Source organism: Elephas maximus, chromosome 3 (genome assembly GCF_024166365.1).
Source record: "Elephas maximus indicus isolate mEleMax1 chromosome 3, mEleMax1 primary haplotype, whole genome shotgun sequence".
Classification (NCBI taxonomy): Eukaryota; Metazoa; Chordata; class Mammalia; order Proboscidea; family Elephantidae; genus Elephas; species Elephas maximus.
In genome coordinates, this window is record NC_064821.1 from 113,063,378 (window position 1) to 113,186,324 (window position 122,947).

At 39.8% G+C, this 122,947-nt stretch overlaps 1 protein-coding gene and 1 non-coding gene across 2 annotated transcripts; both read left to right on the plus strand.

Moving 5' to 3' along the window:
- The first annotated feature begins 31,928 nt into the window (after positions 1–31,928).
- Positions 31,929–106,876, plus strand: IL23R (interleukin 23 receptor). The gene is made up of 11 exons (XM_049879541.1): positions 31,929–32,053; positions 33,363–33,434; positions 36,213–36,509; positions 45,231–45,354; positions 53,432–53,592; positions 58,898–59,043; positions 72,432–72,588; positions 87,323–87,391; positions 98,845–98,950; positions 102,129–102,219; positions 106,220–106,876. Exons 2-11 carry the CDS (start codon positions 33,365–33,367, stop codon positions 106,874–106,876), a joined length of 1,878 nt encoding a protein of 625 aa, XP_049735498.1. The 5' UTR covers positions 31,929–32,053; positions 33,363–33,364.
- On the plus strand, positions 52,580–52,681 carry LOC126074134 (U6 spliceosomal RNA). Its single transcript, XR_007516941.1, has one exon. It is a non-coding gene; the product is annotated as a U6 spliceosomal RNA (small nuclear RNA).
- Positions 106,877–122,947: the final 16,071 nt, after the last annotated feature.

Here is a 122,947-nt window from a genome sequence, read left to right on the forward strand (position 1 = left end):
AAATTTATGATTAAAGTGACTTGGAGAAAGTTTAGGATTACCACATGAGAACCCGGTATGAGTCAAGCTTGAGGGTAGGGTGTGTAGCTTGACTTGTATCTGTTTTCTTTTGATCTTGATAAAATTTTAATGAACGTTAACTTGAAGAGCTCACATTTATATAATTAATTATATTAAAAATAAATTGCTCAGCGATCCAAGACTGTTAATACAGCACTTAGCAGGCAGTCAGTCACATAGAAGGAGCAGTAGCCAAGGTGGTTAAGTCCTACTGCCGTAATACATAGTTCGTATTTTCTAGTTAATTAATGTCGCTGGAGAGCTCATCTGGGGACAGGCAGTTTCTAATAGGTTCTGGGAGCTGTATGTTGGACATCAGGACCTGTTGGTCCAATTTATTTTTGCTGTCAGGTGAGAAAACTGAAGGCCACAAAGTACCTTAGTACTGTAATACAATATAGCTAGGGAAAGAGGGGGGACAAAAATCTAGCAATACTAATCCAAAGCTTCTCTTTTATTTATTTAAATTGGAGGAGATGACTATGCAGTCAATATATTTTTGCTGAATAAATTGATTGGGCTCCAGTGGCATTTAAGTATGAATGTCACATGGTTCATGGAAAGCATTTAGTTCATCAATATTTTTAATGAATATCAATGTAATCACTGAGGTCTTCAAAAAATTCTATATTTCTGCCGCATCAGTATCACACAGAGACAATAATGCACGAAAAGGCAAGGATTCAGGACCCTAAAAAAAAAAATTCAAAAGCTCACATTATTTCGTACTCGGTTGCTTCAGCTCTCTTGCCTTCACCACATAGTGCCCTGAGTGTGAGTTCCTGGTGCTGTAACAGTGCCCACCCATCCCAGCATGCCCTCTGCCATGCTGCAACATCCAGTTACTCCACCTCCATCCCATGATGCAGTCCAAAGTGACAAAGGGCTTGATGCAGAGGAAATTCTGGGCCCTGGGGCTGCAAGCAGATAATGTGTCTTGTTAAAAACCATGTAACCTTAGGTCGCAAGTTGGGAAGGGGAGATTCAGGGCATGGGGGCCCAGTGACTGTGTTCACACAACATTCTATGTGTATTGCTATTCTAGCACTTCCAGTGCTATATTAAAGCATTAGATATACTTGTCTTATTCTCCCTCTATACTATATGACCGTTTAAGGCAGGAACCATGTCTAATTCATCTTTACACATCAGTACTTAACAATCTGAATGAATGAATTATCAACCACAGAAGAAATGGACAATTGGAAATGAGTTCTTTTACATTCATGAGTATGCACAAATTTTCCGCAGAGTCCTGTTGAGATTTTTCTAGACTGACCCATAGCATTAAAAAAAAAAAAAAAGGAGGAGGAGGAGAAAATTGGCTGAAAGGAAGTAGAAGCTAAAGCAACAGAATGTCATAATAAATTCAATGTAGCAAACATTGCTTTCTCTCCCACCTTCAAACTTAGAAAGGCAGCATAATGTACTGGTTAAGAACATGGACTCTGGAACCAGTCTGCCTGGGTTTAAATCCTTGGCTCTACCATTTACCAGCTGTGTGACTGTGGGCAAGTTGCTTAACATCTCTTGTTGCCCCATCTATAAGATGGGGATGATAAAAGTACCCACTTCATGCAGTTGTCATGAGACTTAACTGAGTGAATGTAAATGACCTCTAAGTGTTTGGTAGATAAACGAATCTAAGTAATGATACACTTTTCATTTAGGGATAAGATGTGTGAGTTACCTATAAATGCTGCAAAATACGTGTTCCCCATATCCGTACCATTTCGTTCCTTTCTGCCATACCTGCCTCCATGCAGCCACCAATGGTCTTCATGTGTCTAACTGCCTATTGCTTCCCTCACAATATGTATCTTCAGTTATGCCTAGATGCAACCACTTTGGAAACTGGAAAACAATGAAAATGTATCCAGCAATTCAGTATCTTCCGCACCATGTCATCGGATTATCTTGTTTCCTTTTCTCATTTACTCATATTTTGACTTCTGAATTTTCTATTAAATTTGTATTGTGAGTTCAGTGAATAGAAACTGAAACTCACTGTCTTATAAAGCACTAATATAGGTCTTATAGACATTGTAAATATTACAGAGGCTACTCTGATAGACATTACTATCTCTTTATACCAGAGTCTCATAAAAAAATTGGTGTTGTACCCAAATAAATATGTATGATCATCCCCTTTCAATTAATGTGTTGGCTGGGGTTGGGAGAGATAATCTTAGCTCTTAAATATGTGTAAATACATCTAGATCATTGTTATATGTACTTACAGTTGGGTGGAAATGCTCTCATCTGGAATGTAGGTTCCTTATGTTGTCAAAGAACCTCTGACTCATAGAATCTTAAGGCTATAATGGATTAACAGTCTCTCATATAATTCCACAAAGAATGGGGGCTATGGTGACCCAAACAGGACAAGATCTTTCTGATCCTTGCTTTTACTGTCATTGCCCTACTTCAGAACTTCAGGTTTTCATTCCTCTCTCGTGGGTTACTACACAGTCCCTGAGTACACCAATGATTAAGCCCTTGGCTACTAACCAAAAGGTTGGCAGTTAGAATCCATCCAGAAGGCCCTTGGAAGAAAGGCGTGGTGATCTACTTCTGAAAGATCACAGTCATTGAAAATCCCATGGAGTGCAGTTCTACTCTGAAACACATGGGGTTGATATGAGCAGGAATTGACTCCATGGGAACTGCTTTTGGTTTTTCTTTCTGGTGGGGGGCGGGTTACTACATTTTTATTGTTGTTGTTAGCTGTTGTTGAGTCAGCCCCTGACTTATGGTGACCCCTTCACAAAAGAATGAAATGCTGTGCCATGCCCGTGATCAGTTGCTGATTACACTGCTGTGATCCATAGGGTTTTCACTGGCTGATTTTCAGAAGTAGATTGCCAGGCCTTTCTTCCTAGTTCATCTTAGTCCGAAAGCTCCACTGAAACCTGTTCAGCATCATAGCAACACACAAGCCGCCACTGACAGACAGGTGGTAGCTGCTCATGAGGTGCACTGACTTGGTCTCCTGCATGGAATGCAAGAATTCTACCACTGAACCATCGGTGCCTCCTTTTACTGCATTATTAAATAAACAAACAAAAAAACAAACTCATTGCTTTGAGTTGATTACGATTCATGGCTATCCAAGTGTTAAAGAGTAGAATTGCTCTATGGGGTTTTCTTGGCTATAATCTTACAGAAGCAGATGGCCAGGCTTTTCTTCCATGGCACCACCGTGTGAGTTCAAACCATCAATCTTTACATTAGTAGTCGAGCGCAAACTCTTTGTGCCACACCTGCACCTTCACCACATTACACTCCCTTCTAATTTGCCTGCCTCTAACCTTCTTTATCCTTCATATATTGACCCTTCAAAATGCCATCAGAACTATCTTACTTAACCAGCACTCTGATCAGGTGCAGCTCCTACCCACAAACCTGGGGTACAGAATAACACTCGAGGTCTCCAGGAATGTAGGTTCACATACAAGACCATTCAAGAAAAGACCACCCAGGATCTGGCTCGTTCCATCTTTCCAGTTCATCTCCCACCATACCCCACTCCCTGCCACACTCTACCACTTCTGTCCCCTGGGCACATCCTGCCCCTTTCCCAAGCATGTCTCTCACTCATGTTTTTCCTTCCATTTGAAATGTCCTCTCCTGTCTAACCCAAGGCCCCTAGGTGGTGCAAACAGTTGCACTCAACTGCTAACCTAAAGGTTGCCGGTTCAAACCCACCCAGTGGAACTATGGAAGAAAAGGACTGGTGATCTGCTTCTGTTAAGATTGCAGCCAAGAAGACCCTATGGGGCGGCTCTACTCTGCACACATGGGGCTGCCATGAGTCAGAATCAACTCAATGGCAACTAAAACAACATGTCTAACAGCCAAAAGCCTACCCTTTATCAAATCCTGGTTTAAGGGTACCTCTTTTATGAAAATTTCCTCTGCATTCTACCATCGCTTGTCCCAGTGACAGTCTCTTTTTCTTGTGTGCACTTTGTCCTTCATTATAGCACCTAGCACGTACTACATTGTGCTACGGAGATTCGCTTTTCTTCACATGTTGAAAGCTCATTTAAAGCAAGAATCGATTTAACCCACCTCTGAATCTCAGCACCAGGCAAAGCGTTTTACACCTAACAGGAATTGGAAAATTACTATTTAAGTGGGGGATATCTCTGAACGTAGCATTTTAGGGAGAGTAATCCCAATTTATCTCTAATGGATGATGTTAGTTACTGATGATTTACTCAAGGGATGAAATATAAAGTGGAGTGAATTATTATAAAATGTGACTCTTGCCAAATCTAAACTCAGCAAAATTATTTTCAAAAGGCACATGGATTTATGTTCTTAATTACCAGCTCATAAGTTCTGAAGTGACAGTTTTTTGAAAAAGAGCACAATGAAATCAAGAACTTGGCAATTAAGCAGACTAAAATTCGCCGTCACTCTCACCATAAATCATCCACAGGCCTCATTGCAAAGCCTTGGTCACATCCAAGAACAATATCGGGGTTGTAGAGCCAACATTATAAACACATCTGAGGCTGAGTCATTACTAAAATAACAATATCTAACTAAAAAGTTACTTTTAAGAGCACTATTTCATTTTAACAGCACCTTTGGGACTAAAAAAAAAAAAATGCTGCCAACATAATAGGGTCTGCTGAGAAGGCTTCTTCAGCAAGTTCTAAGTGTCTGTTAAAGGAAGAGCTCAGGAAAAGGAAAACACTTCAAAACTCACAAACTGAAGAGCAATACTGATCAATTATCTAAAAAATGGAGGGGTAAATTTAAATTTATTTCTATTATTTGTTCAGATGTTCGTTATCATTTCCAATGTTTACATTATAAACTCCTTAAAGTCAAGGCCTATGTGTTACTCTTGTATCTACTCAGTCTAGTAAGCGCTGTATTGAACACATAGCAAGCACTCATTTTATCTGTTACATAATTAATTTTTATCTGAACATGAGATAACTGGATGATTTTCTCCATCTCACATTCCATGTATAGACACAAAGGAATGCTTGTTTTTTTTTTTTTAATTCTAAAATGTTAATAAATGGCCTTCAAATCCGTGAGAAATGATTTAAAAACCCATTATTAAAAGATAAAACTATTAAACATGCCCCCATACCATGTATTTACTGGTCCCTTTTTTTTTCTATGAGAGAGGGAAAAAAAGATGAAGGTACTCTTCATTTTGAAACTCCACTACAATTTTTCTGTCATCACTTGTGGTTGGATGAGAAGCTTCTAAGGAAAAATATCAAGGATGTTAAAGAACTCAAGGAATCTATTGGGAAATTCAGAATCACCCCAAAGTCAGAGCAGAAGTGAGCAAGCCCTCCCCACCCCCGCCCATTCCAGGATCTTTCTGTCTCCAAAAAAAAACCAAACCCATTGTTGTCAAGTCAATTCTGACTCACAGTGACCCTACAGGACAGAGTAGAACTGCCCCATAGAGTTTCCAAGGAGTGTCTGCCTGATTCGAACTGGCAACCTTTTGGTTAGCAGCCGTAGCACTTAACTACTATGATACCAGAGTTTCCTTCTGTTGCCAGAAGTTTAAAATGTACGAATTATGCACCCTTGAACTCATCTCGCGACTCCTGCCCATCCCCACTTTACCTGTTCCGTGGCGGCCCCACCCAAGGGAGTGGGTATGTGCCGCAGTGGGGAACCTTGAAAAATAGGGAGCCCAACACACTCGATGCCTCCCATTCCTATAATATGAAACCAGAATTGGGAGCACAATTAAGGAAACTAATTGCTACCTGATTAGGGGGTCCATGCCCTGGAGCAGTCGAGCCAATGAAACATACTCCAAGTCGGAAAGAGTAAGAAAGTTTGTTAAGGAGATGTATATATCACCAGGGACCCAGCAGCAACACAGGCTGTCTCTATGGAGTTCCGGAGAGCAATTTCACATTAGAGCTTACGTAGAATCTTACAAGGGTTAGAAGGGCCTTTGTAGTCGGAAGATGGCCTGGCCAGAGGAGTTATTCATTGCAAGATAGTGACAAAAGGCTCTTCATCAGACTAGAAATATACATATCAGACACACCTGGGCTCTGATTTTCCTGTGGGGGGGGTTGTAAGTCACAGGTGGTTGGACAGAACGAAATAAAGTTATCTGCATCAGATTAAAACAAAGAACAAAGTCATTAAACATTTGGTCAAAACAAAGGCATTAACAAAGGTATGTGAAGGAGGAGGCAGGCAGAAGAAGGAGAAAAACTTACAGGTTCATCATGGCGTTAGTTATGTGAAGCTCTCAGTCGCCCATTTTGAAAAAGTGAAAACATACTGGGGAGTATTAGGGTCACACTAATTAATATCAAGTATGTTGTTGTTGGTTTTTTTTTACGTTGTTGTTAGTTATCACAGAGTGGATTTTCATTTATAGGGACCCCATGTGACAGAGTAGAACTTCTCCATAGCGTCTGGCCAGGTGTTTCTCCCGTGGAGCCGCTGTGTGGATTCCAACCACCAGCCTTCCGCTTAGCAGCTGAGTGCTTGAAGGGTGCCCCCCAGGGCTCCAAAGAACCCTTTTCCCTCCTTCTCTTTTTTTCAGGAACCTGGAAAAACCCCACCTTCCACCTGCTTCTCACAATCACCTGAGGAAATGGCAAACCAACCAAGCAGCCCAGCTTAACATTATACCTCTTGAATCCTCACCCATACTCTCTCCCCACCCCAGATCACCTTGGATCAATTTCCACCAACTGGTTGGGGAAGACAAAAAGCTGTTTTAATAAAACTATGTTTTTTCTATTTCCATCCCTCATGCAAATCTTTTAATTTCCAGCTTTTCTAATGCCTCTGCCTCCCAAAACAAACCGCTTCTAGATCTTTCCTTTCTCTTCTGGCTCTGGTAGTTTTTTTTTTTTTTTTCCTTCCTCCTTTAGCCTCCTAACTACACACCCTGAATCCATAGAAACAGTTTCCCCAGCTCTTCCTGCCTTGAAAAGGTCTTGAGAACAGTGATAGTTGGGGTTTGTTCCAGGCAGGTGTTCTCTCTCTTCAGAGGGGCTTCGCCCACATACTTTTGTCACAAAAAGCCAAAGTGACTCATCACATAGTTACAGCTGTAAAACCAGTTATGCTGAAGGAGTGGTAGGGGAGAAAGGTTAGGGAAAGGAGATGATCAAGTAAAAAGAACCAGGGAGCAGTGACTCTTGCTTCCCTTTATTGTAATTCTTTCCTCCATGCGGCTAACAGATCAGAATGGAAGTTGAGTATTTGATGGAAGATTGTTTTCATAACTTAAAAAATACCTATTTCCATTCCCAAGGCAAAGAAACCACCATATGGCTAGTGAGATCACCCTTGTATTATACAAATTGTATAGCAGGTTTGGACACACAGATGCACCACGTACAACCCACTTACACTCACCATAATCCAAAGATAACTGACTTGCAAACAGACTTGTATTTGATCAAGAATGGTAGGGAATTTCTAAGCATTGATTAAATTCTGGCCAAAAATTATGTTGGTAAGCATTTCAAAAATGTACTTTATCTAATGCAAATCAAAATAGAAAAAAGCTTTTAAAAACAGTATTAATCATAGGCAACACAAGTATGTTAGTGGCAATGATAGCAACTTTGCAAAAAAAATGTGTAGCTATGTAGTAATCAAAAATTTAGCAAGAAATTGCTATTCATAGTCAATGCATGAACACATCTGAACCGGTTTAAAATATAAGAAATATAGTAATAGAAAGCATAAGGTAGTTTGAGTCTATCATATTCTTAAGCCATATACATTCAGATACAAGTAATTTCTATGGAATTGATAACCAGAATCTAGCTGATAGTGGCGACTTGCTTAAGATTATTATAATTCCTTTGGCTCCTGAGGTTGCACAAAGGCGAAATTAGCTTCTTAAGTAAAAATTGAGTTTATCAATCTTTAGTCAATAAAATTCATAAAAGCATAAATCTTTTTTTTTTAATTAATTTTTATTGTGCTTTTTTTTTTTTTTTAGGTGAAAGTTTACAAATCAGGTCAGTCTCTCATACAAAAATTTACATACACCTTGCTATACACTCCTAATTGCTCTCCCTCTAATGAGATAGCACAGTTCTTCCCTCTACTCTGTCTCCTCGTGTCCATTTGGGTAGCTTCTGGCCCTCTCTGTCCTCTTATCTCCCCTCCAGGCAGGAGATGTCAGCATAGTCTCATGTGTCTCTTGATCCAAGAAGCTCATTCTTTACCAGTATCATTTTCCATCCCATATTCCAGTCCAATCTCTGTCTGAGGAGTTGACTTTGGGAATGGTTCCCATCTTGGGCTAACAGAAGGTCTGGGGACCATGGACTCCAGGGTCCTTCTAGTCCCAGTCTGACCATTAAGTCTGGTCTTTTTACGAGAATTTGGGGTCTGCATCCCACTGCTCTCCTGATCCCTCAGGGGTTCTCTGTTGTGTTTGCTGTCAGGGTAGTCATCGGTTGTGGCCGGGCACCATCTAGTTCTTCTGGTCTCAGGCTGATGTAGTCTCTGGTTTATGTAGTTCTTTCTGTCTCTTAGGCTCATAATTACTTTGTATCTTTGGTGTTCTTCATTCTTCCTTGCTCCAGGTGGGTTGAGACCTGTTGAAGCATCTTGGATGGCCACTTGCTAGCATTTAAGACCCTAGGTGCCATTCTCCAAAGTGGGATGCAGAATGTTTTCCTAATAGATTTTATTATGCCAAATGACTTAGATGTCCCCTGAAACCAAAGCATACATCTTAAATAAAATTCTTAGAATATTATGATTATTGTCCCAGTTAATATTTGTAGAACACGTACTACATGCCAGATACTAGTCTAGCTATTTTAAATAACATCTCATTTCATCCTTCATTAATTCTTAATTAGTATTTATGAGAAAGGTATTATCTTCAATTTTAGAGATGTTAAAATTCAATTTTAGACTCAAATTCAAAGAAAGTATGTAATTTTACCAATATCACAAAGTATTTTTTCTTTAATAAAATTTTGGTAAGATGTGCACCAGAAACAAATTACGTGAATTATCTTCTAACTACTTTAATTGTTCTTAGTTAAATGCAACTGATACTTACTGAATAAGTTCATGAATCTGTTATAAATAAACACTGGGTTAAGGACCTAATGAATGTTTTATTTTTAAAAATAAAAATTTTTTGAAATGTCAACTCTATTTTGTAGGAAAGCAAAGAGTGTAGTATCTGCAGACTTTTCTCTACTAAGAAGAATTTAAGCTAACTACAAAGTTAGAGGTCACATTTCCCAAGACCACCCTGACTTCTGAGACCAAATACAAGTTCAGGGACACCTTAGGGTTTTCTAGAGAAACAGAACTGTGTATGTCTGTCTGTCTATCTATTTGTCTACCTATTACCTATCTATGTATACAAAGAAAGACAGATTTATTTTAAAGACTTGGCTCACATGATTGTTGTGGCTGGACAAATCTAGAATCTGTAAGTCAGGCAACAGGCTGGAGATTCCTGTAGTTTTGTGTTCCCAAGTCTGTAGGTCATGTGACAGAAAGAGTGGAGAGCAGAGGAGTTCTGGCAAGAAGTCTATTTATAGTCTGGAGGCAGAATACAACCTAGGGAAAACTCCCTTTTTGCTTTTAAGGCCTTCAACTGATTGAATAAGAGCCACCCACAAAATGGAGGATTATCTACTTTAGACCAACTGATTTAATGACATGTAATTACTGCACATTGTTAGGTGTTGTTAGGTGTTGTGGAGTTGGTTCCAACTCATAACAACTCCAAATACAGCAGAACAAAACACTGCCCTGTCCTGCGCCATCCTCACAATAGTTGTTACATTTGAGCCCATTGTTGCAGCCACTGTGTCAATCTATCTCACTGAGGATCTTCCTCTTTTTCATTGACCCTCTACTTTACCAAGCATGATGTCCTTCTCCATGGACTGGTCCTTTCTGATGACATGTCCAAAGTGTGTAAGATGAAGTGTCGCCATAACAGCATCTAAACTAGTGTTTGACCAAACAGCTGGTTACCATAACCCGGCCAAGTTGACCCATAAAATTAACCATCAGAGGGGGATTTCCAAAACTAATCTCAAATTCGATAATTTACTAGAAAGACAGACAGAACTCACTGAAAGCTGTTATATTCACATTTAAACTTATTATAGCCAAAAGATATAGATTAAAATCAGCCAAGGAAAGAAGCCCATGTGGCAGAGTCCAGGGAAAGTACCAAACACAGAGCTTCTGTTGTACACTCTGCATGGAGTCAGGACCCATTGCTGTTTTGGCATCAATGTGTGACAATACACACGAGTATTACTAACCAGGGACATGCACCTGAGCTTCAGTGTCCCGAGCTTTTATTGGAGTGTGATCACGTAGGCATGATTGATTGATGGTCCACATAGTTAATCTCAGTTTCTAGGTCCATTGATACCGTATGACCCAGGCTAAATCACATTGTTGGTGTTTCTGAATGAACAGCCCCTACTCTAAGACTATGTAGGTGTGACCAGCCACTGCCCTAAATCACCATTGTTAGATTGGATCCCAGGCAAACGAAGACACTCTTATCAGGCATAACATCATGTAAAGGCTCAGAGATTACCTTCCAGAAGCCTAGGGCAAAGGCCAGAACTTCTTTTTAGGCAAGGACACATTCTTCACTACACACCTACTGTATTTGGTTTAGAAAGTACTCAAAATATTTAGTCATCAGAAATGATGAAAAGCCTCTGAGGGAGAGGTACAAATGGTACAAATAAGAATATGCCTATCCCCCAAAAGGATAAAATACCTAGGAATAAACCTAGCCAGGGATGTAAAGACTTATACAGTGAAAGCTATAAATCACTACTGCAAGAAACTAAAAGAGACCTACATAAATAGAAGAATTTTCCATGCTTGGGTTGGAAGACTTAACAATGTGAAAATGTCAATACTACCTAAAGCAATCTATCGATATAATGCAATCCTGTTCCAAATTCTACCATCATTCTTTATTGAAATGGAAAAGCTAACCATCAACTTTATATGGAAAGGAAAGAGGCCCCAAATACCCAAAGTAATATTGAAGAAAAAGAACAAAGCAGGAGGCCTTGCATTTCCTGATTTCAAAACATATTATATAGCCACAGTAACCAAAAGAGCCTGGTACTGGTTTAATGAAAGACAAGTAACTCAATGGAATAGAGCTGAGAACCCAGAAGTAAAGCAATCCATCTATGGGCAGCTGATTTTCTACAAAGGGTCAAAGTCAATGGGGAAGAAACAGTCTCTTTAATGAATGGTGCTGGCAAAATTGGATATCCTTTTGCAGAGGAATGAAACAGAACCCATCCCTCACACCATATACAAAAACTCACTCAAAATAGATCAAAGACCTATATGTTAAAGCTAAAACTATAAAGTTCCTGGAAGATAATACAGGGACAAAACTATGGGACCTAATTACTTTAGACATAGATTGTCAATCACAATTACAAACCCATGAACAATAGAAGACAAATTAGGTAACTGGGCCCTCATAAAAATTAAATACTTATGCTCATCAAAAAACTTTATCAGAAGAGTGAAAAGAGATCCTATAGGCTGCGAAAGATCTTTGGGAACAAAGTATCTGATGAGGGGTTAATCTCTAAAATATATAGAAAATTTAAACAACTCAACAACAAAAAGCAAACAATTTAATTAAAAAATGGGCAAAGAACATGAACAGACACTTCACCAAAGAAGGCATTCAAGCAACCAACAAGCACATGAAAAGATACTCTCTACCATTAGCCATTAGAGAGATGCAAATCAAAACCACAATGAGATACATCTCACTCTTGCAAAAATGGCACTGATAAAAAACAAACAAACAAAAACAGAAAACAACAAATCCTGGCGTGGTTGTGGGGAGACTGGAATCCTGATCCACTGCTGGTGGGATTGTAAAATGGTACAACCACCATGCAAAACTGTATAGCACTTCCTGAAAAAGTTAGAAATAGAAATATCTTATGATCCAATGATTACACTTCCAGGTATATACCCTAGAGATCTAATAGAAGTGACATGTATAAACATATGCACACTTATGTTCATTGCAGCTTTATTCACAATAGCAAAAAGATGGAAACAACCTAAATGCCCTTTAACAGATGATGGATAAATACAATGGAATGATACACAGCTATAAAGAATAATATGAGTTCCCAAAACATATTATAACATAGATGAATCCGGGATAACTCAGTCAATTGGCATAACATAGTTCATAAAGTTTATGTTCTACATTCTAGTCTGGTGAGTAGTGTCTAGGGTCTTAAAAGCTTGCAAATGGCCATCTAAGATATAACTATTGGTCTCTACTCGTCCGGAGCAAAAGAGAAAGAAGGAAACTGATGACTCAAAGGAGAAACTACTCTATAGGACTAATAGCCCACATGAATCACGGCCTCATCTATCATGAGAACAGAGGAACTAGATGGTGCCCAGCTACCACTATTGACAGTTCTCACCAGGGACACAATAGATGAACCTGGATAAAATGGGAGAAAAATGTTGAACAAAACTCAAATTCTTAAAAAAGGGCAGACTTACTGAGCCAGTAGAGATCAGAGGAACCTCCAAGACTGCCCTGAGACACCCTTTAAACCTGGAACAGAAACCACTCCTGGAGGTCACTTTTCAGTTAAATAGCAGATTAGCTCATAAAATGAACAACATCACCCATGAATACTGTGCTGTCAAAAAAAAAAAAAATCAACTACATGTATATAAGACCAAGTGGTCAACATTTACTCTAGTGCAAAGACAAGAATGTGGGGCGGGAGAGGGGGGGCAGGGGGGGAGGTTGGGACAGGGATGCTAAATTAATGGAACAACCAAAAGGAAAATGAGAATGTCGACACATTGTGAAAAATATAACCAATCTCACTGAACAATATTCATAGAAATTATTAAATGGGAACCTAATTTGCTGTGTGAACTTGCACCAAAAAGAAAATAAAATATTATGTAAAAAAAAAAAGATATGCCCTAGATAGTACACTTGTTATTTGCTTCTTTTTGGTCCTTTTCTTAGTTTCCTAGTGTTGTTTTAATAAAATACTACAAAGTGGGTGGCTTTAAAGAACAGAAATTTATTGTTTCTTAGTCCTGGCATCTAAGAGTCTGAATTCAGGGCATTGGCAGCACCATGTTCTCTCTGTCAGCTCTAGAAGATCCTTCCTTGTCTCATCCAGCTTCTGGTAATCCTGGGTGTTTCTTGGCTTTCTTTGACTTTTAGATGCATTTTCACATGGCATCTTTCAACCTCCTATATGACTCTGTCTCTGAATGTCTTAGGCTGAGTTTTTAGAGAAGCAAAACCAGTAAAGTGTATAAATATATATATACCCATTGCCATTGAGTCACTTCCAACTCATAGCAACACTATAGGACAGAGTAGAACTGCCCCATAGTTTCCAAGGAGTGCCTGGTGGGTTCGAACTGTTGACCTTTCAATTAGCAGCTGTAGCACCACCAGGGTGTCCGTATATATACATAGAGATTTATATCAAGGAAATAGCTCATGCGGTTGTAGAGGGTCCTCTTGGTCATCTCCAGCTGCTATAACAGAAATACCACAAGTGTATGGCTTCAACAAAGAGAAATTTATTCTCTCACATTCTAGTAGGCTACAAGTCCAAATTCAGGACTTTGGCTCCAGTGAAAGGCTTTCTCTTCCAGGCTCTGAAGGAAGGTCCTTGTCATCAATCTTCCCCTGGTTGAGGAGCTTCTCGTGCAGGAACTCCAGATCTAAAGGACGTGCGGTCCTGCTTTTCATTCTTGGTGGTATGAGGTCCTCCTGTCTCTCTGCTGGCTTCTGTCTTTTATATCTCAAAAGAGATTGGCTTAAGACACTATCTAATTTTGTAGATCTCATCAATATATCTGCCACTAATCCATCTTATTACATCATAGGGATAGGATTTACAACACCTAAGGCAATCATAACAGATGACAAAATGGTAGACAATCATACAATACTGGGGATCATGACCTAGTCAAGATGACAGATATTTTGCAGGGGCACTATTCAACCCATGACAAGGCTGTAACGTCCCAAGTCCGTGGGTCATGAAAGAGGCTTCTCCTGATTCACATAGCCACAGGGGCTGGTGAACCCAAGATCAGCAGGCCAGCGAGCAGGGCTGTTGCTCACAGGCTGTGAAGATCAATGAATTCCAAGATCAGCAGGCAAGACCACAGGTAAGCCACTAGCTCAAGTCCCAAGAAATGGAGGTCGGACTAACAAGAGCCAACTGCAGGATCCAGAACAAGAAAAAGCTCTGGCAAGGAGAGAGGGAAGAAATGAGGAGAGAGAGGGCAGAGAGATGAAGGCTGAAGGGGGCGATGAGCCACCACAGGCCCCGCCCCCACCAGTACCAACTCACAGCAGATACATCATGGGGGCATGGGGGTGATCACGTATCAAATCTCAACAGGAAAATGATCACGATGTTACACGACTGCCAAAACACTTGGTCCAGCCAAGATGACACACAATCTTTACCATCACACCAAGTTTGTTTTTTCCTTTTGTAGGACACCACTTAGAAGGGACTAGGACCCACTCTACTCTCGTATTACCGTGTTAACTGATCACATCTTCAAAAAAAGACCATATATCCAAACAAGTTCACATTCAAAAGTACAGAGGTTAGGACTTCAATACATCTATTGGGAGACATACTTCAATTCGTAACAGTGCTATTCAGAGAAAGCCAGCAAAAATTTTAGGAGAAAGTGGGTTGGAGAATTCATGAGTGATGTGTTACGCTAGGTGCTTTATCTATGTTACTTAATTTAAGAATAAACCGTGTTTAATTGGATCCTGTATGGTAGCCCTAACCTCATTTAACCCTCCTCACAAACTTATGAGGTAGGTGCAATTATCCCTCTGAAGCTCAAAGAGGTTAAATAACTTGACAAAATTACTTAGATAGTGTCTTAGTCGTCTAGGACTGCTATAACAGAAATACCACAAGTGGATGGCTTTAACAAAGAGAAATTAATTTTCTCACAGTCTAGTGGGATACAAATCTAAATTCAGGGCATCAGCTCCAGGGGAAGGCTTTTTCTCTCTGTCAGCTCTGGAGGAAGGTACTTGTCATCAATCTCCCCCTGATCGAGGAGCTTCTCAGTGCAGTGAGCCTCTGGGTCCAAAGGATGCTCTGGGCTTCCAGTGCTGCTTTCTTGATGGTATGAGATCCTCTACTCTGTGCTTGCTTCCCTTTCCTTTTATCTCTTGTAAGATAAAAGGTAGTATAGGCCACGCTCCAGGGAAACTCGCTTCATATTAGATCAGTAAGAGTATTGCAATCCCACTCTAATACTCTTTAACATAATCTAGGCAGAGATTAGGATTAAAAAAAAAAAAAGCTTGCTACCATCGAGTCAATTCCGACTCATAGTGACCCTATAGGACAGGATAGATCTGCCCCATAAGGTTTCCAAGGAGCAGCTGAGGGATTTGAACTGCCAAACTTTTGGTTAGCAGCTGTAGCCCTTAACCACTACGCCAGCAGGATTTACAACACATAGGAAAATTATGATCACAAAATGGAGGACAACCACATACTACTGGGAATTACAGCCTAACCAAATTTTGGGGGGGCACAATTCAATCCATGACAGATAGTGAGAGGCTAAGTATATTTCATTTCAAAGCCTCGGCTCCTTCCACCCTCCTTCAGTGTAACAAAATCAAAGGCTATGCATGTGTTTCACAGGGAAAACCTAGACAGGGTGAATATCTTGTCTGTGACTCAGGACAGATTTTACAGGCTGCTAAAAGATAAACGAACACCCTGGTGGCATAGTGGTTACAGGCTAGGTTAGGCTAGGGCTAGGGTAGGGCCAGGGCCAGGGCCAGGGCCAGGGCCAGGGCCAGGACCAGAGCTAGGGCTAGGGCTAGGGCTAGGGCTAGGCTAGGCTGGGCTAGGCTAGGCTCCTCTATGGTGAAGTGCCTAAGAGTTTGGCAGCTAACCTAAAAGTCACCAGTTCAAATCCTGCAGCCACTCCTTGGAAGCCCTAAAAGGCAGTTATACTCTGTCCTATAGTGTTGCTATGAGTCGGAATTGACTCAATGGCAACGGTTATAAATAAATACAGAGCAATTTATCTCAAGGCAATGGCTCACATGTTTATGGAGGCTGGCAAGTCCTACATCTGTAGGTCAGGCATCAGGCTAGTGGCTTCTCCTGACTCACATGGTAGCAGGAGCTGATGAACCCACCATCAACAGGTCATACAGTAGGCTTTTGGCTCATGGGTCTGTGGAAGCTGGAGAATCCCCAAATCGGCAAGTCAGACGGCAGGCAGCTAGCTCGCAGAGCTGCAGAAGCTGGCAAATCCCAGAATTGGCAGGTCACATGAAAGGTTCAAGTCTCAAGAACTGGAGGTCAGATGGTGATGAGCCAAATGCAGGATCCAGAGCAAAGGTGAGGTTTTCCAGAGTGCCCATATATAGTTGGATGTAGGTCACACCCTCAAGGAAACTCCCCTTACATGAGATACTTGAGTAAGGTGGTGACGTGGGTAAGGGTGTGATTCAAGAGACACCTCACAGTAATCCTGGCTCATTAACATATAGAAGTTTAGGATTTACAACACACAAAAGGGAGGATAATTACACAAAAGCACAAAATGGAGGAGAGTTACAAAATATTGGGAATCATGGTCTAGCCAAGTTGACACACAACATTAACCATCACACTGACTATTGCAAATACAAGCACATCAAAATAACCTTTTTTTCTATTTTTAAGTTATCTCTAAGTTGCTTATATTCATCATGGGAAATGGCTTAAAATAAAAATAGTTGAAGGTACAGTGTATTAAGAGCTATCTAATAAGAAATCAATGTGCTATTTATACCTTGTGGTTACTATGACCAAATGAGGTTAATGACTTGCTCGAGAAGAGGAAATTAGACTTTCAAAGTTTTTTTATAATGGGGGAAATTTATTAAAAATACAGGTGTTGTTGGGGTAAAGATAATTTTTAAAAGTTGACTCAGACTTACTGGTTTTGCTTCCAACTCTAGTTTGAAATCTGGGGCTTTTTAAAAGAAGCTTCTGTAATTTTTTCATTTACCAATAAAAACATACACAATACAATCTAAAGTTATAAAACTCTTTGGGGTTTCTTTACTATTGAATAGTAATAGGAAGCATGGATAAAAATTTAACATATTGAACCGATCTTCTATTTAAAAACTGACTAGTAAGAAGAAACTTTAGCAAAATATGAGGGTTCTTATAAATAAGGCCACATCAAGGATCATGGATCATGTAGGAAAATTGTAAACTACTACCACCCTTTGCTGTAGAGTCGATTTTGACTCATGGCAACCCCATGCATTGCAGAGTAGAACTAGGCTCCATAGGGTTCTTAAGGTTGTGGCCTTTCAGAAGGTCTCCAGACCTTTCTTCTGAGGTATCTCTACATGGGTTCATACTTCCAAAACCTTTCAGTTAATCGTTGAGCGCTTAACCATTTGGGCCACCCAGAGACTCCATGCAAACTATAAAACCGAAAAACCCATTGCCATACAGTCGATTTCGACTCATAGTGACCCTATAGGACAAAATAGAATTGCCCTGTAGGGTTTCTAAAGAGTGGTTGATGGATTCAAACTGCTAACCTTCTGGTTAGCAGCAAAGCTCTTAATCACGGCACCATAGGGGTGTCAAAGAAGACAATTAAATTCATCACCTGAGATTTGCTCTGTTAAATGAGAAAGTGGAAATTTGACAACCTGATTTATACTATAATTTGTCTTTTTACAACTTGTTTGTGAATGCTTTACCAATACTGTGAAGAAAATGAGGTATATAAAAGAAACATTCTGAAAAAGAAAGGTACTGGCTACTGACTATGATTATTGACTATAAAGTTAAAATCTCTTCTTAGTTAAAACAACTGAATCATGCCTGCAAATTGTGAATGGTGAAAGATGTGTTAAGTTCTTCAGATTTAATTTATTGTACAGAATTTAACAATAAACTACATGAGCTTCGCTACTGACTGAAGCATGAAATGAAAATTCTCACAGATTCCCTGAAGGTTTCATTAGTAGAACCAAGTGCTTTTTTTTTTTAACTTGTTTTTTAGTAAAATTTTCATCTCAAATATAATGTCGATGACTTAGATGTTTTCCTTTTTTTTAATGTAAACTTGTGCTCCATTTCATTTGATATTTTTTTTTCCATTCTATAATGGTATTGGAAACCCTAGTGGCATAGTGGTTAAGTGCTATGGCTGCTAACCAAAGGGTTGGCAGTTCAAATCCGCCAGGTGCTACTTGGAAACTGTATGGGGCAGTTCTACTCTGTCCTATAGGGTCACTATGAGTCAGAATCGACTGGACGGCACTGGGGCTGGGTATAATGGTATTAGATTTTTAGTGCAGAAACAGCAAAGCACTGAAGTCAGTATAGGGATTTTGCCTTATTTCATTTGTTAGCCTCATAACCAAGACACTAACATTTATATAAAGTATATAACATTTATATACTCATGTGCCAGACACTGTGATGTGCATTTTATAGACACACTCTCATTTAAACACCCACCGCCGCGACCTACCATAGAGTGAGTATATTATTATCTACATTTTACAGAAAAGAAAATTGATGCTAAAATAGGTTGGCAACTTGTCCAAGGTTTTTCAACTAGTAAATAGCCAAGCTAGGATTTAAACTCAGGTCTCCCTAGCTCCAGAATTTTTCTCTTTCCCATTTACTGCTGCCCTTGTTTCACAAACATAAAGAAACTAGATTAGAAATTTAAGGCAGGGCCTACTCTTAAGCAAGCAGCTATAAAAAGAAAGAGAGATTAACTTGGAATCGTCAAGGACACTTTCTTATTCTTAGGGTCCAGCTGCATCTTTACCCTTTCTTAGGTTCTGTGAGCCAATTCAATTCTTCTTTTTTGCCTAAGCAAGTTTGGTTGGGTTTGGTCCCTTACAAATGAATTAGTATTGGCACACATACTTTCTTGATCTATTCAAATCAGTAATTATTTGTGTATTCTCTCCTTCTCCAATTTGAGAGAAAACAATGGAATGAGTATGGGTGACAATATCGATGGTCTTTGGGCATGAACAGTCGCCAGTGAAACACACACCTGAACTTGCCAACCCCAGGACTTTTGCCCATACATACTATATCCTCAACTTGTCAAAATCCCTTCCCATCCCTATTTTAGGGGCTATCTTAAATGCCTCATCCTCTCTGGAGCCTTCTCAGATGTTTCCAGCAAAAAAAAAAAAATCGCTTTCTTGAATTTGAATCTCCATAACGTGTTTTTCTCTCTTTATGGCTTGTATCACATTTTGCCTCATGTTTTACTTATTTTATTCCCCCCGCCCCTTTTTTTGCTGTCACCGTTCTGAAGAAAAGGGCAGTGTCTTACCTTTTTTCTTTTCCAAAGTACCCCATCAAGTGTCTTACATAAAATAGGCACTCCATAAATATTTGTGGAACTGAGATAGTCCCCTACCCAAACCGTTGAGCTGATCTCTTGAACTAGATTCCCCTCTGTTGCCTGAACAAGTCTGCATTTACTGTAAATGCCTACTTTATACTGGAGGTTCATTTTTCAGTCATTGCTGCAGCATTTGACTGACGTTAAATCTCTAATTTGAAATTAGATGAATGACTCAGCCAGCTAGTTTTTGAAAGGTCAAAGTTTTGTGGCCAAAGAGCCAAGTACTTGAATTTGATCACCCTTTAAGTTAAAGTCTCTTTTAGGCTCAAAATTCTATGGTTTTGTGATATGTACAGTTAACTATTTTTCCAATCAGAAGTAAGTGAATTTCCTGGTAAGTTTCTTATGGAGAGTTTGTAGAAAATATGCCTTGGTTTATTTTTCCGGATGTCTTTACACAGGAATGTTCTGTAGTCAGCCCTAGGACTTCTTCCTTTTTCTTTCTGTTGTCTGTATCTATTCTCTTGGTAATTTCATCCAGGCTTATGGCTTTAAATGCCATTTATAGTGATACTCCAGCTTATATACTCAGCCTGTATCTTTCCCCTGAATTGCAGCCTCATATATTTAACCTCCTACTTAACATCCTATCTATATATGTAATAGGCATCTCACACTTAACATGCTCAAAATCACATTCCCTTCCCCATTTTTCTGCAAAATACATTCTTTTTAAAGTTTTCCCCATCTCAATTGATGGTCGCTTATCTAATATTTCTGGTTGTGTAAGCCAGAGTCCTTAGAGTCAAATCTTTATTCTTCTGCTTAAAATCCTCCAATAGCTCCCCATCTCAATCATCAGGAGACCCAAAAAACCTTACACTATCACACTATGAGAGCCCTAACGGCACAGTGGTTAAGTGTGTGGCTGCTAACCAGTTTAAATCCACCAGTTCCACCAGCTGCTCCTTGGAAACCCTATGGGGCAATTCTACTCTGTCCTTTAGGGTTGCTATGAGTCAGAAGTGACTTGACAGCAACTTTTTTAATTTTATTACACTATTGCTGTTCTCCCCTTGCTTAACTTGCTTCTCCCACACTGGTCCTCAATTGCACCCCAGGGCCCCTTTCCCTTTCCTCCGCCCTCATTGTTTTGTCTGCCTGAAATGCTGTTCCCCAAATTAACTCCATGGCTTATTCCCTCACTTCTACCCGATCACTATTCAAATGTCCTATTCCAGTGGGGCCTTCTCTGAGCACACTGAACTCTCTCTGCCATTCGCATTTTATTTTTCCCCAAACGCTTATCACCACCTAATGCTATATTTTACTTATTTATTTATTGTGTCTCCTCATGCTAGAATGCAAGCTCCATGAGGGCAGGATTTTCCTCTGTTTACCTCCTTATCCCCAGCACTAGAATAATTACTGGAACATAGTCAGTACTCAATAAATAAACATTTCTTGAATAAATGAATGTTCTAAAAGTTGGTAAGAGTACATAAGGTCAGAACAAACATGGACAGAAAAAATTGACAAAGAATAATTCTCCTTTCGCCTGAGTTATACCACTCAATGCATGTTTATAGAAAGGCAAATATTGATTGGTATATTTTACATTGTTAATAAAAAATCCTCTCATTTTCCTATTCAAAAAAATGGGGAGGATGGCGAGAAAATATGCCAAAGTAAAGCAAAAAAAGTTCATTTTATCCTACAAAAATTTAGTTTGCTACAGAGGCTATTCTAAGCCAGTTTCCTGCAGTGTATTTTGTGTGCCTCTGGTCAGGGCATGGTATATTTTTGGATAGTGCACAGATAAACATTTTCATTTTAATAACCACATGCCAAAAAAAAAAAAAAATTTTTTTTTTATCTTATAGAGTCCCCGGGGTGGTGCAAATGGTTAAGCTCTTGGGTACTAACTAAAAGGTTGGCAATTTGAATCCACCCAGAGATGCCTTGGAAAAAAGGCCTGGCAATCTGCTTCCAAAAGGTTACAACTGTTGGAAAATTGTGGAGCACAGTTCTGCCCTGAAACACATGGGGTCGCCATGAGTTGGAATGGACTCAATGGCAGCTGTTTTGTTGTTGTTGTTTTGGTGCTTATTTTAATGTGTATTAGAAAAGACATAACTAGCATATCACAACTGTGATTTTCCAGGTGTGACTTCTCTGGATGGGCGTGAATCAGGTAGAGCTGTGGCAGTCTGCAGACCACAGAAATCCCGGGAGCAGTACTCAGTCTTGCTCGTGAGTGTCGTAAACCTTCAGGAAACTGAATCTTCTCTCGTAACTGTTCATGAGAACGTATAACGTGGATGATGTGGTTCACTAGCACGTTTCCTTACATTCTGAATTTTCAAGCTTAACCCTACATTCAGTTCAGCACTAAATTGAAATGTAAGCTTGAGGAGCTGGCAGTTGTTAAAATCAGTCAAAAAACCAATTGCTGTGGAGTTGATTTTGACTCATGGTGACCCTCTGTGTGCAGAGTAGAACTGCGCTCCACTGGGTTTTCAAGGGTGTGAACTTTCAAAAGATCACCAGGCCTGTCTTCTGAGGTGCCTCTGGGTGGGTTCTAACTGTCAACCTTTTGGCTAATAGTTGAGAGTTTACCCATAGCACCATCCACGGACTCCTTAAATAATAATAATAATTAAGTATAACCATAGTTATAAAATAGTTATAAAAAAATAGCTATTAATAATTATTATTAATCACATTTCTGATATAGCCTTCTTTTCCTTGAGTCAGTGAAGGCTCAAGGTGTGTTTTGAAAAGAATAGAAGAGGGAAGAGGAGTCTAATGGGATAAAAATTCTCTCCCCCTCAATTTACAGTTGAATTTGCGTAAGTAAAATGTGTTCATGAGTAGATTCATCAAGATTTCCTCCAGCTGTCTCAAATTCTGGAAACTACTTGGAAGAAGACTCCCATTTATGCCCTTTTCCTTAAAGTTTTCCCTGTTATTTAATGTGCTTAGTATTTTTGACATGTTTTTAAACAATCACATATAACACACTCATCCTAAAAAATAGGAAGTTACAGAAAAGCAAAACAAAGAAGAATAATCATAATCCTATAATGCAAGGAAAAGCGCTATTATTATTCTGGTGTATTTTTTCAATGTGTGGTTTTGTTTGTTGTGTGGTTGTGATTTACTGCCGTGGTCTTCTGAATGTTCTCCTCGTATGAGGAAAGAAGTTTTTAAAAGAAGCATTAAAAACTACATGTCCCTTTGCAGGTTTTAAAATTAACATCTAACATATTCAACATAAGTCTGATACATTTATTTCCTCTTAAACAGGTGATAGTATTGAACATTTTATAAGATGAAATAAGTGAGGATACACTATAATAGAAACACACGTGCCATGATATTTGATAAAATAGACTTTAACTTCCTTATTGAATTAAGTAGATCAAATTCAAAAGAAATCAAGTAAAATTTTATGAGTTTTGTCAAATGTTTCTAGACATAAATATGATAGTCCTTCAAAAATTCCATTTACATTCAATAGGATAGCATTAAGTCCCTCAAATTGCTTCTGATGCCCTGAATACGGGCTATTCAAGGCTGGACCCAAATACCCCCACATTGACAGAAATTCAGAATATCCCAATATATGCTAAATCAGAAGTATTTTAGAAAGCTCCAGTTTTCTAAAAAAATATATAAGGTTAAGAAAAACTAAAAACCTTACGGGTTTAAAGTGCCTGGATTAATTATTTAAGGAGGCCTTCCTGAAACCAAGATTTCTATTTATTCCTTTGCTTGGTGCCTTGGAGCTATTACACTCAGGGTAATACCCAATATTAAGATTTGGGATGAGTGGCGAAGAGGGGTGCCATTCTTTATGAAGCGAGAGAATGACTGCTGTGAACCCAGGCTCGTTCTCAGAGAAATCAATTTTAGGAAGTAGGAATCAACTTTAGGAAGTTGAGAACCTGGAAATTGTCTCTCTTAAAAGCGTGCATGCAAGTCTCCAAGATCTAGTGTTGTACATTGAAGGCTATGAATTCACCTCCACGTCTTCGTGTTCTTTAGTCTCTAACAAGCTCTTAGGAGGTAAGGCAACACACGCACCGCAAAGTTGACCTTTAATATACACTTCACTTGGAGCAACAGGAAGTGGCGATGATTAAGCCTGCAGCACCTTTTCCTCCAACAGAGCTGAAAGAGCCAAAGGTGCTCAACACTGGGAAGAATCAAGGTGCTGCTTGAGGGTACCATCCTCGAGATGAACCAAAAGATGTGTGGTATTTGTTTCCCTTCAAAGAGTCTACATAGCTCTTTACGATTAATGGGGCTATTAATTCTGAGGCTGAGAAAATTAATAAAATAAAATGATACGTCATTTACATGGCATATTTGAAGAATGAATGCTTCCAGGTAAACGTATCAAGATAATGAGAGCTTAACTTCAAGGTCATGAAGTTAGAAAAATAATTCAATGTTTTTGATAAAAAGTTTTCTGAAATGAATAATATTTTCTGTATTATCAATAACCTCTTAAGTAGAAGCTATGGAGCTTAAATTATACTTTTCTTAATTACTCAGAGTTGTAAGTGGTGAAAGGTAGGGCAGGTCTGGTCAGTGAGCTGGGTAAAGCAAAGTGGATATGTGCCACCCAGTCGGTTCCGACTCATAGCAACCCTATGCACAACAGAACTAAACACTGCCCAGTCCTGTGTCATCCTCACAATTGTTGCTATGCTTGAGCCCATTGTTGCAGCCACTGTGTCAGTCCAACTACTTGAGGGTCTTCCTCTTTTTTGCTGACCTTCTATTTTATCAAGCATGATGTCCTCCTCCAGGGTCCGATCCTTCCTGACAACATGTCCAAAGTATATGAGACGTAGTCTCACCATCCTTGCTTCTAAGGAACATTCTGGTTGTACTTTTTCCGAGACAGATTTATTTGTCCTTTTGGCAGTCTGTGGTATATTCAATATTCTTCTCTAATGCCAGAATTAAAAGTTGTCAATTCTTTGGTCTTCCTTACTCATTGTCCAGCTTTCGCATGCATATGAGGTGATTGAAAATATCCTGGATTGGGTTAGGTGTACCTTAGTCCTCAAGGTGACATCTTTGCTTTGGAAGAGGGTTCTGTAACTGCAAAGCATGGATTGAAGCCACCTGCTGCAGAAGGCAATACTGAGATGGGTGAGTTCAGCAGCAAGAGGGTCTTTATTGTATACCCATTTACAAGAGACAGAAGGGAATGGGCTCCTCCAAAATCTGCCCCCTGCTAGATGCTGACCGGAGGGTTTTATAGGGATGGGTTTGGGGTCTGAAGAATTTGTTAGTTCCCCCTTGAGGTGGGCATGATGACTGTGTTCCGGGCATGTTGACCTTCTGCGAGTATTCTCAAAGATCCTCTGACGCCATCCTGGTTCCAGTCATAAGACTGGCCTTTTGTTTAGTCTCTCTCTCTTCCAGATTTATCGCTTGTTGTTCTACCTCCCAAAGAGGAACACAGGTTAATTTTCAACTTTATAGGATCTTGGAAAAGACAAGGGGTGGGGGACGGGAGGAGAAGGAAACCACAAAATCACAAAATCACTGGGGTGTGCAAAAGTTAACTATGCAAGCTAGGTAAAAACAATACCATAATGCCCAGGATGTTAGGCCTATATGCCCTCTTTCCCACGCTGCCCCTTTCAGTTCCAGGTACCATGAAGTCTAATTCAGAGCTACAATCTAGTCCTGATTGGAGGAAACAGATAGGAAACTGAGCCTGAGTCATTGATCCAGATCAGATGGGCTTTGCCCCGTAGGAGTTGGCATTTGGGGCTGAAGCTTGAAAAAAAGGAATGAGTGTGGCTCTGAAGCTGTTCTTCTTTCTCCCTGTTCCCTTAACCATTTTCATACCCTTCCATTAGCATTTTATATTCTTGTGTACACCTAGGGGAGAAGCAGAAATTGTCTTGGGCCTAGGATCCTACAATTATACAAGCAGAAGTCTCCTACTGCTAGGAGTGACCAAGACCAAATGACAAGTTAGGCTGACATTGGGAGGGGAGTCAGGAATGCTAAGAATATCTCACTTCTGAAGCACAGGCACACAAGGCCTCCCTAAGAGTGATGCTAGACCAGGACAGAGATCCCACCCTCCCCCAGCACAAGCCTAGCACAGGGTAACAAGCAATAGCAGTCTACCACTCAGGGAGAGGCAAGAGCATGAAGAGATTCCCAGTCTATAGTTAAGATGTGCAGAGATTGCAGAAAGATAGGAGTGGAGCACTAACACTGAGTAAAGCTCTCCATCACCCATGCATAGCACAAGGCAAAGGTAACCCTCTCCTAGAAAAAATCTGAAACCATTTTGCCCATTGGAGGCAACTGTAGCAACAACAAAATGCAAACCCAGATAAATTTCTGACTAAATTGATTCAACTCCCCTCCCCACCTTTAATGTCCTAACAGAAGAAGAGATTTGCAAACCTTTCATTTTTTTGTATAATTTCAAAAGAATCATAACCAATAAGTCAATGGTGGAACTGTGGAACAGTATCAAATGGTGCAACATACATATAACTGGACTCCTAGAAGAAGAGAAGAAACAGAATATAGGACAAATAATATTTGATGAGATAAAGGCCAAGAATTATGCAAAAATGATGAAAGGCAAACATTCATAGATGCAAGAATCTCAGAAACCCCAACCAGAACAAAAAAGAAATAAACTTGTCATAAACAAACTGGAAAAAAAATTATATATAAAGAAAAATTTTAATGCAACCAGAGATAAAAGAGATTAAAAAGAGAATAACAGAGACAACAATTACAGCAGACTTTTCATCAGCAACTATATAGCAAGCAAGCGGACAGTGAAGAAGCATCTTTAAAGTTTTGAAAAAATAAAATCATTAACACAGAATTCTACACTCAGTGAAATATCTTTTAAAAATAAAGGTGAAACTGACAAACAAAAAACTGAGGGAAATCACTGGTAACTTAAAAAAATTACTGGTGCTTTAATAAACGTGCCTGTGGAAGGTGTATGATACCAGACAGAAACTAAGAGCTACCTGAAGATATAAAGAGTCTTAGGCATGGTAAAAATTGAAAGTAAATACAAAAGGTATTTGTTCTTATTCTTAATCACTGTAAAATATAATTGACTATATAAAACAAAAATAGTAACAATGTATTTTGGAGATATAACACATGTAAAAATAAAATGTATAATCACAATAGCACAAAGTATTGTTGTTCAATGCCATCAACTCAGTTTCGACTCATAGCAACCCTATGTACTAAAGAATGAAACTAATGCCCAGTCCTGCACTATCCTCACAATCATTGTTATGCTTGAGCCCATTGTTGCAGCCACTGTGTCAGTCCGTCTCATTGAAGGTCTTCCTCTTTTTCACTGACGCTCTATTTTACTAAGCATGATGGCCTTCTCCAGGCACTGGTCCTTCCTGATAACATGTCCAAAGTATGGGAGTTGAAGTATCACCATCCTTGCTTCTGAGGAGTATTCTGGCCGTACTTCTTTCAAGACAGCTTTGTTTGTTCTTCTGGCAGTCCATGGAGTATTCAATATTCTTTGTGGACACCATAATTCAAAGGCATCAATTCTTGTTTAGTCTTCATTATTCATTGTCCAGCTTTCATATGCATATGAGGCGATTGGAAATACCATGGCTTGGTCAGGTACACCTTAGTCCTCAAAGTGACATCTTTGCTTATTAACACTTTAAAGAGGTCTTTTGCAGCATATCTAACACTACCTGTCAAATACACTACCAGTATCACCCCCTTTCAGTTGTGACATCCCAATATACCAAATGTAAAAAAAAAAAAAAATCAAGCCCATTGTCATCAAGTGGATTCCGACTCATAGCAACCCTATGGGACCGAGTAGAACTGCCCCATAGGATTTCCAAGAAGCAGCTCGTGGATTTGAACTGCTGACCTTTTGGTTAGCAGCTGAGCTCTTAACCACTGCACTGCCAGGGCTCCATACTAAATGTACACAGCTTTAAAAATATACTTAAGATGTTGTGACAGGACGAATAAGGTGCATTTACCAAATATTAGCAGAGAAATTTGAATCAGAAAAGGTAGACCTTACGTAGGAATTTTGAAGACATCACTTCATGACTCTCCTCAGGTCACACTATGAATTCAGATTTTATATGAATACCTCAAATTTTAAAATGGGGAAGATAATAATGTGACTAGTTGACTACCCCGTTTAAGGTTCAGACTTTACTGAATTCACTATAGAGAACTAACGTGTTTCTGAAATGTTTGCTATAAGCAAGATTTAAATTGTGTTTTTTCCCATTGACTTCTGCAGCAGCTGTGGAAGTGGGAGTGACTGATAAATGGGTACAGAATTTCCTTTAGGGGTGATGGAAAAGTTCTGAAATTAAAGGATGATGGCTGCGCAATACAGTCATGAATTGCTGAATATCCACAGTAAGTTCTGTGAAACAGGACGTTATCTGATTTGAACCTTGTGCAAACACCCTGTTTCTTAGCAAAGTATATATGCTTCCATTCCTGATTCAATGGTTTCTTCAGGGCACCTCTTCGATCCCTCTTCTCTGGTCCAAAATCCCACACTCCATGCCCTTTCCTAAACCCTCCCGCATCCCCTGCCTCTTGGAACTTTCTCCTGCACACCATCTTCCCAAGCCCTGTGTCTCAGGGGAGCCAGGCTACACTAACCCAACTGGGAACAGCAGGCGCTCACTCACTGCGCAGTAGGAGCAGGCCCTGTAGCTGCTCAACCACTTGGCCTGAGTTGTCAAGGTTCACTAACCCCCAGTGATTTGTCCCTGCATTTCCAGGGGACTCCCTGCCCTCCCCTCCCTCTTCCCTTCATCCCCCCTCTGCTCCTTTTTTCCTGGATCCAGACAAATGTACATACTTAGACGTATTTACTTAGCCGCATAAACCGTATATACACACCAGAGCTATAAAGGACCATGGACATGTATGCAGGGCGACATTACCCTAATGGACATAGTGTGGTACATGACTGTAATGTGACTCTACTTAATGCTATCGAATAGTATGCTTTAAAATGGTTAAAGCAGTAATCTTTATGTTATGCATGTTTTACCACAATTTAAAAAAAAAAAAGACACAAGAAAATGAAGACAAGCCACCATCTGAGAGAAAATATTTACGAAACAGTATCTGATAAAGGACTGGTTTTCAGAATATGTACAGAACTCTCAGAACTCAACAATAAGAAAATAAATAACCCAATAAAAATGGGCAAAAGATCTGGACACGTCACCAAAGCAGCGGTATGCATGGCAAGTAAACACATGAAAAGATGCTTAGAAACTACCACCACCAACCTCCACTAAAAATATTTCCTCATTGGCACTGAGCTTTCCATCCATTTCATCTCCACTGCCTGAATTCCTAAAATATTAACCAATGTCCTCTCCTTGTTTTCTCATCTAACTGACTTAAATTTCCTGTCTACCTCCACTTCTTTATGGTGATTGTTCTCAGGGAAGACCAACTAGTGCCAAAACCAAAATCTTCTTTTTATTTCTTACCATATTTAATCTCTAACCTAATTTGACACTGGCCACACACTCCTTCTTCAATCTCTCCTTCGTGGCCTTTATGTCAACTTTTTCTGGTTCCCTTGTCTCTCTGGATGCTCCAAGTTCTCTTACCCCAATCTTAGTTTTAATACTATCGACATCCTGAAACGTCCCAATTTAGATCTTCAGCCCAAACTTCTCTTTCAAGTTATTTACCGGTGTCCACAACGGCCTATGTGGGCAAGTGGTAGAGTTCTTGCCTTCCATGTGGAAGACCTGGGTTTGATTTCCCCAGTGCACCTCAAGCCCAGGCACCACTTGTCTGTCAGTGGAGGCTTGTGTATTCTATGATGTTGAGCAGGTTTCAGCAGAGCTTCCAGATTAAGACAGACTAGGAAGAAAGGCCTGGGCAACCTACATTAGAAAATAAGCCAGCGAAAACCCTATGGATCACAGCAGTCTGATTCTGTTGCATATGCGGTCCACACAGAGTCAGGATGAGGTTGCTCCGAGCCGAGCCAGGGGCTGACCTGAGGACAGCTAACAACAACAACAACAATTATCCTACAAGACTATTCTCTCTGGACATACTGTGAGCCGCTCCAACACAATATACCCAAACCATAATTTATTACCTCCCCTATCCTCACATTCCTCCTATTTTTGTGTGCTCAGCTGATGCCATTATTTACCCAGTCAGCAAAAAGAGTCACGGGAGTCGTTTTTTGTGTTCTTAAATCCTTAACCTCCCACACAGGTTGTTCACTACACAATCCTGTTGACACTATTGCTTTATTGGTCACAATAAACTGTCAGGTCTGCCACCACAATAGCTCTAAATTCTGTTTTCGCCTCTCAGTTCTTACTGCCTTACTTTGCCTCAGGCCCTCATCAGCTCTTGATTTTCAATAGCTTCAAGTGAGCTCTGCAGGTTCAGTCAATTCTCCACATGATAATTAGAATTATCTTTCTAAAACCTAGTTTGATTATGTTATTTTTCTGCTGAACAATCTTTAATATCTCTTCATTACCTTCAAGATAAAGATTGAACTACTCAGCCCATTTCATTCTGGCACTGACCTAATTTTCCTGCTCAAACCCTGCTTCTGTTACCAGAATCAAATAAGGTTCTTGCCTCTCACTGGTCAAGAATGGGCAGGTAAGTCTTGTAGAGTTTTCCACACGAACAAAGCTTTATTGAAGAGGCTTGCAAGTAGAGACCAGGGAGGCCTAAAGCAATGCTTACCCCAGTCTCATAGAAAAAGGATTTGCCTGGGTTTTTTAAAGTTCTTGAGAGGGAAAAGATTCATGATTATTCATAGGCATAGGTGGGGATATGTTAACTACGGTGCACTTGCAGCAGCTTTTTAAGGTGGCTCCTGTCCTGGAGGCCTCTGAGATTCATAGCAGGACTTATTATGTCACACCTGCGCAGTCTCTCACTCCCCCGAGTTCGATTCCCTGGGTGCTGCTGAAGCCCCTCACTGCCCCTGGTGGAAGGTCACACAGCGGTCACAGGTGGATGTTCTGCACAAGTCCCTGGAGCTGGTTTTATCCAGCTGCTTCTGTAAGACAACTTTAAAGAAGTTTGCGGGTTATTTTCTGATACCCTGCCCCATTGTTCTGGGGAATGGCTTTGTTTCTGCGCCCTGGCCCATTTCCTGTACTTTGTTTGCAGATTTGGGGGCCCCTCTGTTCCCTGTCTTACTTCCTTCAATCTTGGGAAACCACTTTCCATTTCCAAAATACCCACCTAACTTTCATATTCTGTTCTCTGTATTTGAGATGTTTTCCCACACCCTCTTCTTCACAGCTTAGAAAATTATGGCAATTTTTTTTTTTTTTTTGGTTGTTAGCTGCCATAGAGTTGGCTCTGATTCTTGGCAACTTTAATGTATTAACAGGAGACGTTTCCTGGTCCTGTGCCATCTTAGTAATGATTAAAATCCAACTGACAGCCATTTCTTCTGTGAGGTCTTTAAAGACACTCTTATTCAGATAATCCAGTGTTTCTCAACCCTGGATGCTCCCTATAATTAAAATAATTAGGAGCTTTAAAAAATATCGATGCCCAGCTCCCACAGAGATTCTGATTTAATTGTCTAGAATAAGTCCAGGTATAGAAATGTTTGAAATGGTCCTCCAAATTATTCTAATGCGCTAGGTACGCATATATAAAAATTGAAAAGACAAATCAAAATTCCTGGCTTCAGGAAGCTGACTGTAGAGGAGACAAGTGATCTTTCATTTACAGCAGAAGCGAGCACATGGAATGAAAAGGCTCACATATTGAACAAGTAAAAGCGGGGGGAAAGGGGAAGAAGAGTACACTAGGAAAGGTCCCAGTGACGCCTGTTGTTGTTGAGTCAGTTTCAACTATAAATAAATATTGGTAGTTTTTTTACTTGCTTGTGGAATCTTGCTAAACATGAACAACAGTTCAAAAGAGTTGATCTGTATTTAATCACTGTAAACAACAGAACAATGAAGCTGACCTGCAATTAATCACCATTTTTTCATGCCCAAAACACTGCCTGGCACGCACATAATAGATGCTCAAAAACATGCTGTTTGATTAAACGAATGAATGAATAGTAGCATTTAAACTTTCTGTTCTTAAAAACAGATTTATAATCAATATCAATGTTGGTTCCAAGTTAAAACTAAATATCAGGTTTTTAATGAAGTCTTAAAAATTTTGACAAATAAAGCACACCTGTGTGTTCTATTTCTTGCAGGAGTGAAATAATTTTAAATTAAGCTGAGAAAAAAGTACTGACAAAGCAGTTCATTTTAAGTAATCTGGGTTTTCCCAAAGAGTGATATGAGAGCCAGTCATTTCAAATTGGACAGTTTGAGTTTCTCTTCAAGAATCTGAAATGTAGGTCAGGGCTCTGCTGACATTTCCATTTGCTCATAGCTGAAAATCTCAAGTGATCACTGACAGGCAGACAGCAGGGAAAGACCACGACACAGCCAACAAGAGCAGCAGCCTGGCTCTGAAGAGGAATTATGTGCTTCAAACGGGTGGAAAGGTAAAGAGACAATGGCCACTCAAGTCGTTAAAGATAGTTATGCTTCCTTTTGCAAATGCTGGTGGTGTAGTGGTTAAGAGCTACAGCTGCTAACCAAAAGGTTGGCAGTTCGAACCCCCCAGGCACTCCTTGGAAACCGTATAGGGCAGTTCTAGCCTGCATTATAGGGTCACTATGAGTTGGAATTGACTTGACGGCAACGGGTTTGGGTTTTTTTGGTTTTATGATTCCTTTTGGAAGTATGTGGGCCAAGTTGCTTTCTTTTATACTGATGAAAGTTGGATCTCTAATATTGTTTGATATCACTTTAACAATTATTGCATATGTCCTATTAAGTAGTTAACTTCTAACTGGGAAGATTTTAGAGCTTGCTTTGCCTATGAATTTTAAAGACAAGACTACTGTTGTTAACAAATTATGAAAGTGAACCCTATGTGCATAAGCTATGGGGTTCCCAGTTTTTAATATTTTATCAGATGTTTTATGCTATTTGATAAGCCATGAGTTTTGTGTTCTTGTTATTGTTTTATATGAACGATTCAGGTTCAGGTTTTATTAAATAGATAAATATAACTAGTGTTGATTATTAAGTATTGGATTGCTATGAGTCAGAATTGACTCAATGGCAATGGGTTATTAAATAAGCAAATTATTCAATAGAATAACTAACTGAATAATGTAACTTCAGTTGTAAACTAAGGGCAAAATCATTTTGAATTTCTATAATGTGTTTCTTTTGAGATCTCTGCAGGTAAAAGTGTTTTCTGTAAGGTTAAATGGTGATAGCACATGTATACTTGCTCTCACTTCATCTTTCCTCTTTTTAAATCCTTTCATTCTGGAAGTTCTCAAATTTTTGTTTTTTCTCATCAAAGACTGATATTTCTAGAGGTGTGTAATTATAGGTGTATAATTCTGGTCAGGAGAAAAATTTATCATCAGAAGTTAAAGAAGAAGGAAAGGACATCTGATGAGAAAGACTAGTTTTTAGAAGTATTTTAGCAAGGGTCAGTATGTCTTACCAAGAGAGTTCATAGTGATTTTTGAACGTATGAAATTCCATTTTCTTGCTTTACTTATCCACTTCTTATCATACCTGCTCATACACTAGTGACATTACTTTGCCTCCTTTCCTTCCTTACTCCCTTTCCTCCTTGCTAAACAAATGTTCTCATTAAAGAGAATAATAACTTATGGGGAAAAAATGTAAATATTTTCATTATTTTATCATTATTCTATTAAATGAATACAATTTCAACATTTTTCTTTTTTTTTTCAGAGAGAAATAAATGTTTTTTTCTGCTTTCAGGCATGAATCAGGTCACAATTCAATGGGATGTGGCAATAGCTCTTTACATTCTCTTCAACTGGTGTCATGGAGGTATAGTATTTTGTGTAACTATCTTTACCTTTTTTTCAACAAGTAAAATATTAAGTGTTTATTATTGTCAAGTCATTATGCTAGGATCTCTGATGAATACAAAAAGTATTAGATTGGGAAAAATTGTATGCACATAAAACTTATAAGAAACGTGATAAAAGTGGTCCAACCTTGTTCAATATGCATGGTTTCTTTATAAAACAGCCCTGATGGACGGCCCTCTAACCCTTATGTGAGCGTTTCCATGAAGGAAATTATTACTTCAAGTTCTCATCTTCTCTCTTTGAACTATTTTAACTGTTATAAGATAATCCATCAAAAATTTGAATTTAATTCAACAAGCCTTTTATTAATGATTACTACATACTGTCACTCTTCTCAGCCTTTTATTTCTCACAACGGCCTGGTGCAGTACTGCTATGTGCTGTGAATATTCCTATTTTATAATGCTTACAAACATCTGGCACCATGAAGTAGCACACAGTCCTGAGAGACAGGGGTAAGCAGTTTTGAGGAATCCAGGAAGGGGATCATCAGAAGTTATGGCAGGGCAGCAGCTGGCATTTGAGAGTTTCTTTTGGGACTAATAGGAGTTCCTGGGTGGTGCAAATGGTTAACATGCTCGGCTGCTAACTGAAAGTTTGGAGGTTCAAGTCCACCCAGAGGTGCCTTGGAAGAAAGGCCTGGCAAACTTCTTCTGAAAACTCAGTCATTGAAAACCCTGTGGAACACACTTCTATGCTGGTGCACATGGTGTCACCATGAGCTGGAGTCGACTAGACATCAGCTGATTTTTTAAAAAAATAATGTCCTGCATAGGAAGAAGGGACTCAATCACTGGGAGACAAGCCACACAGAGATAGGGTTGCAGACCTTCAAGAGAGTTTTGCAGATCACTCAAGTTACTCAGAATAGTGACAAAAGCAAAACCCTCTTCTCTAGGTTGGGACACAAGTATTCTGGAGGTGGAGATGTAGCCCCATCACCAGAACTGGGACTCTTCCAGCAGGGTGGTCTGGAATACTTCCCAAGTCAGACTAACAACTGTCCAAGAAGGTTTAAGGGAAATAAGGTACCAGCTGCCTTTCCCAGATTCTTGAAATCTACAAATTATAAACAGGAATTCTGTTTATACGTTCAAACGATTGATAGAGAGCCGTAGAGAAACAAGACAAGCCCCTGTGACATGACATTAAAGACCTTACAGGTGTCCATTAGGAATTGTTTTAGATATTGTTATTCAATCTGCTATGAATATTTTTAATGTCATCCAGACTACATTTTTTCCAAATTTTCTATTAGAATATATCACCCCTTTTTAAAGAAAATGCTATGTTTAGCATTCCTGTGAACAATTAATAACCCCACTAAAAAGGCAAATTTGTATTTTTGGTATGGTTTATGTAATCTGTGTTGACTCCTATTGAGCTATGATTATTCTTTTTTTATACTGAAAAATCATTAACTTATTAATCCATTCCTGAATGTTGTGAAGCTTAATGATCTAGGGTTTCTGAGGTTCCTCTTTCTTTCGTTCTTGAAAACCAGGACAATATTTGCCCAAATCTAGTCTTTTGACATCTTTACCATTTTCCATGTATTCTCAAAGACTACTCGCAGTGGTTCCACGACAGAGTCCACGTATTTCTTTAAGGCATTGGAGCTGCAGTTTATCTAAACTTGAATTATGGGACTTATTTGAAGTAGCCAGGTGCTTTCTTAAAATTTCTATTTCTGTCTATGGCTGCAATTCCCTATCGATGATGACAGAATTATTTTGATTGCTATTTCAGCATTTTTTGTTGTTGTGTGCTGTCAAGTCCATTACAACTCTTAGGGACCCTGTATGAACTATTCCATATGGTTTCCTAAGCTGTAATCTTTATGGAGACAGATCACCAGGTCTTCTCTCCCACAGAATTTCTGGTGGGTTCACACCACTGACCTTTCACTGTTGTTGTTGTGGTTAGGTGCCGCCGAGTCAGTTCCAACTCACAGTGACCCTATGCACCACAGAACGAAGCACCGCCCGGCCCTGTGCCATCCTTGCAATCGTTGTTATGCTTGACTTGATTGTTTCAGCCACTGTGTCAATCCACCATGCTGAAGGTCTTCCTCTTTTCCGCTGACCCTGTACTCTGCCAGGCATGATGTCCTTTCATTAGCAGTGCTTAACCATTGTGCCGCCAGCGCTCCTTACTTCAACATTTAAATGTTTATAATTCGTACATAAATGTTTATTACATAAATGGAAATATTCAATTACATTTATATTATACACAACAAGTTAATTCTTTAAACTTTGTATTCTAAAGACAAGGACCTTTTTTTTATTTTTTCTAAATCAAATGCTGACCTTTAATTATCACTGTTTTGTTAAGGTTTTAAAGCATTTAATGTAGAATGGGGTTTGGATTCTGCAGTGCTCACAGTTATTTCTAATCTTACCTTTGAAAAATGGTTTAGCCCAATAACACCCCATTTCTCTGCTTCAAATTAGAAGAGCTAATCATATTTGCTCTTTAGGCAATTAGGGAAGCTTAAAGGCTGAATCTAGTCTTGAGTTACACTGCTGAAAGTCAACAGAATCATGATAAAAATACACTGTGATTAACTCATCAGTTGAAAAAAATACACTTCATTCTACAACTGTTTCTTTCAATGGAAATCATTTAATTAATAGAAAAGAATATATTTAAAATGCAGCAGCATGTTCTTTTTGAATATTCTGTTTTAATGTTTTACACAGAATTTGTTATTTTATCCTTTTATTTCCAGGAATTACAAATATAAACTGCTCTGGCCACATCTGGGTAGAACCAGCCACAATTTTTAAGATGGGTATGAATATTTCTGTATATTGCCAAGCAGCAATTAAGAACTGCCAACCAAGGAAAATTAATTTTTATAAGAATAGCATCAAAGAAAGATTTCAAGTGACAAGGATAAATAAAACAACAGCTCAGCTTTGGTATAACAACTTCCTGGAGCCGCGCGCCTCTATGTACTGCACGGCTGACTGTCCTGGATATCGTCGAGAGACACTGATATGTGGGAAAGACATTTCTTCTGGATGTAAGTGTTCGGGTGCATTCAAAATCCAAATGGAAGTGAGTCTAATGATTGACTGGTATTTACCAGTCTTGTCTACAATAGAGTCACCGAGATATTGTTCACTTCTTACATTGGGTTAGTATTAAAAAAAACAAAAACAAAAAACACTGCTGTCCATTCTGACTCGACGCAGACTGCTACATCTTTCACCCGTGGAGTGGCTGATGGGCTTTAGGTTATCAGCCAAGTGCTTAACCACTGCACCACCAGGGTTTCTCTCAGTTTAATATAAGGGCTGCTAACTCAAATGTCTTCAGGGATCAGATTGGTGAGTTAAGGATATGGGTGGGAATTGTGCAGAAAGGAAAGTGTGTATTTTGTCTACTACCCAGCTCTAGCATTTATGATGGCCCAGTACTCCTACATCTTTTGATTCTTCAAAAGAAGTAAAAAATTGGAGTTTCTCATATAAAATCTCTAAGCTATAAAATATCGTCAATGCATTCAAAAGATCATTTTTAAACACTGTTTTTGTGTGCCGTCAAAATTGATTCCAACTCATAGCAACCCTAGATAACAGTAGAATTGTCCCATGGGATTTTCTAGACTGTAATCTTTACAGGAGGAGACCTGGTGGTGCAGTGGTTAAAGCACTTGGCTGCTAACCAAAAGGTCAGTGGTTCAAACCCACCAGTAGCTCCACAGAAGAAAGATGTGGCAGTCTGTGTCAGTGAAGATTACAGCCTTGGAAACCTTATGGAGCAATTCTACTCTTTCCTATAGGGTCACTATGAGGCAGAATTTGGAGCCAGGGTTTGGAAACTTCTTTGTTGTTAGGTGCCATTGAGTCAGTTCCGACTCATAGCGACCCGACGTACGGCACAATGAAACACTGCCCAATCCTGTGCCATCTTTGTTATCGTTGCTGTGTTTGATCCATTGTTGCAGCCACTGTGTCAATCCATCTTGTTGAGGGATGGATCGCTGCCCCTCTACTTTACCAAGCATGATGTCCTTCTCCAGGGACTGATGCGTTCTGACGGCATGTCCAAATTATGTGTGCTCATGTGGAACCTGTACATAGACCAAGAGGCAGTTGTTTGAGCACAAGGGGATACTCTGTGGTTTAAAATCAGGAAAGGTGTGCATCAGGGTTGTATCATTTCACCATACTTTTTCAATACGGGAATCTTTACAGGAGCAGATCTTTAGGTCTGCTAGATGGATCAAATCACAGACCTTTCTATTAGCAGCTGAGCGCATTTTTAAACACCAGTCTGGCCAACTAGGGCATATCTGAGCCCCACCTCAGTACCCTCAGATTTAAAACGTTTCTGTTTCCATCTGTTGTTTCACTTATGTTTTTTTGTTTGTTTTGTTTTCTGAATTAATATTATCAACCTTGAAGTAGATCCCATTGAGAAATTTCGACGTTAAGATTTATTAAGTAAAGCAGTTGTAGACCTAGCTTTGTGTCCCTGCTATGCTCCTCACCAGCTGTGTGACTTCGGGCGTTATTTTAAACAATCTGAGTCTCAATTCCCCGTCTGTAAAAGAAAGCTAATAATACTGGTGCAGAAAGTGTCAAATTTCAATAATTTTTTGAAAGCAAAAGATGCAACCTTTTTATAAAACATGAGGAGATTCTGACACGGTCTCCTGGCTCCTAATCCCACTGCCCCCATTGTGAATCACTGTGTCTCTTACTGTGATTACTAACTAAGAAAAAATTTAGTAATCTTAAAAACATATGCTAAAATCGATTTGCCTTCATAGTATTCAAAGGTATTTATGTTATGTAACTGCAATAACATGGGCTGACTTGTATAATTATACTTAGTTCTAGATTCTTAAAGGCCAGGTAAATAATTTCAGCTCCATTTTAACCCAGAGATTCATTCTCTATGAAAATGGGCACATTTGGAGGAAGATGGAGGACTCTGGGTCTTGGCCATGCTCCCTTCCTCCATACATTTGAGAATTAAACCTGAGTTTTTAAATCACCTTACTTCATCCTCTCCTCCAGACCACAAGAGCCAGACCACGTGTCACCACCACCGCCTGTGCCCTAGGGTGGTGTGCCTAGACATCAAGAGGCTTTCTTCTTCTAGAGTGAGATGGCTTGTCCTACTTGTCTCTGGTGGACTGATCTTGCAAACTTTTGAAAAGAGAGGACTATAGGAGGGGATAGAGGCAAGTTGAGGAAGGAAAGTAGTAAGTTTTGAAGTCAAAGAAGAAAGTTGGTCAACGTGTGCCTTAAACTAATAATAACATTGTAAACTTGTCCTAGATTGTGGGAGTCGAAACCACAAGCAGACGTCTTATCTGGTATATAAAAGCTCTTTAGCTTGTCCACATCCTCAGGAAACATAATGAACCCTTAATACTTAAATGCTATTTTCCTTTGGTGGGGGGTAATATATCAGTTCTTTGGAGGGTAAATAAGCAACTTCCATAGTTACGGGGAAAGGTTAATTTTTTAACTTAATCCAAAGGAAGAAGGGAGGCTAAAGAAGCACAGCCTCCTTCCCTGGTTGCAGTTGTATAACTGACTACACCCAACAACGCTCCCAGCGTTGGCATAGGGGCCTTGCCCCCAAAGCTAATGCCACACAAAGTTTAAGGTCAGGAAATGGACTTTCCTCCCTTCTAGGACAACATAATAGAAATATTCTGTGCTGATGGCTACTTAAAAAGAACATCACTCTTTCCATTTGTTTACTATGTGAGATTTAACTCATTGCGTAGACCTCTGGCTATGAATGTGAAAACATAACTGCTAGGTGAGAATTTACTCACACCCCTGGATTCAAGCTCAGTATGTCCTCGGGTTCTGCGTTCTTAGCAAACGAAACTTCCTATTTAAGTAGGTCAAGAAATGGTTTTTGAGGGTTTTTGTGGCACCCTAGAAATCACAATGGTTACACTGGATCTCTTTGATCACAGGATATTTGTCCAGTGAACTTCACTATGTCAATTTATCATCACTGTTTTGAACAAAATGTGGTGTATTTTTATACTGGAGACAAGTCATAAAAGACAGAGAGGAGATAAATGAGTCATTGCTTTCCCTGAAAAGATATCCAAAAGTATTTAAAAGGTGTCATCCTCGAATGTGTAATCTGTGAAACGAAAACTCTTTTTTAAAATTTCCGTTTCTAGCCATCATCTTAAATACTTATTAGATTCTTACCTATGATTACACACATACTATGGGAAGCTTGTTCTCTTAAGGCCCAAACAATCACAGGATAAAACAGTACAAGATATCTTTACTCATGTAAAAATATCAAATGTAAAATAAACTATACACAAAGTTAAGTTTCCACTTAATAATTTATTTAAAAACTTAATTATCTTTGAACTAAATTTGAACCATCTTTGACCTCTATTTACTGTGATGAAACTAGACTTGTTATCTTTAGTATTGCTATTAATTATCATTACTGGCACAGCTAGGCTGGCTTATGCTCTCCTTGAGCAAGGAATCCCAGAGTGATCCTTCTCATTATCATCTTGTTAATTAAGCCAATAAATTAATTGAATAAACCTCACTGAGTGATTCCTAAGTACCAATAAAGTGCAACTGCTCTTGTTGTTAGGCGAGGTCAAGTGGGTTCTGACTCATAGTGACCCGAGATACAACAGAACAAAACACTGCCCAGCCCCGGATCGTTCTCACAATCATTATGCTTGAGTCCATTGTTGCAGCCACTGTGTCAATCTATCTCATTGAGGGTCTTCCTCTTTTTCACTCATGCTCTACTTTACCAAGCATGATGTCTCTCTCCATAGACCGTACCCTCCTGATAACATGTCCAACGTACATGAGATGAACTCTCACCATCCTTGCTTCTAAAGAGCATTCTTGCTGTACTTCTTCCAAGGCAAGTTTCTTCATTCTTCTGGCAGTTCATATATTCAATATACTTCACCAACACCGTAATTCAAAGGCATCAATTCTTCTGTCTTTCTTATTCACTGTACAGCTTTCACATGCATATGAGGTGACTAAAAATACTGTGATCATCAGTAAAATTTTGATTACGTGTGATATTAATGATATTGTTTTATAATTTCCACATTCGGTTGGATCACCTTTCTCGGGAATAGACATAAATATGGATCTCTTTCAGTCATTTGGCCAGGAAGCTGTCTTCCATATTTCTTGGCATAGATGAGTGGGCATCTCCAGCACTGCCTCTGTTTGTTGAAACATCTCAGTTGATATTCCATCAATTCCTGGAGCCTTGTTTTTCGCCAATGCCTTCAGAGCAGCTTGGACTTCTTCCTTCAGTACCATCGGTTCCTGATCATATGCCACCTCTTGAAATGGTTGAATATCAACTAATTCTTTTTGGTGTAATGAATCTGCCTATTCCTTCCATCTTCTTTTGATGCTTCTTGCGTCGTTTAATATTTTCCCCATAGAATCCTTCACTATTGCAACTCGAGGCTTGAATTTTTTCTTCAGTTCTTTCACTTGAGAAACCCGGAGCGTGTTCTTTCCTTTTGGTTTTCCATCTCCAGCTCTTTGCACATGTCATTATAATACTTTACTTTGTCTTCTCGAGACGCCCTTTGAAATATTCTGTTCAGTTCTTTTACTTCATCAATTCTTCCTTTTGCTTTAGCTGCTCGACACGCAAGAGCAAGTTTCAGAGTTTCCTCTGACATCCATCTTGGTCTTTTCTTTCTTTCCCCCATGTGTCTGTCAGTTTGTTGTACTGTAGGGGCTTGCGTGTTGCTGTGATGCTGGAAGCTATGCCACTGGTATTCAGATGCAAGCAGGGTCACCCATGGAGGACAGGTTTCAGCTGAGCTTCCTGATTAAGACAGACTAGGAAGAAGGACCCAGCAGTCTACTTCTGAAAAGCATTAGCCAGTGAAAACTTTATGAATAGCAGCAGAACATCGTCTGATATAGTGCTGGAAGATGAACCCCTCAGGGTGGAAGGCACTCAAAAAATGACTGGGGAAGAGCTGCCTCCTCAAAGTAGAGTCGACCTTAATAACGTGGATGGAGTAAAGCTTTTGGGACCTTCATTTGCTGATATGGCGTGACTCAAAATGGGAAGAAACAACTGCAAACATCCATTATTTGCCCATCTAAGCCAAACCCAGTGCCATCGAGTGGATTCCAACTCCTAGCGACCTTATAGGACAGAGTAGAACTGCCCTCATAGAGTTTCCAAGAAGCGCCTGGCAGATTCGAACTGCTGACCCTTAGGTTAGCAATTGTAGCACTTAACCACTATGCCACCAGGGTTTCCTATTTGCCCATACAACCATAACAACCCACTGCCATCGAGTCGATTCTGACTCGTAGCGACCCTATAGGACGGAGTAGAACTGTCCCGTAGAGTTTTTAATGAGCGCCTGGCCGATTCGAATTGCTAACCTTTTGGTTAGCAGCCATAGCACTTAACCACTACACCACCAGGGTTTCCTATTTGCCTATAAAAAATAGAACGTTCAAAATTACAACTTGAGGCTTGAATTTTTTTGCTTCAGTTCTTTCAGCTTGAGTAATGCCAAGTGTGTTCTTCCCTTTTGGTTTTCTAACTCTAGGGCTTTGCACACTTCATTATAATACTTGTCATGGATTGAATTTTGTCCCCCCAAAATGCTTGTCAACTTGGTTAGGCCATGATTCCCAGTATTGTGTGGTTGTCCACCATTTTGTGATCTGATGTGATTTTTCTATGTGTTATAAAACCTACCTTTAGCCCTGGTGGTGCAGTGGTTAACAGCTCGGCTGTTAACCAAAAGGTTGGCAGTTTGAATCCACCAACCACTTCTTGGAAACCCTATGGGGCAGTTCTACTCTGTCCTATAGGATCACTAAGAGTCGTAATCAACTCCATGGCACAAAACAAAAACAACATGGTATTAATGAGGCAGGATTAGAGGTGGTTATGTTAACAAGGCAGGACTCAGTCTACGAGATTAGGTTTTGTCTTAAGGCAATCTCTTTTGAAACATAAGAGATGCAAGCAGAGAGACAGGGGGACCTCATACCATCAAGAACCAAAAGTGGGGGCGGGGGCGGGGGTCCCTGAACTGAGAAGTTGAGAAGCTCCTCTACTGGAGAAGGTTGATGAGAAGGATCTTTCTCCCAGAGCTGACAGAGAAAGCCTTCCCCTAGAGCTGGCACCCTGAATTGGGAATTCTAGCCTCTTAGACTGTGAGAGAATAAATTTCTCTTTGTTAAAGCCATTCATTTGTGGTATTTCTGTCATAACAGCAGTAGATGACTAAGACAATACTTTGTCTTCTCGAGCTGCCCTTTGAAATCTTCTGTTTGGCTCTTTTAATTCATCGTTTCTTTTGTTTTAGCTACTCTACATTCAGGGGCAAGTTTTAGTCTCCTCTGACATCCATTTTGGAATTTTCTTTCTTTCCTTTTTAATGACCTTTTGCTTTCTTCACATATGATAACCTTGACGCCATTCCACAACTCCTTTGATGTTCGGTCATTAGTGTTCAGTGGGTCAAATCTGTTCTTGAGATGGTCTCTAAATTTAGACGGGATATACTCAAGGTCATATTTTGGCTCTGGTGAACTTGTTTTAATTTTCTTCAGCTTCAACTTGAACTTGCATATGAATAATTGATGGTCTATTCCACAGTCTGCCCCTGGCAGATGATACTGTTCTGACTGATGATATTGAGCTTTTCCATCATTTATTCCCACAGAGACCACAGGCAACACTGGTGGCGTAGTGGCTAAGTACTATGGCTGCTAACCAAAGGGTTGGCAGTTTGAATCTACCAGGTGCTCCTTGGAAACTCTATGGGGGCAGTTCTACTCTGTCCTATAGGGTCGCTATGAGTCAGAATCGACTCGATGGCACTGGGTGGGTGGTGGTGGGTATTCCCACAGATGTAGTTGATTTGATTCCTGTGTGTTCCACCCAGCGAGGTCTAGTCGTATAGTTGCCGTTTATGTTGTTGAAAAAAGGTATTTACAATGAATAAGTTATCGGACTTCCAAAATTCTATCATGCGATCTCTGGCGTTGTTTCTCTTCACCAAGGCCATATTTTCCAGCTACCCGTTCTTCTTCTTTGTTTCCAACTTTTGCTTTCCAGTCACCAGTAACTATCTAGAAATGCAAAGAAGAGGAAGCCAGAGACTGCCTTCAAGAAGTTTGTGGTAGAAAACGATCCTTGGCTGGATTCTGAGTTAATGAGAAACCTGGTCTGTGATTACTGGGTGCTCCAATAAAAGGGAAGGGATGAAATTGGTAGGAAAGAGCAGAAAATTAAGCCTCATCCTTTTTCTTTTCAGTGTATTCTTTAATATCTGACTGTATAAACCAAAAACTCAAACCCATTGTTGTCAAGTCAATTCCAACTCATGGTGACCCCTCCTGTCACATAAGGTTTTCTTGGCTATACTTTTTATGGAAAATCTCCTGGCCTTTCTTTTGCAGCACTGCTGGGTGGGTTTCAACCACCACCCTTTAGGTTAGTAGTCAAGCACAAACTGTTTGCACCACCCAGGGATGCAGGTTTTTATTCTTGGACATTCAATAGCCTAGCAATGAAGTCTTATGATTACTCTCATAACCATACTCACAGTTCTGTCCTTACATAACTTCACATGAAGAAATACCATGTTTATATGCATGTGTACATAGAGTAGTCTATTTGATCTTTTACAAAGTTAGTGCTGGAGAAGGAGACTACCAGAGTAGTGTAGAAACTTTGAGGAGCCAATTCACAGGAGCCAAAAGGCAGAGAGGTTTTAAGGAGGAAGTGACTAAAATATCAAATACTGCAGAGGTCAAGCTCAGTGAAGACTGAAAAGAGATTGTGGGTATGTTGAAGAGAAGGCCATTCATGATCTAAGTAACAGTGGTTTTGTGGGATTGTAGGGGCAGAATACTGACTGTTTGGGGTTCAAGAGTAAATGGGACATGAAGAAATAGATGAGGGTAATGGACTCTTAAAAAATTTGACTGCTAAGGAAAGGAGGTAATCTGACGGGAGACAGAATTTGAGATTTGAGAAGGTGGGTTTTTTTTTTTCTTTTGGTTGTGAGGAACTTGATTATATTAATATTCCCAAAGGAGTGAAAACATAGCAAAGTGTATGAAGGACAGGAGCAATATTTCATAGCAAAATGTTTTGCAAGGTGTGGTAGTAGAGATGGAATACAGAGCTGTGAGGTACCAGTTAGGCTGGTTTCCCAAATATATCATTGTTACCCAAAGTTAGTTGCCATCAATTTGGCTTGGATTCATAGCAGCCTTATGAATAATGTCGTATAACATATACCTTGTGTATAATGTATAATGTTGCCTGGCTCTAAACCATCTTTTTGATCATTGCTTTTTTTTTTTTTTTTTTATATTTCAGTCCATGGTAGTTTTGTATATATTGAGTGCCTTCCAAATTAGGGGACTCATCTTCCAGCATTTTATCAGACAATATTATATGGTGATTCATTGGGTTTTCATTGGCTAATTTCCAGAAGTAGATTATCAGGCCTTTCTTACCCCTCTTTCTTAGCCTGGAAGCTCTGCTGAAACTTGTCCAACATGGGTGTCCCTGCTGGTATTTGAAATACTGGTAACATAGCTTCCAGCATCATAGCAACACACAAGCCACTGCAGTCCAACAAACCGACAGACGGGTAGTGGCTCCCAGATATACTGACAGTTTATCAACTAAATACTTTGTGAAGAATTTTAAGGTTTTGTTTGTGACACATAAGTGATACATTTTGTTGCAGATCCACCAGATGTCCCTGCCAATGTAACTTGTGTCATTTATGAATATTCAGGCAACATGACTTGCACCTGGGATATCGGGAAGCTCACCTACGTAGACACAAAATACACGGTGCATGTGAAGAGGTAGGTTGCTTTCAGCAGTTTAACATAAGCAATTGCACCTTAGTTCGGCCAGTGTTCCATATCCAGTATAGATCCAAGAAATCAGCTTCAAACCATGAAACATATACCCTGATTATCCCCCACCCTCTTCGTTATAATCAGTAAAGCTACAATGCCCTTTTGAACCGTAAATGTCTTCACTCTGTGGGACAATGCCTTCTATATTATTTCTGTCCTTATCATTGGTTGAGTCCCCTAGAGGCACAGTTAAGCGCTAGGGTACCACATTTTTTACACAAATAATGTTCACCTTCTGCATTTGTTTGTTAACTATGGTCTCCCTCTGTGAGGTATTTCGGTAAGTGCTGCTATGCCAATTTTTTTTTACATGTCTCTGTAATAGAAAATTAGCATAGCACACTTAAGACAATACTTTGCAGGGGAGTGCACGGTTGGCAAACAAACATAGAAGGAACATGTTATTTGTGTAAAAATATAGTCCTAACCGAAAGGCTGGGGGTTCAGACCCCCCCAGGGTCATCTCAGAAGAAAGACCTGGCAATATGCTTCTGAAACGTCAGTCTCGAAAACCCTATGTAATGCGGTTCTTCTCTGACACACATGGGGTTGCCATGAGTCAGAATAGACTAGAGGGTGACTGACCTGCTTGTTGGATTCACCACTGATAGGTTAACTGGTAGGCAGGGGCCTGAAGGGCTATGCAGCACAGCACAGTCTTAAAAGGACTTTAGCCTCAGTCCGGCTCTATCCTCCTTCTAGTGTTTAGGCAACTTACATTCCTTTATATTTAAAGAGGGCCTACAAATAGACTAACACACAGGTTTGTTCTAATTATTTACATGGAATTTGTCTTTTAAAGTGTATATCACAGCACCAGTTTCGTAGCACTAAATTAATGGAAGCTATTTTTTTTTTTTTTTATTAATTGTTAATAATGAATAACCCCAAGTCTTAAATTTGGTGTCTATGTAGGCCAAACAATTGTCCTGGGATGCAGGACTTTTAGTTTTAAAACCAGAAAAGTCTTGGGCAAAATAGGCAAACCCTATTTATATCCATGTTTCTTGTTTCATTAAATTAAATTTAAAGTAAAGCTCATTAAAAAAAAAAAAAGCCTTCGCAGTCTATTTGAGACACACTTATTTCCTGTTGGTAATTCCCAAATTTTTTCACAAACTACTTTAAAAATTCATTAATTGGGCTCTTACTGTTTGCCAAGCATTGGGCCAAGAGTTTTCCATGTCTTAACTTCATTTAATTCCCCAGTACAACAATGTGAGATATATAAACTCGTTTAGTACATAAACTGGTTAGACTAGTTAGATTTGTTCTTGCATCAAAATTTGATGGATTTGGGAGAGAAAGGAGATTAATATAAAACCATGAAAATGATCATTTATTGGGCAATGTAAAAAATAAGTTTATTGGCATTATTTTCAAGTAAGAGAATAATTTTGGGCTAATGACTACCTAGAAAGAGACGTTGAATGTGCTTTATTAAATAAGTTTCATTTGTCTGCTATTCTATATATGCCAGTAGTTAATTCACTCATTCATTCAGCACTAGAATGTAAGCTCAATGAAGGCAAGGATTTTTGTTTGTACTGTCCGTTGCTGTATCTTTTGAGCCTAGAATGGGGACTGGTGCATAGTAAGTCTTCTGTAAATATTTGCTGAATAATTATTCTAACTGATTACTAGAAATAGACACTTTCTGCATTGTCTCTTCACAATTAATACTAGTACCAGCTGCTGTCAAGTCGATTCCGCCTCATGGCAACACCCATGTGTGTCAGTAGATTTGTGCTCCGCAGGTTTTAATGACTGATATTTTGGAAGATCACCAGACCTTTCTTGTGGGGGACCTCCAGGTAACCTTCCGGTTAGCAACTGAGCATGTTAAATATTTGCACAACCCAGGGGCTTACAAGATTGTATATAATTTAAAATTTGTTTTTCTCCACTGTCTTTCCTGAAATTTAACAATAAATTATAGGCAAACTCAGACCAATTTAACCCAAATTCTGAATTGATGGAGTCCAAGTTAATGGAATTTTACTGTATTTTAAAGGAGACATAAAAGATGTCAAGGTAGCATAAAAATGGATATTCTCCTGTGGCAAATTCAAAGCATGAGCTCCTATAAGCACAGGCAAATTGGAAAGGGAAACGAACACTGACTCATCCTACAATGAACAGTACACTCACGAATCGAAAAAAATTAGAGATGAGAAAGCCAAGTACTGTACCAAAAAGGTCTTTCCCCCCATGAAACGGATGACTTACAATAATGAATTTCGTGGTTGAGGTATCAAGTATCAGGCTTAAAGCAACTCTTCTAGATCCTGAGTTATTAGGGTATTTTCCACGTTGGCTAATAGGTAGAAATCAGCATTTGCAAAGTTTCATTTCTGGCTCTCGTGGTTCTGTTTTCCAGTAAAATCACATACACAGAGAGGAGATTTACTTCAGTTCCGCTCACTTGCTAACCGGTGGCAGTAAAGTGCCATTCCCTCACATCAGCAAAGGAGCCATCAGGGACATTTTGGTTCAGAGTTGAAGTGGTAAAGTAGAGGAGTTGTGTTTTTATTAATTCAAGAGCTCCTCCTTTTTCTATCCAGCACTTTGTGGTGACCCACCAGACAGAGCCACAAAGCCATTCACATACCCTTCTTCATTCCTCTGTATTTTGCTGTGTACCTGGCTTGTGACAGAAAATAAAATGAACCTATGCTAATAAGCATCTACCAACAGGGGTCCACCTCCCCCAACAGCTTCATGTACATACGCTGGTTCTTTATCTTGGAAATATTGATAGCACAGTACGTTCTATTCAGTAAATACTGTTGATTGAAAATGAATGATGACCCTTCACTCTGTTCCATTTAAGTCAATTTAAAAATGATTTATTTAACGTTTAGTATCTTCTAGGTGGAGTTCCTGGGTGATGCAAATGGTTAACACATTAGTTGCAAACCAAAAAGCTGGAGTTTCAAGTCCACTCAGAAGTGCCTTGGAAAAAAGACCTGGCAATTGACTTCCAAAAAATCACCCATTGAAAACCCTGTGGAGAGCAATTCTACTCTGACACTCATGCGGTTGCCATAAGTAAGAATCAACGTGATGGCAACTGGTTTACCTTCTAGGCACCATGTTAAACTCTAGGGATGAAAAAAATAGATACCATCCCTGTCTATGATGAACTCATTAATTTTTAGAGTAATACCAACGGTAGAATTTTTAGGCACTGTGGAAAACCAGTAGAGTTTTAGTTTCCCTAAAATCAGTTGCCTATTCTGCCAATTTATAAGTCTGGCTTTTTTTTTACCCCATTATCTACTCCACATGCATATTCCTAATAACCAGGAACAATTCTTAGATACTATGATTCCAAATATTTTTAACACTGTGATGCTATGTTTCAGTAATTCTTTTAGGACTCAATATAATTTCAGTACATATTTGAAAATCCCTTTCTCCACTGATTCTGCACTTAGAGATTAATTGTGATGGGAACCAACACAACCTTTGCTGACTGACCCCAGTTTACATTCATGACCACTAACCTCATGACATGATGAGCCCTGGTGGCACAGGGGTTAAAGGGCTCAGCTGCTAACCGAAAGGTCAACAGTTTGAACCCACCAGCTCCTCCATGGGTTAAAGATGTAGCAGTCTGCTTCTGTAAAGATTTCGGCCTTGGAAGCCCTATAGGGCAGTTCTACTCTATCTTATAGGGTTGCGATGAGTTGAAATCTAGTCGAGAGCAACGGGTTTGGTTTGGTTTTTTAACCTCACTATGAGTCGGAATCGACTCGACAGCAGTGGGTTTTTAGTGGGTTTAACCTCACTGGTTAAGAGCTATGGCTGCTAACCAAAAGGTCGGCAGTTTGGCTCCTTGGAAACTCTATGGGACAGTTCTACTCTGCCTTATAGGGTTGTTATGAGTCAGAATCAACTGAATGGGCAACCTCATTAGAGCTGCCCAGCAGTCTTACTATATTTCATTATCCAGGTCACTCTCCCACTATAGCAAATGATTATTTCATTCTCTCTCCTCTAATCTCCAACATCTTCTCCTCCTCCTCCTCACCCTCTGTTGATGACCTGCTTCCTATTTCGCTGAGAACACAGTAGCAATGAGAAGAGAACGTCCACAAATACCACAGCCTCCCTCATCTAGTAACACATTGACCTCTGCACCCATATCCTTGGTTTTCCCTTCTTGTCTGTAGATGAACTACCATTGGCCTCAGATCAACTTACACTTGTGTAGTAGATCTTATCCCTCCTGCCTACTCAACATTGCTAGAAAAAATTTTCTTTCTTTTGTATCATAACCTTTTCTATCTTTATTGAATCTTTCCCATTAGCAGTGAAACATGCTGTAGCATCTGCCCTCTTGAAAATACAGCCCTCCCTTGATGCCTACCCTACGTCACCCTATTTCTCTGCTCTCCTTTGTAGTAAAAACTCAAAAAATTCGTCTGTACTTTTCTGTTTTTACATCTTCTCTTTTCATTCTGTCTTCATTTTAGGCTAGTCAAACTTTTGCCCTCACTACTCCACTGAAACACCTCTTTTCAAGGTCACTAGTGACTTCTTCCTTGGTGGTACAAACAGTTAACATGCTCAGCTGCTAACCAAAAGGTTGAAATCCCAAGTTCACCCAGAGGCACTTCAAAGGAAAGACCTGGCCATCTACTTCTGAAAAATTAGCCATTGAAAACCCCGTGGAAGACAGTTCTACTCTGACACAATGGAGTTGGAACTGACATGATGGAGACTAGTTTTTGGTGATTTCCCTATTGCCAAATCCATTAGTTTATTCTCCATCCTGATCTTACTTGTTAGGAGCATTTAACCCAGATCTTCCCTTCCTTTTTCAGCCTCCACGGCACCACTTTCTCCTGGTTCTCCTCCTACCTTCTTGGGTGGTTTTTCTTAGCTTTCTTTGCTGATCTGCTTCTTCTCTAGCAAACTAATAGTGACCCTGAGCTCTATATTAGGACCTGTTATTATCTTTATCTGGAGCCTGCGCAGTGGTTAAGAGCTCGGCTGCTAACCAATAGGTCAGCAGTTTGAATCCACCAGCCACTCCCTGGAAATGCTGCTAGGTGCAGGGGAAACTTTAGAGAAATATAAGCCATGTGGATTCCCTTCAACAAATACTCTGTTATATATTAGAACACACTCATACACAAAAAAGTCAAATCTGTGTAACATATTCAAACCAAACCCATTGCCATCGAGTTGGTTCTGACTTATAGTGACCCTATAGGACAGAGTAGAACTGCCCCATAGGGTTTCCAAGGAGTGGCTGGTGGATTCGAACTGTCGACCTTTCGGTTAGCAGCCTGAGCTTTTAGACATTGCGCCACCAAGGCTTGGTATAATATACAGTTGTACGTAAAAATTGTCCTATAGTCAGTCGTTATTATTAATTTCTTCATCTAAAATAGTGCTTTGTGGTCTAGGTGCTAATATGAAGGCAGACTTCAAAAAAAGCAGAATTAAATCACCTGGTAACTATGGTTAATGTAGGCTTGAGAATACATTTCCATTTTGACTTGTGGTCTCAACATGTATGGTGTAAGAATTAGCCACAAACCAATTAAGAACATGTACTTATGTGGTTTTCTCTAACTGGAAAATATTCAGAGATGCCCTACTTACTACTCACACATAGTCACCATTTTCTTATTTTCACATTTGAATTCTTATTCAGCAGGAGGTTAGTATACCTTATAATAAGTTCTCAATTTATTTATGCTCCACCTTATTTCAGAAAATATGTAAGACAACCAGGTAAATGCCTGAATGTAATGGCCTGATTTGACTTTAGAGATGAGCAATATAGAGGAAATTCCATTTGTTGAAATATAACAATTTTAAAGGTTTCATCTATATTCTTTAGAGTGTATTAAAGACAGATGTCATACTTTTAATTCCTAATAACGATTGCTTAGGTTAATGAATCCTTTATTATCTGTAAAGTCAACTGCCACATGCTTTCTTATTTCCTTTACTTATGATAACAACAATGTTGTTATTTTCCCTGTTTCACAGAGTAGTAAACTGAAGCATATAGAGGTTATGCATTTTGCTCCAAATCCAACAAGTGGCAGTCAAGACTTGAACATAACTCTGTCTCTGAAACCCAATCCTGGGGTTCCCGGGTAGTGCAAATATTTAAAAGCACTCTACTACTAGCCAAAAGGTTGTCAGTTCAAACCCACCCAGAGGCACCCAGAAGACAGCCTGGTGATCTCCTTCCGAAAGGCCACTTTTAGCCTCGACAGCAACTAAGAACAACATGCTTTTAGTCACCATGATGTGCTGCCTCTCCGACTTGCCTTCTCATGGTGTTCACAGGGATCTCACTGCTGGTGTGAGGACAGAGATCTGTTGTTGGTAGTTGCTGTCTTGTCGGCTCCAACTCTTGGCAACCTTATGTATACTAGAATGAAAGAGTGCACTGGGAAATGTACAAATAAACCAGATACTGTTGAGTCGATTCCAACTCACGGTGACCCCATGTATGTCAGAGTAGAACTGTGCTCCACTGAATTTTCAATGGCTGATTTTTTGGAAGTAGATTGCCAGGCCTTTCTTTCGTGACACCTCTGGACTCAAATTTCCAACCTATTTGTTAGCCAAGTAAGCACATTAACCACTTGTACCACCACTGGAACTTAAAACCTGAGGTGAACTAAAGTAGCTGCTGCTACCTGCATGGTATGTAATTCCCCTTACCACTGCCTTGTTAGCCTTAGAGAGATTCCTTGATCAGTGGCTGAGGTTGTCCTGTGCTGGTAGTGGCAATAAATTAAAAAAAGAAATGACACAGAAGGGCATCATTCTACAGTATTTTGATTCATAAATACATTTATTGTTTGATAGCTGTAAGGTTGATTCCTCTTTTCCTTTCTCGAGTTCTGTGTCTTAGCAGGAATGTCTCTGGATGTGTGGAAGATCTAAGTGGCTGGTAATTTATAATCCTAGTTGGGGCAGTTTTGCTCTGTCCTCTAGGGTCGATATAGTCAGAATCGACTCAATGTCAACGGGAAGAAATTCAGGAGTTGCTGAACGGACACATACTAGTATCAGGACCTGGAGTGGAGCCCTACTGATGGGAATGCTGGTGATTTTTAAACTCCTTCCTATCAAGGCAGTCCTTTGGGACAGAGTGATGTTGATGGTATTAGATAAAGAAATAGGTCAGTGCTTGCCTCAGCAGCATAGTATAATTGGAACAGTACAAAGAAGATGGACATGGCCCCTGATCAAGGATGACATGCAAATCTCTGAATCATTTCCATTTGTTAAAAATAATGGAAGGTGTCTGGCTTTCCACCATTGTTCAAATTTCAAGGTTATTTTCTTTCTTAATTAGTATATCTTTATCAACATAGGTTTCACGGTGCAATACAATTAACTTAGGAGTATGTAAATAATATACTAAACAGATAATATAGGGTCTAGACCATTATGGTCTTAGCGAAGAATACTGAATATACTGTGGACTGCCAGAAGAAGGAAGAAATCAGTCTTAGAATAAATACAACCAAAATGTTCCTTAGAAGCAAAACCACATCAAACCCACTGCCGTCGAGTTGACTCCGACTCATAGCAACCCTATAGGACAGGGTAGAACTGCACCATAGAGTTTCCAAGGAGCACTTGGTGGATTCAAACTGCCAACCTCTTGGTTAGCAGCCATAGCACTTAACCATTATGCCACCAGGGTTTCCTCCTTAGAAGCAAGGATGGTGAAGCTTTGTCTTTCTTACTTCGGACACGTCATCAGTAAACACCAATCACTAGAAAGGGACATCACGTTTGGTAAAGTGGAGGCTTATGAAATCAAAAGTGTTTAAGGGCTATGAAAGTCAGGCGGTGGCCCTGGCTAGTCTTGAATTTGCTTTAAAAAATGCTCAAAATGGTATTAATTTCAATTCCTTTTTGGAAAAATTTTACATGTCTGAAAGCAGGCTAAAAAAAGGTAGCATCAAAAAAGTCATGTAGTTCATTCAAACCGGACAAAATTTGTGTTCTTTTTTTTTTTTTTTTTAAGTTTAGAGACCAAAGAAGAGCAACAATATCTCACCTTAAGCTCTGTTAACATCTCCACTGACTCATTACAAGGTGGCAAGAACTATGTGGTTTGGGTTCAAGCTGCAAACGTTCTGGGCATGGAGGAATCGGAACAGCTGCCAATTAACCTGGATGATATAGGTAAAAAATAAAAAAAAACTCTATGGGTCTCTAACAGCAAACAACTAATTTGTGCTGGTGAAGCCCCCTGCGGTTTTTGAGATCATAAGAAAAAAAATAAAAAATTACCCATAATTCTACCTCCCAGAGGCAATTTAGAGAGAAATACTGCCGCAATTGTTGTATATCTTTCCAATCTTATTTCTATGTGTGTGTGTATTTTTACAAATTTTATTAAGAGCTTTTCATGTGCCAAGCATTGTTCTAAGTGCTGGGAAGAATAAGATAAACAAGGTACCTGCCCTAAAATAACCTGCAATCTACCAGGGAAGACAGAAAGAAACAGGGATTATAAACAGGTATAATAGGTGTTATGGAGCCCTGGTGATGCAGTGGTTAAGAGCTACAGCTAGCTAACCAAAAGGTCCGAAGTTCAAATCCAGCAGCCGCAACTTGGAAACCCTATAGGGCAGTTCTGCCCTGTCCCATAGGGTCGCTATGACTTGGAATCAACTGAATGGCAATGGGCTTTTTTGTTTTGTTTTAATGGGTCTTAGATTGTGAGATGCACAGGGTGCTAAAGAATTATACTATATATACTATTTTGGAACCTATGCTTTTGTTTGTTTTTATTTTGAAAAGTTTTGCAAAATACATAGAAAACAGCAGAGAATTATGTAGCCATCTCTATGTTCACTAGCTAGATTTAACAAATGTTAACATTTTTTGCTTCAGATATTTTTAGACTCTGACTTTTTTAACTTAAAATATAATAAGCATTTCTATTAATTTAATCCACAATACTACTTTTGATGTTGTCTGAACATATATTAGTTTAACCAATCCCTTCTACTTGGAGGTTTAGGCCCTTTTCCGTTTTTCACCGTTATAAGCTATACTGCCATGAATATACAGGTGGCTAAATTTTTGCATATTTCTTTGTTGTTTCCTTAAGATAAATTCCAAAAAGTACAATTGCCCTTGAGCCTTTTACAATTACATCCTTGTCCTAAAGCCAGAGTGCAGCCAAAGAGCACCAATTATGAATTAATTTTTCTTTAGCGATCTTAGCACTAATTATTCCCATTGTTATCATGATAATTATTAAGGATGATTTCAGTAAGTTAACATTTATTGAGCAATTTCTTAAGTGCTAAATGCTTTTACATACATTATCTTATTTAACCTTCATAACAACCCTATTTTGTGGAAAAGATTATAATATATGCCTGGGGCTTAACGATATTTAAAAATTTCACATGGTAGAGATAAGGAGCTTCTAATCCTAATATCCTTGGCTCCTATCCTCAGTCTTTATGGGGAGAAAAAAAACAGACTCCAATGCGCCTGACAACTTTCCTGCTGATTAATGACCCAGGGGTTGTGAAGCTGATGTGAAGCCTTCTCTCGGGTGTGCCACACAGGTACACACTGAGAATTTCTAGGGTCTTCTATGTCAACTAACCTAGAATAGGATTTGAACCCTGGTGGCACTGTGGTTAAGAGCTTGGCTGCTAACCAAAAGGTTGGCAGTTCAAATCCACCAGCTGCTTCTTGGAAACCCTTTGGGGGCAGTTCTACTCTGTCCTATAAGTTCGCTATGAGTCGGAATCGGCTGCACAGCAATGGATTTTTTTTTTAGAATAGGATTTAAGCGATGGGTCTAAAACTCTGACCTTATGCTCTGAATATTGGATTCGAAAACAAACACTGCTGACTATGGTGATGAACAATAAGATGAAGAAACATGCCCTTTTCTTAAAAAGGGTTCCTGGTGATGGATTAACGATGTTTAAAGATTATCAGGAGCTCTGGTGGCACAGTAGTTATGTGATACGGCTGCTAACCATAAAAAAGGTTGGCAGTTCAAATCTACCAGCTGCTCCTTGGAAACCCTGTGGGACAGTTCTACTCTGTTCTCTAGGTTATTATGTTGGGCATCATTTTGGCAGTGTCCTTTTCAGCACTAAAATTCTGTTAGTGTAATATTACTGTTGTAATTATCATTATGATCTTAAAATCATTGCCTCCATGCCTACTGTGTGCCAGATATTTAACATACAACATCACATCTAATTCTGGAAACAACAATACATGGTACCACTGTCCCCATTTTACAGATGAGAAAACTAAAAATATGAGAACCTAAAACTCAAAGAGATAAAATATTTTGCTTTGAGGTCACATAGTAAAGAAGACAGCCAGATTTGAGCCCATACTTGCTGACTCCAAGATCCAGTGTTGGTAACCACTACACACCCCACTTTCCATGGAGGGAAAGTTTCACCTGGCTACAACCTCCAAATCTGACCTTTCATACTGTAAACCAGGGGGCCCGTTTTTGAGAATTACTCCTTTCCTTTCCCTTCCCTCCCCTCCTCTCCCCTCCCCTTCCCTTCCCTTCTGTCTTCTTTCCTTCTCTTTTCTCTATTTTCTTCTCTCTCATTATCCCAAAAATGGACTCTCAGAAGCTCCCATTGAAAAACACAGATTGACTTTTCAGGAGGCTCTGGTCAGCAAAACCACCAGATTATTAACGAACAGATGAGTTGTTTCCATTTGAGACACTTTTGGAATTGGATATAGAAAGTTAAATAAATGAACGGTTCTATGAAGCTGAGGACAGAGGGGTCTTCTTGGAGCAATTCCCACATATCAGCTACAGGCCTGGGCTTTAATCACCTTAGGAAGTCAGCGCTGGAAGAGGGGGTAGAGGTTCTAGTAACACTGTGTCAGGATGACCTGTGAGAGGAATGCTAGAAACTTCTTTTGAAGAGAAATAAGTTTCAATACAGAAAGGGCAATGCCTTCTGCTGTCACTTTGAACGTTAATTCTCCCCATTGTGTAAATGTGGATAAATACATGTTGCTGAAAAGGTACCAAAACAACTACAATCTGGTTCTTTTTTTCAGTACAAGTGTGAACTAAAAATATCACATCTATGATCGATCTGACAGTTTTTTTTTTAATGTAAGATATAGTGGAAATGTTTGAAACCTAAGCAACGAGTACAAAAATTCAACATCTGAGTCTTGTGTAACAAAGTGCAGATTCAACTGCATATTATATGACGTATTTTTATTTACAAAACTATGAGCTCATTCAAAACTAAAGGCCCAGCTCTCTACTGAGGTGATCTGCTCTGTGCTAAGGCCCTATCTTAAACCTGACTTACTGTGCAGCCTGCATTTCTCATAGGACTAAACAGGTTTTTGCTTCCTCTCCAGAATCTGTCTTTCTGCAAAAGAATTTGTGTTCGTGTGTTCTGTTCTCCCGATGGCTAGGCCAAACTCAGGAGGGGGAGAGATAGTTGTTGTTTTCAGGTACTGTCAAGTTGATTTTGACTCCTAGTGACCCCATGTAACAGAGTAGAACCACCCCATAGATTTTCTAGGCTGTAACAGGAGCAGACTGTCAGGTCTTTCTCCTGTAGAGCTACTAGGTGGGTTTGAACTGCCGACCTTTGGGTTAGCAGGCAAATGCTTAACTGTTGTGCCACTAGAGCTCCTTGGTGGTAATTTATCACTTTGAGGGTGCCTAACTGGTCCTTGAAGCTCTGGAGATCCATTTCCCTGACTCCAGAACTTTCTAAGTACTGCTTTTATTATAAGATGCTTACATTAGCAAAAGGAAATCAGCTATGAGATTCAAGTGATAAAAGTTAAGTACAGTGAACTCTTAGACAAGTTCTGCTACTACTGTCCTATGCAAAGTTTAGTCCTAAGATTGTATTGTAGGACTGCTCTACTACAGAAGCCCTGGTGGTGCAGTGGTTAAGAACTCAGCTGCTAACCAAAAGATTGGCAGTTCAAATTCACCAGCTGCTCCTTGGAAACCCTATGGGGCCATTCTACTCTGTCCTATAGGGTCGCTATGAGTTGGAACTGACTCAACAGTAACGGGTTTTTTGGTGCTACTAGAGATCAAACCTTTCATTTTTTGTATTTTTCCATAAGTCACCTACCTGTGCACGTGATTTTAAATAATAGCAGTCATTGCTAATAAAACAACAATCTTCCCAACCAAAAAAAATCCAAACCCAGTGCCGTCAAGTCGATTCCGACTCATAGTGACCCTATAGGATAGAGTAGAACGGCGCCATAGAGTTTCCAAGGAGCGCCTGGCGGATTTGAACTGCTGACCCTTTGGTTGGCAGCAGTAGCACTTAACCACTACACAACCAGGGTTGCCAATCTTCCCAAAGCATACTTTATAAGCTAGAATGAATGAAAAGAAAACTAATAGAGAATATTAAGCTGTAACAATGGTTCCTAAAAACATACATACAGCCTCTTAGTTCTTTGTAAAATAATGCATCCAAAACGTCATAGGTTTTCACTGTTCCATCACGTATCTGGGAAAAATGGAGAGTGCCAGTGATTCCATTCTGATCAGAGAGAAGAACCTTACAAGAGTTTGTATACAGTTTAGAAATATACCCCTATTCCTATTACAACGAAATAACAAATAAGTAACAAATCAGAATTTCAGTTACCTTTTGAAGGTTATTATCATACAACAAACACAACAATTGTAGAGTCTTATGAGACTGGCTTTGTTCAAATTATCCTTTCAAGGACAGATTCATTTTAATGGAGAAAAAAACAAGTTAGCTAATGGTGTAAGTATTCGTACCAGTTTCCCTACTACACAAGAAAACAAGAATGATATTATTGTGAAAGGTCTCAAATTAACATCTTATCAAATCAGAGTCTCTGAACTAAATTCAGAATGGAAACGAACATCTCTCCCTCCGCAGACGCAGGGAAGGGGAGCTATCTCCTTTAACTTTTTTAGATTCCTTTGTTAGTAAAGCATAAGCTCTGGAATTTCATTAGTGAGGATTATTGGGGTTAGGTGATGGTGAGCAAGTTTACTGGAGTTCGGTTTAAAAAATGTGGAGAGTGGGCTGAACAGAATTTTACTTAATAGCAGTAGTTTTCTCCTACATCAACAAAACAAACCATGTCATTGCCCTCAAGTCAATTTTGACTCATAACGACCCAACAGGACTGAGTAGAACTGCCCCACAGGGTTTCCAAGGGTGTAGATCTTTACGGAAGCTGCCTGCCACATTTCTCCCACTGAGTGTCTGGTGGGTTTCAATCGCCAACTCTTTGGTTTGCAGCCGCCGACTGTTTTAACCACTATGCCACCAGGGCTCTTTTCTCCTACATAATATATATGAAAACAAGAAAAAATTCATTAGCTGTTAATTAGATAATGAGATTTTTAAAAATATACTTGGAGTATTTTACCTGTTTTTAATCTGACTTCTTCCTGGACAAATTTTAAACCTCTGGTTTGTTTGTTTTTGCCCCCTAGTGATACCTTCTGCATCCATCATTTCCAGGGCTGAAAATGTAAATGCTACCGTGCCCAAGACCATAATTCATTGGAATAGTCAAACAACCATTGAAAAGGTTTCCTGTGAAATGAGATACAGGGTTGCAACAAACGAGACTTGGAATGTAAGCTAAACATTTATTATTCTATAGCATATGAGCAAGCATTTTAAAAGGAAAGGCAACCAACTGACTGTAGTCATAGTGGACTTACAATGATCCATTTTACATGTCTTTAATCTGATCGTTTACATGATATTCAAGCAATTCTAGTTTTAATAATGATTGCTACATGCTTCCAAACAAAGAGCTGTTTCCTGAAACTGTCCTCTTGCCTTTTGTAAATTGCTAAATAGACAATGTTCAACTAAGAGGGAGCCACCTATTTGTTGTTGTTAGTTGCTGTTGAGTCAATTCCAACTGATGGTGATCCCACATGTGTGCGGAGTAGAACTGCACCATAAGGGTTTTCAAGACTGTGACCTTTGGGAAGCAGATGGCCAAGCCTGTCATCCGAGGTGCCTCGGAGTGGGTTCAAACAGCTAGACTTTCAGCTAGTAGTCGAGGGCTTAACTTGTTTGCACTACCCAGGGACTCCATAGATTTAGCTCCTTGTAATTCAGTGTCTCTTAGGGTGAAACTTACATGAGTGATCATGGAAATAAAATCTAAGCATTCTATGCTGAAATTTAACAGGATTCTAGGGAGATAAAAATTGCTCAAAAAAGAGAATTTAGGTATATGGATGTCTCATTTTAAATGAAAGTTTGCAATTCAAAATGGAAGATTCACTACTAGTGTAGATCCTAGGCTTGGATGAATATAAGGTAAAAAGCGAATATCTGTAGACGAACACACTCACCGTCCTAGAGCACTGAGTGTTTGTGTTATCAAGCATCTTAGGAGCGAGATAAGTACAAGGTTCATTACTAACATCAAATCACATAACAGGGCTGTGAATAATGTGATGAGAACTCACTACTGTGAACTATGGGGGGGACACTAGTCTGACTCAGGAGAAAGTTCTGCTTTTGGTGTATTTTAAAAGAAATGTCATTTTATTATCTTCAAGTACAATAAACTGCCATTTGGGCAAAATAATTAAGGAATGGCATTTCTGGCTTTGCTTATTTAAGAGTAACATATCATTTGTAGATTACCAGTTTTCAGGGAGTTAAAATAAAATGACACGTATTTCACACTGAAAAATATACTGAACGTTATTTAATTTTCCTTGGTGATTTGTGTGGCTCCAAAACTTCTACTGCTTCGGCCTCAACACTCTGAAAACCAGGTGTTGCTGCAGAGTAATGTATTTGAGTCAACTTGAGGGGTTCCTGTGTGGTGCAAACGATTAAGAGCCTGGCTGCTAACTGAAAGGCTGGATGTTAGAGTTTACTAAGGGGTGCCTCAAAAGAAAGGCCTCGTGATCTGCTTCTGAGAAATCAGCTGTTGAAAGCCTATGGACCATAGTTCTACTCTGGCACACGTGGGGTCGCCAGGAGTCAGAATCCACTCAACAGCAGCTTTTTTAAATGTTGTCTGGAGAGCATCGAGAAGCTGGGGGATAAAACTATATGAATTTCATGACATACCATAAAGATTGCTCTTTAAAAATAAATTCTTGATGTGAACTTTTTTATTCACCTTTGCTTCGATCACAAAAGTGAACTTTATAGTTGTCTGGATTACCTTTAGGTGGGAGTCCATGTTCGGCATCATTTGGCCAACGGCCCAGTGCAGGTCCTGCTGGAGCTCCTTGACTAAGTAATTACGGTATCAGTGTGTATAGCGAACCCACACTTAAAGCCTGGGACACACAGGAAAATGCACAACAAAACTCCACAGTCACTCTTTTTGCATATATGGAATTTAGGTATTGAATTTTGAGTTAATGGGGTTTTACTGTAATAGGATAGTTGAGGCTCTGTATGTAGTATCACGGCCATTGAGCAATACTGAGATTAGTAAACTTCTCACTTGGCATAAGTACTACCAGAGACAAGGAGAGTGGGAGGATATGAGGGACTACAGATTCCTCTTTCCGCCTCAGCTCTGTGGTGGCATCGACTCCATGAGATATTGCTAGAGGGCAGTCCTTTACTTCAAAGAGGCAGGAGGCTACTAGCAAGAACATCTGATGGCTAAGAGCACAGGTTCTGGAGTTCACAGCCTGCCTCTGCCATTTTCTAGTTGTGCAGCCTTGGGCAAGTTCCTTGACTTTTCTGTGCCTCATTGTATGTAAATGACAATAAGAAAAGCGCCTACCTCATATGGTGGCAGGGGGGTGGTGGAAATCAAATAATGTAAAACTGTTAGCCCAGTGCCTGGAATAGAAGAATTAACCTACCAATTGCCATTGAGCTGATTCGAACTCATGGCGACCTCGCGTATGTCTAAGTAGAGCTGTGTTCCATCAGGTTTTCCAGAAGTAGATCACCAGGTCTTTCTTCGGAGTGGATTTGAACCTCCAACCTTTTTGTTAGCAGCTGAGCATGTTAACTACCAAGGAGTTCAGAACGGTGATAATGCTCAGTAAATGATAGCTGTTAGTGTTATTCTTTATCTTAACCTCTGGAGTCCCTGGGTGATGCAAATAGTTAATGCACTCAGCTGCTATTAAACTTGTTGTTGTTGTTGTTGTTAGGTGCCTTCGAGTCAGTCCTGACTCTTACAGATCCTATGTACAACAGAATGACAGAATGAAACACTGCCCAGTCTTGTGCCATCCTCACGATCATTGCTATGTTTGAGCCCTTTGTTGCGGCCACTGTGTCTTCTTTTTCGCTGACCCTCTACTTCACCAAGCGTGATGTCGTTCTCCAGGGACTGGTCCCTCCTGATAACAGAGTACATGAGATGAAGTCTCACCATCCTCACTTCCAAGGAGTACTCTGGCTGTATTTCCCAAGACAGACTTGTTTGCTCTTCTGGCAGTCCACAGTATATTCAATATTCTTCACCGACACCATAATTCAAAGGCATCAATCCTTCTTCAGCCTTCTTTATTCATTCTCCAGCTTTCGCGTGCATATGAGGTGATTGAAAACACCATGGCTTGGGTTAGGCATGCCTTAGTCCTCAAAGTGACATCTTTGCTTTTTAACACTTTAAAGAAGTCTTTTGTAGCAGATCTGCCCAATGCAATATGTTGTTTAATTTCCTGACTGCTGCTTCCATGGGCATTACTTGTGGATCCAAGTAAAATGAAATCCTTGACAACTTCAATATTTTCTACATTTATCATGATATTACTTACTGGTCAAGTTTTGAGGATTTTCTTTTTCTTTATGTTGAGGTGTAATCCATACTAAAGACTGTAGTCTTTGATCTTCATCAGTAAGGGCTTCAAGCCAGGCTGTGTCATCTGTATGTCAAAAGTTGTGAATGAGTCTTCCTCCAATCCTGATGCCATGTTCTTCTTCATATAGTCCAGCTTCTTGGATTATTTGTTCAGCATAAATAATAAGTATGGTGAAAGGATACAACCCTGACATACAGCTTTAGATTTAATTTACTCCTTTGGAAACATTTACCAGCATCTCATTTACCTCAACCCATTCTTCGGCTCTCCAACTGTGTAGCTGGGACCAGGATGGAACACGTAAGGAATTAATAAGGCTCAGGTATAGCAAGGGAAAAACAAACATCTCAGAGAAAAGCCAGCTACTACTTAATCTGGGCTACACAATACGACTGGCTCCCTAAAGTTGGTGGGCTCTGTCTAGCTCGTGGTTTTCTTCTATGCAGTGGATATCATCTCAATAATCTCAACAAAGAGTTTCTACCTATATATCTCCTTTTCTAGACTGTAGGCTCAAGAAAGCAATTCCCATAGAAAGGCAGGATCCTTTTCTGTTTAAACCATGACTTCTAAATTCTAATTACGTCTAAGAACACTCTTCCTACACAGATGATTGACACCAGGAATGCCCACCTCTTCAAGGGAAGTTACATGGTTGTGCATATACACAGACGCACAAGTGTGTTTTATCTTGGGGTCTCAACCAAAACCAAAACCAAACCAAACCCACTGTTGTCGAGTCGATTCCGGCTCATGGTGACCCTCTGAGTGTTACAGAATAGAACTGCTCCATAGGGTTTTCTTGGCTGTAATCTTAACAGAAGCAGATCGGCAGGGCTTTCTTCCACCATGCCACTGAGTGGGTTTGAACTGCCAACCTTTAGGTTAGTAGTCCAGTACAAATTGTTTGTACCACTTAAGAACCTGGGGCCTCAACAGGACCACAATATCAGAAAACAATACAGTGAGCACCCCTTATAAGAAATACATGTACTGTAGCAGTGAGGTCAAATGCTACATCACCAAAAAGCATTTTATAAATTACATAGCTAAACAATGCCATCCCCAAATCCATTATTTAGCGGGCAATCATACTGGATTCCACTCTAAGTAGCAAAATTTTAGTAGCCCTTCTTTCTACCCATAAAATACAGAAGTTTCAATACTTAAAATCCTTTGCTGAGTTTTTTATTACATTGTTAAAGTGTATATCAGCTATCTACTGCTACAATCACATATAACAAAGCACAAAACTCAATGACATACAACAATAAACATTTATTTCTCACTGTCAGTGGGGATCAGCTGATACAGGTTGGGCTTACCTGGGATCAGACATGTTTTTCCAGTTCAGCTGGCTCACTCATACGTCTGAAAATAGGCTATCCTCTGCATGTTTTCTTTTCTTCTTCCAGGAACCAATGGGCTAGCCTGCGCATGTCCTTCTTATGGTGACGGCAGCAAGCAACAGCACTCATGCCCAATCCCTCCAGTGCTTTTCAAGGCTCTATTTGCTTTATGTTGACCAACATTCCATTGACCCAAAGCAAGCCATGCAGCCAAACCCAGAACTAGTGGTAAGGCACTCAAAGCTACAAGGACAGAGCAGGAAAAAGAAAAAAATGCACCTACTCCTTACTTATCAACTATCTTGTTATCCAACATTTCGAATTTACGACAACGGTAAAAAATCTACTATCTGACTATTTTGTGCATTAACGACCTATGTCTGGCAGTAACATATGCCAAGTTGCAAGACAAGAATAATGGTGGCTATGATGGTTGTTTCATGTCAGCTTGGCTGGGCCATGATTCTCAGTGGTTTGTCAATTATGTAATGATGTAATTTGGCATCCTCCATTTTGTGATATGATATGATCACCCACCATTTTTGCATAATGCCAATTTTTGCATAATGACCTGGTCTTTGGAACCTAATCATGCTGATAAGTGAGGAGTGGGTGTAGTCAGTTGCCATGAAGTCACTTCCACCTCATGGCGACTCCTATGTGTGTCAGAGTAGAACTTTCCTCTATAGGGTTTTCGATGGCTGATTTTTTAGAAGTAGATTGCCAGGCCTTTTTTCTGAGATGCTTTTAGATGGACTCAAATCACAAACTTTTGGTTATCAGCTAAGTGTGGTAAACATTTGCCACTCAGGGTCTCCTGTAGGAAAAAAGAACTGAGCAGTTATTGCAATCTATTTCAAAATGTAACCTAGATTCTTCCCACTGGGCTGAAACCAATTCTTTCAAAGACACCGTTATCTTCATGAACAACAATAGCCAAGGACCTTGGCAGCTCTCATCCTATTCTAGCATTCAACACTGTTGAAAAATTAGAAATCTCTTAGTTCTCTACCCATATCTCTGGCTGCCCTTTCCTTGGTAAATCCTTTTCTTTGCCAGCTCTTTGAACATGAACGTTCTCTTCACTTCTGCTGTCTCTCTCTCTTCACTACATTGATTCTCTCACCCACTGCCGAGATATCAGCTACAGTGGTAGGCTCCTGCTTGGAGCCCTCACAGCACTCCCTGAATCACACCTCCATTTCTAGCTACTTGTTGGTTATCTTCCTGGGCTGTCTCTCTGGCACTCAAACTTGTTTCAAAAACAGAACTCACAATCCCCAGGAGCAATCCATACCCAATTCTGGGTGCTCTATCTCAAGAACAGCAGCATCCCACCATATAAATATCTCCATGTGAGGGCAGTAGTGGTTCAGTGGTAGAACTCTCATCTTCCACGTGGAAGACCTGGGTTTAATTCCAGGCCAATCTGCCTCAAGTGCAGCTACCACCTGTCTGTCAGTGGAGGCTAACATGTTGCTGCAATGCTGAACAGGTTTCAGCAGAGCTTCCAAACTAAGACTAGGAAGAAAGGGCTGGTGATCTACTTTAAAAATCAGCCAATGAAAACCCTATGGATCACAACCATTTGATTCCATTGTGCATAGATTCACCATGAGTCAGGGCTGACTCAGCTGCTGCTGACAGTAACAACATTATAGAATTTGGCACATTTGGCACCTTGTGGATACTTACTTATGTACATGTCTATTTCCTCATCCTTTAACATGAGCTCCTGGAGGGCAGGGCTGTGTCATAATCATATATATATTACCACCATTGATTTTTATAGTGCCTCATTAATGTAGAAGGGAGCCTTGATAGCACAGTGTTTAAGCACTCAGCTGCTAACTGAAAGGTCCATGGTTTCAACCCACCAGTTGCTCCATGAGAGAAAGATGTGCAGTCTGCTTCTGGAAAGATTTACAGCCTTGGAAACCCTATGAGGCAGTTCTGCTCTGCCCTGTAGGGTTGCTATGAGTTGAAATCGACTTGACGGCAGTGGGTGGGTTAATGTATGTAACATTTTGAAACATTATCTATTATTATTTGCTTTTAATGGTGCCCTTTTTTATTTTATAGGTGGTGATAGTATAAGCAGGAAATCTTGGCTGAAAGTTCAAGTAAATAGACTAAAAATTACTTATTTCTCCAATTAAGCTAGACCAAGGGATCAGCAAACATTTTCTTCAATGGCCAAGTAGTAAACATTATAGACTTTGCAGGCCATAGGTCTCTCTCAACCACTCAGCTCTGTGTTTGTACTGTGAAAGAAGCCATAGACAGTATGTAAATGAATAAGTGTGACTGGGTTCCAATAAAACTTTATTTTTGGACACTGAAATTTGAATTTCATATAAATTCTGAGTCATGATATATTATTATTTTCTTTCAACCATCTAAAAATGTGAAAACTACACAGGCCATAGTTTGTAGACCTCTGAGCTAGACTGTGAAGCATCCATTCTTCACAGGGAAGAACTGATAGAACATCTGACAGATAGCAAATGGTCAAATCCTTGCATTTTGCATTTCAAAAGTCTCAATACTGGTTTAACACCAAAGATTTAGAAGAACATATGCTTAGCTACAACTAAGTCTCCTTCTCTTCCCTGCCAAACACTAAATAGATTGCTGCTGTTGTTGTTAGTTGCTGTCGAGTTGACTCTGGCTCAGGGTGGCCTTATGTATAACAGAAAAAATTGTTGCTCTGTACTGTGCCATGTTCGTGATCGTTGGTATGTTTAAGTCTATTGTGTGGTTGCTGTGTCAATCCATTTCTTTGAGGGTTTCCCTCGTTTTCATTGACCCTCTACTTACTTTACCAACCATGATGTCCTTTTCCAGCAATTGGTCTTTCCTGATGACATGTACAAAGTAAGTGAGCCAAAGTCTACCTGGGCAAAAAAAGAGGAGATTGGGGAGGGGGACCAAAAAAGTTTAGACACTGGTGGGTTATTAAAAAGGGCCCCTTTACCTGGGGTCAGGCCCCAGGTTTGGAGCAGGGGGAAGCGGGGATTATAGAACTCTCTTGATAGGTTGGAGATTTTCCTTGCCTCCACCTAAGGATGCTCCCCAGAGCTTAGCTGCAACCCTAAGAAAAGTGTCTCAAACTAGTAGAGGTTAAGTTTCCACACACTCTCCTCCTCAGAACTGAAGCTTTAAATAGAAATTATCTGCTATAAAAAATAGTTCTATTTCTCGAACTCTTGAAATTGTACTCTCCGTATAGGCATTCAGTAAGGGCTTATCGATGGAGCACCCAAGGTTGAAGCCTTTGAAAGGTTCCACTCCTTCACCCAAATACTTAATATGAAGAGGAGTCTAGAGAGCTACCTTAAGGCAAACAACTTGTCTCCTCGTGAATGTTCATCTTTTTTTTTAATCTGATTCAAAGTTCTGCCCTTGTCATGATTTTCTTCTGCTTAGGGACTTTTTCCCCTAATGGCTATAACTTCATTTGTTGTTTGTTGTTGTTAGGTGCCATTGAGTTTGTTCTGACTCATAGCAACCCTATGTACAACAAAACGAAATTCTCCCATCTGCACAGTTGTTGCTATGTTTAAGGCCATTGTTGCAGCCACTGTGTCAATCTATTTCGTTGAGATTCTTCCTCTTTTTTGCTGACCCTCTACTTCACCAAGCATGGTATCCTTTTGCCAGGAACAGGTACCCCCTGATAACATGTCCAAAGTCTATGAAATGAAGTCTCACCATCCTTGCTTCCAAGGAGCATTCTGGCTGTACTTCCTCCAAGACAGATTTGTTCATTCTTCTGCCAGTCTATTGTATATTCAATATTCTTCACCAACACCATAATTCAAAGGTATCGAGCCTTCTTTGGTCTTCCTTATTCGTCGTCCAGCTTTCACATGTGTATGATGCAATTGAAAATACCATGGCTTGGGTCAGGCACACCTTAGTACTCAAAATGATGTCTTTGCTTTTTAACACTTTAAAGTGGTCTTTTGCAACAGATTTGCCCAATGCAATATGTCATTTGATTTCTTGGCTGCTGCTTCCATGGGCATTGATTGTGGATTCAAGTCAAATGAAATCATTGACAACTTCAATATTTTCTCTGATTACCATGATGTTGCTTATTGGTCCAGTTGTGAAGATTTTTGTTTTCTTTAAAACTCATTACTAACCATTTATCATTAACCATAGGCAATATACTTTTTCAATTGCTTCCTTCAATGACTCCTGCATTTTCTGTTCTGCACGCTTGACAGCCATCAGGAGAGAACTCTGGTGGGTGGCTGGTAGGATCAGGGTGTCACTGAATAGCTTAGTTTGATTGAATTCATTTTTCACCTGACTGTCCCAGTGTTGACCGGTGGTGCTGGTTGTGCTGGTAACCACTACAGGGGTAGTAATGGACATGAACTATATTTTACAAAAGAAATACCTATTTTAAAAATTTGCTCCAATAAATAACATTGTTCAATTAGTGGATTTTGCTGATGAAATGCCTCCAAGTATATTTTAACAATGAAACAATGAAAATACGTGTAGGTTTTGCTTGTCTCGCTGTAGAAACTGCACTCGTGAGAATGAGGTGTATGCAGTGGTCTAGCTCTCTCAGTGCTCGTCTTTTTCTCCGAAGGGATCATCTTGAGGCTTTTTGTGTGTGCAAGGCCCTAAAAGATCACCTGCTTTGCCTCAGTGTAGAAACAACTGTGTTAGCAGTTTTGTAAAATTCTTTTATTTTGAAATTCTGGCTGTACTTGAGGGTATTGAGGACTTCTCTGTAAACATAATGGCAAGAGCCACATTGGAGAAAAGCAACTCCCTTACAAGAAAAGCTAATATGAAGTCGAGTGCATTTGAAAGTCAAATATTTGGCGCAATAAGTAAAAACTCTCCTGGATCCCAGGAGACCCCAAATGCAGACTAGTCATATCTAGACAGCAGAAAATTCTGAGCACTGCGGGCAGAGATGTGACTTATGGAGAGTCTGAATGATATCTTTCGGGGAACATGGCGTTTTCAAAACTTACACAAATATTTACATGAATTTTGTATTTTCAATGCATTGCATCTTTTAAAGATTTATGTTAAGATTGGCTTTTAAGGGAAGAATCCCCGAATGAGGTTGATACCTTGTGTTTTTTTTTAATCTTGGTGGTTTGCCACATAAATGCATTTCTAGACATATTTTATGTTTGCCTTTCAGTCATGCTTCCCTCTTCTCGGTAAATCACTTACTACAACTTACTGACAGGGCTGTGCAAATGTCTTAGGTTCTCTTTCTCAACTAAACCAGCTTGTTTGGGGTTGTTTTTCATTACGTTTTATAGCAGATTGTATAGCACATCGCCCCAGAAAAATGATTCATGCGTTTTTTCTTCATCTATTTTCTTGCTTCTTTTCTGTTGGATTTTCACAGTTCAACATCCTTAAATGTTTTGTTTTTCTCTTTCTCACACATGCATCTATATTAGGCCTTGTAGTAACTCCATAAATCTAGAATACTGGTGGCACAGTGGTTAAGAGCTCAGCTGCTAACCTACATGTTGGCAGTTCAAATTCACCAGCTGCTCCTTGGAAATCTTATGGGGCTGTTCTGTAGGGTCGCTGTAAGTCAGGATTGACCTGACAGTTATGGGTCTGTTTTTTTGTTTTTTGGTTAACAGCTTAGCTTATGAGCAACTTTTTCCAAAAATCATCATTAACAAGTGAAATTATTTCATTATATAGGAATAATTATTGATCTAAATATCTAATGCAGACAGAATGACTCAAACACTTGATATTAGGTCCCTTGCCCCAACTCCATTAAAATCAACTTTTCCAAAATTAAGGGTATATTACATTTTAGGATCTCTTGAGACTTAAAAACTAGACAGAGTGTTCAAACACCAACAATAAATATTTCACTTTTCATGTTTATTAATGTGAATTTGATTTTTTTATGGCCGTGCTGTGTATAAAGCGTCTATTTCCCTTTGTTTTCCCAGGGTCTAGAAGAGTGCTTGGAAAGTAGTGGGTGCTCCGTAGATTTCTGCTGAGTGGAATATTGTTAATTCGCTTTATCTGGAAATGTCCTAATTTCACCATCACATTTGAATGAAAATTTTGCAGGATATATTATTCTACGTTGGCAATTTTTTTTTCAAGGTTTTATATATGTCATCCCATTGCCTTCTTGCCTGCATGTGTTTCTACCAAATAATCAGAGCTTAGTCTTATTGTTTCTCCTTTGTTCTGACTTTTTGTTTTTCTTGAGCTGCTCGCAGGGTTTTTTCTTTATCTCCGGTTTTAGCTAGTGTGATTATGATATGCCTTGGTGATTTTCTTTTGGGGCCTGTCCTATATGGGGTTCGTTGAGCTTCTGGGATGGTCACCTTTTCATCATTCATGATATTAGGGAAGTTTTCTGTCAGCAATTCTTCAATGATCTCTGTGCTTTTCATTTTCTCTCATTGTTCTAGAACTCCAATCACTCATAAATTTTTGCTTTTGATTGTATCCCACATAATTCTCAGGGTTTCTTCATTTTTCTTTGTTCTTTTTTCTGATTTTTCCTCTAACAGAGTTGTAGCCAAGAGTTTGTCTTCAATTTTGCTGAATTTGTCTTCCATGGTTTCAAACCTGCTCCTCAGCCCTTCTATGACACTGTCCATTTCTGAAATCTTGTTGTTTATCTTTTGGATTTCTAATTTTTTTTTTGGTATGATTTCTAGTTGTGAGTTTATTTTGGCATTTTTTTTTTCCTGTATTACTTTCCCGAATTCTTCCATATTTTTGTCTGTATTTTCCATGAATTTGTCTGCCTTTTCCATAAATTTGTCTATTTTTCCTCATTCTTGTCTGTTTTGTGCTTCAACTCTTGGATTGCTCTGAATATGAGAGGTTTGAATTCCCTATCAGGCAGTTCTAGTGCCTTTTCTTCTACTGGAAAGTCAACCGGTGTTTTATTTTGGTTGCCTACTGGAACCATCCTGTCTTTTTTTTTTTTTTTTTTATGTTTTGATTTTGTCTGCTGTCTTCAGGACATTCAGTAGTTATTTTCTTCATTTCTTGATTGTAGATTTGTTTGTTTCATCCTACTTTTTCATTTTATTTGGTTATGTCTGAGTGGATGGGCTGTGTGTTCTTTGTGGTTTGCTCATCTGTAGTCACAGTACTTTTCACCTCCTTGTCCAAGGGCAGGGTCAGTCAATCAGCTATGGTGCAGTAGGGCAGGTCCAGCTGAAGGGGAGTTGCTGGGATGAGTTGTTTGTGGCATGTACTAGGGCCGACAGGGCTGGCCAGGAATCAGTGCTGGGCAGGTTCCAGTAGGCCATGCCTGTGCTTCTCAGGGGTGTGATGTTCAGTGCACTGTGCAGGTAGGCAGGAAAGAGGGAGGAGATTGTGATGTGTGGAGCTAATGGGGGTATGGGAAAGAGGAGGGAGAAACAGGAGCTAAAAAAGAAACAGGCAAAGAAAGGAAAAAAAAAAGTGCTAAGGGAGCTTGCCATTGGAGTGAAGAGGAAAGAAACTGAGAAGTGGAGAAAAGCAAAAAGAAGAAAAAGGGAAAAAGAAAGAAAATAACTGGATAAAAATTTGGGAAAAAAAAAGAAAAGAAAAGCCACCAGGAGTCCCAGAGTCCAACTGGTGGGACTTCTAAGACTGGGGAAGTGGCTCCCAGGCTGTGTGGTATAGCCTGGCTAGAGGGGGTATAGATGTCACACAGCACCAGGAATTCAGGAGTCAGGAAAAGAAGATAAGTATAGAGAGACGAGAACTGAGAAATGAGGAAAGACAGAAAGGGAAAAAGAGAAAGAAAAGACAAAGAGAAATGCCCCCAGGGATCCCTACTACGCGGCTGCGCAGATTGGGGGAGTGGCTCCTAAGCCGTGCAGGGCAGCCTGGCTAGAAGCGGATCCCAAGCTTCGAAAAGAAAAAGAAAACAAACAAACGAAACACAACAAGGCAAAAAAAAAAAAAAAAAAAAGCCACAGGGATCCCACCAGCCTGGTGTCATGGGCTGGGGGAGTGGTTCCCCAGTGGAGCATGGCTTCACGGCCTGTCAAGAAGAAGCAAAGATGGCACACCAGAGCCAGGTGTTCCAGAGGAAGGAGGGGGAGGTGGTAGGAGGCGCAGAAGAAATCAAAAGAGACAAAAAGAACCAACACCAGCTCAGGGGCCCAGCCAGTGTGGGCATGGTGAATCCAAGCAGCCTGAGGCCAAAGCAGTTGCCTCCTGGCCAAGAGACTGTGGCTGGTGGGAAGCAGAGGAAGCTGAAGGGGGGAGGAAGGGAGGAGCTAGGAAAGTGTATATCGCTCATTACTGGGTGCTCTGTCTCCTGCTGCAAACCTCATGAAGCTGCTTTCCTGTATTCTGTGCCCACCGATCTCTGATGTGGGTAGGGTGAATCCAAGCAGCAGGGACACTGCACTTCCTGGCTGGCGGAGCCACCCAGCGAGCCAGGACGCTCAGAGGTAGAGCCACGGGGAGAGGATGGGGGGTGGGAAAGCATGTGTCCCTGGCTACCCGGTGCTCTTTCTCTTGCTGGGAGCTCTGCAAAGCTGCTTTCCCGTGCTCCCTGTCTGCTGATCCCCAACAGGAGTCCAAGATGGCAGATCAGTGCTCTGTTAGCCGTGCGCCCCCCACCCACCCACGCCACACATATCTCTCCTTGCTCTCTGTCCTCTGTCAATTTCTTATCTCTTTCTTTGACACTTCAGTTTCCAGGAAACACATTTTTCTCTGTTTTACTTAGTTTTTTGGGTCTGCTGTGCACTGGGGTTTTTTTGGGTTGGGTAGAGGGTCTGCGTGGTGCTTCTGTGGTGCCATGTCGGCTGGAAGTCCAGAATATTATTAATTCTAGAAGCATACTGCATCGTTTTGTTATTGTTATTCATTCACTTTAGGTTAAAGCATTTGACACCAATTTCACACATGAGCAACGATCGGAATTCCACCTGGAGCCAAACACTGAGTACGTATTTCAAGTGAGATGTCAAGAAACAGGTAAAAGGTACTGGCAGTCGTGGAGTTCACCCTTTTTTCATACAACACCCCAGACAGGTGAGTGTATTTATATATTTTATTTACTTTGACTTTTCCTTTGCTATCTGTCTTTCTTCTAAGTATTTTTTCTCCAAAATTTCTAACAAAACTAACAAAGCAGATGGTAACATTTAAATGGTCATTTTGCTTTGATTTTGTTAAGACTGACTGCAATTTAAGTAATGGCCCTCACTTTCCTGGGCATTAAAACCACCTGGGGTTACTGTTTAAGACGCATATTCCCAGGCCCTGTTCCCAGATTGTCTGATTCCACAGGTTAGAAGGGGCTGGGGTGCTCAAGAGTCAGCATTTTTCACAAATATCCTAGGTGATTCTGAGGCATATATAAATCTAAGACCTCACTTTGAAAAATGTTATTCTAAAGAAGAAAAATACATGCAAGAGTTACATTCAATCCTTTAGGCCATGCTGGTAAATATATTCTCCTAAATGAGAAACAAATCAAATCACATCAGTGAACATTGATTACATACTGTATGCAAATCTGTCAGAAAGAGTTAAAACATTTAAACATGGGATTAACTCTCCTCAACATCAGAGTCTAGCTGCTCTATTGTCTATCTTCAGATATTTTAATATTGTTAGTTTAAATTTATATTTATTCACACATGTAATTTAATAAAGTCATAGCCAAATAGACTTCAATACTCCATAATGAATTGTCATCATATTCCATAATAGCCTCATTTCTACCCCCTCTAGGTAGTTTGTTTATACACTCGATTAAAAATATTTATCTTCAGGACTAAAGGATTTAATTTCAATCACAGTATTCTTAATACCATTACTATTATAGCATAACACCTTGGAATTGTGTCCTAAGTTTTTCAAAATGCTTAGACATCCGTTTTAGGTATTGATGCCTTCCAAGCAAGTAGAGGAAGTGAAGAGCCAGACTAGGTGCAAAGCTCTTTTGGCGCCCCCTAATGCCCAAATCTTAGAAATACGTTATTAAGATACTCATTCACAGTACTATGTTTCAGTTCTCTTTTTTAGCAGGATTTTTAAGAAATCCTCCTTTACGTTGGTACTGCAACAAAATCTGAGGACTTATACGCCATTTTATAATCGTCAGAATTTATTTGGCAGCCAATTATTTTGTAATAAAATCTAGACTTGTAAAGTAAGATTATTCTAATTGATAACTAACATTTACTATTCACAAAGTACTGCTAAGTATAAACTTGATCTTTACACCAGCTGTATTTTGTGGTATAATTAGCACCATTTACAAATGAAGAAGGTGAAGCATGACTTCCTAAATACCACATTGCTAGTGGATTGTTGTTGTTTAAAGTGCCATGGAGTCGGTTCTGACTCACAGCAACCATGCCTACGACAGAACCAAACACTGCCCAGTCCTGCGCCATCCTCGCAATCCTTGTTATGCTTGAGCCCATTGTTGTAGTGACTGTGTCAATCCATCTCATTGAGGGTCTTCCTCTTTTTCGCTAACCCTCTCCTTACCAAACATAATATCTTTCTCCAGGGACTGGTCCCTCCTGGTAAGTTCACAGTACATGAGATGTAGTCTTGCCATCTTTGCTTCTAAGAAGCATTCTGGTTGTACTTCTTCCAAGACAGATTTGTTCGTTCTTTTGGCAGTCTATGGTATATTTAGTATTCTTCTCCAACACCACAATTCAAAGATGTCAGCTCTTCTTCATTGTCCAGCTTTCACATGCATATGAGGCAATTGAAAACACCATGAGTTGGATCAGGTGTACCTTAGTCCTCAAAGTGACATCTTTGCTTTTTTAACACTTTGAAGAGGTCTTTTGCAGCAGATTTGCCCAATATAATGTGTCATTTGATTTCTTGACTTCCATGGTGTTGATTGTGGGTCCAAGTAAAATGAAATCCTTGACAAGTTCAATCTTTTCTCCATTTATCGTGATGTTGCTTATTGGTCCAGTTGTGAGGATTTTTGTTTTCTCTATGTTGAGGTGCAATCCATACTGAAGGCTGTCTTTGATCTTCATCAGGAAGTGCTTCAAGTCTTCTTCACTTTCAGCAAGCAAGGTTGTGTCATCTGCATAATGCAGGTCGTTAATGAGTCTTCCGCCAATTCTGATGCCCCATTCTTCTTCATATAGTCCAGCTTCCTGGATCATTATTACTAGTGGGCAGTAGTACCCAAATTAGGACACAAGTTTTCTTACTCGAGATGCTGTGCATTTTCCCCACAAACTCCACAGCAGTCTCCCCACTTTTTAAAAAAAAATTACATCAAAGTCAAGGAATAGCTTAATAAATATGTTCAACAGATTAACTATAGGACCACAAATCTCATCTTTAAAGATAGAAGTCTTAAACCTCAGCTATAAGGGATAGGAACATCACAACTATTCTACAACAAATCTAAATTTAAAGTCTTTGTTGGTTTCCCAAGGGGAGGGGAAGGAATTAATTTAAGGGAAAAAATCCTAGTTAAAATAAAATGCCCCTGAAAAGTTGCATCTATTCAAATCAGCATGTTGCCTAAGAAGAACTATAAACTATTCTCTTGGTGCAAATTCTTCTGTAAGACACTTTATATGAGAAACACTGTAAGTGTGTTAGAGAAAGTTGTCGTTAGGTGCCCTCAAGTCGATTCTGACTCATAGTGACCCTATATGACAGAGTAGAACTGCCCAATAGGGTTTCCTAGGATATAATCTTTATGGAAGAAGATCCCCAGGTCTTTTCTTCCGTGGAGCCGCTGGCGGGTTCAAACCATTGGCCTTTCCCTTAACCATTGTGTCCCCAGGGCTTCTGTAGAGAAAGTACTAGTATTAAATCTTCCTAAAAATTACCTGTTTTTAAAAGCAATGGAATTGTGTAATTCTAAAACCTATAAATAACTGCTATTTACATTGTAATAAATGCACTAGTTTTTTATGCACTTTTTTTCAGTTCATGAATGCGCTAAAATTTAACAGTTTCCCTATTTAAGCAAGTTCTAGGCTGTTTCCATTTCTTTCACTATAAATAAACTTCTTTAAACAGTTTTGTATATAAACTCTCCTTATTTCTTTAGGCCCAAAGAAGAATTTTTGGATCAAGGGTTAAGCACGTTTTAAGATGCTTAATTCATGTAGCCAAATTGCTTTATAATAAATCTATAATTTCAATTGTTTTTTTTTAATATCCATGAAAAGACAGTTATTCATTTAGTCATTCATCAAATATTTATCTAACCTCTACCATGTGCCAGGCTTTGCTAGGTGTTTGCAGAATCTCAGTGAGCAAAGGAGACAAAGTTCCTTGCCTTCTAGACTCTTAATTCCAGACAAGACGTACAATAAAAAAACAAACATCATAAATAAATGTATTACGCAACATGATAACTAAAGATATAAATAAGAACAGTAAAAGCCAAGCCTCATAAATGAAGTTTGAATTGCTTCATAATTGAAAAAATAAAAAGATACAAGATCTGTAATATTTTAGTTAACTTGTTTGATAATGAGCCTTTTTGGCCAGCCAAACTTGCCTGGTAACAAAAGATTTTTTATAAAGAAGCACAGCCCGGAAAACAATGCTCCTTCCATGCAAGAAATTACCTTTTATTTTTTTTAATGTTTATGTGTGTACCACTGAATTGATTCATCTCAAAATTATGTGGTTTCGAAATGATGCCCCTCAAGCTGCAGGGCAAACCATGAAGTAGATATGGCTTGTCCTTCCGGCCCCCAGCACTCTTCTGTATTGCTTTCCCTTTGCATAGTATCTTCCTTGACCTTTAAAAACCTGGTCTCGAAAGGAAATCAAACAAATTCATAAAGAAAAAAACCCATTGCCATTGAGTTAATTCCGACTTCATAGCGACCCCATAGGACAGAGCAGAACTGCTGCGTAGTTTCCAAGGAGCTCCTGGTGATATTCAAACTGCCAGCCTTTTGGATAGCAACCATAGAATCTTAACCACTATGCCACCAGGGTTTCCAATTCATTCATACCAAAACCAAAAACCAAACCCAGTGCCGTCTAGTCGATTCCGACTCATAGCAACCCTACAGGACAGAGTAGAACTGCCCCATAGAGTTTCCAAGGAGTGCCTGGCAGATTTGAACTTCCAGCCCTTTGGTTAGCAGCTGTAGCACTTAACCACTACGTCACCAGGGTTTCCAATTCATTCATGGTAAGGGTTAAATGACTTACAAGACTTACTCCCTTTTCCTTCCTTAATGTATTTACATTTAAATGGAAAACACAATCTTATATTAAAAAAGAAAGAAAAAAATCAGTCTCTCAGAAGATAATGTCAGCCTTTAGGAAATGCACAGGGGAAGTTTCTCTGGGGTAGGAAACTCATATATCCTGGTATAATAGCAAGTGGCCAATTATATAACTAACCCCAGGGTCATTTCAGGATAATACATAATATTGTGGTGATTGTTGTTGTTGTTGGGTGCCATCGAGCCAATTTTAACTCAGTGACTCCATGTTACAGAGAACTGCTCCGTAGGGATGTTTTAGGCTGTACTCTTTACAGGAGCAGATTGCCAGGCCTTTCTCCTGTGGAGACACTGGTTGGGTTCAAACCACCAACTTTTCAGTTAGCAGCTGAACACTTAACTGTTGTGCCAATAGAGCTCTTTATAAATAATATTAAACCAAAACCAAGCCCATTGCCATCAAGTCAATTCCGACTCATAGTGACCCTATAGGACAGAGTAGAATTGCCCCATGGGTTTTCCAAGGAGCAGCTAGTGTATTCAAATGGCCAACCTTTTGGTTACCAGCCATAGTTCTTAACTACTGTGCCATCAGGGCCCCATAAATAATATTAAAAAAAAAAAATTTTTTTTTTTTTTTTTTTTTAGCTAACATATATTAGCTTACTACATATTGGGCATAGTGATAAGCAATTTACACATGAATTGTCCTTTACTTATCACTACAATCCTATAAACCCATTTCCTTTGAGTCAATTCTGATTGATAGCAGTCATATAAAAGGAGTCTAATTATTATTCCTACCATGCAGATGAAGAATTTAAGGCCCAGGGAGATTAAGCAGTTTTGCCAAATGTTACAAAGCTGGCATAACCCAGGCCGTGAGATTCTAGCACCCACACTCTATAGCTCTACCGGTCTCTTCCCTAAGAGACCTAGAAGAGTCGTGTGACAGCCCCCCACTCCCTTGGCCACCTAACCAAATTCTCCTCTACACGTTAGCTAATAATAAAACGAGGTGAAAAAAAAGAAACATTTTTTTAAATTCAGTGTTTGTTATTAAAATTCAAATGCATGAGAAAAAGAGAACTATAAGATGTTATCAACTGTTTCTCCTTTGGCATGTGTTAGGGTAATGGGAATGAAATCATAGGGCCCCAGAAATCTTGGGATGGGATAGGAAAGGGGCTGCCTGAGATGACGATAAAGTATAGACGGAGAAGATGGCCTTGCCCAAGACAGGACCACCCCAGGGCCACTCATATTGTGTTTTTCTAGCTGACACTGTCCAGTAAAATGTCTAGAAACCAGGGTTTCTCAGAGTAAGGCCTGTGGACCTCTGTGTTAGTTAATAGTTGAGTACTAGTTGAAAATGCAGTGATGTTTCTGCAAGTGAAATGCTCTAGAGGTCCGACACACCCTTTAAGAGGGCAAAGTGTCATGGAAGGACAGCAGAGAGCGTGGACAGTAACTGGGGCCAGAGAGGAGGAGGCCTGATCACCTAAACACCCATGGTATCCTCTTAGTAATGGTGATTTGGGGGTGGGGGGGGAGGGGAAGAAAAGGGCAGAAACCTGAGAATCTCAGCCCTTTATTTCTTGCACTATTGGGTCACCTCTCTGCTTCCTCTTCCTCCTGCCCACTGCTTCGTGAGTCACTGACCACCCCAGTCTACCTCAGAACACAGGATCCCTGAAAGCTCAGGATGCGAGACTGTAGCCCCAGTAGACCATCGCATCACACATTTCCCCTGCCTGCTGAGACCCTCCCTGCTTCTGGACGTGAGGTTTCAGGCGAAGGTCTGAGAACCACTGAGTGCTGCTGACGTTTCAGTCTAGCCCACCAAACTTGATAGAAAACAAAATAGTGGCCTGCTAGCAGATTCTGGCTCATGGTGACCCCACGTGTGCAGAATAGAACTATTCCACAGGGTTTTCAAGGCTGTGGCCTTTTGGAAGCAGATCATCAGGCCTTTCTTCCTAGGTGCCTCTGGGTGGGTTTGAACTGCCAACCTTTGTTTAGCAGTTGGGCACTTAACCGTTTCTGCCATGCAGGGACTCCCCAACCTTGACAGTCACTGTCAACATTTCTGGGGTCTTCAGACAATAACAAAAGAGCCCCAAAGGGGAAAAGAGAATTTATCAATGTAGAAAACCAACACTGAAAATGGGGAAGTCAGTTCCCTAGATTCTCTACTGCCATATAAAAAGTAAAACAATGGCTTCTAGGCAGGGGTGTTTCTCAGTTCTGCACAGCAATACAGATTCCGTTGTCATGAGGAAAATGCACAGGCTCTCTAATCCCTTTAATGAGAAGTCAGAGACCTGAGGGAAGGGCAGTCACATTTCATAATGACTAATTAACTTGCCCAAATTGCTGCTTGCAGTAGAAAAGTTTCCCAGAAAAGTCACATTATTCTTTTTTGACAATTCTTCAGAGGCAGGCAAGTATGAACAAGATATTAAACATTTTATTGTGTTCTCACAAAATACTATTGCATTACCAATGCAGATTCTTGTTAGATTTTCAGGATTTCTAAGCTGAGAAATTTCTTTAGCAACTAAAAAAAAAGACAAGTCAAACGATGATTCATTTAGTGGATTATAGCATCATCCTTGAATATTGGGGATAGCAGGGTGTGCATACACATATTCAAGGAATTGTCTTCATGCTTATATTCCTGGGCTGTAAGTATGTGGCAAGTGTAGTGAGAAGAAAGTAAGAAATATACTCACAGCCAATGTATTGTCAAAGAGAAAGAAGTACGAGGAGGAAAAGGTAAGAAGCAGCAGCCCACCCATCCAGGAGATTTTCCTAAGTGACATGGCCCACACAGAACTGAGGATCTGATGTCCAGGTGCACCAAAGTCTCACGTGCAAGAATGAGCAAGAATGAGAATGAGCAGCTTCCAAGTTTTACCTAGTGATCTAGGATTCTTCAAAAGTACAGGTTTGTTTCCAACCATAGGATGTCCCTGTTCCTGAGTCACAACTGTCCAGTGGACACTTCCTATTTTTAGTTTCCCGGTACCAAGACATACTTCTTTGTGGGTTTCCTAAAATAGGTAAGAGGCATGTAGGGCTTCCCCTTGTGCAAGCCTTAGTGGGGCAGATGTTCCCTCTATCCACAGCCAACAATTAGCTATAAGCAGATGACTTAAGCCTAGCCAGAAAAAAAAAAGTTATGTCATTGGAACTAAAAAAAAAAATATAGGTGGTATAAAATATTATACAAATTAGATGGTGGCATCCAGAACACACTTTTGAAAAATTCCGTCATTTGTAATTAGAGATTTGTGATTCACCCATACCAAGGTGTATTATAAATCTGTAGATTCTGAGTTTCTAAACAATGGTAAACAGTCACACAGTGTTCTTTGAAAGTCTAATCATTTTAGACTCTTCATCCTGGCCAATTAATCTTCTTCAGGTTTTGTCCCCCATAGTCTGCCAGTGTTCTATAGAATGAAAAACAATTCAGAAGAGTACCACAATCTTTCTGAGGTTTGAAGTCCACTAACAGAGAACAAAGATGATGTTTTTTCATAAGGAAGAAATAATGTCTTGTATTAGCTTTCCATTGCTGCTGTAACAAATTGCCACAATCGCTTTCTACCCTGACACACAGGAGGTCTCCGTAAGTTGGAATCGACCTGAGGACAACTGGTTTTAGTGGCTTAAAACAGCACAAGTTTATTCTTTTACACTTTTGGAAGTGAGAAATCCAAAACCTGTCTTACTGGGCTGAAAGCAAGGTGACAGCAGGGCTGCATTCCTTCTGGAGGCTCTAGGGGAAAATCTATTCTCTCGCCTTTTCCAGCTTCTAGAGGTGCCTGTATTTCTCTGCTTGTGGTTCCATCCTTTATGTTCAAAGCCAACGGTGTATTTTCTTCCATTCTCTGTCTCTCTGACTCTGATCTCCTGTTCCCCTTCTTTGAAGACCCTTGTGATTTCATTTGGTCCTCCAGACAATCCAGGATAGTCTCTTCATCTAAAGACACTTAATTACACCTACAAAGTCTCTTTTGCCATATAAGCTAACATAGTCACAGGTTCCAGAGATTAGGACATGGATATTTCGGGGGGCCGTTATTCTGCCTACCACTTCTCCCCAGCCCATACCTACCACCTACAACTACAAGTTTTGCTAGACAGGGTGATTAAGTGCAAGCAATAGAAATCAAATCTGGCTATTTTAAGCAGAAAGGGAATTATTGGAAAGATAGCTGAAAATCAGTAGGAAGGCTGGAGACCCTGGGAGGATACAAGAGAGAGCAGGAGCCAGAGCCACCTTTGCACTAAGGTGCCAAAATCACACCTGAAGAAGAACCTGTTGAGGACTTTGCAGCTGGCACTGTGGTCACTGCCACTGCCAGCTCTGTGTACTGGACACAACCACTGGAGCTGCCGTTACCAGACCCTGGATCCAGCTGCTGCAACCATATTGGATTCTAAGTGGTTTCCTGAAGCTGTGTGTCATGTCCTCCACATTCAGAGTCTGGGAGTGGCGTACAGGAAACTAAAAATAGCAAGTGTCCGCTGGACAGTTGTGACTCAGGAACAGAGACATCCTATGCTTGAAAACAAACCTGCACTTTTGAAGAATCCTAGATCTCTAGGTAAAACTTGGAAGCTGTTCATTCTCATTCTTGCTCATTCTTGCATGTGAGACTTTGGTGCACTTGGACATCAGATCCTCAGTTCTGTGTGGGCCATGTCACTTAGGAAAATCTCCTGGATGGGTGGGCTGCTGCTTCTACCTTTTCCTCCTCGTACTTCTTTCTCTTTGACAATATGTTGGCTGAGTATATTCTTACTTTCTTCTCCCTACACTTACCACGTACTTACAGCCCAGGAATATAAGCATGAAGACAATTCCTTGAATATGTGTATGCACACCCTGCTATCCCCAGTATACAAGGATGATGCTATAATCCAATAAATGAATCATTATTTGACTTGTCTTTCGAGGAGTGGTAATGATTTTGTTCTGACCTATCCTTTTCTCTGCCCTAGGCTTCTGGTGCAATTTGAGATGTGTGGCAATTGTCTTTGCCCGTGCCAACTGACATGAACTAGGGTTAAACCTTTGCCCTTGGCCCGAAATGTTGAATTCCAACCACAGAGCTAAACTGGCCTTAAATGCTGTGAAACAACTGAATCATTAAAGGATGGAGATCAGAGAGAAACCAAAAGGAGATGTCTGTGTTTTAAGAAAAATATGACAGAAAAAAAAATCCAATAATTTGAAAAACAAGTCTTTTGACTATTTTAATATGACTCCTCTTGAATATCTAGAAGCTTCTAAAGGAAGGGTCTAGAAAGGTCCATGTGTCAGCTCTGATCAAAGCCTTTATGATGCGGGCTTTGATTAGTGTGGCTTTGACAGCAGTGTTGGCAAGGGTGAAAGTCAATAAAGAAGCCTTATAAAAGCCTATACCCTATGGCCCAGTAGTTACACTTAGAGAAATATAGCCTTAGGAAATAATCAGAGATATGGAAAGGAAATTTATATACAATGATATTCATCCAAAAGTTAATTTTGAAAGCAAGAATTTGGAAACAACCTGGAAGTCCAACAATAGTAATAGCTAATACTAGCCAGAATGCTCCTTAGAAGTGAGGATGGTGAGACTTGTCTCACATACTTTGGACCTGTTATCAGGAGGGACCAATCGCTGGAGAAGGACATCATGCTTGGTAAAGTAGAAGGTCAGGGAAAAAGAGGAAGGCCCTCAATGAGTGGATTGACACAGTGGCTGCAACAATGGGCTCAAGCGTAACAATGATTGTGGGGATGGTGCACATCCAGGTAGTGTTTGGTTCTCTTGTACATATAGAGTTGCTGTGAGTCAGAAATGACCCGATGGCACCTAACAACCACAAAACAATGATGATTTTGAGCAACTTTTAATAAAGTGAGAGATTGCTTGTGATATAATATTGAATGAAAAACACCATCTCAACTGGGGTACAAGCATACACAGAAGACTTAACAAGTATAAAAAATGACTTTTTTCTAGTTTGCAAATAGAAAATGTATTTTCTTCTCCATACTCTTCTGTACTTTTCAAATATCCTACAGTTAGCATGCATTGCTTACACAATCCAGGAAAACAGTTGGTTCTGAGAGGAAAATAATACAGGCTAGAAGATTCTGAGAATCAGTTCTAAATGGGTTAGCTCCGTCACAGCCCATAGTAGTGGGGAATGGAGCCTTGCAAGGCCATGTAGCTCTGACATACAGTGGCCAGCCCTTGGAGTAGCAATGGTTTCAGTCTCTGTCTGAAGGAGGCTGTTTGCAGGGCTGACTATGCCACCCCACCCTGAGCCTTTCAGCTGTGGAAGTGAAGTTATTAATTAACGGGGCCAGTGACCTGAACAAAGTAAGTGCCAGAACCAGTTGGAAATGTTCACTCTTCAACCTCCTAGTTGGATGACCTTGGGCAAGGTATTTATTCTTTCTACGCCTTTGCTCCCTCATTCATGAAATGAGGGCAATGTTATCTACCTGACTGAGCTGTTGTGAGGATTTAGTGAGAGAAGGCGTGTAAGTCTACTACATTACCTGGAGCGTACTTAAAGCCAGTTGCCATCAAGTCGACAGCAACTCATGGCAACCCCATCTGTGTCAGAGGAGAACTGTGCTCTGTAGAGTTTTCAGTGGCTAATTTTTTGGTAGTAGATTGCCAGGGCTTTCTTCTAGAGTGCCTCTGGATGGACCTCAACCTCCAGCCTTTGGGTTAGTAGCTGAAGAGTGTTACCCATTTGCTCCACCCAGGGACTCTGGAACATATTTCCAAACGAAACAAAAACTGTTGCTCTTGAGTCGTTTCCGACTCATAGGGACCCTGTAGGACAGAGTAGAATTGCCCCCAGCAGTTTCCAAGACTATAAATCTTTACAGAAGCTGACTGCCACATCTTTCTCCAGTGGAGCGGCTGGTGGGTTCAAACTGCAACCTTTCGGTTAGCATCCGAGTGCTTAACCACTGCGCCACCAGGGCTCCGGAACATAGTGCTCAATAAATGGTCAATTAAAAAGAAAAATGCAGCACCCTTTGCTCCATGGTTGACGCAGAATGAAGAGGTGGAGGAGACTGACTTGGCACCATCCGTAAGATACAGATGGAACATACTACTGTTAAAGTCAGGACCTATTGAACCATTTTGGTTAAATTAGACTGGTATTTGGAGTGGGCCAAAGAATGTAGTTAACATTTTGGTTCTAAGTTTTGTTCAAGAATAAAAAACTACGTTTCTTGTTTGAAACCACTCTAAATTCCCTACAAACATTGTCTAATGCTAACTCTAAAAGCCAGTGTCAATGTGTGTAATTATATAAAAGTTCTTACCAAATGAGAGATGGTATGGATTTTCTGAGTATACTCAAGTTTGTGCTGTGAGGGTACTAGGCATAAGTTTAACATTCGGTTGCAGGGATGGAATTGTCTCATTGTGGGCATAACACTACAGACATTAAACAAATAATGCAAGTATCATGAAGGTTTTCTAGCCCGTTAGGCTATTTTTTTTTTTTAGGCTATATGCTATTGATTAGAGCTGATGTAAACAATGTTTTTCAGTGGTAAAGGTTCTGTGTGTGTGCGTGTGGTTCTGTTTGTGAATGTTTTTATATGTTAAAATACTCTAAGAAAAATACTAATAGAGGGTAGGTGGTCGTGCTTATTGTTAGCTGCTGTCAAGTCAACCTCTGACTGAAGGCGACCCCATGCACGACAGAGTGAAAAGCTGCCCGGTCTTGCACTGTCCCCATGGTCAGTTGCAGTCTGGACCATTGTGATCCATAGGGTTTCAGTGGCTGGCTTTGGAAGTAGATTGCCAGGCCTTTCTCCCTAGGTGTGTAAGTTAAGGGGATGAGATGAGATATGGTTCTTTTTCTCTCCTTGTTTTTCCCCCAGGTAATTTTCTTTTCTGTATTATAATTACTGCTTTTATAATGAAGAATGCCAAGTGTGATTTAAAAAGAAATAACCTAGCCACTTGGTGGCAGTATGCTATGAAGAATATAGTCTATATGGCTTCTTTTCAGTCCTGTGCTTAAAAAATTTGTCACTGACTCAATTTCTCCTCTGGCAATTTTGTTTATAAGTTATCTCAATTCAATTATCTGGTTCTTTGTGAAATTACCCTCTGATAATTAAGCATCTCTTTCAAATGACTTTAATTTAATTTAAATTAACACGCCTGGTCAATTTGAAATTATGGTAACAGACTAAAAAGGAAGATTGTGTTTATTCCCTAAGCAGACTAATAAAACCCTAGTCAGATGTGAAAATTATTTTTATGTGATGCAAATTAATAACTGAAGTTTCACTGACAAAGAACCACCTGTAGTTTATACAACAGAATTAACCGGTAGGGTCATTATGAGTCAGAATCGACTCAAAGGCGGTAGGTTTTTTTATGGTGGTGCAGTGGTTAAGTATTCAGTTGCTAATCAGAAGGTCGGCAGCTTAAGCCCACCAGCCGCTCTGTTGGAGAAAGATGTGGCAGCCTGCTTCTGTAGAGATTTACAGCCTTGGAAACCCTGTAGGGCAGTTCTACTCTGTCCTATAGGGTCACTGCGCGTCAGAATCGACTTGATGGCAGTGAGTTTTTTTTTTTTTTTAAGCCAACAGAACCATATAAATCAAACCCAAACCCACTGCCAACGAGTCGATACTGACACAATAGGACACAGCAGAGCTGCCCCAAGGGTTTCCAAGGCTGTAAATCTTTACAGAAGCAGACTGCCACATCTTTCTCCCATTGGGCAGCTGGTGGGTTCGAAGGGCCAACCTTCCAGTTAGCAGCCAAGTGCTTAACCACTGCACCACCAGAGTTCCCTACAGAATCATATATTACCTTTTAATGAAAATTTGAAAAATTCATTTTAAAATAATAAAAGCGAAAACAAAAATAATCCAGCAGCACATGCTGTAAACCCAAAATGTTGTCAAATTGAAAATCATGTTACATTAGGATGTAATATATTTATTCTTAAAATTTCAAAATAATGTAGATGCAGACTCCTGCCTGAGCCCCCTGAGAACGAACAGGAGCCTATAAAATACCAATTTAGATGAATGAACCCGGCTGTTGGCCAGGAGGGCATAACTTTGATCCCTCAGAACATGGACCTGGGGAGCAAAAACCAAAAAAATCAAACCCGTTGCCATTGGGTCAATTCCGACTCAGGGACAGAGAAGAATTGCCCCATAGGGTTTCCAAGGAGTGCCTGGTGGATTTAAACTGCCGACCTATCAGCCGCAGCTTTTAACCACTATGCCACCAGGAAGCAAAAGAGGCTTAGAAGAGCATTGAGAAGCCAAAAAGGATTTCTGATTTGTCACAAGTTCACGGTGAAACATTTTTCCCTTGCTGTAGAAAAGGCAGAATAAAAACATAGGAAAGAACTTTTGCCTTTTTTCTCATGGTTTCATCTTCTACAATCCCCTACCCATTGTTCTTAGGAAACTAGCTTTCAATTGAGCAGTGCCTGAACCCAGATCAGCCTTTTAAAAAAATTTCCAAAGACCTAGAGGAACTTTTTTATGGAGAAGGTCTGATCTTTTTCTCAAAGAGAGTTGCCTGGGCCACAGGGCTTATTATACAAGCCTGTGATATCTCGGTGGCAATTAAGGACACCTCAAGTTGTTGATTTTTCCCTGTCCCCAAAAGTAATTTAAAAAACAAAACAAAAAGTAGCATTTGAACACTGAAATCAGACTGACTAAATAAATACATAGGCTCGAGGCACTGTCAGGGATCCAGAGCATAGAACTATCTTCAGGAATGTCTTCTGTCACCTGGAAACATTATGTCCTTGAGGTCGCTTCTGGCAGTTTTTAATTATCAGGAGGGAGGAGATGAGCAAGGCAGCCCCAGGGTCCTTTTGAGTTCAGACTGAAAGTGAGGTAGCTGCCAAGGCTGCTCACCCCGCCCCGGTCAGAAGTTTTCTTTCGCCGTATCCTGACAGCCTTTCTGTGGATAACTAGACAAGGCTGGCCAGGATCCTTGCCAGCAGGAAAGGAGCCGAGCGAAGTCATTAATGACATTCTACCGTACGTTACAACCCAAAGTGTCTGCTAATCAAAATTGGGCTTCTTATGTGGAGCCAAGAGAGGGTGAGCAGCATTTCAAAGATTGTGCAAAGGCAAAAGTGACAAATCTTGGAGGCTCTTAAGGAAACCTATTCTTTATTGCATCATTTATTGGAAGGAATCAAGTAAAGACCTGCTCTTGTGGCAGTTTTCCGGCTCAACAAAAAAAAGCTCCTAAGTGTTTGTTGCCTAGAAGTTTCGTGAAATTAGTAGACACGCCTTGAAGTTTTACAAACCTTAGGTAGTTTTTACAGTCTCTGTGCTGTTTCCTCCTTTGGGATTTACCCAATTAAAGAAGAAGAAAAGACACACACTCGAAGGCCATTGCCTTTATTCCATTGTTCATGTCTATTAAAATTACTGGTTTACTTTAATCATTTCTAAACAAGTGGAGAAACTCTCTTAGGAAATTGCACAAGCTGTGTATAAAATGCAAGAAGCTGACACTGTTTTCTTTTTGTTTAAGTTCGCCAGGTCACACTGAAATCATTCCAACATGAGACTCAGAATTCTGGGCTTCTAATTGCTTCCACTGGTAAGAAGATGCCACTCTTGCTTTTTGGGTAGTCTCTACTACTTCTCCACTTTAACCCTCTGTCTTAATTACCAAGGAGCCCTGGTGGTCCACTAGTTAAGCACTAGGCTGCTAACTGAAAGATCGGCGGTTCAAATCCACTAGCCGCTCCACAGGAGAAAGATATAGCAGTCTACTTCCATAAAAGTTACAGCCTGGGAAACCCTATGGGGCAGTTCTACTCTGTCCTATAGGGTCACTTTGAGAATCAACTCCACGGCAATAGGAATGGGAACAGGACTTAGTTACCTAGTGCTGCCGTACCAAAAAATATCACAAGCTGGTGGCTTTAAGGAACAGGAATTTATTTTCCTGTAATTTTGTTTTTATTTTATTTTTAGAAGTCCAAATCAGGGCATGAGCTCTAGGGAAGTGTCCCCCCTTGTCAATAGTCCCAGATGTTCCTTGGATTGTAGACAGATCTTCACATATTCTCCTCCCCCAGTGTAGGTATTTCACTCTGTGTCTGCTTTCCCTTTTTATAATACATCATTCAGGAGGGTTTAGGACCCCGCCCGTATGATCTCATTAACATAACAAAAGAACCTCCCCCCATTCCCAAATAGGGTCACATTCACCAGTACAGGAGTTAAGACTTCAAAATATCTGTTTGGGTGACAAAATTCAATCACAATACCCTCCATACTGAAAAATCACATGTCAGGCATAAGTGTCTGGGTAATAAGATGTTTCACAAGCTTTCTGTACGAAAAAAAAAAAATCAATGAAGTACAAAGACCTGCTTAAAAGTGAATTTAAAGAGTGGTTTAGGTGGATTTTGCCAGGTTTTGCAAGGGGTTAGATACATTTTCATTTCAATAGGTGCTGGGGTTCAAGGTCCCAAAACTTCTTCATCTTTTTTTTTTTCTTTAATACGTTATTTGTGTCTACCAGTCAGTGCGGGGGGGTTTTATATACATCATCTTCTTCAATCCTCAGAACAATACTGTGAGATTACTGTTATGTGCCCATGACATAGATCAGGAAGCGAGTGCAGAGAAGGTGAGAAACTTGTCCAGGACCACACAGCTGCTAAGTGATAGAATTAAAATTCAGATCCTGTTTTTTTTCTAATCCTGGGGTGGGGAAGTCTGTACTCTTTCCATTATACAAACTACCTTGCATTTCACTTGTTATTATGACTCAGTATTTTTCCACCAATGAGCATAGCTATATATTTTAACCATAAAAAAATATTAGCTCAGGTTCTGCTATGGGTTAAATAGAAATTTCTAATTGAAAAACTTACTCATGACTGTTTCACCACTGGCCACTAGTAACCATCTACCTTCTGGCAGGAATACTGTAAGAATGTTTGTAGGTCGTATTAATACTCTTTGGACTTTTATTTATTCAACAAGAATTCATTAAGTGAGGTGGGGCCAAGATGGTGGAATAGACAGACGCTTCTGGCAAGCCCTCTTACAACAAAGCCTCAAAAAAACAAGTGAAACAATTATATTTATGACAAGCTAGGAGCCCTGAACATCAAAGGCAAAGTTAGAAAATGGACTGAGTGGCAGGGGGAGGAAGAGACAGTTCAGAAGTGGAGAGGAGTTACTGGAACTGAATCGGTGGGAGCTCTCAGGCACCTTTCCTGGGAGTGGCTGTGGCAGACTGGTACTAGCATTCAGCCACAGTTTCCACAGGGAGAAACAGCCAGCCACACAACAGCCTACTCACACCTCCAGAACCAGAGAAGAACGGCACTGTCAGCAAAAGCTAAGTACACGCATATATTTTACCACATCCCACCCACCCTCAAGCCAGCATCAGCAGCTGCTAATTTTCCTGGGCCTGAGATAGGCCCTGTTGAGCACCTAGAGCCATCCTCCTGGCCTTGGAGAAGGAATAAATTCACAATTGGGGGAAAAGATAATTTGCCAGCTCCACTAACCTGGGGAGCTCAGGACAGAAGCAGCTCCTGTCCAGGTATAAATGGTCCATGGACTTTGAATACATTTTCCCCCTGCATGGACCTGTGTGGGCCTATTAAAGGAGAATAGGCCCTGGTTGGCAGACTACAAATATTTCAGATGTGCAGTGGAGAGGTGGCTGTTTGATGTTTGACACCGCTTTGACTATTAAACAGGGTTCTCATCTACCCACATCAGGGGCCTAAGGACTGGTGGCTCCACTCAGGTCACCCAGCCACCCACGATAGGGGTGCAAGGATAACTGGTACTTCCAAGTCTTTTAAACCAAAAACTTTGGGTGTCCATGGTCTGTCTGCAGAACCCAACCACCTGCACACTCTAGGGAAGAGGGATGTGCTTTCCTCAGAGACACTTGGGGGATGATTCTCAGCCCACCGCCTTGTTCAGAGCATGACCCCTGCTGCAACCAGGTACCAATACCTACACCAATCACCCCTGCCCCTCTAAGACTGTAGGACAGAGCCTGTACCAAACACTTGGTGAGTAGCTACCTGGACACCTGAGCTGAATCCATACAATAAAAGTGAACGGACTCCTAGACTGATATACCTAATAACAGCTCTAGCCATCTGGTGACAGGACATCAGAACTTCAAAGGTGAAAATAAGCTGTCTCACTCAAGCAACCCATTTGACCATATCAAAACAAAACAAAGCAAGAAGCTAGGATACGGGAAGCAAACATAAAATAAGCTAATACGATAACTTATAGATGGCTCGGAGACAACAGTCAATATCAAATCACATAAAGAAACAGATCATGATCACTTCAACAAGATCTCAAAACAAAGAATCAAGGGATCTTCCAGACGAAAGTACCTTCCTGGAATTACTGGATGCAGAATACAGAAATTAGGCAATATACAGAACAAGCCAAGGAACACACAGATAAAGCAGTTGAAGAAATTAAAAAGGCTATTCAGGAACATAATGAAAAACTTGATAAGTTGGAAGAATCCATAGACAGACAGCAATCAGAAATTCAGAAGAATAACAGTAAAATTACAGAATTAGGCAACTCAATAGAAAGTCAGAGGAGCAGAATTGAGCAAGTGGAAGGCAGAATTGGTGAACTTGAAGATAAAGCACTTGGCACCAATAAATTTGAAGAAAAATCAGATAAAAGCATTAAAAAACATGAAGAAAACTCAAGAACCATGTGGGACTCTATCAAGAGAAATAACCTATGAGTGATTGGAATACCAGAACAGGGAGGGATTACAGAAAATACAGAGAGAATTTTTGGAGATTTATTGGCAGAAAACTTCCCTGATATCATGAAAGATAAGAAGATATCGATCCAAGATACACGTTGAACTCCAAAAAGGTAGATTTTAAAAGAAAGTCACCAAGACATATTATAATCAAACTTGCCAAAACCAAAGATAAACACAATTTTAAGAGCAGCTAGGGATAAACGAAAAATCACCTACACAGGAGAGTCAATAAGAATAAACTCGGACTACTCCAAAGAAACCGTGTAGGCCAGAAGGCAATGAGATGACTTATATAAAGCATTGGAGGAAAAAAAATTGCCAACCAAGAATCATATATCCAGCAAAACTGTGTCTCAAATATGAAGGTGAAATTAGGGACATGTACAGATAAACAGAAGTTTAGGGAATTTGTAAAAACCAAATCAAAACTACAAGAAATGCTAAAGGGAGTTCTCTGGTTAGAAAACACTGGAAAGAGCAATCAGATGTCAACCCAGAAAGGGAAACCACAAAAATAAATCAAGATAAAGAAAAATGCTCAAAACAGGGAAAGAGCAATGTTATTATGTAAAAGAAGTCAACATTAAAATAATAAAGAGGGACTAAGAAATGTAGTCACAGATCTTTTATATGGAGAGGAAGACAAGGCGATATAAAGAAATAAAAGATAGATTTGAATTTAGAAAAATAGGGATAAATATTAAGATAACCACAAAGGAGACAAACTATCCTACAATCAAAATGAAATACAAGAAAAAAATAGAGACTCAGCAGAAACAAAATCAACAACAACGAATAAGAGAAAAAGACAATATAAAAAGATAAACTACTCAGCACAAAAAATTGAGTGGGAAAAAGAAATTGTCAACAGCATACAAAAAAAGTCATCAAAATGACAGCAGTAAATTCATACTTATCCATAATTATTCTGAATGTAAATGGACTAAATGTACTAATAAAGAGGCAGAGAGTGGCAGAATGGATTAAAAAAAATCCAGCTATATGCTGCCTACAAGAGACACACCTTAGACTTAGAGACACAAACAAACTAAAACTCAAAGGATAGAAAAAAATATATCAAGCAAACAACAATCAAAAAAGAGCAGGAGTGGCAATATTAATTTCTGACAAAATAGACTTTAAGGTTAAATCTATCAGAAAGGATAAGGAAGGACACTATATAATGATAAAAGGGACAATACCCCAGGAGGTTATAACCATATTACATATTTATGCACCCAATGACAGGGCTGCAAGATACATAAAACAAACTCTAACAGCATTGAAAAGTGAGATAGACAGCTCCACAATTATAGTAGGAGACTTCAATACACCACTTTCAGAGAAGGACAGGACATTGAGAAAGAAGCTCAGTAAAGACACGGAAGGTCTAAATGCCACAATCAACCAACTTGACCTCATAGACATATACAGAACACTCCACCCAACAGCAGTCAAGTATACTTTTTTTTCTAATGCACGTGGAACAGTCTCTAAAATAGACCACATATTAGGTCATAAAATGAGCCTTAGCAGAATCCAAAACATTGAAATATTACAAACCACCTTCTCTGACCATAAGGCCATAAAAGTAGAAATCAATAACAGAAAAACCAGGGAAAAGAAATCAAACACTTGGAAACTGAACAATACCCTGCTCAAAAAAGACTGGGTTACAGAAGACATTAAGGATGGAATAAAGAAATTCAGAGAATCCAACGAGAATGTAAATATTTCCTATCAGAACTTTGGGACACAGCAAAAGCAGTGCTCAGAGGTTACTTTATATCAATAAATATACACATACAAAAAGAAGAAAGGGCCACAATCAAAGAATTATCCCTACAACTTGAACAAATAGAAACAGAGTACAAAAGAAACCCTCAGACACCAGAAGAAAGCAAATAATAAAAATTAGAGCAGAATTAAATGAAATAGAAGACAGAAAAACAATTGAAAGAATTAACAAGACCAAAAGCTGGTTCTTTGAAAAAATTAACAAAGTTGATAAACCAGGAGCCAGACTGACAAAAGAAAAACAGGTGAGGAAGCAAATAACCTGAATAAGAAATGAGATGGGTGATATTAAAACAGACCAAACTGAAATTAAAAGAATCATATCAGATTACTATGAAAAATTGTACTCTAACAAATTTGAAAACCTAGAAAAAAATGGATGAATTAGAAACACACTACCTACCTAAACTAACACAAGCAGAGGTAGAACAACTAAATAGACCTATCACAAAAGAAGAGATTGAAAAGGTAATCAAAAAAACTCCCACCAAAAAAAAAAAAAAAAGGCCTGATCTGAGGCTTCACTGCAGAATTCTACCAAACTTTCAGAGAAGAGTTAACACCACTACTACTAAAGGTATTTTAGAGCACAGAAAAGGACGGAATATTCCCAAACTCATTCTATGAAGCCAGCATATTCCTGATACCAAAACCAGCTAAAGACACCACAAAAAAAGAACATTACAGACCTATATCCCTCATGAACTTAGATGCGAAAATCCTCAACAAAATTCTAGCCAATAGAATTCAACAACATATCAAAAAAATAATTCACCATGACCAAGTGGGGTTCATACCAGCTATGCAGGGATGGTTCAACATCAGAAAAACAATTAATGGAATCCATCATATAAATAAAATAAATAAATAAATAAAAAACAAGAATCACATGATTTTATCAATTGATCAGAAAAGGCATTTGACAAAATTCAACACCCATTCATGATAAAAACTCTCAGCACAATAGAAATAGAAGGGTAATTCCTCACCATAATAAAGGGCATTTATACAAAGCCAATAGCCAACATCATCCTAAATGGAGAGAGCCTGAAAGCATTCCCCCTGAGAATGGGAACCAGACAAGGATGTCGTTTATCACCACTCTTATTCAACATTGTGCTGGAGGTCCTAGCCAGAGCAATTAGGCTAGATAAAGAAATAAAGGACATCCAGATTGGCAAGGAAGAAGTAAAAGTATGTCTATTTGCAGATGACGCAATCTTTTACACAGAAAACCCCAAAGAATCCTCAAGAAAACTACTGAAACTAATAGAAGAGTTCAGCAGAGTATCGGGGTACAAGATAAACATAAAAAAATCAGTTGGATTCCTCTACACCAACAAAAAGAACATCAAAGAGGAAATCACCAAATCAATACCATTTACAGTTGCCCCAAGAAGATAAAATACTTAGGAATAAATCTTACCAGAGATGTAAAAGACCTATACAAAGAAAACTACAAGACCCTACTGCAGGAAACCAAAACACACCTACATAAGTGAAAAAAACATACCTTGCTCATGGATAGGAAGACTTAACATTATAAAAATATCTATTCTACCAAGAGCAATCTATAGATACAATGCAAGTCTGATCCAAATTCCAACAATATTTTTTAATGAGATGGAGAAACAAATCACCAATTTCATATGGAAGGGAAAGAGAACCCGGATAAGTAAAGCATTACTGAAAAAGAAGAACAAAGTGGGGGGCCTCACTCTACCTGATTTTAGAACCTATTATACCGCCACAGTAGTCAAAACAGCCTCGTACTGGTACAACAACAGATACATAGACCAATGGAACAGAATTGAGAATCCAGACATAAATCCATCCACATAGAGCAGCTAATATTTGACAAAGGCCCAAAGTCAGTTAAATGGGGAAAAGACAGTCTTTTTAGCAAATGGTGCTGGCATAACAGGATATCCATCTGCAAGAAAATGAAACAAGACTGATACTTCACACCATGCACAAAAAGTAACTCAAAATGAATCAAAGGCCTAAATAAAAAATCTGAAATGATAAAGATCATGGAAGAAAAAATAGGGACAACACTAGGAGCCCTAATACATGGCATAAACAGTGTACAAAACATTACTGACAATGCAGAAGAGAAACTAGATAACTGGGAGCTCCTAAAAATCAAACATCTATGCTCATCCAAAGACTTCACCAAAAGAGTAAAAAGATCACCTACAGACTGGGAAAAAGTTTTCAGTTATGACATTTCCGATCTGTGCCTGATCTCTAAAATCTACATGATACTGCAAAAACTCAACTGCAAAAAGACAAATAACCCAATTAAAAAATGGGCAAAAGGTATGAACAGGCACCTCATTAAAGAAGACATTCATGTAGATAACAGATACGTGAGAAAATGCTCAGGATCATTAGCCATTAGTGAAATGCAAATCAAAACTACAATGAGATATCTTCTCACCCCAACAAGGCTGTCATTAATCCAAAAAACACAAAATAATAAATGTTGGAGAGGTTGTGGAGAGACTGAACACTTATACACTGCTGGTGGAAATGTAAAATGGTACAACCACTTTGGAAATCAATTAGGCGCTTCCTTTAAAAGCTAGAAATAGAACTACCATATGATCCAGCAATCCCACTCCTTTTAATACGTTCTAGAGAAATAAGAGCCTTTACACGAACAGATAGATATATGCACACCCGTGTTCATTGCAGCACTGTTTACAATGGCAAAAAGATGGAAGCAACCAAGGTGCCCATCAATGGATGAATGGATAAATAAATTATGGTATATTCACACAGTGGAATACTATGCATCGATAAAGAACAGTGATGCATGTGTGAAACATTCCATAACATGAAGGAATCTGGAAGGCATTATGCTGAGTGAAATTAGTCAGTCGCAAAAGGACAAATGTTGTATAAGACCACTATTATAAGAACTTGAGAAATAGTTTAAACTGAGAAGAAAACATTCTTTGATGGTTATGAAATGGGGAGGGAGGTAAGGAGGGAGGGCGGCACTTGCTAATTAGATAGTAGATAAGAACTATTTTAGGTGAAGGGAATGACAACACAGTACAAGAGAGGTCAGCACAATTGGACTAAACCAAAAGCAAAGCAGTTTCCTGAATAAACTGAATGCTTCAAAGGCCAGCATAGCAGGGACAGGGGTTTGGGGACCATGGTTTCAGGGGACATCTAAGTCAATTGGCATAATAAAATCTATTAAGAAAACATTCTGCATCCCACTTTGGAGAGTGGCGTCTGGGGTCTTAAATGCTAGCAAGTGGCCATCTAAGATGCATCAATTGGTCTCAACCCACCTGGATCAAAGGAGAATGAAGAACACCAAAGATACAAGGTAGTTACGAGCATAAGAGACAGAAAGGACCACATAAACCAGAGACTACATCATCCTGAGACCAGAAGAACTAGATGGTGCCTGGCTACGACTGATGACTGCCCTGACAGGGAACACAACAGAGAACCCCTGAGGCAGTAGGAGAGCAGTGGGATGCAGAACCCAAATTCTCATAAAAAGACCAGACTCAATGGTCAGACTGGGACTAGAAGTACCCTGGTGGTTCTGGTCCTTAGACCTTTTGTTAGCCCAAGACAGGAACCATTCCCAAAGCCAACTCTTCAGACAGGGATTGGACCAGACAATGGGATAGAAAATGATATTGGTGAAGAATGAACTTCTTGGATCAAGTAGATACATGAAACTATGTTGGCATCTCCTATCTGGAGGGGAGATGAGAGGACAGAGGGGGTCAGAAGGTGGCGGAATGGACACAAAAAGAGAGAGTTGGAGGGAAGGAGTGTGCTGTCTCGTTAGGAGGAGAGCAATTAGGAGTATATAGCAAGGTGTATATGAATTTTTGTATGAGACTGACTTGATTTGTAAACTTTCACTTAAAGCACAATTAAAAAAAAAAGTGATTCCAATAAAGACAAAGTGGGGAAAAAAAAAATTAAGCAACCACTATGTGCCAGGCACTGTTCTGGGTGCCGGAGAATCAGCAGTGAACAACATGAACAAAGCCCCTGTCTTCAGGTAGCCTAATTCTAGATAGACAAAGGAGAAAAATAACAAACAACAGTAAGAAAAAAGTCAAGTAGTGGCAAGTGTTATAAAGAAACAGTAAGCAAGGGAAGAGGACTTTGAATTTGGAGATGTGAATCAATTATGAGCCAGGTACTTAGGTTCAGTAAAAAAAAGTTGCCATGGAGTTGATTCCGACTCGTAAGGAGCCTATGGGACAAAGTAGAATTGCCCCACAGGATTTCCAAGGAGCAGCTGGTGGATTCGAAGTGGCACCCTTTTGGTTAGCGCTCTTAAGCACTATGGGTCTATAATTACCTATGTCTACACAGAATTTGCACCTTAATATTTCTGTGAAGATTGTGGAGGCTAGGAATTTATGACAGTTCTATGAGAGAATTATTATTATCTCTATTTTATAGGAGAGGAAGCTTGAGTCTCACCAATTTTATAATTACGTCCCAAGGTCACAACAAATAAGTGGCAGAGTCAATTTGAACTCAGGTATCTCAGACTTGTGCAGTTGGTCACTCTGCCCTACTCCTTAGACCCTTTTGCCAGCCCCATGTTAACATGGGGGTTCCCTATCCTCTTCCAGGTGCTAATGCCAAAGGGTGTGAGGCAGCTGGTATGCTCATTAGTTTCTTGAAATCTTCAGCAATAGCTCATTAAACCCAAAAACCAAACCCATTGCCATCGAGTGAATTCTGACTCATGGTTACTCCATGTGATGCAGAGTAGAACTGCTCCATAGAATTTTCTTGGCTGCAATTGTTATGGAAGAAGATTGCCAGGCCTTTATTCAATAGCACTGCTGGGTGGGTTCAAACTGTCAACATTTAGGTTAGTAGTCAAATACAGACTGTTTGTGCCACCCAGGGACTGTAATAACTGATCACCCTTAAGAAAAACTAATTCCATACTCCACTGAGACTTTGGAGGAAGCTAAAGCTGTACTGCCCCACCCCAGTTGGCTTTAGGAGAGGGACCAGACAACCTGGAGACACCCAAGTGTGTGGTAGGTGCAACTGGGAAATAACCAGGGCAGGATCAATACAATACCTGCTATATGGCAACTATCCAATAACTATTCCATTTGCTGAAGGGAGGAGGGAAGGGAGAAAGGAAAATGGAAGAGAGGCTGTCTTAGTTACCTAGTGCTCTCATAACAGAAATACTATAAGTTGGTGTCTTTAAAGAGCAGAAATTTATTTTCTCACTGTTCTGGAGACTAAAAGTCCAAATCAAGGTCTTGGCTATGTCAGTTCCTTCTGTGTGCCACTCTCCTAGTTCTGGTATCTGCTGGTGATCCTTGACATTACTTTGCTTGTAACGTTCCTCACAGTTCCTCTGTCTTTCCCAGTGTGTTTGTGTTTGTGTCTATTCTGATCTTTTTATAATTCAGAAATGATTAGGTTTAGGAGCCACCCTATACTGATATGAACTCAGCTGATTGATTAGATTATGGAAGATGATTACATTACATTATATGAGGAAATCTGCTCTACCCAAGGCTGACTGATTTAATCACATGTAACTATTCCATGGCAGGAACTAGACTAGTTTTTGGCCAAACTGCTGGGAACCAGAGCCTAACCGAATTGGCACAAAATATTTACCATCACAGAAGCCAATCCTCGGCATGGCTCTGGAGCAAACTCCAGTGTGATAAATCAGGTCTCAATTATATTCTGTTTTTGAAAACAAGGCTTATCATGTACCAGGGAGAAAACATGATGAGCCTGGTAGGTAACGCACATAGGCTATATTATAGTAATTATTTAAAGATTTCAGGTGATTAATTAAATTTCAAAAATGCAAAAAAACAGTGTAAAATAAAATGTGAGTGCAAGACAAATAGCAATTTTATTTCTTTTTTTATGATTATATATATTGTTCTAAGTAGAGCGAAAGTCCTTTCTCAGCAGGAAAAATTTCATAAGCAAGAAATTTTGAAGAATGGTGACAAGCCGTACATAAATTCTGTTTTCGTAGCACAAAAGATTTAAAAAAAAACAAACCACAGTTTTGATTTTGGCCAGCTTTAGACACTGTGACAAGCAATTAGGATTCTCACCTGTGTTGGGCAAACCGAGCGAGGTTTATAACTGTTTAAATAAAATGTGCATATGCATGCTCAGAAACGTGTCTAATGCTGACCACAGCTGCCAGAGAGGCATTTCTAGAAACCCACTGGTATCAGATATGTACCGCCCATGTTCTCACACAAAAGGTTGTTTCCTGGGGTACAGTCTTGCAGTTTAGAAGGGCAGTCCCTTCGCAGCCCAAGGTAAAGGTTAATTTTGTTCTCTCTTCCTCTTTTTCTATGAGCTCTGTGGTCTTCGCTTTGAGCGGAGTAGATAGAACAATGATTCTGGCATCAAGCGGGTGCTATTGCTTTTTAGCTAAAATTATTTTTCTTTCCTTTCAGACCATAAGCAACAAGACACTGGACTTTTATCAGGAATGGTCTTCTTTGCTGTTATATTGTCCATTCTTTCTTTGATTGGGATATTTAACAGATCGGTCCGAACTGGGTAGGTTTTTGTAGAATTTTTGTTTTCTGATTTAGACCGTATACGTGCACCACCAAAACATAAAGTCAATTCAGTTACTAGCTTAAAAAAAAAAAAAATCCATTAGCCTTTTTATTCAGAGAAAGGGAAATTAAAAGGTACAATATTTGACAAGTACCTACCCCTGCCAAACTCTTTAGAAATGTCATTCATTTAATCCTCACATTGACCCTGCCTGAAAAGCTTTATGGTCTGTTTTACAGATGATTTCAACAAGGCTTAGAGAGGCTGAGTAGTCAGCCCAAGGTCACTAAGCACTAAGCCAGAAATCCAGCCACTATTTGAATCAAAGCCCGTGTTCTCTCTTTTACTACACAGCCTTTTCATTTGCTTCAGGTTTTTCTTTAGTGCCTGGATTTTTGAGAGTCTTTAAGTCATAACCTGCCTCAAATTCTATCTGAACAAATCAGCTGAATCAAATTCTGTCCCACCAGATCAAATCTATAAAGAGAAGTGGGGCCAAGGCAATACTTGACTTTGTCACTTTACTGTCAATTGTGTGACCAAATGCTTTAGCATCTAGCCCTAATCCCTCTTTCTTGGCCTCCTGCAGTCATTTTTTACAACTTGATATTAGCAAAGACAGTCTAGTTGTTGAAAAGTGAGCCTTTGAGGAAAGGAAGGTCTTTGCTTTTCTAAATTTTACTAAATTTATGGAGTGTTTCCAACCTTTTAAGAGATCAGAGTTGTTTGGTAGGCCAGTCTCCCAGTATATTTAATTACAGATTTTGACAAACGTTAACGTTTTGGCCAAACTGGTACTGAGTTGTATCTTACTGCCATCATTTTTTTCCTGAGATTATCTTTCTTTCTTTTACATTTATAATCAAAATACAGTAGAAAGGCTAAGTAAGCTGTTCTAAATAAAGTATACTAATGATTTTTTTTTATTTATGTAGCTTTTTTCCTCAGAACCTAAGCAATACTTGGAAGTTTAAATTATACATTAATAAACATATCCCTGATGCCTTGCAAGATGTGTGAACAAATATGAACTTTATTTTAGATTGCTTTAAAATAAGCCTCTTGAGATCTTAATGTTTAAGCTGGTACTACATAAAAATATTAATATTTGTGTTATTATCCAAAGATGTCCTACATAGATTAAAAAAAAAAAAAAGCTAACTTGGTTATCTAAAATAGCCTAAAAATGAACTTTTAGTTGGTAATGACATATATGGAAATAGAACAATTATATTCTAATTTGATTACTTAAGTAAGCATTTTTTTTAAAAAAGATAAAAGAAACAAATAATTTCCATGTAACTGTTTTATATATGAGCAGATACTGTTATTTAATGTAACTATATATACATTAAGTCTTACTTCAGAAACAGAACTAGAAAATGGAGGGCAAAATATTTCAAATATAATGAAACCCAGAGTGGGTGGCGGCGGTGTTGTTGTTAGGTGCTGTTGAGCAGGTTCTGACTCATAGTGACCCTATGCACAACAGAACGAAAACACTGCCTGGTCCTGAGCCATCCTTACAATCGTTGTTATGCTTGAGCTCATCGTTGCAGAGTGGGTAAAGGCACATAAATATGTTCTCTCCATATCAGCATGCTGTCTAAAAACTTTTCTAACAATATTGTGAACTTCACTAATTTGGCCTGGTTTTAGGCATACAAAAAGAGTGTGAATTAGTGAAAAAGCTGAATCATAAAATATTGTATAAATATGTATAAAGAAATCAGTTTTACTCTAAAGTAGGCCAAATTAGGCTAGCAAAATTAACTAGGCCATTTTAGTTGTTACCTAGTAGAACAAGTTCTCAGAAAGCCCGTGTTATGGGTTGAATTTTGTCCCCCCAAAATGTGTGTCAAATGGGCTAGGCATTGATTCCCAGGTGTGATTGCCCACCATTTTGTCATCTGACGGGATTTTCCTATGTGTTGTAAATCCTACCTCTATGATGTTAATGATGCGGGAATACAGGCAGTTATGTTAAGGAGAAGGGACTCAGTCTACAAGATTAAGTTGTGTCTAAAGTCAATCTCTTTTGAGACATAAAAGAGAAAAGGGAACAGAGAGACAAGGGAACATCATACCACCAAGAAAGTAGTGAGTGCCAGGAGCAGAGCGTGTCCTTTGGACCCCAGGGTCCCTGCACTGAGACGCTCCTAGTCCAGGGGAAGATTGATGACAAGGACCTTCCTCCAGAGCCAACAGAGAGAAAAAGCTTTCCCCTGGAGCTGGTGCCCTGATGTTGGACCTCTAGCCTACTAGACTGTGAGAGAATAAACTTCTGTTTGCTGAAGCCATCCACTTGTGCTATTTCTATTATAGCAGCACTAGATAACTAAGCCTGCTTAAACACAAAAACAAGCCTGATCTGTCATTAATGGTCCATTATGTAAAAATGTGCCTTAAATCAAATTGGTCTTTTAAGTTCCTGATACAACATGTTTGTTCAAACCAATTTGTACAGTAAACACAGAAAGTGCTTTGATTAACACCCCAGCAGTGCCAGGAGGTAGCTAGGGGTGAGAAGCGGTCGTTCAGAACTTCTTTTCATCACCTCCTCTCCAGTGATCCTTAATAAGCAAGCACACAGGCTAAGTAAAGACCTCATTTTCACTGTGCTATCATTTTTTTTATCCAAATGGAAGACAAGTTTCAGCCTTTACTCCATCCACATAAAGAAATTCTGGAGCTGTCACAGTCACTGTACCCCTCTTTGGAATTATTACAGGAGCTCAGATTATAGGGTTTTACTATATAACCTTTTCTTCTTTAGTATTTTTAATATTTAATATTTGGTAATGGTCACCTTGGAAAGTTCTATAAAATATCCCTTAAGTTTTTCAGGTTTCCACACTGACGTCTCCTGCTTATAATGGTTTGTCACATTTAACATGTGTACAATTTCACCACCAGGAATGTTACCTTGAATCTCATATGAGTTTGTTGAAATTTTCCTGCTCTTTAGAAAGAAGAATGATAAAGACTGAAGTACAATCTGAAATCAACTTGCTACTTAATTTTCTTAAGTATGAGGTGGAAATCTTAGCTCCTGCATCAGGAAGTTTGATTTTCATTATGTCTTCCATTCTAGTTGATTTCCTAATCTCCTTTACTGATTACCTGCATCAATCATAAAGTAAAATATTTCTAATGTGTCATTTTTGGTTTTTAGAATTAAAAGAAGAATCTTATTGCTTATACCAAAATGGCTTCTTGGAGATATTCCCAATATAGAAAACAGCAATGTGGTGAAAATGCTACAGGTAACCAAACACCGCCAAACAAAAACTGAGGTGCAGCTAAGACCAATAACTAGAGTAGAATTTCCATTCAAATGCATAAATGTGTGTATATATTAGTATATAAAAACTAATTGCCATCAAGTTGATTCTGACTCATAGAGACCCCATGTGTGTCAGAGTAGAACTGCGCTGCATAGGGCTTTCAATGGCTGATTTTTTGGAAGTAAATGGCCAGGCTTTTCTTCCGAGGTATCTCTGGGTGGACTCGAACCACCAGTCTTTCTGTTTGCAGCCGAGTGAGTACATTAACCATTTGCACCACCCAGAGACATCTGGGTTATATATACATATGTAGAAATAAAATTATCCATATTTCAAATAATACTTAAAAGATAGAAGAGAATAGAGTTGGAGAGGGAGAGGGGAAGAGAGAAGCAAGAAACAATGCTATTTAAAACGGAGAAGTGAAGAGGAAGATTATAGACCAGGTGCCAGAGTTACCTGGTGACCAGGCTATTAGTAGATGACTTCAGGGACAAAGGGGGAGGGCAGAAAAGATCAGTGGAATAAGCCTTAAATACTCAAAGGTTTTCCTCATATATGAGATTGTAGGAGCAGGTAGAGCCAAGGAGCTCACCTCGTCGCTCCTGAGATCTAGTGGAGTGTGAGAAAATAAACATGAGAGGACTATGGAGAAGGTGTCACCAGGGATGGGCCAAGTTTCCATTTTGGCAAAGAAGACAAGAGGGCACACAGGGAAGACCCTGAGGCTATTAGGGACCTTGCTGGTTATGGAGGAGATGCTCCAGAGCATACAGGGGAAGCGTCTGCTAGGTGTGTTCCTGCTACTTGTTGGCACTCAGGCTCGACTTTCATGGGATTCATAACCCAGTCAGTAAGACAGACACATCATCCAAGCATCAAAATGCATTGATGTAAATGCAGTGACGGAAATAAGCCCAAACATCGAAGGAGGCACAGAGGAAACGTTTTGAAAGACAGAGGAATTGCTCAGAAAAAGGAGAGAATGTTCAAAGTAGAAGGGGACAGCAGGAGCAAAGCACAGAGGTGAGAACAGCCTGCTGGCTGTTGCTTATTGAAAAGTTCAGCAAGAGCAGTGGCTGGAATAATTCTGTTGACCAGTGGTTTTCAATTTTTTTTTTTCTGTTTGTTTATTTAATTTTTAGCCTGGGAACCCTTTGTTCAAATGATGTGAGGAAGCCAAGCATTTGTAAAACAAACAAAAGTTATTCCGTTTGAAGTTCTGGTGAGAGAAAACCAGAGGCGCATTAACCAACTCTTTCCCCAGCCTCAGCAGAGTCCTAAGGCAGTAATTCTCAGCTTTGGTTGTGTGCCTCCATACCCAGGCCACATTCCAGACTCACTGAGGAGGGAGCAAAGGGGGGGACACAGGCATCAACATTTTTTAAAGCTTCCCAAGTGTTCCCCTCTGCAGCCAATGTTGTGAAGTACTTGCTAAACTATTGCCAAAGATAGTTAGGAGTCACTGAAGAGTTTTCCACTGGAATAGACACAGCCCCAGGGAAAAGGCTGAGTAGGAGGGTCAGAGCCATGAGAGTACTGTGGTGTGGGCCAGGTGTCAAGGATCTGCAGTACTGATGCTTCGTAAAGGCTGGTAAGATAGGTGTGATGGTGTCTTTGGATTATGACAAGGAGCGGGTCCCTGGCGATTCTGGCTCAGAGGTTCATTTGATAAGTGAATGGAAGGGGAAGAAGTGAAGACGAAGTGTTCAGACTTCTTTTGATGAGTCTGGGCAAGAGGAGAAATGAAGAGAGAAGGCCCATATTGACACATGGTAGGCTCTCACCTACTTGCGGAAGGAAGGAATAACAGAAGCTCAAGAGCAATGTGGAGTCAGGAGAGTGTTTGTTTTATATCAGGCAGACTTGAGTAGGACAATTACAGAGAGAGGAAAGAGAAGGGAAATTGATTGAACAAGACTCTGACGAAGAGGGAAGGGGATGTTTTAAAGGGGTGAGGTGGAGAGGTTCATCTTGAGCTGGAGGGGGGCTTCTTGTTTCCTGATACTTGAAGGAGAAAAAGGGTGTGGACGTGACTGAGTGATTCTGGAGGAAGTAAGATTGCCTACTAAGAAGTCCCTGGGTGATGCAAGGGTTCGGCTGCTAACCAAAAGTTTGGAGGTTCCTGTCTGCCCAGAGGTGCCTTGGAAGAAAGCCCTAGTGATCTATTTCCAAAAATCAGCCATTGAAAACCCTATAGAGCACAGTTCTACTCTGACACACATGGTGTCCCATGCGTCGGAATCTGCTTGACGGCAACTGGTTAAATATTGCCTAATAACAGTGGAAAGGTCCCTAGGTGGCACAAATGGTTTGCGGGCTGCTGTTAACCTAAAGGTTGGCAGTTTGAACCCACCCCAGGGTACCGCAGAAGTAAAGAAAGGCCTGGTGATCTGCTTCCATTAAGATTACAGCCAAGAAAGCCCTACGGAGCAGTTCTACTCTGTAACACATGGGGGTGCTATGAGTCAGAATTGACTTGACAGCAACTAACAACAACAACAGTAACAGTGGAGGGGTAATCTGCAGTGTCTGAGCCCACATATATAATGAAGTACACAGTTAACAATTAACCTAAGGCTAAGTATATATTCACCAAACCGCAGATAATAAATACTGTACTCTTGGTATTAACTCCATTTAATAATTCTATCTTGATCCCCCACTAATTATTCTAGGGAATGAGGTCTTTAGATGCTCAGAGAATTGTCTCTGGCCTCATTGTGATCAGATCCCCTTATTCCTTTGCTGTCCTCATTCTGGAAGAGCCCCTGTTGCTTTTCTGTATCCTTCATTGGTGTGATTCAACTCCAAACCGCCTCTCCACTCAGCCGCCAGCCTGAAGTGAGGAAAATGCTCCTTCTTCGGAACATAGCCACATTGCACTCAGTTTCCTGCAGCACACCTAGTATTCCTTTGCTTGATTTGACCTTTGAATGTATGTCCCCCCACCCTAAGCAGACAGAACCTAACAAGTTCCCTGGAGAGGCTAGGGCTGAAGACACTTGGAGAAATACTAAACACTGCTTTATTTGAAGTCCTCCATCTTTACCAAACTCCCTTCCAATTCTGGACTCTTGGAGTTAAACCTTGGAGCCGCCTTCAGAATGAAGTTTTGTTTCCCACCCAAGAGACAGAAGGGTGACTATAATTCTGTAATTGTGTCGGGTGGGAGGCCAGCCATCAGCTGGGGAACCTCCAGTCCTTTCTTGTTCAGAAGAGTCATGAAACTTTCACACAAATTAAAACCTTCCTCACCCACCTCCTGACCATCAGTGACATGTCTGACTTCTGAGTAACTGCACACCCCCAGAACCTCAGCACACAGCATTTGTCATAGCCTCATTCTCAGTGTGTAAGCTAAGCAGGATTCCCTTGCCCCTTTCTTTTATTTAACCAATAAAGTATTTTCTTATAGTAAGACTCCATAATATTCCACAAAATTTCAAATTCTGTGTTGTAAAAGGCCCTGAAACAATATGCATGTTAATGTGTAGCTGCATGTGAAACTCTCCTTTCTCTTTAAAATTTTTAAATCGAGAAATGTGCTTAAGACACAGATTGTTTTTATTATTCCTTTCCTTTTTTTTTTTCCACTCATTAAAAAAACCCATTGTAGTCGAGTCGATTTCAGTTCATAGCGACCCTATAGGACAGTGTAGAACTGCCCCATAGAGTTTCCAAGGAGTGCCTGGTGGATTCAAACTGCCCACCTTTTGGTTAGCAGCTGTAGCTCTTAACCACTGCGCCACCTGGGTTTTCTTCCACTCATAGGAGAATTTAATAAAGATTTGGAATTGAGCAAGCTAATAAAAGGCGAAAGAAGGAAATAATAAGGGAAATAAAGAATACGAAGAAAAGAGAGGGGCAAAGGAAAGCTGAAGGAAAGCAAAATTCCAGTCCTTATTCTATTGCCTGGTTGGCCCCTTTAAATGTCTTTTGTTTAAAAAAAAAAAAAAAAATGTTTTCTTCTTCCTAGGAAAAAAGTGAATTTGTGAATAATAATTACAGTGAACAGGTCCTATATGATGATCCCACGATTACAGAGATAAGAGAAATCTTTCTCCAAGAAGAACATAAGCCCACAGGCTACAAGAAAGGAAATAATACCGGACCCCAGGAGACACCAGACTGCCTGCAAGAGTCACTACTCACCAATACTACAGTTGTGTACATCCCTGATCCCAACACTGGATATAAACCCCAGATTTCAAGCTTTCTTCCTGGAGGAAATCCTCTTAGTAATAATGATGAAACAGATTCTTCAACTCTTAAGCCACCAGTTGATTCCTTGGATCTGGGAAAGAATGCCATATTTAAAAAATATCCAAATTTTGCTTTTTCTGTCTCGAGTATGAATTCTCTAGGCAACGCACTATTTCTTGAAGAATTAAGCCTCATTTTAAATCAAGGAGAACGCAGTCCCCATGACATGCAAAACTCAATAGAGAGGGAAACCACCAAGATTCTGGAAAACGGTCCACCCAATGAAACTGTTCCAGAACAGACCCTACTGCCTGATGAATTTGTCTCCTGTTTAGGGATCATGAATGAAGAGTTGCCATCTATGAATCCTTATTTTCCACAAAATATTTTGGAAGAACATTTCAATAGGATTTCACTCTTGGAAAAATAGAGTTGTACGGTCAAAATCAATGTGGAAAAGCTGCTTTGCTATTTGAAGTTGGATCTTCCCTTAGATATGAATTTGATTCTGCTCTCTTTTTTAACAATTAGAGAATTAAGATCCAAAGAAGAGACGTACTTTGTGGTCACAAAAAAGCAGCAATATTAGGGATACCTCATGTATTTTCTTTTAAGGTTGTTGTTGTTAGGTGCCACTGAGTCACTTCCGACTCATAGTGACCCCTATGTACAACAGAACGAAACACTGCCTGGTCCTGTGCCATCCTCACAATCATTGTTATGCTTGAGCCCGTTGCTGCAGCCACTCTGTCAATCCATCTCGTCAAGGGTCTTCCTCTTTTTCACTGACCCTCTACTTTACTGAGCATGATGTCCTTCCCCAGGGGCTGGTCCCTCCTGCTAACATGTTCAAAGTATGTGAGACGCAGTCTCACCATCCTTGCTTCTAAGGAGCATTCTGTGTACTTCTTCCAAGACAGATTTGTTCGTTCTTTTGGCAGTCCGTGGTATAGTCAATATTCTTCACCAACATCACAATTCAAAGGCGTCAGTTCTTCTTCGGTCTTCCGTATTCATTGTCCAGCTTTCACATGCATATAAGGCAATTGAAAACACCATGGGTTGGGTCAGGGGCACCTTGGTCTTCAAGATGACATCTTTGCTTTTCAACACATTAAAGAGGTCCTTTGCAGCAGATTTGCCCAATGCAATGCGTCTTTTGATTTCTTGACTGCTGCTTCCATGGATGTTGATTGTGGATCCAAGTCAAAATGAAATACTTGACAACTTCCATCTTTTCTCCATTTATCTTGATGTTGTTTATTGGTCCTGTTGTGGGGATTTTTGTTTTCTTTATGTTGAGGTGTAATCCGTACTGAAGGCTATGGTCTTTGATCTTCATCAGTAAGTGCTTCAAGGGCTCTTCAGTTTCAGCAAGCAAGGCTGTGTCATATGCATAACACAGGTTGTTAATGATTCTTCCTCCAATCCTGATGCCCCATTCTTCTTCATTTTTTTAAGGTGTCGACTATTTTCTCTGTATTTTCCCTCATTGCAAGGGGCAGAACAGCTCTCTTAAATCTAAAATGTGTGGTGGTATTGTGGATTGAATTGTGTCCCCCAAAAAGATATGTTACAGTCCTAACCTCTGTACCCTGTGAACGTGGCCTTGTTTGGAAATACAGTTTTTCTTTCATTATCCATTAAATCAAACAAGGTCATACTGGAATAGGGTCCTGATCCTAATCCTTTCTGAGTGGTGTTTTATAGAAACAGTCACATGCACAGGGGGAGAACAGACGCCATGTGACAGCAGAAGCAGATGCATCTATGGCCAGCAAAGGAATGCCAATGATTTCTAGAGACTAGGAGACAGTCATGGTACAGCTCCTCTCTCAAAACTCTCAGAAGGAATCAACGTAAACTGATACTCTGTTTGGATTCCTAGCCTCCAGAACTGTGAGAAAATTAATTTCTGTTCTTTAAAGCCACCCACCTTGTGGTGGTATTTTGTTATGGCAGCCCTAGAAGAAGGAGCCCTGGTGGCATAATGGTTAAGTGCTCAGCTGCTAATTGGAAGGTTTTTGGTTTGAACCCACCACTTGCTCCATGGGACACCCATAAAGATTAAAACCCATTGCTTTTTAGTTGATTCGGGCTCATAGCAAACTTATAGGACAAAGTAGAACTGCTCCATAGGGTTTCCAAGGAACGGCTGGGGGATTTGAACTGCTGACCTTTTGTTTAGCAGCCAAGCCTAGGAAGCCCTATGGGGCAGTTCTACTCTGTCACATAGGGTCAGAATTGACTCGAAGGCACACAACAACAACAACAGCCCTAGGAGACTAAGACAGGTGGTGAAATGAATGTCGAAAACATTTCTTTAAAACTGGTTCATTAACACTTGTTTGCAAAGAGAGAGAGAATTTAATTTTCATTTGATCACTTAAAATTCTGCTGAGTGTATAAAAACATAGCCCCAAACAACAAAATAAGTAAAGGATAGTATTTGGGTTTTTAGTAACAGGCGAGCAATTAATTAGCATATTTGCGGTATTATTTCCCCATTACTTTTCATTCAGGGATTAGAGATTTGATCTTATTTTGATTTGGGGCTAAGAGTTGTAAAGTAATCATGTGTGGAAATCACGAGATTGCTGTTTTCATTCACGTTAAGAGTGATGGCCTTGCTCTCCTATGACGTAGTTGGTGTATTATTCACACTATAGTAGAACACATTAGAGGTAAAAGATGCAGGAACAGCAAGGTATATTTTTTTTTAGTTAACCAGGTATTATATATATGTCAGAAAATTATTGTTAAAACAGAAGTTTGTCCAAATCTGGGATGGCAAATAGCTGCCACACCTGCCATTGTTCCCTATTCCATGTGCCCAGCAGGCATTACAATTGATCACCACATGCCTTTCTGCTAAGCCCAAAAGCGGCCTCCCAATCCTTTCAACAAGGGCTGGGACTGGAGATGAAATCTATCTGCCAAGCAGGTCAATTTTGAAAGGTGGATGATCCTAAAAGCATGAAATGCACATTTTAAACTGAGAAAAAGTACCCATCAGACTCTTCTATTCTGATTAATTTATATGGTCACGGGGGAAAAAAATTCCAGTGATCAAAACAATTTGAGAATAGTTAGGTTACCAACTAAATTTCTCTTTCTGCTACTGTAGTTGTCTAAAGTAATAATCTATATTCAGATTTACTAGTTTAATTTTATTATAAGAAATCAAGCAGTTTATCAAAAAGGATCAGTTGCTAATCACCTGTTTAATAAATAAGCTAGCTATTTTGTTTTATATTCTTTAAAAAAAAAAAACAAAACTAAGAGTGCTGTTTTTGGTCATTAAGTGCCCCCATGAAGAGTTTGACCATACACCCCATTTGCCCTGGTTTCGTCTATTGTCCCAGGGTGATTATTATCAGTGTCCCCTTTTACTCTCAGGAACATGAATCAACCCAGTTTGGATAAGTCCTGTCATGTCACTCCATCTACAAGGATTATTTAATGTCAAGCATGTAAGTAATTCGGGAGCCCTGGTGGTACAGTGGTTAAGATCTTGGCTGTAACCAAAATGGTCAGCAGTTCAAATCTACCAGCGGCTCCTTGGAAACACTATGAGGCAGTTCTGCTCTGTCCTATAGGGTTGCTGTGAGTTGGAATTGACTGGACAGTGGTAATGGGTAATGGGTGTCATAGTGATTAAGTTCTTACCTCTAACTGAAAGGTTGTCAGTTCAAATCCACAAGCTGCTCCATAGGATAAAGATGTGGCAGTCTACTGTAAAGATTACAGCCTTGGAAAATCTATGGGCAATTCCACTCTGTCCTATAGGGCTGCTGTGAGTCAGAATCAGCTCAGTGGCAATGGGTTTTTGGTTTATGTAAGCAATTCATCTTTTCTTTCTCTTGACACTGACAATCCCCTTTACTTCATAACACTTACTAATGCCATTTTGTCCCAAAGTGAAACACTACTATTCACAGTGTAAAAAACTTATGCCCTGCTGCTAAATTCTATTCTGTTTATCCTAAAATATATTTATATTTGTTATAATTTGCATATTTTGAAAAGAGTATATTTTAAATTGCTAATGGAATCCTAATGTAAAACAGGAGTGAACTAAGAGGGAAGGCGGGGCAGAGTTCTCCAAGTTGAACTGCTCAGTTCAGGGCTCCAGAGGGTGGGGCCGCTTGGGATGTACTTGGGAGTCTTTTTCCCTCTAGGGCCTTGTTCCCTTTTTCTAAGCTCCATAGGAGGTGTGTGCGTGTGGGCAAGTGTGTGCGTGTACTCTGGCATCCCTGGATGCGCTGGCGCCAGGCCAGGCTCAGGGGAGGTGCGCACACCCCACACCCAGCTTGGGAGGTTGGTGTCACCCCCTCTGACAGTATCACCTGGTGCAGTCTGCACCTCACTCCTAGTGATGTCACTGCCCAGTGCTACCAACAAGGAAGGAATTGACACTGCTGAGACCCTGATTTGGACTGTTAGCCTTTGGAATTGTGAGACAATAAATTTCTTTAAAGCCACCCACTTGTGGTATCTGTGTTACAGCATCACTAAGTAAGACAAGAGGCAAGGATTTTCTTTCTATAATTCTTTTATCAACAAGTATTTATTTAAGTGTTGAATGCCCCTTCTGTTTGCAGAGCACTTTAAGGGGTAGGGATGTTAACAAAAGCAGTGGAGTTCCTGTTGCCATGGGGTTTATATTCCAGAAGCAGGAGACAGACAATAGATGGGACCCAGTCATTGCCCTCAGGAAATTACATCTTAGGAGGGAGATGGAGAGAAGCAGAACAAATAAAGAAGAAAAATGCCAGATAATATTAAGTGCTATGTAGAGGTAAAATGGGATAACGTGATGGAGTGCAGCTCGGTAGCCACACTGGGTGGTCACAGAAGGTGTCTCCTGGGAGGTGGCATTGATACTGTGATCTGAACTACAGGAAGGAGCCAGCATGTGAGAATCAGGGTGCCACCTCCAAGTCCCTTCTATAGAAAAATTCTGAAGGGGCTAATGTCTCCATTTCTTTTCAAGTTGCCCCTGCAGACTGTCCCTTCCCCTTCCTCAGCCAGAATTTTCTGTGGATTCTGGGGACAAGTATGTATCTTTTCATATTTCCGTCTAGCCCTTGAGCCTATTCACGTTCTGCTCTGAGTCTCACAATCTTGCTGCTACTTCCCAAATGCGTGTGTCATGCTTACTGGTGTGGGTTAAGGGGAAGGAGGAAGAGAGAAAGTGGGATAAGAAGACCCTTAAGGCACCATTGAGGAGAAGGGGGAGAGAAATACAAAGAAAGGAAGGCAGATTAATAGTAATGCTCAGCAAACTGGAGTGCCATAGTCTTGGACAATACCAAAGCTGATTAGGGGGAGAATCCTCCCATTTTGGCCTTGGCCAAACCCTCCTCAAATATTCATATATATATAAAATAAAAAAAAAAAAACAAACCTCTGTCCTATAGGGTTGCTATGAGTCGGAATCGACTCGACGGCACTGGGTTTGGTTTTTGGTCATATATATATGTATGTATATATATATATTTTTTTTTTCTCTGCTGATCTACAGAGAGTACTGTAACTAAGATTAGTAACCTAGTCCATTTGCCATTCTAGTTCTCTCCTGTTTTACTCTAAAATTTCAGAGATGAAGCCCCTTCCTCACTGAACGCTAGTGAATTTCACTTCATGTTTTTTGTTTTGTTTTTCAGTGAATTACAACAAGCTGTACTTAGTCTAGTAATACTGTTCATAAACAGTATTAATGTTATTCATATATTTATTCATTTATAAGTATTTATTGTGTACCCTTTACCTTCAAAAATAGGGCACCTTACATTTGCTAAGCCCTGGGCAAGTCACTTTATATTCTTGATCTTATTTAACAGCAACTATATGAAAAGCCCTGGTGGTGCAGTGGTTAAGAGCGTGGCTGCTAACCAAAAGGTGGGCAGTTTGAATCTACCAGCTGCTCCTTGGAAACCCTATGGGGCAGTTCTATTCTGTCCTATAAGGTCACTATGAGTTGGAATCTACTCAAAAGCAGTGGGTTATATGAGATAGAAGGAGCCCTGGTGGCACAGTTGTTAAGCGCTCAGCTGCTAACTGAAAGGTCAGTAGTTTGAACCCACCAGCCACTCTGCAGGACAAAGATGTGGCAGCCTGCTTTCGTAAAGGTTACACCTTGGGAACCCTATGGGGCAGTTCTGCTCTGTTCTATAGGGTGGCTATGAGTCGGAGTCTACTCAACGACAAAGGGTTTTTGGGTTTACATGAGGTAGATGTTACTATTCCATTTCAGAGATGCTGTAATAAAGGTGTCTACTAGGATCTCTGAGAGTCTAGAAGCAGGAGAAACTGATTTTCTGAAAACATGAAAGGTATGGGTTTGAGGTATGTGCCTGTCATTAATTTATTGCTTCTCTGCTCCAAACTCACCCTTCTTTACCCTCTGCTTTGTGATACTGAAACTGGACTCAAAGATGACATTTCCTCTTTGCCAGCTGGCTCAAAGTTACGTTATGTTAGCTGCCAACTAGTTGTCCCCGGGTATATGGTGACCCCATGCACAAGGAAATGAAACGCTGCCTGGTCTTCTGCCATCCCCATGATCATTTGTGGATCAGACCATTGTGATCCACAGGATTTTCACTGGTTGATTTTTACAGGTAGACTCCTAGGCCTTTCCTCCTAGTTGGTCTTACTCTGGAAACTCCACTGAAACCTGCTCAGTATCATGGCTTCATGCAAGCCACCACTTGCAGACGGGTGGTGGCTGTGAATGAAGTGCATTGGCTCAGAATCAAACTAGGTCTTCCGCTTGGAAGATGAGAATTATGATTTTGCTGATTGAGGATGCTGGGAAGAGTCTGCAATACTGGCAGAGGAAGAGGGAGTGTTTTCTTCTTTCAGTTCTGGATTTCCATGTGGAGATGAGCAGGTCCGTGTGCAGGGTCCCCCACAGTGTCTACCACAGCAGCCTTTGTGACTCAATGGTGGGTGCTCTCCAGCAAGTTCCATCCTCACCGCAGCTGGGAAGCAGCATGTTCTGAACCTCAGCCTTGAGGAGCCCTTTTCAGTTTTCTCAGTTCTTTCCTTCAGATTTTTTCCTTAGGTTTCTAAGTTTATCCCTAAGGATAGTACCTGTCTCTGCAGTTAGAGTCCCTTTTACCTCTTTCAGTAGTTGTGTTAGTTTCCTGGTGCTGCGGTAACAAAGTAACACAGAGTGGGAGGCTTTAAATAACAAGAATTTATTCTTTCACAGTTCTAGAAGCTAGTAGTCAAAATTCAGGGTGTCAGCAGGTGTATGTTCTCTCTGAAGGCTCTAGAGAAGAGTCTTTCCTGTCTTTCTCAGCTTGTGGCAGTCCCAGGTGTTCCTTAGCTTGTAGATAAATCTTCACATGGCCATCTTCCCTCTGTCTGTCTCTTTCTGTTCTCCTCTTTTATAAGAACAGCACTTAGCTTGGATTAGCACTTATCCTATTCCGCTCTGACCTCATGTTAACTGATAATATCTTCAAAGACCCTATTTCTAAACAAGATGACATTCACAGGTATTAGGGATTAGGATGTCAACATCTCTCTTGAGGGGACACAATTCAAGCCATAACAGTAAATTGTCTTTTATCTCCTTAACAGTTTTTTATGCTAAATTTTTCCTTGTTCAAATTACTAGTATGGTTTCTCTCTCCTGACTCTTAGAGAAGGGACATTTAATTCAGAAGAATTGTGTGTAGGGATTTTCCAGAAGATTAAGGTTGAGGGAGACAATTTTATGCAGAGAATATGGCATAAACAAGGGTTCATAGATCTGAAAGAGGATGGTGGGTTCATACTGCTGCAGGCAATATGGTAGGGCATAGAATATAGGGCACAGGTGGAAAATGGGAAAAGGTAGGTGGGTTCAGTTTATGAAGAATGTTTTGTGTGTCATGCAATCTTTGGACTTTTATCCTTCAAGCCATTGGAAGCCACGCATGGTGGTTTTTAAACTGGCAAGGATCATGACACAGCTGTGGATTTTAGAACCCTGAAGTCAGATCATACCAAGTGTGGTGGCTTTGTAATGTGTCAACTTGACTAAGATGAATCATGTTTTCCAGAATTCCCTTCATTGTATGTTTCTAATCAGGCCACAAAAGAAATATGCATGATACTTGGAAAGTGGAAGTGAAGCAGTAGCTATGTTTACTCTGAAGGTCGATATAGGTCAGGTACTTTTGCAGCTCATACATTTTTCCAGGATCCAATGTCTGGCTCATCTTATTAGCATGTGCAGTGGTCAGGCCCAAAATTCCTCCAGAATCTGTAAGATCTCTTCCTTAGCTTCTCAAAGTCCTTGGCAGTCCAGGGGCACCAGTGGCTCTGTGGCAAGAGTGCCCATGTCTCCTGCTGGTCATCCATGACAGTGAGATTGGCAGCTTGGAGACAGGGAGAGACCAGTGCAGTTCTGGAGAGATACATATGCAGGCTTAGCTTAATCCTTATGAATTCTAGTTGTTCCTATGCTCTTCAGCATTATGTCCATCTTTCTTTCCTAAAAACCTACCTGTGACTTTGGGCTGAACACCAGACACAGAAGAAACAAAGAAGACTGTTTTACCAGCTCCTACAATTGCATTCAGTCAAATCCCTTTAATAAATCCCTTATTCCTAATGAGTTCATTTTCTCTGATATAACCTTGACTGACCAACACATCAAGTGCTGGCAAAACTATTGGGACCTAGGAATTCTCATACATTACTGATAAGAGTATATATTAATGTAGCCATTATGGAGAACAGTCTGGCTCTACTACCTCAAATTAAATATTAAGTATACCCTATGATTCAGCAAGGAGCCCTGGTGGCCAAATAGTTAAGTGCTCAACTGCTAACCATAAGGTCTGTGGTTCGAACCCACCAGCTGTTCTGCTGGATAAAAGACCTGGCAATCTGCTCATGTAAGGTTACAACCTAGAAAACCCTATGGGACAGTGCTACTTCGTCATATAATGTGGCTATCAGTTGGAATGGACTCGTCAGCACATAACAACCAAAAAACAATGTGATCTATCACTTGAACTCCTGGATATATATAGTAGATACATTCAATGTGGCAGATATACAATATATAGTATTAGAAATAATGTGGATTACACATAAAAACATAGTGTTTAATGAAAAGTAAGGAATGGAATAAAATATGTAACAATACCATTTCATAAATGTAAATACATGGTACGTGAAATAATCATACGTATTTTCCAAGAATGTACACAAATATAATGATATTGGAGCCCTGGTGGCACAGAGGTTAAGAGCTCAGCTGCTAACCAAAATTCACAGTTCTAATCCACCAGCCACTCTTTGGAAACCCTATGGGGCAGTTCTACTCTGTCTTACAGGGTCGCTATGAGTTGGCAACAGGTATGCCTATGGCGGGAGAGGGTGCGGGATATGGGGATCGAAGGGGAAATGCAAACAAAACAAAAAGAAAAAAAAAAAAGAAGTCTTAAATTGACCAATTGTAATTATACACCGTGGACTAAGGATTATGATTAACTCAACTGTTTGATTGGGAGTTCAAAAAGAAATGCTAAGAGAGAGAACAGGGGCAATTATATGGAGGCTGGATTAGAAAGAGGAGTGTTAAACAGCAAGGAAAACAAATGGAGCTTTCCAGTGTCCATTAAGAGCAAAGAGGGTCAGGACCAGGCAATAGCAATGTTGTTAGGTACGTCGAGTTGGTTCCAACTCATAGTGATCCTGTGTATAACAGAAAGAAACACTACCCAGTCCTACCCCATCCTCACAATCATTGCTATGTTTGAGCCCATTGTTGCCACCACTGTATCAATCCACTTCATTAAGGCCCTTCCTTTTTTCACTGATCCTCTGCCTTACCTAGCATGATGTCCTTCTGCAACTGGTCCCTCCTGATAACATATCCAAATAAGTGAAACAAGATTTCACCACCTTCGCTTTTAAGGAACATTATGGCTCTATTTCTTCCAAGACAGATCTTTTCGTTTTTCTGGCAGTGCATGGTATAGTCAATATTCTTCACCAACACCATAATTCAAATCGTCCATTCTCTGGTCTACCTTATTCATTATCTAGCTTTTGGATGCATATTAACCAAACCCACTGCTGTCGAGTCGATTCCAACTCATAGCGACCCTATAGGACAGAGTAGAACTGCCCCATAGAGTTTCCAAGGAGTGCCTGGCAGATTCGAACTGCCGACCTCTTGGTTAGCAGCTGTAGCGCTTAACCGCTACTCCACCAGGGTTTCCTGGATGCATATTAGGTGGTTGAAAATACCATGGTTTGGGTCAGGCACACTTTAGACCTCAAAGTGCTATCTTTGCTTTTTAAAACTTTAAAGAGGTCTTTTGCAGCAGGTCATTGCAGCAATGCAATGCGTCATTTTGCATTCCATGGCCATTGATTATGGATCCAAGCAAAATGAAATCCTTGACAACTTTAGTATTTTCTGTTTATCACGATGTTGCTTATTGGTCTGGTTGTGAGAATTTTTTTTTTTTTTTTTTTATGTTGAAGTATAATCCATACTGAAGGCTGTAATCTTTGATCTTCATCAGTAAGTGCTTGTTATGGATTGAACGGTGTACCCCCAAAATGTGTGTCAACTTGGCTAGGCCATGATTCCCAGTATTATGTGGTTGTCTACAATTTTCTGATCTGATGTGATTATTCTACCTGTTGTAAACACTAACCTTTATTATGTTAATGAGGCAGGACACCATCTATAAGATTAGGTTGTATCATGAGTCAATTTAGTTTGATGTAGAAAAGAATCGAGCAGAGAGGAAAGGGACCTCGTACAACCAAGAAAGAAGTGCTGGGTGCGGAGCATGTCATTTGGACTAGGGGTCGCTGCATGGAGAATGCCCTAGGCCAAGGGAAGACTGACGACAAGGACCTGCCCCCAGAGCCAACAGAGAGAGAAAGCCTTCCGTGGGAGCTGGAGCTCTGAATTCAGACAGACTTCTAGCCTCCTACACTGTGAGAGAGTAAATTTATGTTGGTTAAAGCCATCTACTTGTGGTATTTCTGTTATAGCAGCACTAGATAACTGAGACAGTGCTTCAAGTCATCTTCACTTTCAGCAAGTTAGGTTGTGTTATCTGCATGACACAGGTTGTTAATGAGTCTTCCTCCAATCCTAATGCCATGTTCTTCTTCACAGAGTACGGTTTCTGGAATTATTTTTTCAGCATACAGATTGAATAAGTATGGTGAAAGGATGCAACCCTGACGCACACCTTTCCTGATTTTAACCACTCAGTGTCCCCTTGTTCTGTTCAAAAGTGACTGGCTCTTGATCTATGTACAGGCTCTTCATGAGCACAATTAAGTGTTCTGGAATTCCCGTTCTTCAAAATGTTATTCATAATTTGTTATGATCCACACAGTTGAATGCCTTTGTGTAGTCAATAAAACACAGGTAAACATCTTTCTGGTATTCTCTGTTTTCAGCCAGGATCCATCTGACATTGGCAATGATATCCCTTGTTTCATGTCCTCCTCTGAATCCCCCTTGAATTTCTGGCAGTTCCCTGTCAATGTACTGCTGCAACCATTTTTGAATTACCTTCAGCAAAATTTTATTGAGTGTGATATTAATGATATTATTCCATAATTACCACATTCTGTTGGATTATCTTTCTTTGGAGTAGGCACAAATACGGATTTCTTCCAGTCAGTTTGCCAGGTAGCTGTCTTCCAAATTTCTTGCCATAGATGAGTGAGCACCTCCAAAGCTGAATCGGTTTGTTGAAGCATCTCAATTGGCATTCCGTTAATTCTTGAAGCCTTATTTTTTGCCAATGCCTTCAGTGCAGATTGGACTTCTTTCAAAACCGTAGGTTCTGATCATATGCTACCTCCTGAAATGGTGGAATGTTGACCAATTCTTTTTGGTACAATGGCTCTGTGTATTCCTTCCATCTTCTTTTGATGGTGCCTGCATCAGTCAACATTTGGCCCATAGAATCCTTCAATATTGCAACTCAAGGCTTGAATTTTTTCTTGAGTTCTTTCAGCTTGAGAAATGCTGAGTGTATTCTTCCGTTTTGGTTTTCTAACCCCAGGTCTTTGCCCATTTCATTATAATACTTTACTTTGAAATCTCCTGTTCAGCTCTTTTACTTCATCATTTCTTCCCGTCACTTTATCTACTCTACAACAAGAACAAGTTTCAGAGTCTTTTCTGACTTCCATTTTGGTCTTTTCTTTCTTTCCTGTATTTTTAGTGACCCCTTGCTCTCTTCATGTATGATGTCCTTGATGTCATCACACAACTCCTCTGGTTTTCTGTTATTAATCGTCAGTGCATCAAATCTGTTCTTGAGATGGTCTCTAAATTCAGATGGGATATACTCAAAGTTGTACTTTGGCTCTTGTGGATTTGTTTTAATTTTTTTCAGCTTCAACTTGAACTTGCATGTGAGCAATTAATGGTCTGTTTCACAGTCGGTACCTGGCCTTCTTCTGACTGATGATATTGAGCTTTTCCATAATCTCTTTCCACAGATGTTGTTGATTTGATTCCTGTGTATTCCATGTGGCGAGGTCCACATGTATAGTCACAATTTATGTTGTTGAAAAAGGTATTTGCAATGAAGAAGTCGTTGGTCTTGCAAAATTCTATTATATGGTCTCCGGCATCGTTCTATCACCAAGGCCATGTTTTCCAACTGCCAATCCTTCTTTGTTTCCAACTTTTGCATTCTAATAATCAGTAATTACCAATGCATCTTGATTGCATGTTTGATCAATTTCAGATTGCAGAAGATGGTAAAAATTTTCAATTTCCTCATCTTTGGCCTTAGTGGTTGGTACATAAATTTGAATAATAGTCATATTAGCTGGTCTTCCTTGTAGGTGTATGGATATTATTCTAACATTGACAGCATTGTACTTTAGGTTAGACCTTGAAATGTTCTTTTTGACTATGACTGTGATGCCATTCCTTTTCAGTTTGTCATTCCTGCTGTAGTAGACCATATGATTGATTTGAAATGGCCAACACCAGTCCATTTCAGCTCGCTAATGCCTAGGATATAGATCTTTATGCAGTCCATTTCATTTTTGATGCCTTCCAATTTTGTAGATTTATACTTCGTACATTTCATGTTCCGATTATTAATGGATGTTTGCAGCCGTTTCTTCTCATTTTGAGTCATGCCACATCAGCAAATGAAAATCCTGAAAGCTTGACCCCATCCATGTCATTAAGGTCATCTCTACTTTGAGGAGGCAGCTCTTCCCCAGTCATAATTTAAGTGTCTTCCAACCTTAAGGGCTCATGTTCCTACACTACCAGGCAATGTTCTGCTGCTATCCATAAGGTTTCACTTGGCCAATTTTTTCAGAAGTAGACTGCCAGACCCTTCTTCCTAGTCTGTCTTAGTCTGGAGGCTTAGTCTGGAAGCTTAGTCTGAAACCTGTCCACCAAGGGTGACTCAGCTGGTATTTGAAATATCAGTTCCATAGTTTCCAGCATCACAGCAACATGCAAGCCACCACAGGATGACAAACTGAGAGATGAATGGCAGCTAGTGTGTAGACCTTACTAAAGATCTTGTTCACACATACACAAAGGAAAGAGCTGTGTTATAACACACAGTGCAACTTCTAAAAATCCTCTTTTAACATTCTCTCCCCCTAACTTTCCTCTTCTTTTTCTGCCTTCAGTTTCTTTACTGTCTCTCTACTCCATGGCCTTTCCCTCCGTCCTGGCTTTAACGTCCTCCTCTTCTAGTGTCTTCCTACATAGAATCAACAGAAGGATGCACAACTGACACCCTGAGACTTTTTCTCGGTTTGTGTGTTTGGCTTTAACCTTTTTTAAATTTAGAAATTTTTCTTTTACCAAAGTTAGAAGTAACGTTGAAGATGTAAGTAAGCTTATGAGTTTTAGGATGTGGTTGTCAGGTAATGCGGGTTGCTGTTTGGCCCTCTTGGTTCAATCAGAGAGTGTTCCCAGCTTTTGTTTGCCTCGTCATCCTTCCTTTGACATAGAGGTGGCATATGACTATGGCATAGGTCAGAGCTTTTAAAAAACAAATTTTAGCAACGAATCCCTTTTCTCCAAATGAAATTTGTTGCAGAATCCCAAAGTGTAAGACAGATAAAAGCAAGGTCCTCTTGAAGCAGAGATTGCAGATTGCAGAGATAGACATAGAAAGAAAATCCAGTGCAGGAAGGTTATCTCTTCCACACCTGGGTGCTGAACCTCAAGATTGTACCTCACTCTCCACCTCAGCCACAAGGCTGCCGATCTAAGCTGAGGAGATCAGAATTCCCCCTAAACCTTCCTGTACTCTGAATGACTTTGTAAAAAGGTTTCTGTCAGAAGTTGTTAATAGAGGCAGTACTATATGCACTAATTAACTTGTTTCTTTCCAGTTACTTTATCATAAATGTCTGGGCTTTGTTCAACTTCATATTCTTTTTGAGATCATTAAGAATAAAATATTATGTTGTAAGCATAATTCAATTTTATAAACCCAAAGAGTATCAAATTGTGCCACGATTTATCTCTTTATGAAGTAATTATACCAATTATAGGAAGTGGTGTTTTAATGGGAAATCCTACCCACTTGGCAGCCATTATTGATTTAAAATAAAAGAAGTGATTAAAAACAATTTATGAATCTCTCTTGGGTAGAAGCATAAAACCAATATAAAATAATTGGATTCTGATTCATGGAATGGATTGTGCACAACTTTCTCGGATACCATAGTTAAGGCAAAATTACAAAGAACTAAAACAAAGGTTTGATAGACTGTTATTATGTCTCTTTCCCACTGCTAAGATTACACCATTAAATCCCAATTAATGTTTCATGTTGGGACTCTTAGCAATTTTGTTAATTTCATTTTTCAACTTAAGATGAATACTCCACATCTTTTATACGCAGAATTTCCATCAATTTTCTGAAGATGCATTCCCTTCATGCTTATGTAGGAATACAATTTACTAATTCTCATAATTAGCATTTAGCAATAAATTAAGAACTCACTCTTAAGTGGTCTTAAGAGGATTCTGGCCTAGCTTTATGAGACAGGGAAAAAAAAAAAAAACTAAACCAAACAACAGTATTGCAGAAATGTAGTTCTTTCCTGGATTCATTCGTTCAAAAATTCAAGTAAAACTAAATGCTGTTTCTAACCATAAAGGCGTACTCTGTGACTCTGTGAGAAACACAGGAAGGAAATATAAATAGTCAAACGCTGGGACCCAAGTGTGAGATACGGAAGTCAATAAACCTGACCGTTTTCTTTCTCTTCGCATCCTGCCTGAGAACTTTCTTAGAAGAGAGCGAGGAAAAGAGAAAGAATACGATAATAAAATACAGGGAAAGCAGTTCTTTCATTTTTATTTTTAAACTACACAATTAATCCATGAAAATATGTTTTAATATATCAAAACAATAGCAATGTAAATGGAGCAAAAAGTGGCAAGTCCTCTTCATGCCTCTGCTTCCCACTCCCCACCCCATCATCAAAGGTAGCACCGAGTTAGTGTTTCTCCTTCCAGTTGTTTTTATTTTTTTACTTAAATAGTAAGACATAGTATATTCTGTGACTTGATATTTTCATCCAGCAATATATTTTGGAAATCTTTACATGTCATTGTATGTAACTTTGTTTCATTCTTTTAAATAGTTGCATAGTATTCTGCAGAATAAATGTATCATTAAGTCCTATTAATGGACATTTAGGTTGTTTCTGGTTTTTCACTATTATAAGCCATCCTGTAATAAATCTCTAGTAATATCTTTATACAGATATGTTACTGTTGGGCGGGGGGGGGGTTGTGCTGGGGGGGAGTGGAATGGATCAATGTGGAAATGTGGAAATGCTGAGTCCAAGAGATAAAAAGAATTTGCATTTTGGTAAATATTACCAATTATTCCTCCAAAAAGACTTTACCAATTTATACTCCTGCCAACTCTGTATGAGAATGACTGTTTTCCCACCACCATTTCGTAAAGGTTGATATTATCAGTATTTAAGATATTTGCCAATCTGGTAGATGTCTTACTTGGATTTTTTTTTTTTTTTGGAAAAATAAGGTTGAACATTTTCTCATATGTTTATTGGTCTTTTGTATTATTTTTTGATTTGCCTTTTTAATATTTTTTGGCAATCTTTCTATTGGGTTATTGGCTATTAGTCATCTGCAGGAGTTCTTTACATAGAATCTTTTCTGTTATAAATATATTATCTGTTATGCAACTTTAAAATATTTGTATGGCAAAAGACATACAAATGTTTTAAAGTCATATGTAGCCAGTCTGTTGCTATTTTCTGTTATGATATCTAGGCCGTGTATCAAATTTAGCAAAATATATTTTTGAGCTAGAATACTCAGTGCTGGCGTGAAGCAACGGAAAACAGTGGGCATTCAAACCTCACAGATCTGATTAGAATACTGCTTTCTCCTTTCCTGGCTGTGTGGTTTCTAGCAAACCCTTAGCTTTTCTAGGATTCAGTTTCTTCTTTAAAAAAAAAAAAAGGTCACATT

What these genes read in the sequence shown, in the direction of transcription:
- IL23R (XM_049879541.1), top strand. Translation starts at nt 33,365, where the DNA reads ATGAATCAGGTCACAATTCAATGGGATGTGGCAATAGCTCTTTACATT. An exon ending in CTTCAACTGGTGTCATGGAG is followed by an intron (nt 33,435 to 36,212) that starts GTATAGTATTTT and finishes TTTTATTTCCAG; the next exon opens with GAATTACAAATATAAACTGC. An exon ending in ATGTGGTGAAAATGCTACAG is followed by an intron (nt 102,220 to 106,219) that starts GTAACCAAACAC and finishes TCTTCTTCCTAG; the next exon opens with GAAAAAAGTGAATTTGTGAA.